General features: G+C 37.4%; 7 protein-coding genes across 11 annotated transcripts in view; 4 read left to right on the top strand and 3 right to left on the bottom strand.

The window, feature by feature from the left end:
- Positions 1 to 17,886: 17,886 nt before the first annotated feature.
- On the bottom strand, positions 17,887 to 34,740 carry LOC113535753 (FERM domain-containing protein 7). The gene is made up of 12 exons (XM_053230023.1): positions 34,469 to 34,740; positions 27,708 to 27,812; positions 27,277 to 27,319; positions 27,091 to 27,169; positions 25,543 to 25,640; positions 24,544 to 24,658; positions 23,906 to 24,053; positions 23,711 to 23,806; positions 20,260 to 20,423; positions 20,093 to 20,161; positions 19,909 to 19,984; positions 17,887 to 19,829 (listed from the first exon to the last, which is right to left on the bottom strand). The coding sequence occupies exons 1-12, from the start codon at positions 34,595 to 34,597 to the stop codon at positions 18,798 to 18,800; spliced, it is 2,154 nt and encodes a 717-aa protein (XP_053085998.1). The 5' UTR covers positions 34,598 to 34,740; the 3' UTR covers positions 17,887 to 18,797.
- A 6,525-nt stretch (positions 34,741 to 41,265) lies between these two features.
- On the bottom strand, positions 41,266 to 47,991 carry cnpy3 (canopy FGF signaling regulator 3). The gene is made up of 6 exons (XM_026928684.3): positions 47,760 to 47,991; positions 47,339 to 47,465; positions 47,110 to 47,206; positions 45,574 to 45,696; positions 43,718 to 43,835; positions 41,266 to 42,320 (listed from the first exon to the last, which is right to left on the bottom strand). Exons 1-6 carry the CDS (start codon positions 47,857 to 47,859, stop codon positions 42,073 to 42,075), a joined length of 813 nt encoding a protein of 270 aa, XP_026784485.3. The 5' UTR covers positions 47,860 to 47,991; the 3' UTR covers positions 41,266 to 42,072.
- Positions 47,992 to 48,124: 133 nt separating this feature from the next.
- Positions 48,125 to 62,845, top strand: LOC113535386 (OX-2 membrane glycoprotein). 2 transcript variants are annotated; one of them, XM_053230050.1, is made up of 5 exons: positions 48,125 to 55,218; positions 55,393 to 55,734; positions 57,297 to 57,590; positions 57,737 to 57,841; positions 60,539 to 62,845. In XM_053230050.1, exons 1-5 carry the CDS (start codon positions 55,155 to 55,157, stop codon positions 60,574 to 60,576), a joined length of 843 nt encoding a protein of 280 aa, XP_053086025.1. In that variant the 5' UTR covers positions 48,125 to 55,154; the 3' UTR covers positions 60,577 to 62,845. The 2 variants fall into 2 exon arrangements, with proteins under 2 accessions (XP_053086025.1, XP_026784436.3); XM_026928635.3 differs by lacking the exon at positions 60,539 to 62,845 and adding an exon at positions 58,713 to 60,522.
- Positions 62,846 to 66,697: 3,852 nt separating this feature from the next.
- mpc2a (mitochondrial pyruvate carrier 2a) lies at positions 66,698 to 78,766 on the top strand. The gene is made up of 5 exons (XM_026928776.3): positions 66,698 to 67,164; positions 68,651 to 68,691; positions 72,156 to 72,240; positions 72,879 to 72,990; positions 78,441 to 78,766. The coding sequence occupies exons 1-5, from the start codon at positions 67,029 to 67,031 to the stop codon at positions 78,487 to 78,489; spliced, it is 423 nt and encodes a 140-aa protein (XP_026784577.1). The 5' UTR covers positions 66,698 to 67,028; the 3' UTR covers positions 78,490 to 78,766.
- Positions 78,767 to 98,160: 19,394 nt separating this feature from the next.
- Positions 98,161 to 106,652, top strand: atp1b1b (ATPase Na+/K+ transporting subunit beta 1b). Its single transcript, XM_026928775.3, has 6 exons — positions 98,161 to 98,425; positions 100,524 to 100,652; positions 103,536 to 103,691; positions 104,169 to 104,353; positions 104,529 to 104,612; positions 105,188 to 106,652. The coding sequence occupies exons 1-6, from the start codon at positions 98,329 to 98,331 to the stop codon at positions 105,446 to 105,448; spliced, it is 912 nt and encodes a 303-aa protein (XP_026784576.1). The 5' UTR covers positions 98,161 to 98,328; the 3' UTR covers positions 105,449 to 106,652.
- A 9,833-nt stretch (positions 106,653 to 116,485) lies between these two features.
- On the top strand, positions 116,486 to 124,005 carry LOC113535752 (cyclic nucleotide-gated channel cone photoreceptor subunit alpha). Its single transcript, XM_026929265.3, has 4 exons — positions 116,486 to 116,568; positions 116,742 to 116,843; positions 119,891 to 119,997; positions 120,116 to 124,005. Exons 1-4 carry the CDS (start codon positions 116,486 to 116,488, stop codon positions 121,501 to 121,503), a joined length of 1,680 nt encoding a protein of 559 aa, XP_026785066.3. The 3' UTR covers positions 121,504 to 124,005.
- A 2,434-nt stretch (positions 124,006 to 126,439) lies between these two features.
- Positions 126,440 to 144,179, bottom strand: part of cfap221 (cilia and flagella associated protein 221) — a 22,411-nt gene continuing 4,671 nt past the window's right edge. For all 4 annotated transcript variants that reach the window (XM_026929209.3, XM_026929207.3, XM_026929210.3 and 1 more), the window contains exons 3-24: positions 144,135 to 144,179; positions 143,470 to 143,556; positions 143,261 to 143,356; positions 143,046 to 143,146; positions 142,340 to 142,443; positions 141,282 to 141,441; positions 140,981 to 141,095; positions 140,725 to 140,854; positions 139,511 to 139,619; positions 139,321 to 139,408; positions 139,046 to 139,135; positions 138,362 to 138,457; positions 137,839 to 137,932; positions 135,370 to 135,467; positions 134,269 to 134,349; positions 133,372 to 133,479; positions 133,137 to 133,298; positions 132,708 to 132,866; positions 129,987 to 130,087; positions 129,290 to 129,385; positions 127,193 to 127,300; positions 126,440 to 126,887 (exon numbers count right to left, since the gene is read on the bottom strand). The exon at positions 144,135 to 144,179 is cut by the window's right edge and continues 56 nt beyond it. In XM_026929209.3, coding sequence (XP_026785010.3) covers positions 126,758 to 126,887; positions 127,193 to 127,300; positions 129,290 to 129,385; positions 129,987 to 130,087; positions 132,708 to 132,866; positions 133,137 to 133,298; positions 133,372 to 133,479; positions 134,269 to 134,349; positions 135,370 to 135,467; positions 137,839 to 137,932; positions 138,362 to 138,457; positions 139,046 to 139,135; positions 139,321 to 139,408; positions 139,511 to 139,619; positions 140,725 to 140,854; positions 140,981 to 141,095; positions 141,282 to 141,441; positions 142,340 to 142,443; positions 143,046 to 143,146; positions 143,261 to 143,356; positions 143,470 to 143,556; positions 144,135 to 144,179 — 2,358 coding nt within the window. In that variant the 3' untranslated portion in view covers positions 126,440 to 126,757. The remainder of the gene's footprint in view (positions 126,888 to 127,192; positions 127,301 to 129,289; positions 129,386 to 129,986; positions 130,088 to 132,707; positions 132,867 to 133,136; positions 133,299 to 133,371; positions 133,480 to 134,268; positions 134,350 to 135,369; positions 135,468 to 137,838; positions 137,933 to 138,361; positions 138,458 to 139,045; positions 139,136 to 139,320; positions 139,409 to 139,510; positions 139,620 to 140,724; positions 140,855 to 140,980; positions 141,096 to 141,281; positions 141,442 to 142,339; positions 142,444 to 143,045; positions 143,147 to 143,260; positions 143,357 to 143,469; positions 143,557 to 144,134) is intronic.

Below are 144,179 nucleotides of genomic sequence, written 5' to 3' on the forward strand. Positions count from 1 at the left end.
CACATTTATCCCAAGACTATTTCACATGTACTACTGCTCCATCAACCATTTAGTCTAATTCAGTTTCACACACCACTACACTTCACAGACATCACACCTTAGTCAGCAACTGCATTTGAAAAGAACTACTGCCTGAATGACATCCTTCAAACAAAACCTCACTGTTCTGCCTTTTCGTCCCCAGAACCATGGCCAATTTCTTAGTAGCAGATGACAGAAAACCTGAAGGAGGGAAGGTGTCAAAGCTACCTTTGGGTAAGCCTATGGCCACTGGATGGCAGACAAAGCCCCACCCACCCTGAGGCTGGTCTCTAACAAAGCCCATGTGCCTTTCCGAGGCCTCAAGGTCTTGGCCACCAAGTTTAGCCTTTGGTACTAGTACCAGTCAGGGCCTTGTGTGGAGCGCTCTACTGGTCAGACATGACAGTGACATGAACAGTCCTTGCACCAAGTTTTTTACCTGATAGCTGACTGTAGAAGCCTGAACATGCTAGTTTTGGGGCCAGACATGCCCTGGGGCCTTTGGTTACGATCATGAAATGCAAAATGAGGAACGCTTCATGGATTTGCAGCAGTGGCTGGAGGAGCTGAAGAAAGGAGATGCTGTGTGATGCACAGTTTTATATTCGTTCATTTACTTATATATTTAATTGAGTATATTTAGTTCATGTACTTCAGTCATTGAATTTTTTTCATTAATATCAATGTTAATAATTATTTGATTACGAGATTACTTCTTTAAAACCTCTGTTTAAATAACTATGTTTCTTTAAAGAAAGGAAGAAATAAACAAATTCTTTTATCAGTATGCCCCTGAAAGCCACTCAGTATGCAAGGGGCTCTTGCCTGTTTTTATCTGTGGTCAAGTGATAAAAACACCCATTTATCTGTGCTAAACTACCTCCAAGAGTCCCAGGCAGGCCAAACAGAAGACTGTGCCAATGGAACCACACTAAACTTCTCCATATCATTTCAATTTTAGAATATGTGTTGTTGAAGCAAGCATGTACTCTCTGTGCCTCACTACACCCATACACCAGCGGGGGCCTCGAGGAGGCACCTGAATGGGAGAAGGGGTCAAAGTGGCCTTTGGACAAATCTGTGGACACCGAAAGACAGGCAAAGCCACACCCACCCTGATGCTGTTCTCTAACAAAAGCCCTGGGACTTTGTGAGACCTCAAAGCCTTGGAAGCCAAGTCCACCATTTGAACTAGTAGGGGCCTCATGTGGACCCCTCTACTGGTCGGAGAGGACAGTGACATGAACAGTCCTTGCAACTTTCTTTCACCTAACAGCACACTGCAGAAGCCAGATTATGCTGTTTTTGGGGTCAGCTGTGTTTGTGACATTATTGACGGTTCTACTAAACAATTACTTCCATTCTTGTGCACATTTACAGCTCTGTTCCTTTACACATTTAATTCTCTGATACTGCACATTTATCCCAAGACTATTTCACATGTACTACTGCTCCATCAACCATTTAGTCTAATTCAGTTTCACACACCACTACACTTCACAGACATCACACCTTAGTCAGCAACTGCATTTGAAAAGAACTGCTGCTTGAATGACATCCTTCAAACAAAACCTCACTGTTCTGCCTTTTCTTCCCCAGAACCATGGCCAATTTCTTAGTAGCAGATGACAGAAAACCTGAAGGAGGGAAGGTGTCAAAGCTACCTTTGGGTAAGCCTATGGCCACTGGATGGCAGACAAAGCCCCACCCACCCTGAGGCTGGTCTCTAACAAAGCCCATGTGCCTTTCCGAGGCCTCAAGGTCTTGGCCACCAAGTTTAGCCTTTGGTACTAGTACCAGTCAGGGCCTTGTGTGGAGCGCTCTACTGGTCAGACATGACAGTGACATGAACAGTCCTTGCACCAAGTTTTTTACCTGATAGCTCACTGTAGAAGCCTGAACATGCTAGTTTTGGGGCCAGACATGCCCTGGGGCCTTTGGTTACGATCATGAAATGCAAAATGAGGAACGCTTCACGGATTTGCAGCAGTGGCTGGAGGAGCTGAAGAAAGGAGATGCTGTGTGATGCACAGTTTTATATTCGTTCATTTACTTATATATTTAATTGAGTATATTTAGTTCATGTACTTCAGTCATTGAATTTTTTTCATTAATATCAATGTTAATAATTATTTGATTACGAGATTACTTCTTTAAAACCTCTGTTTAAATAACTATGTTTCTTTAAAGAAAGGAAGAAAAAGGAAGTCTTCTTATAATTACAACCATTACTGATAATAGTTTGAAGGCTTTGGGGCAAGACTGTTTGTCACAATACTCAGCCATACCTCTAAGTCATCCCAGTGAGCGATGGGGTCTGTAGTACAAGACATGTTGGTACACTGTGGGCAGAACATGGTGTTGGAGAGATTAACACAGATCTTTATAGTGTATTGGAGCCTACGTATAATGGGATAGTTAAGTGTCGTTTCAGTGATTGTGAACCTCTATTGGAGTGTGTTGATGACTTGTGGTCTCACTGAGGGAGCATCACTAGTCGGTTGGAGTCTTTCTTCCTGCAACACAAGTCATAACATACAACTAAAGGAGAAAACTGAAAAGAAACAACAAAAATTTCCTCGATAATAGAAGAACTCTTCCTGTTCATTTGACAAGTGGATCAAGTCCACGAATAGGCATTGCTGCTGTTATGCTTAACTTTGAGTATAGAATCATTTACAGTTGATGTACAGTTTGCTTTGAAACTGATAGTAAGGAATAGTAGTGTCTCCTATTGTGGGGCCTTAGGCAGGTAGTTCCTATCAAAGTGGAACTTGCCAAGCAAAATGCCTTAAAGGTGAAATAAAGATTGTGTGAAATAAAGATTTTAACTTGATGGAGAAGTATCTACACTCTAGAATGTTTTCAGTTAAATTTAATAGCTTTATTAAATTTAAATTTAACACAATGAGTAATTGTTGGTAAGTATTTTCCTTCTAGTGAATTGGGAGGAAAATAGCAAGAAGGGAGAGGAGTAAATGAAACAGGAAAGTGAGGGAGACGTACGAGGGTTAATCACGTTGCCATAGCCCAAAATACTAGTGTATTCAATTGATGAAGCCACAACATGCTAATCGCTAACTGCTAACCTTTGAGGCTAATGGATTTAGCATAGACTACAATGTAAACACTACTGCTTCAGGTTTGCTTAGCTAACCTGAGAGTTTGTTTACAATATTTTTTTAGGCATGGTGCTTAAAATCTCAGTTTGTTTAGAGTGAGATAAAACTTATCTAAGTTACAGATACACTTCAACTAATAAAAAAATTTAATGTGATCTAGGTGGATCATAAAATTCTATGCCAGCTTCTCTGAACACACAAACACAACAGGGTTTCTTTGCTGCTGGTTGCACAATTTTTTTCAAACTTTACTTGATCAAGTTTTAAAACAAAACTTCACATTCAAAACACACTCTGACACTGACACAGTGTTACTCTGAGAGACATATCTTCCAAAACTACTCTGCGAGCAGACACAAAAGGACAAGCGTAAGTTTGCTTCTCTAGTGGTTAACCCTGGCAAGTAAAATAGCTATTTGAATGGCATTGGAACACACAATGGCTTAAACTTAGCTATAACACAAGGCACTTTTAAGACGCTCAACTCTATCTTTACCATACTGTGAGGAGATTTCTTCGTCCTGACAGGGGCGACTTTAATTCTCATTAACTGCAGGTTAACAATAGGGAAGCAAACCGAGTTATCGCTTTACATCTATTACACCTGATACACACCTGCGACTTGGTCAGTGCTTACAATTTAAATTAAACTGCCTACATTCTCCACCAAAATATGTAGTAAATTAGCTATTGAGATTACGCTGCCCACATTCTCAACCAAAATATGCAGGGGAACTATCACATCAGCTCAGAGGGGGACATTTTGCGAGGTTAATATTGCAACAATTAATCAACTATTCGTCAAGAGATTAATGTATTTGTTAATTCTGCATATTACCCCCGTGGCCACCGGCAATAATATCCTAAATATAGTGAAAACACTATAGTAAGAGCACAGTAACAAGATCGGCAGTTTTAGGCAGTAAATTACAAGCACAGAGACACAAGACACTTGCCTTTAAAATCAGACAAGACTTTATTAAACTATTCTAAAACACAGAAACTAATCTAACACATAAACACATGCATGCATGCACACACAAAGGTCAAACAGAGAAGGGTTTGAACAGAGAATGAATGAAATCCTGAGTTTCTAGGACTGTATGCTATTTCTCAGACCATGACCTGAATGAACCATCAATTTCTCAATTTAACCTTCTTTCTTTTCTTTAGAAGGGCTTTAAACTTTGTATTAAATTCACCAGTGCAGTGGGAACCTAGAGATTCCTTGCCAGAGATGGCTTTCCTGGCAATGTGGATTTGCCAGCATTCTGGTCGGCTTTTGAGTGGCGTCTCGGGACATCAATGAGGATGGTGAATGGAGTGAGAAGCACACCTGGCAGAGTCTCCTAAGGAGCGTTGATAAGTGAAAAGGTGGTTCCCCGTGGTACAAAGGCAGGAGTCGGAGGCTTTGCAGGAACCAGTCTTGATGCAGAGTTTCAGAGTGAGCATGATGTGCTCGTGATGTTAAGGGGCGAAAACTTCTGTAGCTCTTGGTGACTCTTGATGAATGACTCAACTCCTCTCGACTCCACTCAGCTTGACTCCTTTCTGATGACTTGATGACTCCTAATCAACTCGATAACTCCGCCGGCTCCAGAAGTTGTTAATGGACAAGGACTCCCAGTTTCCATTGTGTCCAAGGGTTTAACCCTTTTTGGCTAGTCCAACCCCAAAATGTTTGCTCCAGCATGATCTTAGGGCGGGGTGTGACTGCATTCTCCACCTATAACTTTACTCAGTCCATTGTCTTTGTCAACATGTAATTTCGTGCCTTTTTTATAGAGTGTGGATCAAACCTTTAGTCCCAACTATCAGTACATACATTTAACAACATTCTACTCAAATTTACTCACTCTCATCTCTCAGAAAATCATTCAACAAACACACACTTACCAAACAAGACATATACTGGTCGTTGTTAACACACTCCTAATAATCAGCCACAATAATAATATTTGTAATCAATCATAATCATGCATGTTAAATAATGAGGGTCCTTGGGTTTTATCCTGTGGATCAGCCATCTGGTCTTGGGCAGTGGCTGAAATCAATAGGTTTGACAGGGTTCCTCTTGGCTGAGAGGGTACATCCTCTGGTCAGGGATGCTGTAATGTTTGCCCTATTGTTCACAGGATAGCTGAAATTAGGCTGGCAGTAATCAACTTGGTTCCTCAGGATCTGTAAGTGTGGTCCATTGTTTTATGGTTCCTGTGGCAAACTAAGCGGAATTGTTGTGTAAAGTTTGGTCCAGGTTTCTGTGGTTTTGTTGCTACCTGTTCACTTTGAATTCTACATTACTGTTTCTTACCTTTTTTTATTATGTTTTTTGAGGTGTGAATTGCACTCTGGCTTGAAAACTTTACAGATTGCATCAGTCATTATGTAACATAATTTCAATAAATAAAATAATTAATTTGTGAAAAGACTTTGCTTTGGTTGTGAAGTTATCTCCCCTGTATGTATCCTGCAGGATAGAAACGCTTGCCATGTCTTGCAGAATTTTAGATTTATCCTGCACAATAGTCCTGCAGGAAGTGTCTGTTTTAAACAGAACTGCAGGACATAATTCTTGGATTATGTAATTCCTGCATATAATTTTTGCATATAATCTGTAGGTATTTCTACAGGAAAATAAGATAAAAGTACTGTAGGATATCCACATAATACTTCTGCAGGATTCCTGTAGGGGTTTTTTTTTGTAAGGTTTTTTAAAGTCCCCAGGTCTGAGACTTTGTTTATTATCGATAGATTTAATCAAATTTTGTAACTCTATGGCTTCAAATTAGATATTCTAGAACAGAAAAGATTCATTGTGTACATTGAGGTGGTAAGAAATTGTCTCATATCTTCTTATGGGAAAGTTGTGCTTAAAAAAAAAAAAAAAAAAAAAAAAAAAACACTGTACAATGCAGTCCTCACTGCACCACTGTACTGTCCCTGTATGATTTCACATCAGCTAAAAACAAGACTAAATAGCTCAAATTTTAGACTAATAGCATTGACTTTCTAACTAGTACGGTAGGTAGCTGTAAAGTAGGCATTTGTAAAATCCAAATGTATATCATTCCTGTTCAACAGCTTACATTTATTGTAATTAGCCATTATTAGCCATCATACTTTATATATTTTGTGAAACATGATGCGTTGAAATGACTACATGGAAATAATAGGGGCAGTAATATGCATTTTAATGCAGCATTTTATATATTATATGGAAGCTAGGGAGAGAATATAAGCAGTTCAAGAAAGCTGAACTTCACGTATGAAGAAATACCACCTTTAAGTTTTTAACCTTTTCCCCCTTTTTTCCTCAAAAAGTAATATTTGTTTATTCCATATGTAATTTTAGGTATAAACATACAACACAGAACACTAGTTGTAGTTTTTTAAGAAGAAATCATCCAGCAGCAGTCAGGAAGAGACTGTGGGCAGTGGAGGTATGATATGAGAAGGGTATGAGACAAAGAGGAGGCTTATCTTAAAAAAATACTTTTGTATTATAAAAAAATTAATTAATTAATTAATTATTATTAAAAAAATAAATTAATAGATTAATGTCCTTGTACTTGACTTTGCTAAACAAAGGCAACCAGCTTTTAAAGGCTTAAATGCTTACAATCTCAAAGATTTATGGAAGTACTAGAGAACAGGAAAGTGTCTTGTTTAGACAACATAGCTTTCACATACTCAAAAGAAGAGTTTATTGCCATTTATATGATTCCTTGTTTTGTAATCAAGTATTTTTGATTTATCATTATGTTCTTGTTGCCTATTTTAGAAAGGTCAGGCAGTGAAGTTGAGGTTCAAATCTGTATTCATATTAATTTAGAATGCATTATCTGTTCAATTCACATCATATATTCATATTCGATTATGCCCCTAATATGTGACTGATTGTCACATCCACCTGGGACATTTCATGCACCCCCCCTCCCACGTTATTGAATTTTTTTTTTTCATATCATTTACTCAGCTTATCAGAAGCCACACCTTTTCTTAATGAAATACAGTTCCTACATTTTTTATTTATGAAAATAACTTAATATTATCACTACTCTTACCTGGTTATTGCTTGCCCCTCTGAAGAGTTTCTGTCAGGGACCTCTGCATCACTCTGGCTCCAGGTGGTGTGTCAGTGTTCTCTCCCTCTCCTCTAATCGCTTCTGCTGTAGTTTGTCACGCTCTGCGGTGTGGCTGATTTTCAGATGTTTTCACAGGTTTGTAGTATTGCCACAGTATTTAACTGTTTAACTTTTCACACTGGTCAGAGCTTGCCTCATTATTGTTTATTGAAGTGAAATAATTCCAAGCCATGGTTCTTTTTCTTTCTGCCATAGCAGAGCAGAGCTGTGTCACAGGCACCCTGCATAGACACAGTTTTGATTATAGCACAGAACCAAGTTGAACCAAGTTTCAAGTTTATTTGTCATGTGCACAAAATATCAGAGATAGTTGTACGTTGAAATGGTTGTGAGGTTTAGGTACTCTACAGCTGTGCAATACAATCACAATAGATAGGGTGAGATGGATGCAGGCGCAGTATAAACAGTTTAATGCTCAGGCAGACAGTTCCAAAATGTGAGACACATTCGAGGTTAAAAAAACGGCAAAGGTTGAAGCGATTGGCAAACAGGACAACATAGCAGAGACCAGGACACAAAAAAGAGAAAGCAAATACAGACTCAAAAACCAGGATAGCAATCAAAGAACAAAAGGCTTTATAAGTCACATAAGGCTCAGGGAGCATTAGTTTGCGCTGATTGAATGCCCAAGGTCTGTTTATACAGGGTTAGAGTGTGATTAGAAACAGGTGTTTGATTAAAATTCGGGAGATGATGAACGTGCCAGTTGAGTGTTATGCTGGGGACTGTAGTCCCTAGCAGCCATGGTGTGTATGCCGTGGTGTGTTCTGGGAAGTTGAGTTCGAGGAAGGAATCGACCTGACAAATACAAAAATATACATAAGAAGATAAGAGGGAAAGAGAAGAAGAAAGAGATTATTTACAATATATATATATACAAAATATGCAGAATATATTAAGGAACTGGTATGTGTGTCTAGTAAGTATGTAGGTAAATTGCAGATCTTGACTGTAAACACTGGAATATGTGCAGTCACAGTATGTGAACAAGAGTGCAAATGGTAGAAAAATAAATAGTGGCTATGTGCAGTTGTAGTGTCTGAACAGTCATCGATAGACATAAGAGAGTATAAAAAGCTGATGAATCAGCAGTAAAAAGTAGCATTTAAAAATGTACAATAAATTACATGTAGTAGTATACAGTATGCAGTGTGTGATGAATATGATCAATATATTGCACAGCGACTGGACTGAGACCTTAGCAGCAGTAAAGTGGTAATAGTTACCTTTGAAGTATTGCATTATGCCCAAAAGTGACGAAACATGTGAAGAAATTGTCCATGAATGTCTGTGAGCTGTCAGTGAGGTGACCAGGGTGTGGGAATAATGGTGTCGGTGGTAGTGTTCATGAGTGAAAGAGTGGGAGAAGGAGTAATGATCAGATTAAAGTTTATTCAGGATCCTGATGGCATGCAGGTAGAAACTGTTCTTCAACCTGCTGGGAATTCTGCAATGAATGCTGTCGGCCTACCGTTGGAATTTCATAATCTAAGTAAAAGAGCTCTGGGGATCTCTGTCAGCTTACAGTAGATTTTATCTTTGTGGTGCCAGATCTTTACATACTTGTATAATGAAACTTACACATATTTGATGTATAAAGAAACATGTTTTTAGCTTGCTAGCATGGTTTTATCTATAGCCTGCTAGTGTGGTTTGTTTTTAGGCTAGAACTAGCAGACAGCACTACCGATACCTTTGTATTTGTTAAAAATGACGATACTCACCAATTCTCATGGCTGTGAAGCCTGCTCCCGAATGAACTGAAAGGATTACTGAACTTGAGAGCAGAATGTTTGTGCTTCCCTAAATTAAGGAGGATGAAGAGCTACTAGACAAAATGCTAGCTACTGCAAATGCCACTGCCTCTATGCCCTGCCTGGATGCATCTGTTCCCCAGGTAGATGCCACCCCCATTAACCTGAGGACATCTGGCCTCATCTGGGAGCTAGACCAAAGGTGGTCTGCAGCTCAACCCCATGCCAGCTAGAGCCCTGGTCATTGGCTGGCAGGGCTAATCATGGTGGTAGGGGATCTGCCCTGCATCTTCTACCTCAGAGCATCCCTTTGGAGAACCGATTCTCTGGCCTTGAAGAAAAGGAGGATGGTCCACTCTCTAGCTCTCCCCTGTGTGCTCCTTCAGGTGGTACAGCAGGCCCACTGCAGCCTCATCACTCTCACTCCCCACCTCAGTCACAGAACAGGTAGAAAGTTGTCTACAGCTGATTAGACCGTGAGCCCCAGCGCACCCTGACTCTGCCAGCCCTATCCCAAGTAACGTTGGGACAGACTGCTCCTCATGCTCTGTCTGCAAGTTCCTAGCCTTCTGCACTGGTAATTTTTGACTCTATTGTTAAAAACATTGGAAAGTGCTCCACATTGACCTACGCACTTCCTGGTGCCAAGGTAAGCGACATTTCCCAGCAGCTACACAGCATTTTAAACAAGCACCCACATGTTTGCAACATGATCATCCATGTGGGGTGTAATGATACTCATGACCAAACATTGGAACTATTAAAAAAAGTACTTCATTTATCTTCTCATGTGTTTCCTGGACTGTGGTAAATCTGTTATTTCTGGTCCAATCCCTTTAATGGGGTGAGGTGTTGGCCATTTTAGCCACTTATTAAGTTTACACAGCTGGCTTCAAAATGCATTACAATACTGCTTTTATTGACAATTTTAATATTTTTTTGAATCACACATCTTTCTTTAGAAGTGATGGTTTTCACCTATCAGGGTTGGTACACAAGTTTTACATTCAAGATTCAGGAGTTTATTGTCATATGTACAGAAAAAAGTCTCTCACACAGTACAAAAATTCTTATGAATTCTAATGAAATTCTTACTCTGAAAATCCTCCCTGCAACCTCTGACATACTTTAAACAGGACATGCATTGTAAACATGAGAAGTTCATGTGCAATAAAAAGTGTATATGTGCAATGTAAACATGTGCAAAGGCCTGCAGAGGTAGGCTTAGTAGTGGTCCATGGCGTTGTTCTCATTTGTAAATGTGTGTGTGTGGTAAGGCAGGGTGGGGTAAACTTGGCAACTGGGCAAAAGGTGGGTCAGAGGGCAAATTGTGTCTGCAGTGTTGGGGGGAGCAGTAGTGGATGAGAGTTGCTCACAAGCCTGATGGCCTGTGGGTTAAAACAGTTTTCCAGCCTTGTTGTTCTTGCTTTTGCACTCCTGTAGCACCTGCGTGATGGTAGGAGTGTGAATAGGCTGTGTTGGGGGGTTATTGTCCTTAATGATGTTGTGGGTCCTCCTGATGACCCTGGCCTGGTAGAGGCTCTCCAGGATTAGTAAGGCTGTTCCAGAGAGGGTTTGGGCAGCTCGCTCCACCCACTGTAGAGCCTTACAGTCCTGAGCTTTGCAGCTTCCAAACCAGACTGTGATGGAGCTGGTGAGGATGCTCTCAATTGTACACCTGTAGAAGCTGCTAAAGATGCCAAATTCCCTCAGCCTTCTCTAGAAGTACAGATACTGTCAAGATTTCTTCACCAAGTATGTAGTGTCATGAGACCAGGTGAGATCCTCAGTGATGTGAACACCAAGGATTTTGAAAGTACTCACTCTCTCCACCTCTGTCTCACCAATGTACACTGCTGAGGAGTCCCTCCTCCATGGATCAACAATCATCTCCTTTGTTTTATTAACTTTTAGGGAGAGAATGTTGGAACAACTGGAACAGCTACACTCGCTGAGTCCTGTCCCCCTAATTACTCTGCTATACATACTGCACGACAGGGTAGGAAGGGAGGTGGAGTTGCATGTGTATACAGGGATATATGTTTGAGTGCAATAATGTAAAGGTGAGTTTATGTTCTTTGAATATATTGCTTTTAATCAATTTTAATCTACACATTGACAACACTCAGGATTCTAAAGCAATGGATTTCATAAGATTTACTGAATCAATAGCCTACTTGCAACACGTATCAACACCAACATACAGACATATCTTGGATTTGGTCATCACAAGGCATATATGTACAAAGTATATAACAGAATATCTGTAACAGATATAGCGATTTCTGATCATTTTTGTATTTTCTTTTTTATGGATTTAACTGTGATAAAGGTGACCAGAGAATATTATGTAAAGAAGCATTATGTTAAGCCAGAAACAACTGAGCATGCCTCATAGAAAATGCATCTAGTAATTCACAGTTTCTCTCCACTAGTGGCTTAGTTTCTTGCATTTAATGCTAAATTAAAAGATTCATTTGAATTGAATGCTCCTGAAAGATTGAAAAAAAGTTACAGCATCTCAGAAAGTTACATAGAAGACAGCTGAGTTTAAACAGCTTAAGAGGAACTGTCAGTTAGCTGAATGCCTATGGAGAAAAATGAAATTGCAAGTGCACCATGAGAGTCTTAAGATTAGGAAATCACAACTATTCACACTATTCACATTTAATCAACAAACAAAAGGGCAATGCCAAAGTGCTGTTTTCAGAAATTGATCATCTGATTAATCTACCACAATGCAGAAATCAATGTGTTGGTGATTCATCAAAATAATTTTGTAATGAGTTTGTGTCTTACCTTGAAAGCAAAATAACGTCTATTAGATGAAGACTTAACAGAACAGAGACATTTGATTTACTGACTGTCCTTTTGTATATCCAATGTCTGTTATGCATTCATTTTGCACCATTTTGACTCAACCCTTACTGCCTTTTTAAAGAAGATTTTACCCTGCATCTTGGATGTTTAAGATATTGTGAACTCCTCACTTTCTTCTGGTGATTTCCTGAATGCACCGAAGATAGCGATGATTAGACCTCAACTTAAGAAAGCGGATTCAGATCCAGCTGTTTTTTTTATACTAATTTTAGACCTATATCTAACATACTATTTTAAGTAGAAATTTTAGAAAAAGCTGCATAATGATTTTCTTATTCCTATCAGGCTTTCAATCTAATCACAGCACTGAGACCACCTTGGTCAGGACTTTAAATTATCTGTGGCTAAGTGCCAGTTCTGTTCACATTTCCATTCTTGTCCTTCTTGACCTGAGAGCAGCTTTTGATACTGTAGAGCATGATATTCTTCTACATAGACTTGAACACGGGGTAGGTCCCTCAGGAGCAGTACTAATCTGGTTCAGGTCATACTTGTGTGGTACACAGTTTTATGTTGAATTGGGAGGACACAAATCAAGACAATATGATATTTCATTTGGAATTCCAGAAGGATCCATTTTAGGACCCTTGCTTTTCCCCTTCTACATGTTAACTCATGGTAAGCATGAAATCAGTTTTCATAGTTATACAGATGACACAAAACTTTACATATACATCAGTGTCACCAGATAATCAAGAGCCAATTGATTGTAACAAATTGATTACATGCTTGAATGAAATATCTGACTGGATGTCACAGAACTTTCTACAGTTATACCAGGATAAAATGTAGATATTAACTGTATAAGATAAACAAAAAAGAATACTTAATGAACAAGCTGAGTTCTCTCTCTTTATTGGTAAAAACAGAGGCTAGAAATCTGGGTATAATAGTCGACTCTGATCTCAGCTTTGTTCTTCACATCAATAATATCTCTAAGGTCACATTTTATCAATTGAGGAACATTGCAAAAGTTCATCCATTTTTGTCTAAAATGATGCAGAAAAACTAATCCATGCATTTATTACAAGTAGATTAGATTACTGCAATGCTCTCTTTTATGGACTTCCCCAAAACACTATTTATCCATTACAGTTACTACAAAATACAGCTGCTCAGCTTCTAACACAAACTAAAAAGAGAGACCATATTATTCCTATTCTGAAGGAACTGCACTGGTTACTTGTGACATCCAGAACTGATGTTAAAGTGCTCTTATTAGTTTTTAAAATTCTTAAAGGCATTGCACCTGTGTAGTTTTTAAGATCAACAAATGCTGGCTTCCTTAATGTTCCTTTTAAAAAGAAGGAGCTTGGTGAAACTGCTTTTAGTGTCCATGCTCCCAGGATGTGAAACTTACTCCCAGCCTACATATCCATCAGGCACCTTCATGAAATATATTTTAAAAAAACAGCTTAAAATACATTTATTTACCTTGGCTTTTAATTAGACCTCTTGATTTTATACTTAAAACTGCTTAATGATTTCTTAATGATTTTCTTAGTATTTTATTTTCTGTTCGATGACCTATTTTTCTTTCTTAATGACTTTTTAGGTTTTAATATTTTATTTTTATGTTGTCTTGCATTATTATTGTTTTATCATAATTTTAAAGGTACACAGACGGTAGGGTCAGAATTTGGCACCAACAGCATGAATCCATGGACCCAACCTGCTTGTGTCAACAGTCCAGGTTGGTGGAGGTGGTAATCGTGTGGGTGTTTTCTTCTCACACTTTGGTCCCATTATTACCAATCAATTGTCACTTTAATGCCACAGCATAATTGAGTATTGTTGCTGACCGTGTGCATCCCTTCATGGCCACTATTTACCCATCTTCTAATGACTACTTCCAGATAATGCACCATGTCACAAAGTAACAGTCATCTCAAACTGGTTTCATGAACATGACAATGAGTTCAGTGTTCCTCAGTGGCCTTCGCAGTCACCAGATCTAAATCCAAAAGAACACCTTTGGCATGTGCTAGAATGGGAGATTGGCAGCATGAAGTGGACGGGAATGGCCCAGGATTATTTAAAAAAAAAAAAAAAGAAAGAAAGAAAAAACACAAGAAAAGAAAAGAAAAAAACATAACCAATACGAAGATCCACAAGCCATCTACTTAAGTAAATTCAAAAATATGTGTACAAAGAAAAGAACTAACTAAATAATACAACTAACTAAAATAATAAATACAAATAAAATGGAAAACAATATTTCGAGAAAAAAAAAAATAACCAAGGCAGAGTAGACTCCAGAATTATTTGCACCCTTCAGGAAATTGAGCAAAAATGCATAAAGTGAATAATACATTTTGAACTTCAACAAAGTTCAGGCACTGTGCTTTGTGGGTTGCTTTCTGGAAGCCTTCCAAAAAGCTTGTTGGTATTACAGGTGGTGTCTCTGACTCCCATCATCCTCACTGGGTGGAGTACTATGCTCAAGCAGCCTTTTTCTATTGAATTTCCAATTGTTCCAGACTTTCAATTCTTCATTTCTTAATTTCTTAAGTGAAAGAGATTTGCTATAGTTTTTGCAAGTATTTTCTCTACTTCTTTGACTGGAAATTTTTGTTGTCAGGGATTGGAGTCAAATGCAAGTGCAAACAGTTTATTTATAAGTGCATCACAATCAAAAATAAACAATACCAAAACTAGGAGCCTAAACATGAACTATGAATATGAGGCAAGCAACACAGCAACAACAGGTAATACACAACAAATTCTAGACCAAGAAACAGACAAAAACAAGGACTTGAGTAACGGTACTCATTAGGTGCAGTTGGAAGAAGGTGTGTGTGTGTGTGTGAGATCAGTGGGGTCATGTGATGTGCAGGCCTGATGGGCAATGTAGTCTCACGCCAATTTCGGCACCAAAATGACAGAACTCTCCCCCTAAAGCGTGGCTCCCTCCACTGATGGAAGATCAGTGGCCAATGAATTCTAGAATGAGCAATACCCCTGGTGGAGAAAAAAATGTGAGATTTTTTATGAATGGTTTCCAGGTTTTTTCAAAGATTGTAGTATGGTTTTCGATTGAAGCAGATAATTTTTCCATTGATGTGCAGTACATTCTTTCAGAAGGTTTGCCCATTGTTTGAAGCTTATTGTATTGCATATTTTCAGATTTAATAGGATGGTTTTCTTGGCAATGGTCAGCGCAATATACAATGACTTCAGATTGTGGTTTGGAAAGTTAACTATTGAAAGGTCTCCAAGTATACAGAATGACAGTGATGCTGGGATTTGACAGTTGATTTTTTCCAGAAGGACTGTGTTGTTGGGGACCAGAATTTTGGTGCACTCTCTGTGCAATACATGCAAATACATGTTAAGGTTTTGCTTATTATAATTCATTTATTTTAACAACCGTCTTAGTTCTCTCATGGGGCTATTCTATGGAATAAGCTTAACAAAGTCAATGTTTCACATAACCAAACATTCACAGTCTGGGTTAACTGATATTGCAACCTGGGTTAACAGCTCGTTAAAATGACACAGGCTCTCAGATAAAGTACTCACATACAAGCAGAAAGGTCTCACATTGGTTCAAATAGTTGTAAAATGGACTGTTTTAAATCGTTTTATTTTATGCTGCTTCATTATTGACAGACATTAATAAGGAACAACATTGAAGAATTCAAAGATGCAATTACAACCAAAACTAATACTGTTGCTGCTTCCAAGGCCTGTGAAACAAAAGCCAGCCATGCAAATACATACAAATACATGTAAATGTGCTGGGGGCACATCTGAAGACCATGGCTGCTCCAACATATAGTACCATGGTCTTTTGTATAAGGTGTGTATAAAAGATTAAGTCTACCATGGGCCCCTGGGCATCGATCGCCACAATAACCTCACATACTAGATACAAGCACATATTGCGAAGCTACTGCAACTGCTATGTGAGTAACTGTGGAATGTCCCCTGGTATTAAAAGTAAAAGAATTTGCAGTGTAGTTAACATATAGGGTATTAGAATTCTACATTAAATTACATAACCAAACAATGTAAATCAGACATTTTTAAAAGGCCCATACTGCATCGTAACAATATACAGTAACTGTGTTATAGGGTTGAATATCTGTAGCACTAATAAAGTAGTCTACAGTGACGACCAATCTAGTAGCAGTCTGGAAAGGCCTAACAGGAGCGGTAGAAAAAAATCAGCTAGTTCAGTGGAATTCTGATGGGCATAACTTTGGTTGGTGCATTGGGAGTAAAGTCCTCTCAATAAATCAGTCCTAGCTCTGATCTCCTGTTGCACCAACAGGAGATTGAGACCTCTGGTGCCAGAGCTGCTACTGTAATGCATGGGTGCGAGGATTTCTTAAATAGATAGTTGGCTTTTGAATGCTCCCTCTGCTTTAGTAATCTGCAAGGTACTTCCCTGAAGAGGTTAAGATGGCTTTGGTATATCCAGGCTCACAGATAGAGTACATGATTTGGTAGGGAGTTTAAATTTCCTTTTTAGTCATATTGGCTTGTTCATGATCTTCAATAACAATTGCCCCCCTCCCCTCTATTCAAAATTATAGCATCTAAATACAGCACAATAACACTTCCAGTTGAGAAATGGAAAAAATGGAAAATAACAACCATGTGATTCTAATCGACAAAATATATGCAGCAACACTTTATAAACAGCATCTCAAAACTTCAGTTAATACCATATAATGTCCTACATAAAACCAACATTACAACTCATAAACTGCACCACATGGGATTTAGCTACAGTAATAAAGTTCCACAATGCCTAGTCATTGTTATAGGTGGTGGGTTTATGGGGGTTATGTTTATACTAGTTTATCTATTGATCTGTAAAGTGATTTTTGCTGTCTGAAAAGGGGGTGGTGTTGTGGTCAGTGGATATTTGCCCATGTTTATTAAAAAATAATAATCATCATATTTTAATGATTTGCATTACTGTAGTTGGTCATGTTTTAGTCAACAGACCTTAAAACTATTTTAATCTTACTTTTAATCAAAGATATTTGTCACAATTTAGACAAATGATTTTATGCTATTATTAAATTTTTGTTTACAGTGTTTACTCATGACTCTATAAGAAGAATGTCATACTTTATAAAAAGAATGACTATATAACTAGAATGTCAAACACCATTCATTCCAAGTCATTTATTTTTGAAGGTTCCACATAAAAACACTCACCATATGAGGAAGATGGATAGTTTAAAAAAAAAAAAGGCATCCTTGAGAAGGTGTTTTGGCCATTGAGTCAATGAATCAATGAATGTGTAGAGTTGAGGTACATTTCAGGTTACCATACATTTCCTGTGTTAAGAAGTCAATTAGGGTATCTACTTTATATAAGAGATCATTTCAAAATAATTTATCAATATCAGATATTCAGTGCATACACAATTTGTTTCTGAGGTCCTGGCTAAGTTGCTTGGATTTTCCCATGGTATCAAGGGCAAAAAGGCACTGTCTCTAAAGTTAGGCCCTTAAATACAGCGACAGGTGCACTGCCGATTAACACTATTATGAACTATTATTAACAAATTATGACGGCTGACCAATCAGAAGCTTCCAAAAGTCATTGCCTCAATTTCTGGATTCTTCCAGATCATTTAAAGAGACAGTCACCTTGGTGTACATAAACTTTTGATCTACTGGAATTTTAATATAGTAAATTAAATGTCTCTAATCGATTGTTTTTAAATTACTTCTGATGTGAACAAAGTAGGTTGCCCTAATTGGCTTGCCAAAAAAAAGTATGGTAACATGAAATGTGCAGAGCTATCAAAAACTGAGATTGAATGTCTCTAGCCTAGGCATATGTAAACTTTTGGCCTCAACTGTAGAATCATCACTAGTCGAATGACAAGGATGCCTTGAAGCAGCATGATTTTGCAGACCAGAACTGTTATGCAAAGTTGTCCCTGCCTGCACTTGGATGAATTACTATCATTTTCATGTTATCATTTTTCATCAAAGGAAAATATACATCTCATCACAGTTTTTATTTTTAAGATAAAAATAAAAATATAAAGACACTACATAAAAGAATTATCAGTAAATTCTTATCAATTCAATTTCCATTGACAAAATGAATACTGCTTACTGTGGATTTCACTTCAGAGCTCTCAAATCCCAATCCTAAAGGCAAGTGGTATTTTGTATAATATCCCTTGCCCTGTCCATGCTTGTTTCCTGGTTCCACTCTTCTGTCACCCAAGTTCGTGACTTCCAGTCATGATTCCAACTTAAATGGAACCTGATGTGGTGGTTTAGATGTAGCTCCTTGTGTTTCCTCTCTCCCTTTGTCTGTCTGTGCTCCAGGTCCTGATGTAGTTATTGTCATGATTCCCACAGTCTCTATGCTCCTGGCTGCTCCAGATTCCATGACTCTTTTTTTAGGTCCTTCTAGTCAGAAACAGGGACAGGATCGCTTCCAGAAGAAAAGCAACTACAGCACCTATAGTCATGCTTCACCCATACTGATCCCACTGATTTATGACAGCTATCAAAGGAGAAGGTGGGAATCTTGAAAAGCATTGCCATTCTCAGTAATCTTTATAGTCCTTATTTCATGGATGGGATGTGAAGCAAACAAGATTCATTCAGATTTGTTATACAGGGAAATTGTGTGAGAGTGAACATCATGCTGACAGGACTCATAAATTCCATACTAAACATACTGTCTAATTGCCAGTAAGTGTATACAGTATATAATTTTATAATTTGTATTATTGATCATATGTATCATTTGCATCAAAAAATGTCAAAGTAACACAATATAAAAGCACCAGTTATGCCATTACTTTATTGTAAGAACCTTAATAAGTCTGAAATAAATATTTTCCACATTCTCATTTTGTGTTTACGATGCCTTAGCAAGAGTAATGCTACAGTTTCATTACCTTGACAGAGGTAAGAGCAGTATTTTCCCCATCACTCTGGTTGCACATGTCATCCTCTTCCTCCTCTTCTCCCTCTTCCTCATCTAGCTGAAGGCTTCCAGATGAGAAACGCATACGCGCTAGTGGACCAGAATGTACCACTTTCCCTACAGCAGGACAGTAACATGGATAAAAGAGTTCAGAGTCTGAATCACTGTAACTGCCTGTGCCGAGCACACATAAAGATGTGGGTCTCTCTGGCAAAGGGGCAGGGCTTAGTGGAAGGTAGGTTGGCCTAGTAGGGACCCGGTGTTGTGACAGGTGGGGATAATACCCCAGAGGCCGATACTCTGAAGCATATGCAGCAGCTGAAGAAGCTAGTGCAGATCTCTGGAACTTCACATCTGGTTGGCTTGAGGCTCGGCAAGGTAATGCACTCTGAAAGGAAGAGTCATCACTGTAGTGCCCTGCTTCTAGTTTTCCAATGTTGTGCCTTCTGTTTAACCCAAGCCCCAGTGGTCCTCCTGATAGGGGGCACAGTCTAGATTCAGCCAATCCAATTCCAGAGAGTTGAAGCCTTTCCAGATGCTGCTGCCGTTGTGGCGGTGACAAAGACGAAGCAGGTGAACAGGAGTGGCCTGTTTGCCTAGTCAAATACTTCATAGGCTTAAAATTCTGGTGAGCTTGTGTGAGACGGTCTAAGGAAGATGATGTGGAGTCTTGTAGCAAAAAAGGGTAAGTTGCAAGTGGGAAAGTTGGCAGCACTGGATGGAATTGCAGGTGGGGGCTGTTGGGATAGAGAAGGACCAGGTGCTGAGAGCTAGGGGACTGATGTCTCCTTGCCCCAGGTCTTTGGGAGCTTCTGCCTTGACGCTCTGCCCCTGATGTGGACATGGAACGTGGTTTTGGTGATGCAACCCTGCTTGATTTGGCAGGCAGTCTTGACAAGGGACAGGACCGGTAAAGCCCCTCAGCAAATACATTTGTGCCATGCTTTGAAACATCAAGGTGGGACAATTGATTGGCTTGCTCGTAAAGCTGCAGAAACACATACATGTTTTAGATTTGTTTACTGAGACCTACAATAATAGGTCATCCAATTTCTTTCAATCTGTACCTGTTTGGATACATCAGTGAGCAAATCTGGGGACGACTTGCATTGCCGAGATTCATGGGCAAGCTTGCAGTTTGACCTTAAAATAACATACAGACATTTATAAGGCAGAAATTTTTATTTTTATACCAAACTAACAAGTGTTTTGCTTAAACCAGGTTTTGTCAAACTAAACTACATTTCTTACCTCTCAAATGGTAGATGTTTGTATTCGCCAGTGCCAACACACTCTAGGAGTTGCTTTTGTGTCCTGCCACTAAACAAAGATAAGACACACACATTCATTATCAATGCACCTAAACACAATGAAAACCCTTTCTTGCCACTGTCTCTGTCTGACTCTTTTGACTGTACCTGTATCTGAACCTGGATCCCTTGCTGGAAAACAGTGACTTTTGATATGGCTTGGGCTCCTCAGCTAGACGGAAGAAGGCATGATACTCCACACACATCTTCCAGAAAGTTTTACAAATATCTCTGCTTGCCATGGTGAACTCAACCATGTCCCTCCGTGAAGGCTGTTACACACAGACAGATCCATGCATCAAAAGAGCATAATTTGAAACAAATGCATCATTATAAAATTGAAAACAAACATACACAGAGAGAGAGAGAGAAAGTAAACTGTGTAAATTGTGATGTGACAAAGTTTAGGCCTAAAGAGACAAACGTAGGATAAAAATGCATTTATTTTCAGTCCTTTTTAACATTAGCATTTTGATATACTATCTTTCCAGTGTTTGGGTCCCCAGACAGTGTCTCTCCTGCTTTGGTGTTATTGGCTCAACGTACCATCACCTGTATGAGTCCAGGAACAAAGTTCTCCTGAATTAGCTTCCTGCTTCAGTCTAGGCCCGTGTCTTGCGAAGGAGGGCATGGCGTGGTCTCAAGTTAGGTTAACTGACTGTGCTTCAAGTCCTGATGTTGTTCCTACCTCTCCCCCCAGTCTTAGCAGCCTTGTCTTGTGCCTTCTCCATTCAAATTCTCCTTCACTGAGTTAACCCTTCCAGTCTCCATCACAGATCTTACTCTCCTTTCACCCAATGACATTTTCTTCTGACCTATGATGCAGCTATGCCATCTGGTGTTTCTAAGTGTGTAACACTGGATTTACAGTTGGGGTACATTTTGGACTCTAGGGAAAATGCTCTGCTGTAGCAAAATAACATGATTGCTTAAAATATTTAATGGTGTTACCCTACCATAGCTCCCTTTACTCTTGATACCAAAACTCTGAGGCTTGTGTAAAAAACAATACACGTTACTTCCAAGCACTGAATTGGTCCCTGATTCATTTTTCCATAAACACTAGTTCATTCTGCCATAAACCTGACTGACCAGGGATGTCTGATGATCCTGAACTCAGGTTACTGTCTTTGCAAAGTCTGTCTGTGCTCCCCACTTTAATGTGGACTTCCTCCAGGTAGTGTGGACTGGCTATGCTAAACTGCCCCTATGTGTACATGAATGTGTTAATGTGTGTGACTTCTCCCTCCTTGTGTCCAGTGTTACCAGGATAGGCTCCAGATCCAATGCAAACCTGACCAGGATAAAGCGCTTACTAAAAATGAAGATGTTACAAGCCCACATTTATAATACTGTAGATGATGGACTTGGGCCAGATTTGATAGTTGTTAGTTGAAACCCCAAAACCTGCTGCAGCCTCCGCTAGCATGCAGTACATTACTTATCTGCACTTTATACCAGAAGATGCCACTAGTGTGCAACATTAAAAAGCTTCGACTATGTACCATACATTTCTTTTAGGAGGTTAATTAGGGCTTTTACTATGTTCACATCAGAGGTAATTTTGAAACAATCAATTAAAGACAGATTTATTTCAAGTTTATTTCACAATGTCTCTTTAAACAGTCTACAAGATTCCAGAAATTGATGTAATGACTTTTAGAAGATTCTGATTGGCTAATGACATAATTAGGTGTAAACTGGGAGCAGAACATGTGAGCGAAGCGCTGATAATTCCATCTTTCTTAAGATTCCGCTCCAGTCGCTCAGATCGTTCAGCGCCGCTCACTCAATCCAGAACGCACTTTGTGATATGCTGGTTTGAGAAAATTGCAAAGTAAGCAATAGGGCCAAGGTTTTGGAGTTCAAACATTGTTTAAATGAAGTTGTAAACCTTATACATGAATGCACAGTAAAAATCAAAGTTAAGAACTTAAGAGGTTAGTTAAAGAGGAAGGAGAAGAAATTGAAAGGGAGTGTGGAGAGACTGTGAGAGTTAGCAAAGATTCTGGCACATTGCCAGAAAGCATGAGGATGTGCTACGCAAACATAAATTAAACGTAAATAAATATAAATAAATTAATAAAAGGCACATCCTGTAACAGAATGTCACCCACAAACAGGTATACTACGGAGAAATTTCATGTCGGAGCGGGATTTGAGTGAACGTTGTTTTACCGGTGAGCGTGAGCGGTACATGAGTGGAGCGTTCGCTTGGGCCATGAGCAATTGAGTGGAGCACACACGCATAGAGCGGAATAATGAACGGAGTGTCATACCACTCCACTTCACTCACATGCTCTGATTAGGAGTGCACCTCTGGCTGTATTTAAGGGCCAGTGTGTTTTTGCTCTTGACGCCAAGGAAAAGTCCAAGCAACTCAGCCAAGACCTCAGAAAAAAATTGTGGACCTCCACAAGTCCAGTTCCTCCTTAGAAGCAGCTTCCAAACAACTGAAGGTACCACAAGCATCTGTACAAACAACTGCACGCAAAAATAATCTTGGGACCACACAGACACTGCATCATTCAAGAAGAAGGCACAAATTACTTCCCAGGGATGAATGAACTTTGGCCCACACGGTTAAAATGAACCCCAAGACAACAACAAAGGTACTGGTGAAGGGGATGTAGGCATCAGGTACCAATGGTATTCAATTGTGGATGTACAGGTATGTACAGCCACCTTTAAGATGGTCCTTCGGTGCCATTGCCTGAAAGGAAGGAAATCACACAACGAAGAAGCCCATGTTCCAAGAATGGCATAAAAAAGTCAGACTGAAGTTTGCAGTTGATCACCAGTGTTTTGGAGGACTGTTCTCTGGTCAAATGTAACAAAAACTGAACTTGTGTGGCCATAATGATCAGCACTATGTATACAGGAAAAAGGATGAGGCTTTTAATCTATATAACTTCATCCCAACTGTGCAGCATCATGCTGTGGGAGTGTTTTGCTGGAAAAGGGACCGGTACGCTTCATAAAATAGATGGGATCGCTAGGAAGGAGGATTATCTAGAAATACTGAAGCAGCACCTCAGTTCATCAGCCAGAAATTTAAAACTCGATAGCAACTGGATCTTACAGCAGGACCTACCTGAGTTCTGTCAGGAGGAATGGGCAAAAATTCCAACAAAGTTTTGTAAGAAGAAGTTAAGCAAACAAAAGCTTAAATAAATGTGCCTCTTAGCTATTATTTTGAAATTACCTCCTATGGAAATAAAGTAGATACCCCAATTAACTTAACAAGCAAAATGTATGGAAACGTGAAATGTGTGAAGCTGTGAAAAATTGCGTTTGAAAGTCTTTAGCCTAGGTGTACGTAAAATTTTGGTCTCAACTGTAAGAAGAAACTCTTATCATATCCTTTTTTGACATATCCCAGCTTGCTAGGAAGTTGGGGTCAGACCACCACTGGAGCAGAGAGTGCCTGGGCTCAAGGGCCCAGCAGTTGCAGCTTGGAGGTGCTAGGGCTTGAACTCATGAATTTATGATCAGTGAATAAACATAACTTGCAATGAATGTCTTTCGAGCAATATAGCGAGCATGTGAATAATATTACCCCAGCCTCTGTGTGTAGTTTGATAAGGAAATTCCTCCTCTTGAAACTCAATTTGCGGATCTTGGCCCAGCTGAAGGTATTGATTTTTGTGTTACCCTTGGAAGAAGGAAGATGTTTAGAATTAAAAGCATTAATAACAGTAGTTTCAAAGAAATGAATCTATATTAGTGACGTATACTGATTTATGGCTGTTACCTGAAATACCAGTACACCCATGTGGGTAACAGCCAGATTGATCCGCATGCCTTCTCCATCATGAGCAGGATGTGGTCGAATACCATACATATCCAATTTCCGGGCAACCTCCAACAAATGCACATCTGACATGGCTGGAGTGTGACCTCTGCTCACAAAGAATTTAAACAATAATATTTCTAAGTATGTATTTCTTATACAATTATTCCTATATCCATGCCATATTTGCAGGAATCTTTCATTGCTGGTGTCAGCCTCAGCTTGGGGTCTTGTCTTAGGATTCTGTAAAGCTGTTGTCTACTGTTAAATGCTCAATGCAAATACAGTTGTTTTGAGATTACCTATAAATATTGATGGGCTTCTATGACAGTTCCATCTTTGTAATTCAAGAAGTTTTAAGCTGTGTTACATCCAATAATGATGGGAAAATACAGAAGTTAGCAGTGAGAACAAGAAGATAACAACCTACTTTACGTCAGCCTACTTGCCTGTGTTCCTATTCTGTTTTTACATCAGCCTACCTTCACGTGACTGTGTGTTCCCAGTCTGTGATGTTTAATAGAGTCCAAGTGTCTGCCTTGTTTAATTACATCTGCACATGTATATGAATGATCTGTGCTGCATGTGAATATGTGTACCTGTGTTTCTTATGAAAGCGAATAATCTTGTGGTCCAGGTACTCCTGATTTGGCACATACTGCTTATTCTCTAGGTGGTGCGCATCCAACTCTTCATTGTAATCCCCAATTTCTGCTGCAGAAAAAATAGGCAAAAAATTAAGTGAACGATTGAATGTTTATTTTATAATGACCTGCACTTATGTTTTGTTTTGTAATATATGTCACTTTAAAATACAATTCTACTATGATTTATGGACAAGGACACTCAATGATATGAAGCAACACTCTTACAAATGCATTATAATTTATCTTATTTTAGGCCAATTACATTTGTATTTAAAAGTTAAACGTTCTGGGCACACCAGTAAAATGGCATATTTTGTTCATTTTTGAAGTGAAAAGAAGTACACACAACCTCTGCAGCAAACTATATTTAAAAATAACATTTTCTGCAAATGTTAATGCACAGTTCATTTATATTTGATGACCTTAATAATAGAAAAATTGTGGCATGTGCAAAGGTTTGGGCACACACAATTGTATAGGATGTTACTGTATGCTGTAGCATTACAATTTCCTTTCAGTAGAACTAAGTGTCCAAGCCCAAAGATGTTCCAGCATGACAACAGAGCCCTGATCTTCACCCCACTGAACACTTATTCTTGTTTTGATACTGCATTTATTCTTTCATATTTGTTTATACGTCAGTCTCTATATTCAAGTCTGTGGCTTGTTTCTACACTAATTTGATGAATAAGGAAAAAGATACGTATGTGAAATCTATGAAAAATTGTCATTAAAACCATTTGTTTTCCTATATATGAAAAGAGACAATTACTGGTATAGTATATTGTCTATACATTATACAATCAATAAATCAGATGATAATGTAAAGTATTATCATAAACGGACTGTATTAAAAGTTATCCTCTAAAGCCTAAAACCTGATTTAGTGCAAGGAGGATATCATTCTAGGCCAAGTTTTGTGACTTTGGCCTGTGAGAACAAAACACTTACCCTGCAATATATGAGAGACCAACAGCGCAGCACTGTTGTCATTACACGTGAGGCTTCCATTTGACAAATCCTGTTTTATTTGCAGAGCAAATAGATACCTGAAAACATAAAACATGAATTGATAGTGGACTGCGTTCCTTAAAATCTGCAGCCTAATAATAATATATAATTAATTCTTCTTCAGTCATGCTAGTTTGGATATAACCGTGACTCTATGAACATCAGGTAGCCACCAGTAACGTCAATGAGGAACAACCACTCTTTGTAGAATGGCCTGTCTGCTGAATGACTGAACTGGGCATCTTGCTTGTTGGTGATGACCCCTAAACCTGTGGTCCAAAACTCTGTATAAAATAGTCATTGTGCCTGCAAAGCATCTCAAGGGAGCAAACTCAGTCCATGGGTTCCAGACTTCAGGGAGTCATCGACTGCAAAGGATTTGCATCCAAGTATTAAAAATAATCCTTATAATTATTTTAGTTGTCCAATTACTTTTGAGCCTGTGAAAATGGAGGGACTATGTAAAAAATGTCTGTAATTCCTAAATGGTTAATGCAATATTTTTGTTGAATTAAAGCCAAAAGTCTACACTTCAATCTCATCTTGACTGCTTTATTGTGGTGGTATACAGAGTCAAGATTATGAATATTGTGTCACTCTCCAAATACTTATGGACCTGATTCTATATTGTTGTTCACGACAATGCAACTGTAAATATGCATTTCAATAGCATTTTCTAATTAGTATTTCAATTTAAATTGTTGTAGAATATGGCCAAAAGTTTGTGGACACCTGACCATCACACCCATATATGGGCCTTAGCCTAACATTTGCCACAAAGGTTGAAGCACACAATTGTATAGTATGTGATTTGGGATGATACACACAGTTCTCTAGTTAGAATGAGTGATAATGATAACTAAAAATGACAAGTAAAGAGAGCATGTAAATTCCTTGCAGCAAATATACTAAATTTCTTTATTTGTTCCCCAAAGATAAACTCTCCTTAATCACTAGGTAAAATTTGTTTTCAGCAATCTTCCGATCCAATTACTTTTCCCTTTGATAAGGACATTAGAAAACAACATAATATTGAACAAAATATCATAATATTCATATCATTCAGGAATACTAACAAAATGTCAGAGAATAATAAAATGTATACTTCAGTATTAAATACTTCCATAATCATAAACAATATAACATTGCTGTTTTATATCTCTGTGCACCATTATGGCTGCTGTAGTATGTGTTATCAAATGTTAGATTCTCAGTATATCCTCAAGTTTTGAAAGACAAATATATCATCCACACATAGACATGAACCAAATACTGCATATGAGGGCGGAACCCCAGTCCTCGAGGATCAGGGTCCAGCAAAGTTTGGTGATTTTACTAGAGAGTTGAATCAGGTGTCATTGAGCAGAGATATAATTAAACTCTGCTAGTGTCGTGCAACCCTGAAGCATATGAACTTTAAACATGCAGTTTCTTGTTCTCTAATAAATGCATTCAGGATGTAGCTCTGCTTACGTGGTCAAGCCTTACCTGGTCAAACCTTTTTGCAGCTGGCCTGGGTCTGGTGGGAAAAACTTCACAATAAAACGGAATGCCAGTTCACTGGTGTCTAACAAGGAAAAATATGAGTGACCAATATGGAATTCTTTATTTATATATTTTATTTTTTGGTGTGTGTGAACCCACAAACACACACAAAGCATACCACATACTCACTTTTGATTTGTTTTGCCAGTGGTTTCAAAAGTTCAAGCCACACCTAAAAGACAAAAATTAATCAGAATTTGCATTTTTCCTTTTGAGAGCATACACTATAGAAATAGTTTCTAAAGCATTTTAGGTATTCTAAACATATATTTGCCATTTCACAAGATGCAGTTCAACAATGAAGGACAGCTAAAAAAAATTTTTGTAACTATATCCTACTTCGAGGCAGTAAGAAAAAGTAGGAAATTTACCTCCAATGCTGAATACCACATTAATAAATACAGGCTGTCTTACATGTCTTGCAAAATAGACCTACGTATACACTTACATTGCACTTTGGTAGTGATATTGAGGCAGAAAATTAGTACTCTACAGTCCTATGCATTACAAGAGGGCGACTAAATTAATTCTTAAAAGAAGTGACATGTCACATGACTCACATAGTTGCCATTATGATGACGGAATTCCAGGCCAAAGTACTCTTTCTCCAGGAGCTTAAGGTGTCCACACACTTTGTTGAAAAAGTCACAGCCCAGGATTTTTTGCTGCGAAATCATTACAGTGGAGAGGATACGATTATAGTAATGCACACAGAAGCCAATAATACTTGTTGATATGTAAATCATAGTCACACATATTTGTCCTTGGCAATAGTCCTGATCTATGTTATGCATTAACAATTGCGCACGATTATGCACATATGCTGTATATGGTGGGGGAGATATTGATCCAAAATCTCCCATGTGTGTTCAATTTGGTTAAGATCTAATGATTGTGTAGCCATATTATGTGATTTACATCAGACATTCAGTGAGCCCCTCATGCCCTGATGATGGCGGCATTGTCATTCTGGAAGAGAGCACTCCCATCAATGGAAATTGGAAATGTAATATCATCACCAATGGAAATGTAATATCATCACATGAAAGTGATCAGTCAGAAGAATTTTGTATTTTTCTCTGCAGTGACACATCCCTCTAAGGCAGAGGTAATCAAACTCTGAGGCAATTGCAGGTGGGTTGCAGGTGAGATGGAAAAGACCAAAAAATAGTATTTAAATGACCACTTCAGACTTGCCAACACATTTTGTATAGGAGGTCTGCATTTTAACAACAGAATGCAAAAATACACTAAAAGGGCAGTCTTCTTTTTTGTCTAATAAAAATGTAAGGTAAGCCACTCAACCGTATCTGAAATGGCTGGCAGTTGTGTAGCTGTTTTGAGCTCTCCACTTGAAAGATGTGCTGATGTGGCACCCAAACCATCCCAGCAAAATGCCGCATTACATGGGAAATCATTAGCTTTGTCTACTCACTTATACAGGTTTTTACGTTGTCGAGTGGATGTATATATAGTATGTGAGGAAAAACACGACAGACCATGCTGTTATACAAATATAATACATGCCGAGGGGTGTGATGTTGCACACTCTTGAGTGCCTTATACCACAGCGATTTGTCAACGATTATAATGTTTAATTTATTAATGTACAAAACATCAGTTTATGGTTAGATTTAATGTTGTGGAACATCCAAGGGACAAGTTAATTCCTGTTCACCAACTAGCAATGTACACATCTGAAACTGTGTATTGTAATGCTCTTCAAGGGGATTTTTGAGTAGTCTTATAGGCGGAATTTTCTCCCTACATGCACAGAAAATCCAGATATGTTATTCAATTATAGAATTAAAAATTCTTGTCACCAAGCCGTATACACTCTCTTCCTGTCCAAAATTAAAATTTCCTTTCCAGGGCAGCTAATAACAAGACTAAATGGTCACTGTACCATTGCACAGTTCAACTGACAATGGTGAAACCCTTAAAAGTTTCTTATTAAAAGGAAATGATTCTGATCAGCCTAATCGAGACAGTGAGGAACATGCCCAGGTCATGGAGACCTATGATCCTGGTCCAGCTGCAAACAAGCAGAAAAGCTGTACTTTTGAGAATATGCATTTGGGGGCTTCTTTAAATACATTTTAATCTAGTTAAAACAAAGATAAATAAAATGTTATTAGCAGCTGTGTCATAAAGTCATATTTTTCATTAGCAGAAAGTCTTCTTGTTTTCAGTTGTTTGTTGCATTCATAGGTTTGTTGACTATTTTATTTATATTTATTTAAATGTTGACTGTATGCAAATAAAATGCTAATTAAATATTAATTTAGCTTGATGGTGTCATTCTTGTATAGCCCAAAATTTCAGCTTTTTTTTTTTTTTTTTTTTTTGCACTAATAGTAATTAACATATGATCGTAATTATTTGTCTGGTAAACTGCATCGTTCTTGGATACCATGACCAGCACCAAAAATTCCTGAAACTCTGATATAGACACTGATCAGTCATAACATTAAAATTACCTGCGTAATATTGTGTAAGTCCCCCTTGTACCACCAAAACAGCTCCAACTCATCAAGGTATGGACTCAACAAGACCACTGAAGGTGTGCTGTGGTATCTGGCACCAAGATGTTAGCAGACGTCATTTCCTTTTAACAAATACTTATATATATATACATATATATATATATATATATATATATATATATATATATATATATATATGGAATTAACACAATATACACTCACTGAGCACTTTATTAGGAGCACCTGTACACCTACTCATTCATGCAATTATCTAATCAGCCAATCATGTGGCAGCAGTGCAATGTATAAAATCATGCAGGTACAGGCCAGGAGCTTTGGATAATGTTCACGTCATCCATCAGAATGGGGGAAAAAAGTGATGTCAGTGACTTTGACCATGGCATGATTGTTGGTGCCAGATGGGCTGGTTTGAGTATTTCTTTAACTGCTGATCTCCTGGGATTTTCAGACACATCAGTCTCCAGAGTTTTTCTCAGAATGGTGCAATAAAGAAAAAACATCCAGTGAGCGGCAGTTCTTGCGGACAGAAATGCGTTGTTGGTAAGAGAGGTCAACAGAGAATGGCCAGACTGGTTAGAGCTGACAGAAAGGCTACAGTAACACAGATAATTACTCTGTACAATTGTGGTGAGCAGAAAAGCATCTCCGCATGCACAACACGTCGAACCTTGAGACAGATGGGCTACAACAGCAGAAGACCATGAAGCTGCAGTGGGCACAGGCTCACCAAAACTAGAAGCTGAAGCCTGGAAAAACATAGCCTGGTCTGATGACTCTTGATTTCTGCTGAGGCCCACAGATGGTAGGGTCAGAATTTGGCACCAACAGCATGAATCCATGGACCCAACTTGCTTGTGTCGACAGTCCAGGCTGGTGGAGGTGGTGTAATGGTGTGGGGAATGTTTTCTTGGCACACTTTGGGCCTGCTAATACCAATCGATCATCAGTTGAATGCCACAGCCTGTTGGAGTATTGTTGCTGACCATGTGCATCCCTTCATGGCCACACTTTACCCATCTTATAAGGGCTACTTTCGGCATGATAATACACCATGTCACAAAGCAAGTGTCGTCTCAAACTGGTTTCATAAACATGACAATGAGTTCAACGTTCTTCAGTGGCCTTCCCAGTCACTGGATCTGAAGCTAGTAGAACACCTTTGAGAGGTGGTAGAATAGGAGATTCTCAGCATGAAAGGGCAACTGAAAAATATGCACGAATTGTATGATACAATCATGTCATGGAATCCATGCCATGAAGAATTGAGGCTGTTTTGAGAACAAAATGAGACCTTACCCAGTATTAGCATAGTGTTCTTCATAAAGTCCACTTTGAGTGCATATTGTGTGAAAGTTTTAGCTAAAAATTTAAGAAGAAGCCTTTATTTGTCACATATACATTACAGCACAGTGATATACTCCTCTTCGCATATCCCAGCTTATTAGGAAGCTGAGGTCAGAGTGCAGGGTCTGATTTTTCTCCATCGACTTACTTTAATTTTTCAGACAATAAGTTAGATAAATATTTGTTCACAAAATTCTGAGGAAAACTGAGCACTAAGGCTTTCTCATAAAACAAGTCACCAGAAACTGCCCACACACAATCAAGTCTGCAAGTGTGACACTCAAACCCTCATTTAGGCACCATTAAAATATAGGCTACTTATCTGATCAGTAGTGTGTATGTGAGTGAGAGAGAGTGTGTATGCGTGTGTGTGTTTGGGAGAGGGGGAGAGGAAACCTTCCTGACTCTATATTTACTGTGACAAGAATTGATAGAACATTGCTATTATCTTGTCAGAGGCCATATTGGGAGGGAGACAGTAGAGATATTTTGAGAAAGAGCCACAAAGACTTAAGGAAGTAAAGGAAGGTCATTTAATGTGGCAATAAAGGAAATATATTTTATCTATTGTAGATGAGTATGTAAGCAAATTGTTTCAAAACAATCATGTCTTTCCCAAATCAAGTACAAAGCATTGTACAAATGCTCGAATGAACGATTTAAGAACAAATCCGTTTGCAGCCAGCTTGCTAAACGAAACCCAATGAATATACAACATTTTAAAATTAATTCAATGATTATTTTGAAATGATTTGGCATTATTGAAGATTCCAGTTGAGATATGCTGTCCTGTGCACAGCATGCTGTCTGTGTGAGCTACTGTATGGAGCGATGGCTCAAAATGAAAAAGCATATTTACTTCGTTTCTACAGAAATATGGTAGAAATATGGGGGGGGTTGGAGTTGTGACTGGTTCTCACTCTACACTGCAGGAACAGGGTTAAAAACTATTTCTGTCAGGGACAGTCGTGGGAAATGCCGCGCAACCCGCAAGTCATTAAGGCTGTGTTCACACGTAACGTCTTTTTTTTTCATATATATATGAAAAAAACTTTGACCAGCAGTTTTCATCAGGAAAGAGGCTACATGTGAACACAGTCTAGCTCTGTGTAGCTACCAAGCCACGTTAGATACTAACGCTAGTTCAGTCGAGCTGTCTTTATGTAACGTCAACTAACTAGCTTCGCTGGCTAACGTAACTTAATTCAGCACATAACTATGTGAGTCAGCTAGGTTAGCAAGTTGTATTATAACATTAGTTATATCTTTTGCTATGCTATCTCTGTTATAGTGCGATATTGTTGTCGCATATTTTTCGCGATTATTTTTTTTTGTTACTCTCTAACAAAAAAAAAGTTTAGATTTCATCTATTCTTTGTTGAGGCATACCATATCGATGGTTTGCAACTTGCATATCAGAGTCGAATATTGTAACTACCATCCCGAGGGGACGGTACAGAGCTTTGCCCCAGACCAATCACACAGACGCACCTCCAACTGATTGCTCATTCCTATTGCCAGCTTACCTTTCCGCTTGAGATCAAGCCACCTCTCCGCTTCTTTTTTGGTCAACGCATAGAACTCTCATCGATGTTTCAACATTCATTCTGATATGTCGCCTAAATGCCTTTTTACTTTGATTCGACTTAAGGCGCTCCACAAAAACACTAAGGCGCTGCGCCTAAGCCTTTCTATAATAGGGAAATCCCTGCTTACCTGCAATCTCATCACAAATGATCACAAAAGCAGCATTTGAAAAAAAAAAAAAAAGAACACTTTGGCAACTGTTAAGCATTGGGATGGATCTATTATGTTTATGGGTTGCCAACCAGTGGCACAGGAAACATTGCATGGAAGAATGGATTCCAGTAAATATCTGCAAATTCTTGAAGCAAAAATGACAACTGAAACTGAAAAGAGACTGGCTTATACAACAAGCTAAAGATTTTGGAATGACCCTTACAGTCCCTTGAATTGAATATTGAATAAAAATCTGTGGATAGATCTTAAATATACTGTATAAATAAAGCTTATAAATAAACTGTGCATTAATATTTGTAGAAAATGCTGTTTGTAAAAACTGATTGCTGCAGAGGTTGTGTTTACTTTTCAACTAAAAAAATCAACAAAATATATTATTCAGGTGGCAAAAATTTTGCATAAAAATGGATATATATATATATATATACATATAGTGTCGGTACCAAAGTATTGGTATCAGGGATGATTCTGACCTGTAACACTAAATTTGAATTAAATTGAAACTGACATATTTTCCTATCTGATATACTGATATATTTTATGCCACAAATGCTTGTGATATTGATGACAGGATATCACCTGTGTAAAACTATTCACAAAACTCAATTTCATATCAAAAGTTAGGTATGAAGTTTGAGGTGAAGAGCATGCTTAGTGTTCTGGTGATCTTTTCATTCATTAGAATTTGTACATTTTTGACATGAGATTAGGTTGGTTAGATAAATATATGTATGTACATGTATGTGTATGTACATATATATATATATATATATATATATATATATATATATATATATATATATAGGACAGTGAAGACCAACATTTCATTTTTTTTACTTCCTTGTATAAAAAAATTACAAAGGCAATATATCTGTACAAACTGTTATGTTCTTTATCATGCTTTTCTGCTCTTCGATGCTTTGTTTGCTGATCATTTCTTTAGCCTGAGGACACATAGAAGGGCTGACATACACTTTGGATTTGGGCCATGTGTGTGTGTGTCCAGTGCAGGCCTAATTATTTACCCCTATTCTTCAGTAAGCCTAATGGTTACAATCTGCGTGTCTCTTCTGCACTCAGTCACTGTGACTGAAAGGTTTCTTTTTCAGTGTCATGTCCCTCTCTTCCCCGTATGTGTGAATGCAAAAGACAACCTGAAGCATCTCACCACACATAGCAAACACACTCTGTGGTACATTAGTGTAATGCTTAATGCTCATTTCTGTTAACGCCATGTGATCTTTGCTAGAGTTCAGTGTAAATGTGCAACCTTTTTTTTTTTTCTTTTTTTTTTTTTTTAACAAATGAAATGTATGTATGAATACTAATTACAGAAGGTTAAAAATTAAATGTGGTATAAGAAACAAAAGTCAAATTGGCTGCAAGGTTCTGATGTGAAGAGGCAGTGTATGACTTCTGGCAGTTAGAACTGAAGTTTGAATGGATATGAGGAAGAATGTTGGAAATATTACAGTTGGGATGATGTGAAAGAGACTGGGGACAGTTACTAAGACAAAAGGCACACACTTAAATGAAATAACTGTAAATTGCACTTAACTGAAAAGAATGAAAAAACTAATGAAAGAAAAGTAAATTATAGTGTATTTTTTTATCTTGAAGAATGCCACATAATGAAAGAATGTTTGTATTTGATGAGATCATATCAAATCACAGGAACAGGAACAGGAAGACGTGGAATCATACTGTACCTCGACCTCGAAAACTCGCTCGCTTTCGTCTAAGAAGATAACTCGGAGGCGCAGTGAGGTGTCTTTGGCGTTGTGGTGCTGTGCGCTGCTCCTGCCCTGCGCCTTCACCAGCTCCGATCTGTCTGCCATCTTTCACTGTCCATTAAACAACTCCCAATCTACATCCCATGTGTTATGTCCGTTCGGGAAAGCTTTCATGTATCAGGGGGATGAACCTGATGTGAATCACATCTCCCGCGCATGTGTCGCGCCTTGGCGCATCCCTTCGTGGATAAACCTCGTAGCTGCGTCACATCATCAGCCCCTTAAACGACTAGGTTACACTTCTTTTCTAAAGTGGCATAACCAAGTCGACCATTTAAGTTTGTTGGGAAAAAAAACCTTTAAATGAAAAAAGCCAGATTTGTTTATTGCACTGATTAGAACCTACTCCAAACTTTGCATCTCCTTGCATCCAAGGGCCACATTCTGTGTACCCAGTCTACATAAGGTGTATTGAGGTATATTGGGTACATCAGGTAAACTGGGACTGTTCAACTTAGCTGCATTTATTTTCTGGCCTAATAAGTGAAAGTCAGATTTCTGTTGGAGTGGAAGTGCCTGATAGAAATCACATGGCTTAAGTGTTGTAATATCAAATAGTTCAAATCATATACAGATGTTTATAATATACAATCACTTTTAACATGTAATATAAATTATAATCACTTTTAACAATTATAATCACTTTTAACATGTATCACATTACCAAACCATGTCTGGTACATCTTTGGACAGTCTTAACTATTTGTATGGTACACTGTGTTAAAAATAAATAAATAAATATATAAATAAATAAAACTGTCAGCTGTGGTTGTTGGAACTGTGGTGTAAAAAATATGGTAGTAATGTTTATTGCAATATGGTAAAATTGTTCCCTGTCCATTTATTATACGGTGAAAGACTGTTGATTATTTAAAGTAATGTACAAACTGAAGCTTAAAATTACCTGTAAAATTACCAGCCATTCCTTCTGTTAGCTTTGATATTATTACTGTTAAATATTGCCATACATTTAACATCATTGTCTGTGTATTTTATGGTAAAATGTTGGCAGCTGTGGTTGCCAGAGATGTACCGTATAAAAAACAGTATTGTAATACTCTTTGTATCAGCATATTTCTATAGCTACAACTATTTTACTGTGAAGTACTGGCAGCTGCAAAACTTGTAAAAGTATTTTCTGCAAATAAGTGGCAATTAAAAAACAACAAATTACTACAGTGGCATTAAATATAGTCAAAACACAAGCTACTAGGCCTCTTGTAAACAATTTTCCAAATTTAACTTGCATACCTCAATGAAAAAGAAACTCATAAGTAAGAATGGAGGTTTCAATTTCTTTAAAAACTACAGCATATGTAAGATCTACATAGGAATATCATATTCTTATTATAACAAATATAATACAATTCAGAATTGGTGATGATTTTCTTATGCCTATACCAAGAAGAGCATTTCATATAAGACATATCAGTGAACAGATCAGAAATGGTAAAAGAGGTAATTACAGAACAGCACCAGTCCTGTACAAAATACAACCAGTAGGCAAGCGAGCTAATCAAGATGCAATTGACAACATCCATGCCTCTGGACAAATGCTGATTTGATGATGGTCATCTGCTAAAGTAGGTAGGTAATCTTCTGTCACTCAGAATTGGTCATTGCTGCATCACAACAATGAAGAACAAAAAGAAACAAACAACATCAAGGAAAAAGACTCCAAGCCAAGAATACTCAAAAAGGCCACACACACACACACAGAGTCCTGATGGACCTTTGCAGTAACTTTTTAAAATAATCAAATAATGAAAACACATTTGCAGGGCAACACTGAAAAAATTAGGGTCATTTGAAAAAATGACAGCATTCTATTGAAACATAGTATTATTTAACTAACAAATTTCTCTTCTTGAACAAATTATTAGTAGTATACAGTAGTTTTTTATATGAGGATTCATGAATAATGGTATGTAAAATTGAAGGTAAAAGACATGTTTCACCATTATTTTTGAAGGTAGACAGTATTGGTTTACAGTAGCTATTACAGTAAAAATAACAGGATTGTTCTGTTTACTATTTTATGGTGTTTTGATGTTTCAAAAAATGTTTTTCCCCCATTTTTCCATCTACATTTTTTTTTACTGTTGCTATTGTGACAGTATTTCCCTGTAAATTTCACTGACATTTTTTCCAGCGTAGGAAACCTTTTAGTCAGAGAGGCTAAGGGAAGAAAGACATGCAGAGTGTAGCCATTAGGCATGTTAAAGAATAGGGGTAAAAATCTAGGCCTGCACTGGACACACACACATAGCTCTAATCCAGATTCTATGTCAGCCCTTGTATGTCTCCTCAGGCTAAAGAAATAATCAGCAAACAACCATGGAAGAGCAGAGAGAAGTAATTCAGGTTAATTGGGGTAGGCTTGGGACACATTTTAAAATACAATAAATAGAAAGAGGAAAAGTGAAAGGTGATAAATGCATGCATGAAACACCGCCACAACAATGGTTCAATGATGCACTGATGGGTTTTATGTGCATTGAATGGTGTTTCTATGAATCATCTTAATAATCAGAGAAATAACCTAGGAAATATAGAATGTTACTTAGGTTACTTAGTATGTAAAGATTTTTACATAGCGTACTGTGATCGTGTTACGCCGCTACTGCAAGAAATTAATAATAAAATGTTACTTATCTTTTAGTGGTGGTATTCTACTGTGATTATTACTTAATCTGTTCAAACTGAATTTTAGAATACATTGGTTGTGAATTTGGAAAATATTGAAGATTTTCTAAACCTGCCTGATTCATCATGATGCCCTACTTCTGGTTGGAGTTCTCATCACCTGAAAACCACTCACTGCTGCTGAGGACGGCCCCACATGGACAGCCTAAAGGTCAGTGGTATTACCGTGGATTGTACCACTTAGAAACCATAAAGATGGCTTAGTACTGCAATTGCTGTGAACAGTTACACTACGAACACTTTTGCACCCACTTCTCCATTATTAAACAGCTGATAACTTCAACAAAATAGACTTCAAGTTAAAACTATAATGAATTCAGGAATAACTCATTTTCATAAGTTCCTGGTTACACAATTGCATGTTTTTACTATATAGTATACAATTATATTACAAATATATTACAATTATAGTATACAATCGCACTATCCAGTGTCACCCAGATGAGGATGGGTTCCCTTTTTGTTTCTGGTTCCTCTCAAGGTTTCTTCATCCTATCATCTCAGGGAGATTTTCTTTTCCACCATCGCCTCTGGCTTGCTCATTAGGGATAAATTTATTAATATAAAAATTATATCCGAAATGTATGTATTTCTTTAAAGCTTATGCTTCTTTAAAGCTAACAATGTATATTGTTAAGAGCACTATAGAAATAAAATTGAATTATTGTTGTTATTGATGGAAGAAATAAATTGTTAACAAGCCAAGATCTTAATATGTAGTCAGTTTTACAGAGTCTACTGTTTTCCTACATTTTTAGAATATGGTGATGATGAATTTGGATAAAATTTCTCAAAATCCTGTTACTGAAATGTGATTTATTGATCCTGTTAATAACTATGCTACACATAACTAATGTTTTATACATGCAATTGTAAATAAAAGTAAAAGCCTAATCCAATGAAAACATGTTCCAAATTACCAAACAAGTAATTAAGCAATGGCTTTCAGTCAGTCCAACAAAAGGGTAAGCCAAGCATCTTCATAATAAAATAGAGAGCTTTTTCCTTCATAGGTAGATAGTCAAGATTTCAGAAATGCATAATGTGTTAAATAATTAAATACCTAAAATATATTGCAACACTCAAAAAATAAATAAATATATAATCATCACCTAAAGACCACAAAATTAGATAAACAAATGAAAATTACAAAATCCAAAAACTACTAAGTAAAGAACAAGGCAATTCATTTGTCTTGGAGAGTTTTGGTAGTTGGACAAATTCAGTCATGTAGACAATTTCCCATTGATGAGAGGCGCAATTCAAGCAGTAAAGGGAATTGTACTACTTAATCATAGTGTGACACAGATCTGTGGCATCGTGAGCTCAACATAACAAAGTGTAGATGTGAATCATTGCTGTACAGTTAGTTTAAAATTCATGTGACATTCAAAAATACTGTCCTTTCCCACATATTGTCAAAACGTATAATAGTCACAGCAGTTAAAGTTTCAGTGACAGAAATAATCTCCCTTTCCCTGTCCCAATCCTCACATATTTCTCACATTGGAAACGGTTATCTACATCACAGACACACTGTCTGCACCAGTGTTCCCCGTGAAATTGGCTTCCCTTCTTCCTTTTCATCCTTACTTGATGAGCTTTCATATTTTAAGTCATAAGTTATATACTGTACATGTATCATTTCCCTTGTCCGCCGATGATGTCACTAACACTACTGTAGTAACCGTTTCAAACTAGGAAGTGGAATTTTATGTGGCGAACAAAGACGAGCGGAATAATACAAACAGTGAAACATCCCAGTGTTGTTACCAAATATAAGCACAAGTAATGACTGATTGAAAACATTCCAAAAAATCATTCCCCACACCAATACATAACCTCCACCAACCTCGACTGGTGACACAAGCAGGTTGGGTCCATGGATTGATGCTGTTAGTTCAAATTCTGACCCTACCATCTGTGTGCCTCAGCAGAAATCAAGATTTATCAGACCAGGCTACATTTTTCCAGTCTTTAACTGTCCAGTTTTGGTGAGCCTGTGCCCACTGCAGCCTCAGCTTTCTGTTCTTGGCTGACAGAAGTGGAATGCAATGCCTCAAGGTTCAAAGTGTTGTGTATTCTGAGATGCTTTTCTGCTCACCACAATTGTAGCAAGTGGTTACCTGAGTTACTGTAGCCTTTCTGTCCACTCAAACCAGTCTGGCTATTCTCCGTATTCTCCTTTTTCATCAACAAGGTGTTTCCATCCGCAGAAATGTAGCTCACTGAATTTATAATCTTTATTGCTTCATTGTGAGTAAACTCTATAGACTGTTGTGTGTGAAAATCCCAGGAGATCAGCAGTTAAAGAAATACTCAAACCAGCTCATGGGGCACAAACAATCATGCCATGGTCAAAATCATTGGGATCACATTTTTCCCCCATTCTGATGGTTGATGTGAACCTGAAGCTGCTGGCCCATATCTGCATGACTTTATACATTGCACTGCTGCCACTTGATTGGCTGATTAGATAATTGCATAAATGAGTAGGTATACAGGTGTTCCTAATAAAGTGCTCAGTGAGTACTATATATATATACACACACACACACGACACAACTTTTGTAATTTTGTCTCTGTACACCACCACAATGGACTAGAAATGAAGCAATCAAGATGTGATTGAAGTGTAGACGTTCAGCTTTAATGCAAGGGGTTTAACAAACCTAACGCATTAACCATTTAGGAATTACAACCATTTTTTACAATATCCCTCCATTTTCACAGGCTCAAAAGTAATTAGACATTAAATCATAAATATTAGGATTATTTTTAATACATGGAGGCAAATCCTTTGCAGTCAATGCCTGCCTGAAGTCTGGAACCCATGGACATCACCAAATGCTGAGTTTCCTCCTATGAGATGCTTTGCCAGGCCTCTACTACAGCTGCCTTCAGTTGCTGCTTTTTGTCTTTCTGCATTCAGTAAGTGAAAAGCATGCTCAGGTGGTCAGGTGGTCAGGAGGTCAGGTGACAGACTCGGCCATTTAAGAATATTCCATATGTATGTTTTGGGTCATCAGTTTTGTAGCATCTGACTGAATCTGAGCAGAAAGAATAGATCTATACTCTTCAGAACTCATCCTGCTACTTCTATCAGCAGTCACATTATCAATAAATACCAGTTCCATTGGCAGTCATTCATGCCATGCCATAACACTGCCTCCACATGTTTGACAGATGATGTGGTATCCTTTGGATCATGAGCCCTTCCTTTCCTTCTCCATACTCTTCTCTTCCCATCATTCTGGTACAAGTTAATCTTGCTTCAGAACTGGGCAGAATTTTTTTAAGAACTTTTTTTTTTTAGCAAAGTTTAATCTGGCCTTTCTGTTCTTTCTGTTACCAGCAGTTTGCATCTTGAGGTAAACCATCTGAATTTATATTCATAAAGGTGTCTCTTGATTGTAAACTTTGACAGTGATACGCCTACCTCCTCCAGAGTGTTCTTGACTTGGCTGGATGTTTTGAAGGGGTTTTTATTCACCAAAGAAAGCATTCTGCAATCATCCACTTTAGTTGTCTTCCGTGGTCTTCCAGGCCAGAGCTCGCCCGTGCATTCCTTCTTTTTAAGAATGTAACAAACTGTTGATTTGGCCACTCCTAATGTTTCTGCTATCTCTCTGATAGGTCTGTTTTGTTTTTTCAGCCTAATGATGGCCTCTTCCATTTGGATCGCATAGTGAGAGTTCCCATGAACAGCTACCAAATGCAAATTCAATGCTTGGAATCAACTCCAGACCTTTCACCTCCTTAATTTTTCATGAAATAATTAGGAAACAGGCCACATCCGGCCATTAAACAGCTTATCAGTTAATTGTCCAATCATAGTATTTATTTTTCATCATCCCTGTTTATTCAATGGGTTTTAATAACCAAATGCTTCTGAATCAGTGTTGTCAAGCTATATGCCATGACTTACCTACTCCTATTAACACACCAGATTATTTTGAAGGCAAAAATTTACCATACATGTTATCTTACAGCATATAACCATACCATTCTATTGTCCAATTATCAATGTTTATTGCATATCAAAACCACAAGCTGTCTCTAGCAGTAAGATACTATTCACAGACAGAAGATATAGTAAAATAACAGCCTGCAAAAATGCAATATTTGTAACTGTTTTTTTCCCTCCTAAAATACAACACACCATTTCTGATCTTTAGGAGTCGCAGCATTTCATAGCCAAAGCATGGACTTTAAAAATGTACTTAGAAATCATCCAAAATAACACTGACACACTAATACAGAAAAATTACTGACCTGAAATTGTGATTGCATTATTCAAAGCTTTTTAGTCCACAGCACAAGAATAAGGGTTAAACTATGACTAAACTATGCATCTCTACTAAACAAAACATTTCAAATGTAAAGGAGGTTTGCAGTAAACTGTAAAGAAAAAAATAAATAATTCACATTTTATGACTCTTATGCAACAATAAAATTTATAAAGTCATATTAACTGAATCAAAGTTTTACATGATTTAACACTTCAGTAATTAAGGAGGCCAAATCATCATGTTAATAGTCTCTTTATGCTCATCACAGCATCCTGTTGGGGGAAAAAAATGAGGGGAAAAAATTCCACTCCAACCAAAACTTGTACCTTACCTTAACTCAGCGGAAATTATGCACTCTTCCCAAAAAAAAAAAAAAAAAAAAAAGGCAGTTTGATATTATTCTTTACTGTGTTACCACACTTCAACACTTCAGAAGTTTTAACACAATTTATGCCAAACCACACATGTCCACCAAACGTGAAGCGCTAGGACAAAAATAAGGTCTGAATGAAGTTAGACAGGTCAGAGTTCAGTTCTCTCCTGATGAAGAGGAGCACTCCTTTGTATCTCCTCATCTGACGTATGTCCCTCCTCTTCAGTTTTCTGCTTGTCGCTGTGTTCAAGCTTACTTTTCTTTTTCTTTCCCTTCTTCTCTTTGTTTTGGTTATGCTCACCACCTTTGGCCTTCTTTTTGCTTTTCTTTTTCTTTTTGTCTTGTGCGATGGCTGCAGGATCTCCTTTCTTCTCATGCCACATTTCTTTTAGACATGCTTCAAACAAACAAAAAGAGTGGGAAATGCAATTACTTCTTCTATCTATCTTCATTTTGCATCCTGGATTAGTTGTTATATCTTGTGGCATAAATGTGTGACATAATGGTGGGCGAGTTTCATTTTAAGTGAATCGGACATATTGGCAAGCACAAACTAACATGAACATGTGAAATAAATAATTAAATACAAAGAAATAATTAGGAACAAGAAAACAGAAACCTTTGAACTTTAGCCAGTAATTTGCAAATGGTTGAGTAAAAAAAAAACTTTGGGCCTCATTTATCAATGTTTTAGTAAAGCTGTGTGTAAATGTTTGCATAAGCCAAACCGAACTAAACATTTGCGCCAGATTAACCAAAGTTTCAGCAATGTTGATTTATGAAAGAAAATCACCTTTAAATTATCAGGCACACCAGGGAGTGTATGACCCATCCTCCTTTTATACAGTGGCATTCTTAATGGACTGGTCTTATTTTATGGATTTATGTTGGCTTGCTCTCTTTATTTTTTTTCTTATTTAATATTTCTTTAGTGAGTACCAGTAATATCAAATGACTGGGTTTCACAAAAGTTGCATTAAAAGTTTCATTTATGTGTGTAACTGTGTAAAATACACATGCTATTTACACTTGACAACATAATCCATGTATATAAGTGCAGTAAATCATCGCAAATTATGTGATTTGAAGCCGATCAATTTTCTTATGCACAAAATTGCACATACTCAAAGGCATGAGTAGGATATGAACTTTTTTTTTTTTCGATATTATGGGATTTCTTGCGTATTTCTTACAAATAAATCTGTTCATACCCAGCTTACAAAATTAAGCTTGTTGTGTTTTGAAGAAGCATATAGAAAATAATTATTTACTCGCTCTAGTAAGTATTACTAATGTGTTCTTTTAAGGATTTCGGAGCCTAAACTTTTTTATATTAAATATAATCCCTTGTACACTGACATTCATGCAGACCATAAATGCAATCCTTGGAAATCCTTGAGCCATACTGTTAAGGTTGAATACTGGTACAATGAATTAACATCTGTATTAGCGCTAGAGGCATAAAGAAGTTATTTGAGTTGTAAAATAAGAGGAACAGTATGAACTTGGGCATGTGGAGGACTAGGGGAAGGTCTTTACATAAGAGAGGTTGATCAAGGACACTGATTTTAGTGCTTGGCTGATTTGTAAGAAGGCTCATTCTCAAGTCTTCATGCATGATCTGACCTTGAGTCCCTGTGACCTGTGGCCTACTGAAGCCTGAAGCCACTGGTTATGAATTAGGAACCCTTCTTTAATTTAAGGAAATGGATTAGGTGTTTCATGCATGTGTGCATATTAAATATTTTTAATTATGTCTATGAATGCAAAAGAACTTTATGCGCTGTAACCTACATGAGTCTTGTCCTTTCAGAACATGTTTCTCACACAGGTATGTCATTAGGTCTTCTTCCTGGCTGCCTTTATACCAGTCTTCAATGACCTCTTCATACTGCTCAACCATCACATCACACTAAAGAAGGGAGAAAAGCAGAGTCCTAGCAGAGCACTACATTATTGTATGATCATTTCATACAGCTGCATGTCATTAATACAGACATGCACACACAATAGCACATACTCTCACTTCACTTCATTAGAAACATCTGTACAACTGCACATTCATGCTGTTATCTAAGAAGCCATTCATGTGGCAGCAGCACTATGCAAAAAAAAAAAAAAACAAGCAGATGCAGGTCGAGAGCTTCAATTAATTTTCACATCAAACATCAGAATGAAGAAAAAGTGTGATCTCTGTGACTTTGACCATGGCATGGATGTTGGTTCCAAAAGGGCTGGTTTGAGTATTTCATAAACTGCCGATCTCCTGGTTTAGTAGCAGCTATCCTCAATTTTATTTCCACTGTAGCTGCCGGCTTGGGTGTAAAGGTGTTCTTTATGCACACATATAATCCAATGTCCACGCGTTGGAGATGCGTTTGGGTTGTGTTCCCATTTATTGACACAGTTGAAACATTTACAATATATACATGATTTTATCTTAGAGTTTCTGTGTCTGTGAGCATTTGCATGAGCATGTGATAAGAACTGTAGGTTCCACCACCCAAGCCTCCTACTTCCTCTTCCTCCCACTTCCTCTTCCTCCACCTGATATAATACCCCTTTCTATGCATATGCTTCCCCCTTAGTGGTGACAACCCCAAATACATGCATTACACATACATTTATATACAGTGGCTTCTACACCTGGGATTTTCACACACCACAGTCTCTAGAGTTTACAGAGAATGGTGCGAAAAACAAAAAAAAACATTGAGTGAGCAATAGTTCAGTGGGTGGAAATGCCTTGTTGAAGAGAGAGGTCAGAGGAAAATGGCCAAACTGGCTTGAGCTGCCAGGAGGAATGTAGTAACTTATATAATCACTCTTTACATGCCGTGGTGAGCAGAAAAGCATCTCAGCATGCTCAAAACATCGAACCTTGAGGTGGATGGGCTACAACAGCAGAAACTTTGGGTTCCAATCCTGTCAGCCAAGAACAGGACTCTGAGGCTATCCTGGACACAGACTCACCAAAACTGGACAGTTGAAGATTAGAAAAAGAAAAAAAATCATTTGGTCTTTTTCCAGTCTTCAACTGTCAAGTTTGGGTGAGTCTATGTCCATGGCAGCCTCAGGTTCTTGTTCTTGGCTAACAAGAGTGGATCCTGATGTGGTCTTCTGCTGTTGTAGCCTGTCCACCTCAAGGTTTGACGTGCTATGCATTTTAAGATGCTTTTCTGTTCACCACGGCTGTAAAGAGTTCTTATTTCAGTTCCTATAGACTTCCTGTCAGCTCAAACCAGTCTGGTCATTCTTCTCTGATCTCTCTCATCAACAAGGTGTTTCAGCCTGCAAACCCTCCACACACACGCTGTTTCTGTGTAAACTCTAGAGACTGTAATGTGTGAAATTCCCAGGAGATCAGCAGCTTCTGAAATAATCAAACCAGCCCTTTCGGGGACCACCAAGCATGCCACGGTTAAAGTCACAAACATCACAATTTTCCCCATTCTGATGTTTGATGTGAAGATTAACAGAAGCTCTTGACCTGTATCTGTATGTTTTTTTTTTGCATTGTGCTGCTGCCACATGATTGGCAGATTAGCTAACTGCATGAATGTGCAGTAGTACAAGTGTTCCTCATAAAGTGGACAAATAGTGTACAGGCATTTTTCGTTTACGTATATATATGTTTGTTTCATACATACCTGTTTCTTGAGGTCAGATACTTCAGCACTTGTCTCATTCCACAGCTCATAAGGAATGTCCATGACAACCTTCACTCCTTTATGGACCAGGTTATGCAAGGTCGAAAATGTCTCAGACATACCCTATGCACGGAGAAAGAGAAAATCAAACTGTACTAAACATCAAACTGTTGGTTATTCTAACATACACCACCAGACCTGCTACATTATACATATTTTATTATGAAAAATCACCTACAAATCTAAAGAAAGTACAAACACTTCTTTGTTAACTAGGAAAGTGAGGAGAGATTCACTAATCTATGTTTTCGTTACAGTCAAAATGTTACTTATCTTTTGGAAAAAGTGAAGGGAAGAAATTTCATTTATACCAGCAAAACATTTAGTGTAGTAGGTTTTACAGATCTTTGTGAGGCTTCACTATCACAAGTAACAAAAATACCCAAATGTAGTTAAGATACTCATGGAAGAAATCTAAATGATACAAAATTTTGAACTGTACCTCCATTTTGGCTGTTTTCAAAAGATTTTTCTGTTGATTTGCCTTATGTTTTGAATTACTGTTTTGTTGCAGGACACTTGAACATTTCATTTTTATGTTTTGTTTTTTGTTTTTTGTTTTTTCTGTAGATAAATACTAAAATGCATTTTGCTTTTCTCCCTACTGAAAAAACCATTGGGGATTTCTACAGAACAACACAGGTGGAAAGTTTATGATAAACTTTTGTTTACGATTAGATTTTTTGTTTTTGTTTCTAGTATGTTTATTTTATTTGTATTTTTACATATTCTGTAACATTACTGCAGATCTTGTTTGCAACTGAAATTTAAACAAATGTTTTACAGATTATAGAAATATATAGTTTCATTAATCATAGTTTTGTAATGTTTCTTCTGTTGTAAAGAGCTTTTGTATACACGGTATAGATCAACCAAAGAATAATCACATAATTACAATAATTACAATACTAAACTAATAAAAATATTCTAATAAACTAATAAAATAATCACAATAATATACAAACTACTGAGCAAGTACCTGTTCACTAGCTAATAGATTTATGTAAAATAATAGATCAGCATTAATGCCAACAGCTGTTAGGTTATTGTGCTGTGAATGGGAAAGTATTCTTGTTACAAGAACACTAGTGCTTAAGTTTTTGTGGAATGAGCTTATGAGTGTTTTGTCGTTGTAGAGCATTTTGGGCAGGAAATGTATGGCGTTATCTTGGCGCCACAATTCTGCGCCCGAGCGAATATCTTCCAAACAAAAGGGCTTTTTTGTTTTTGTTTTTGTTTTGCACAAGCAGTACAACACTGCATTTCGTTTTCTCAAAGTTCGTAATCTCTCGCGTGTCAACAAATTTCTACACAACATTAAGTTCCTATGTGTGCGAAACTATATATAAAAATGAGCTGTTCTGCTAAATTGCGTGTTTCTACAGAGAGGTGTGAGGAACGTTCTGGAAAAAAAGTGACTGTGGTGCCAGAAAAATGGGCGACACCTGTAAAAACTGTACGTCCTGTGTGTCTCACCTTTGCAAAGCGATTGCTGCCATCTCTCTCTTTGTGTAAATTATACTGCAGGATCCTTGTACATACATTTTCCATTACCTCTATGAGCCGAATGTCACTGGAAGAAACACACACACACACACACAGTCTGTCCACTGAGGTATAGTGCTTCACAACTTATTACAGAAACCATTTGTTTGTATTAGTAAAGTCCTGCTCTGGAAACATGGTAAGGAAACTTTACACTTACGATTTTACATATTTGATTGGTGGTGCTCCTTTATCGTCCAAGAAACGGTAGTTCGTCTCTATCACTTCTTTCGTTTTCCCCGTTTCTTCTAAGGCGGATTTCATCTCAATGCTCAAAAACTTACATACTGTAAAATACAAATGAACAGGGGCAATTAACGTGCCGAAACTTCCACAACCGCTTTTAAATCACTGAGGTGTTCAGTTAAAGAGGAAGCAGTGAGTCTGGTAGAAGCCTGGCCCCACTTCTCCTTCTGAACATCTCTGCTCACCACAGCGTCTACTCTCAGTAACCTAACGGTCACACGCATTTATTCAACAGCTCCTGGTAAAACTAACACACTAAACACAATGTTCATATAGTTTACCACCATGTACGAATGGCTTTAATGAGCCAGGGATCCTGCACTGGACAAACCTACCTTCACATTTATTCGGTAAATGCACCCAGTCATCGTCGTCACTTCTTCGAGCCGCTTGTGTACTTACGAAAGCTAATGCTATAAAAATGAACACATTCATTTCAAACACTGTGTCTTCTGTGGTAATATATTTATTTATAATACAAACAAGATAAATAAGACTGCTGTCATCGGCTTCTAAGCACTCCCTGCTTCTGCAGCATCCACTTCCGCCGTAGTCCTGTCCAACACATCAGACCAATCAAAGCAGACGAAGTGTCAATGCAGAGCCAATAGAAAATTGCGGGAGGGCTACGCAACCCCTCCCCCCTCTAAGGCTACGAATCTCGCGAGATTTATGTAAAATGATAGAACACCTCCAGGCAGGAGAGCGGGGCTGCTTCCCGCTTACCTCGTAATCGGAATGACGTTATTTTGGACCTCGGCGCTTTCGAAATACGAAGTGGAAAAACATGGACGCCTCCAGGTTCTGTTCGTCTTTTGTGAACATTAAACTAGCCAGCTAGCTGTGAAAGGTGATGTATATTTTCCTCCTCAATACAGCGAACTGTATATTCAGTGTTAATCATTTAACAAGCGAATATATCTGTACGTTGTTTAATCAAAAGCAAATAATTGTATATACAGTATAACTCATGTAAAGGTAAGAAGTGCTGCTTTGTTTACTTCTGGTGTTGTGCACAGCCATGTTGGTTTGACGTCACTCCCTGAACTCGTGAGTCCCGAGTAGGAAATTTCGAATTTTCTTTGTTTTTTTCCTGGTCAGACGTCGGGAATTCAGAGCTCCAGCCTCTAGTCGAATGCAGCATTCTCATGCTGTAATTCATTGTACTTGGAACTCGGAAAAGTGTCTTCCTTGTCCTGTCCCTTTTCACATATTTTTTGTACTTTTGGGTTTACATCAGAATAAATAACTGCAATTTAAAATGTAGATGTTTTATATTTGCTGTAAAGAAAACTATATTCACAGAATAGCATCAGCCTTTAAAGTGTACAGGACATGCTGGAGTAGAGCCTATCTGCATACATTCGATTAAGACCAGTAAGAAACCATTTAACAGAATTCCATCCCATTTGGAGGCCAAGCTTTTTTTGGAGTTAAGCCCTTCCCATTTGAAGTTGGTCCGGTCTGAAGGAATACCTACTTGGGGACAAACCAATCACCAGTGGTGTGGACTCAAGTCACAACCTTGCTGACTTTCGACTCAGCTTGACAGAATTAAAATATACTTGGGACTCGACTTTGACTTTGACATTGACATCAATGACTTGTCAATGACTTTGACATCAATGACTTCACCTCGACTCAAGCCCTTTGACTTGGAAATACTTGATACATTTTCAAAACCAAAGATAAAATATATATATTTAACAGTGTTCAGTGACTCAACTATTCTTCTTCCCAACAAACAATTAATTTTCAGCAAATCAGCACCAATTTTCATTTCCAAGGTCAAAGTTCAACCAGTGAGACAGCTAATCAGCTTGGACTTGACTACCACAAAGTTGAAAGACTGCTCATTCCCCAACAACATTGGCACTTTGTGGTAGTCATGCTCCAAAAGATAGTAGCCTTCACCTACAAAGATTATGTTGTTTGCAATAACAAAAAGGCTGCAACATATAGAACTTGTGGTTCAAGAATATCAGACACAAAGGCACAGTTTTGTTCTGCATTTGAAGTTGCACAAAGCAAATCCCAAGGCAAAGCCAAACTGAACTTTGCTAGATGGGTAACCTTAGTGAAAATAGTCTACACTTCATCTCATATGAAATTATATAATATATAATTAAAGTTATGCATCTTTCAAATATGTGTATATTTCCATTGAGTTATAAAGTTTGTCTAGGAAGTGATGAACACCAATTAAAAAAAAAATACTGCATTTTTTTATGTAAATTTACAATACTAATATTACTCTGTCATTAAATTTGGCAAAGTTCACATTATGACTTGTTTAGGAATCAAAACTTAAAGTTAACAACTTAATTTGACTTTAATTTGAAGTTTTCCAAGACAGAATCAGTGAGGACTCTTGGTTTCTCTCCATATTTTGGGCTTTTCAGGTGCAGTGACAGCACTGCTTATACTGCTAAATAGTTTTTATTCTCATAGATGTGAGTTAAAAATACTTTCACTTCTGCCTTTGAGTAATTCTTTTTTGGCCAGTACTAGTCTTTGCCTTTTATGGAGTTTTGTGGGTGTTATTAAATGCAAATCAGCTGTGCCAGCCATGCGCCTGGTAATTTATAGGTGATTGCCATTTATCAACATACACATGTGAATACAAAGAAAATTATATGCTTCACTCATTCTGTTGGTGGAGTGACTGGCTGACCTTACCATATACTTCAGGTGTTAGCTGAGGTTGTACAGTTAATAAACTTTATGAAATTTAGCTAGTGCTAGCTGCCTTGGTTTATGCCATCACTTCGTTCACTCACATTGGTTCACTAGTTATAATATCAGTACAACGAACTAGCACAGACATTGAAATTAGCAGAAAAACTGCAAAGTTAACATTGAAACAAGACTTTGTTTTGCTACAGAACTGTGAAGAGCTTTAGGTGTGTGTTGGAAAGTTCATGCACATTCATGAGAACTGTCATGTCCAAAACTATCAGTCACCTCATCAACCACTCCCTTTTATTTTTCATCAAATAAAACACATTTATCACAAGGAAAATATTAGGGGGATAATTTTTGGAGATGTGATTTAAAATGTAAGTTTAGGTTCTTTCCCCTTCACTAACATAGGAATGGGTAGGGTTAAATATTGTACTGCAGCCAGCCACTAGAGGGCCCCAGAGACATTTTGGCTTCACTTTTGCCTCCCTGTTACAAAGTCCACACACAAATAGTATGCAGTCGTTGTGACACACTGGAAGGGGTCTCTGTGGAAAGATCTGTGTCTGCCTTTCAACATCTAGAGGACATTCATCGCACATTTGTGCATATGAGAGTAAAAACAAGATCTTCCCCTGAAGGGAAGTTTTTAAATGTCAACAAGGGCAGGTACTCTTAGAAACAAACCAAGGGTAAATAAGTTTGTCTCACAGAAACCTTAGCTGCTCAAAATAACTGATGAAAACGAGGCTTCTCATGTGAACAAGGAAAAACTGAAAGTGAGGTTATCAGCTCACTTTAATAAAGGCATTTAGTTCTTTCAGTTAATCCTTGACACTTCATCATTTTGGATCTGTAACAGCAACAACTGCATGGTTTCAGTATTTTCATGTGGACTTTGAGTGAGAACGTTTGTCCACTCTGAGTTGAAATGAAGGGAGGAGAAGTCTTAAACACACAGAATAATGCTCTGGACATAATTTGTAATATAATACAAATTATGACTGTCATCTTTAACTGGAATAACACCTTTAATGACTGTTATTTAATGTTTTTCACAACATCCAATTTAGCTATGGTTTCTACTACAAAAAGAAACATCTTAATGAACAGTGAGCTTACAAATATATTGTGTTACCAGATCACAGGCAATAAAGTGACTCTCTGATGATAATAATAATAATAATAATAATAATAATAATAATAATTATAATATAGACCATCAATTAAAGAAATAGGCAACACAAACATGAGTATTTTGAGTAGTATTTGAATTTGCATATCGGACATAGTATTCCTCTTGTACTACAACCAAAGATTACAGTTTTTCATTTATTAATGAAACACACATTGCACTTTTTAAATGTTCAGTTCATTTAATGTTGCAGAACATCCTCAAGACTCAAGGGGGGCTGACAGCATCCAAAAACACTCTATGCCTGTGAACCCTCTAGATCTGCTCCTTTACCTAAGAAAAAAACTGTTCACAAAAGGCTTGACTAAACAAATATGTTTTCAGCCTAGACTTAAACACTGAGACTGTGTCTGAGCCCCGAACACTAATTGCAAGGCTGTTCCATAACAATGGGGCAAGAGTCCTTACTAGAACCAGAAGATATGACCACATCACCCCAATCTTATCCTCGAATATTTTATATTACAAAGAAGAGAAAGCTCTACCCCGTGCTGTAGCCTTCAATATTTGAGGTACCAACAAATAGCCTGTACCTTTTGATCGATGTAAGCGTGGTGGATCATAAAAGACCAAAGGGTCGCTCAGGTACTGATGTGCGAGACCATTCATTGCTTTATAGGTCAGTAGTAGTACGAAATTTGATTGGGAGCCAATGCAGTGTGGATAAGATAGGGGTGATGTGGTCATATCTTCTGGTTCTAGTAAGGACTCTTGCTGCTGCATTCTGGACTAACTGGAGCTTGTCTGTGCACCTACTGGAACATCCAGACAGCAAGGCATTACAATAATCCAACCTAGAGGTAACAAAAACATGAACTAATTTTTCTGCACCGTGTAGTGACATCATATTTCTTATGAAAGAAGGCTATCCTAATAATATTATCTGCATGAGCTTCAAATGAAAAACCGAGCTTCAAATGAAATCACACAAAGGTCTTTTACTGCTTTACATGATGAAACAGAAAGGCTATCCAGAGATATTATGTAATAGAAAGCTTACTTCTAGCTGCATGTGGTCCTAGGACAAGTACTTCTGTCTTGTCAGAATTAAGTAAAAGAAACTTAATAAGCATCCAGTGTCCTTTACACAATTCGTAACTATATTAAGCTGGTGTCTGTCATCTGGCTTTGCTGCAACATACAACTGTGTGTCATCAGCATAACAGTGGAAGCTAATACCATGTTTATGAATAATTTTGCCCAGAGGTAGCATATATAGAGAAAAGAGCAGTGGGCCTAAGATAGAACCTTGCGGAACACCAAACATTACCTTAGTTGGTGTAGAGAAGTAGTTGGACAATTGACAGGAGCTGAGGTCAGGGGTTTGATAATTGCTAGTTTGAAAGATTTAGGTACATAGCCAGTGCTAAGGGAAGAATTGATTATTTTTAGAAGAGGTTCAATTGCTTCTGGAATTATCTGTTTGAAGAAACACGTAGGTAAGGGATCTAGCATACAAGTTGATGATTTTGATGAGGAAATTAGTGAAATTAGTTCTGTCTCGTGGGGGAGAAAAAACATTCTAATCTTTGATCTGATGTTATATTATTATCTACAGGGTTAGTTATAAAACTGTCTGGTTTTAAATTAATAAATCTGAGTATTATGCCTGATATTTTCAATTTTACCACTGAAAAACTTCATGAAGTCATCACTGTTATATAATGTTTGTGTGCATGTTTCTCTTGTGGGCTAATTCCTAGTTAATTTTGCTACAGTATTAAATAAGAATCTAGGATTGTTTTTGTTATCTTCAATTAGGGTGGAGAGATACATCGATCTAGCAGCACTAAGAGCACTATAGCTCAGAATTCTCTCCTTCCATGCTGTTTGAAGGACTACCAATTTCGTTTAGTGCCTTTTACACTGTAATTTTCAAGTGGTCTGTTTTAAGGTGTGTGTGTGTGAGATCATTATACCAGGGTGATAGCTTTTTCTCTCTAATTATTTTTCTTTTAAGTGGAGCTACCTTATCTAGCGTGTAGTGGAACATTGATTCTAAGCACTCGGTTGCCTGGTCAAGTTCTTCAGGACCAGACGGTGATCCAATCATGGTTGGTACCTCTGGGAGATTACTGATAGAACTGAATGCACGTTTGATGTGGTAGCGTGGCAAGGTACATATATTATGATTAAGACATTTTAATTGAGATGAGATAATGATCTGAGATAGCTTCAGACTGTGGAACTGTGATTATATTTTCTATATGTAATCCAAATATTAGTATTAAATATTTAGTATTACTTATTAATTCTTAATTAATAAGTGTGTACAGATTTTTTTTTCTGGCATTTCCTTAATTTACTTTCCTGGTAACTTTAGCATTAGTCTCACTGATTGGGAAATGAAGTAAATAAGTTAATTCCCATTTGTTTTTGTGGTTTTTAACAGTAGCAAAAGCCACATGGTTAGTCCAGTAGAGAAGGCCCTTCCAGTCATGCAGGATGTCTGTTCACTTCCCCTAAACATTGAAGTGGGTGAAGCGTGAAGTGGGCAGGAGTTATAATGTGACTGTTTGTCATATTGAACTTGTGATTACTGTAATAATTGAGCTGTAGTTTCATGTTGTTGAAAACAACTCATGTTGACATAACTTGATGCTTGGAAAGTACTGGGTACATATGACACTACACAACCCTGAATAAACTTCCATATAAAATCCCCTGAAAATAAAACATTGTAGCTTCTGATGCGAATAGTGGGGAATACCGCAGAGTCCGTTTTAGTTTCAGTTCTTTTCTCTCTCTCTCTCTCTCTCTGTCTCTCAGTGTCTCTCTCTCTCTCTCACGCTACCTTTAGATTTATTCTCTCTCCCTCTCCCTCTCCCTCTCTTTCTCCCTCTGGAGAGTATTCAGCTCTAAGTTTTACCCTGATTCATCACTGAGCTGTAAATCTCATGATCTCATCAGTGCTAAAGAATTTGTCCTTACTTTTGTTGCATTGTTATAAAATTACAATAAATTAACATATGTTTTGTCTGTCTGGTTATGATACCCACTGTCAGTAGCACTTTATGCCAGTTCTCAAGACTTCAAAGAGCTATGTTTTAGAAAAGATAAGCTATTCTTTAACAATTTCAGATCTTTTGAATTTAGTAGTTTTAGCAATTTATTGCACCATTTTTCTTAGAATTCAGCTCCATTAATGTAGTCACCTCCATGTGGAGCCCACTGGCAATATACAGTATGTCATTTCTGTTAACTGTTTACCAGTGGCCCCTAACAGCTCCAGGGTCCCTGAATTCAATGAGCTTGGTTTGATGTCTGTGTGGCAATGTGCATCTTGTCCATCTGGGTTTCCCAGGTTCTCCGTTTTGTTTTTGTTTTTTTTTCTCCCAAAATTTTCAGGTAGGCAGATTAGCTAAACTAAACTGCCCATAGGTGGAACTTGCATGTTAATTGTCCTTGTGTTTTATGGTCATCTGTTGTCATCTACACTGTAAAAAAAAAAAAATGACACTGTAAACTTACAGTAGCTATCTTCCTGGCATATGCCAGTAAGGTAGTAGGTACTATAATTAAAATTTATGACATTCTTACTGTAATGATTGTTTTCAGGAATAGCATGTTACACTGTGTGTTTAACAGAGAGCAAATGTACATTATTAAACGTGTTCAAGACGCAAAAGCTGGATCAATCAAGGGGCGCAGAGATAGCACAGGTTATCCCAGGAGGATGACTCTGGATTTCAAAAACATAAATGAAAGATAACCGCTGAGAAAGCTTGCTGGAATGTCTAACTGGGAGTTTCCTTATTAGCATGTGGGAAGCTTTGTAATCACTGAGTCATTAGTTTCATTTGCAGTTCTTATATAGACAGAGCATCAGATTGCCTTTAGTTTTAGAGTGTGAATGTGCTGGACAGAAGAAAACACGATGCTGGATTATTCAGTTTTCTTAAGCCTGTTTACACTGGGTATTTACACTGTTCTAACTGACTTAGCTGTTCTATAGCAATCCTGAACGTATACTGACCAATTGGCTACATTTGGATTCTTAGTATTATTGTTATTATTATTATTATTATTATTACAAAGGAGCATAATGTGTATTATTGTAAGAGTCATCGTAATCGCCCTTTGTTTGACAGCTTGCTCGGCGGGGATACTGAAGAGAGGGGACGTGAATGCGTCACTCGGGGAGGACGCGACGTTGTCGTGCGCGCTTCCGGGCGCCGTCGGAGTGAAGCAGGTCATATGGCAGCAGCACAGAGACGACGGCACGCTGCGCACCATCGTCACGTTCACCGAGCGCTCTAAACCCCAAGTGGACGATGCGTTCGCGGGGAAAGTGCACGTCACCGTGGCGTCAGTCCACACGACAACCATCGTGATCAAGAATGTGACCTTCGCGGACGAAGCCTGCTACGTCTGCACCTTCAGCGTGTATCCGTCCGGAACCGAGAGGGAGACGGCATGCCTCACTGTGCAAGGTAGGAGCTTCTGGATTACAGGAATGGGGACAAATTGTGCTGCAGTTTTTAGCATGGGGAAAGCTGCTTAGATCAGGATTGCTAGAGTAGTAAAAGTGTTTACAAAGTTCCTAGAAGCATAATAATAATAATAATAATAATAATAATAATCATCATCATCATCTAGGGTTGTGCATGTGTTTACTGTGTTTACATGTGTTATTATGCTAGAAGCATAATAATAATAATAATAATAATAATAATAATAATAATAATAATAATCATCATCATCATCTAGGGTTGTGCATGTGTTTACTGTGTTTACATGTGTTATTATGCTAGAAGCATAATAATAATAATAATAATAATAATAATAATAATAATAATAATAATCATCATCATCATCTAGGGTTGTGCATGTGTTTACTGTGTTTACATGTGTTATTATGCTAGAAGCATAATAATAATAATAATAATAATAATAATAATAATAATAATCATCATCATCATCATCATCTAGGGTTGTGCATGTGTTTACTGTGTTTACATGTGTTATTATGCTAGAAGCATAATAATAATAATAATAATAATAATAATAATAATAATAATCATCATCATCATCATCATCTAGGGTTGTGCATGTGTTTACTGTGTTTAAATGTGTTATTATGCTAGAAGCATAATAATAATAATCATCATCATCATCATCATCATCTAGGGTTGTGTATGTGTTTACAAAGTTCCTAGAAGCATAATAATAATCATCATCATCATCATCTAGGGTTGTGCATGTGCATGTGCGTTTCAAGAGCATAATGCTAATGCATATAACATGTGAATTCGACATTAGACCATATTCACATTCTCACTGTGTGCTCCTGTCCTACACTACACCCTTCATGGTTCTTTGGTTGTCGCTTTGGGCAAACCCTACAACGGACTGGTTCCCTATCAAAAGGATCCAAGTTGAACCCAAATTTTAGAAGCCAAAAAAAAAAAATCATCTTGAATTGTCCAATAAACCCTTGAAGAAACCTTATTTTCAAAGAGTGTACTTTTTAATACTCTTTTGCTGTGCTTTTCTAAAGATGAAGGTAAATAAGACCAATAAACAAGCATTTGTTATTTCCCTTTAATCTACATTTTTAATGAAACAAAGCATGTTGTCTGATCATCCAAATATCTTAGTAAATTATTATATGCCATGGTTATGTGATTGTATACAGATCAAATATAAAGGGGCTCACTGCAGAATTAATGCTCCTTCAGTAGTAGTTCAGAGGTCTTACAAATCAGAAAATCTGTAAAGCAGTAATGTACGGTTAAATTGCTGTAATGGTACTCTAAGGCTTTTAACTTAGTTTTAAGTGAAGATGATTTATTGCTCCAATACAGGTTAAAAACTCCAGAAATCATGTGTTTGTCACTAAACAAAAATTAGTTACAGTCATAAAGGGAAAATTGGGGTGCAGTTCCAAAAATGTTTAGATAAAAGGCATCTTGCCACTATGAGCACACGTATTTCTTTTCATAATAAAAACAATTAGAATATGTCAGTTAATAACCTTATTATCTGTATGCAGGTTTATCAGAAATAACATCACAGCCTCCAAGTAAGCCTAAGGGGAAGGACACTGTCGTCTCTTGCTCAGCCACTGGTAAACCTACCCCGGTGATCACTTGGTGGTCTGGAGAGAAAGAACTGAGCAGTTACTTATCAGAGACTTCCACAGTACAGAATGAGGACGGTACAGTCACAACTACAAGTAACCTCACAATTCCTCAGTCGCATTTCAGTGAAAATGTGAAATGTGTGGCTAAAAGTGGCAGTATAGAGAGGAGTGAAAACATCACTGTGAAGAAGCAGCTTGAAAGAGGTAAGAGCAACATTCAAAATATTCATCATGTATACATGTACAATTTTGCTAACCAAAAAAAAAAAAAAAACCCCCGAAAAAAAACCTGTGTACTTCATTTTCCACCCTTCTATTTAAATCAGTTTTTTTTTCTCTCCTTTTTTTAGAGACTCCGGTTGCATCCAGATGTTATGTTTTTTCTGCTGTCGCCATGATCGGCTGTTTTGTTGTTGTCAGCTGTGTTGCTGTTCTTTATCACCGGAAGAGGAAAAGTAGGTAGCATGACATTTCTCTGTCACTGGAGGCCTCTTAGGGCTTTTTTTTTGTTTTTTTTTTGTGGTAATGATGGTCACTGAAATCTGAACTAGACTGAATTAGAGTTGAACTGAAGCATTAAAAACCTGGAGGAAACTGTGATTGAAATATTCAGTTACAGAGAAGTTTTTCACATGATATAGGATTCTAAATGTGAATATAAACTTCGATTTGCTGGGTCTGTCTGATAACTATAGTCCCATATTCTATTTTTACAGTTTGACAAAATGATTAGCCTGATTTCAGTAGTTTGGCTAAGGACTACATAAAATCTGTTTGCATATCCAGACTTGTATAGTCTTGTGTAATTGACTGTTGCTGATGGCTGCATTCTTCAAATATTAAAATATAATTTAAAAGTAAAATACACTTGATGTGTAAATTTGATGTGATAATATGAAATGGAGGCATCAGTAGAAGTCATGTGGTGTAAAGACCCTGACACATCCACTTGACCACACCGCAAAGAATGCACCTGGAAGTGGCAGTAGTGTGTGTGTGCACGTGTGTGTATTACAAATAGTAAAAAAAATATATATATATAACATGCAATCTACTATGTATACTGACATAATATTTAGTACCATAATATGTTGTTTGAGGCATAGCCAAAAAAAAAAAAAAAACTCTAGCCATTTTCACATTTCCGTTTCTACTATCCTGGATGTATTTGGTTATTTTTTTTTTCCCCCTGAACTGTGGTTTGAAACGAACAGAGTTAACAGAGCTATTTGTAATTGAGCTAATCTTCACCTGTTTTTTTCCACACCCTATAATGTATTGTGCCATGAGCAGCCTTTTAATTGAATCTTATCATATTTTTTGCAGAACATCAAAAACACCTTATTGTCATCGCCTGATATACTTGGACAGTTGAAAGTTTTCATCAGTTCAGTTTGTACTGCGTGTCACGCTTCACTTAACCTCAGACCGAAAAGCACTTTATACACAGAAATGTATTTTTGTTTACTTGTTAAATTATTGTATAAATGTATTTAAATCTAAAATAATTTTTAAATAAATAACTAAACTGTGATGTGTATTTCTTATATATATATAATCTCTTCTATTGAAGCATGTGTTCAGTAGACAATCTGATGGATTTGATCTAAACTGGATCATAAGGTTCTGCATAAACTTTTGGAGACCATGTCAGTTCGAGTACACACTGTCGTTAAACAAAAAGGGGACATACTAAATACTAAGAAACTCTCGAACAGTCAGTTCTCATAGTCGATGTGTTGGATGTGGGAAAAATGGGCAAGCATGAAGGACCTGAGTGACTTTGACAAGGGTCAGATCACTATGGCCACACGGCTGGGTCGGAGCGTCTCTGAAAAAGGCTGAGAAAGGCTACAGTAACTCAGATAATCACTCTGTACATCTGCGGTGAGCAGAAAAGCATTTCAGAATTGCTGAGGTTGCAGTGGGAACAGGCTCACCAAAACCAGACAGTTGAAGACTGGAAAAACATAGTCTGGTCTGATGAATCTTGATTTCTGCTGAGGCACACTGATGGTGGGGTCAGAATGTGGCACCAGTAACATCAATCCATGGACCCAACCTGCCTTGTGTCAACATTCCAGGCTGGTGGAGGTGGTGTAATGGTGTAAGGAATGTTTTCTTGGCATACCTTGGGCCCGTTAATATCAATCAATTATTCTTTCAATGCCACAGCCTATTGGACTATTGCTGCTCACCATGTGCATCCCTTCATGGCCACAATTTACCAATCTTCTAATATCTATTTCCAGCATGCTAATGTTCTATGTCACAAAGCAAAATCATCTCAAACTGGTTTCATAAACATGACCAGAATCTCAAAATGAATGTTTCCAACATCTCATTGAATCCATAATCCAAATCATAGCTACAGTGGTCATGTTAAAAAAAAAACAAGACAGGATCTAAAATGGAATTCATGTGGTTTGCTAAATTCTTCCCACTTCTCTTTAATATCCATTTTTATCGGAGGAAAATTCGACAGATAGCAAAGAACACATCTTAGCTAAATAAAGGTAATGCTGCCCAATGGACTTTCTGGGTGGACTTATAGGTTGAAACTTTCTGCTGACATGCACAGAAAATCCACATACAATTTCAAAAAAATAGAATAAAAAATTCCTGTCACCCAGTCATATACACTCTATGCAAGTCTGGGTACACATCTGGGTACTTCTTTAAATACATTTCAATCTAGTTAAAAGAAAGATAAATAAAATGTTATTAGTAGCCATGTCATATTTTTTGCATTGTTCCTGGACACTATGACTGGCACCAAAAATTCCTAGAGGAAACTCAGACAGCCAGACAGACAGACAGACAGATATCAGACTTTCTGTACTTTAGGCCTACATGAAACAACAGGTCTAAAAATTATGTAAATTGTGTATGTATTTGAAATAAATTTCAGATTTATTTGAACTTGACAGCATAACCCATAAATAAAAACACAGTAACTCATCCCAAATTATAAGATTCAAACCCAATCAATTCGAGGTGTACATTATTTAGATTATGTATATTTCGTCTTATGCATAAATATACACAAACGCAGGAGTACGATATGAAAGTTTTTCCAAATTTACGAGATTTTCATGAATACCATCACAATATTACTCACTCACTCACAGTAACCGCTTTATCCCGGTCAGGTTCCTGGTGGATCCGGAGCACACACACACACTCTTAGGATTGAAAAGAGGACGCTGGTGCTGTGAAGCAGCGAAGTGACCCACTGTTCCACAGTGCCACCCCATAAAATTACTATTAAATAAAACTCTAAAATCATAGCACGTAATCATTCTAAGCTGACTTCAAAATATGTCAGCAAGCTATTTTAGATAAGCATTTTGAGAGATCAATGCAAAAATGTTCAATTTTCTGCCTTCCATTTTTACTGCTTACCTAAAGTAGATGTTTGTGGAGGCTTATTTTATTTATTAAGAAAAATAGATGACATTGAGGGCTAAGCAACTACAATGTACAACTACAACTACAAAAAACTGCAACGAAGGTCATCAAACAAGACCTGCAATTTACAATGTAAGAAAAACTGTACTCAATGCAGCAGAAGAGAAGATAAGAGATGATAGGAGTCTAGGAGACTGTGAGCAGCTTTTCGTAAGATAGGATACCTTATCTCTAACAAGCTCTTATGTAAGTAGCTCCATATGATGGAGTAGTCTGACATCTACACGTGGTCTGATGTCTACGAGGTAAGAAGAAAAAGAGGAAAGATTGCTCTATGTCAGTGGTATTTACTGCAAATCTGTGCCATACAGTATATTCACATCATGACTGACGATCTAGGCATGTGAAAGTATCCAGGAGATTCTCACCTGCCCTTGCAGTTAGAAGGGGTGAAAAAAGAACAGTATTGTCTTACTGTGATGTGTAAGGAATAACACATGAGAGAAAGAGAGAGAGACAGAAGTAGATGTGAGTATGGGAATGACTGTTTGTCATTGCTATAATGTAAGTGATAACAGGAATGAACTTCAGGGTGGAATACACTTTGGGGTGGTTCATGGTGGGCTGTATTAACCTGACACCCCTGAAGGTGTTATTTTTGTATAACCGGACAGTCCAAAGTGTGTTATTCCATTTATACGGCAGAGATTTGCCAATGATTACATTATTTCTGATTTATTTTTAATTTATTACAGAATGACACACTTTTTATGGTTTATAGTGAGATTTAATGGTGAGAAAACAAGACGTGTGTGAGAAAACAACTGGTTATTTATTGTTCCTAACTTGTCTCCTGGACATTCCACAACATTAAATCTAACTATAAACCACTATAATGAGCAACGTGTCATTCATTAATAAATTCACATTGTTATCTTTAGCAATAGATAACCAGTGATTCCCTCAGCCACATCTGATTTTCTTTCTCTCTCTTAACAAATATAGCTTGGCATTTTACTCCTCTCTGTCCTGAAGACTTTTCCGTGTTGGGAAATTCTACAAAGCCCTGTGACTATTACAAAGTGCTGACACTTGAGCCTCCTTCCCTAAATATTAAATAAACGTTTCCTAACAAGAAACTTCACCAATGATCAACGATCATATGTTTAAGTTTGTTACGCATCACATTGATTAAAATGCATTTAATATTAGGTTTAGATTATGTGGAGTCCCTGTGTATGATCCTGTGTATGCTGCTACTATAGAAGCAATAACATATTACTGTATATAAACCTATTGTTCGTGGTACAGCCGCAACTACTGCCTGTACGGTTATACGAAGATTATGCATGTCTTCTGACCAATCAGATTCGAGATTTCGACTGCACAATGGTATTAAGACCATTTTCTCTATTCAAACACAGGTACAATTTGGAATTACGCACCAAACATTCCAATTTTGCACTTGAATCACCTTGCGCTGTTTGAATCGTTCTTGCTTTCCCTCATCCTCCTAATATCCTTCTTTACTGAGAAGAGGTAGTGAGATGTTTGTGGAGCTGATTAAAATGCCAGTTTAAATATTGGTCAGTATGGTGGTCCTATGTGATTCCTATGAGATCACTATGTCTCTTTATGTCTCACTGCCAGATTCTTCCTGTTACACTTGCAGCAGCAAAGAAACAATATTAAATGCCTGTCACCATGTTTAGTGAACACAGATATTTCCATCCTATTGATTGTTGCTGCTCGGTAATCATCCATTTTATTTCAAAAGGAGAGTAGCAAAATCACAGCGTTGTTCTTTGTCTTTAAAAATGTTGCCTAGTAATAATGTTTCATCTTTACAAACAAAGATTATTCAATAAAATATGCCGCTCCATGCTGAAAAGCGTCTCTCTTGGTTTTATGCCTCCATATCGGCGGATGTCACAGTCCGCTGCAGTAGTAGCTTTGTAACCTCAAAAAACAGAAAACAGTCTGCTCTCTGCAGGTAGTTTTTTTGAGAGGAAGTGACCCTGTGGGTGGTGGAAACTCTATCATATAGCCTAGCTGGAACAGAGCAGCCATGTCAACAAGAAGTTCCACTGCTTTGTTCTTATTCCTCATCACTATCTCTACGTTTCCTTCTATGCTTAAAAGCACAGGTAAGTCCTGCTTCCTGTTTAACCTCCAACCTCAATAATATAATTATAACATGGCAAAAGATATAAATTGTAATATTCATTTGTGGTTCTTGTGTGAGTTTGGGCTAAAATGAGACACTGTATTGTTCATGACACTACTATAGTGCAAGTGAAATATTCAAGAGATCCAGTAAGGAGAACAGAGGGACAGCCCTTGACCCTCAAGTGTACAGCAGAGTATGAGGAAGAGAACTGTGGAAACATCAGGGTCTCATGGTGTCTTACGTCGCAGGAACTTACTGATCCTGACAGATACTTGATCCATATCAATGAGACTAAAATCGGTGGGAATAGGCACCGAGATGCTTTTATTACATTTACACAGCTGACAGTCAACAGCACTGGCTTTTATCAGTGTAAAGCTGTATGTCAGCACACCGGAACTACAGCTATAGGACATGTCATCAGTGTCAACGTAACAGGTATGAGCTTTGTTATCAATAGTTAAATCTCTAACAGCTACAGTAAATAATTTCAGAATGCCAGCATGTTCAAGTAATAACAATGCATCTAAGATTAATTAAGAGGGACTGTACATTGTGAATCATGTATGTGTGTGTACATGTAGGTTGGTCCGTGTTGTTAGAGCTAACTGAAAACAATCTTATAACAGGACGAGGTTGATAAATAATTGCTTCCTGATATGTTTCCTGATGAACCAAGACAACAAGGGCTACTGCCTGCTAAAACAGACTTTATTCTTTATGAATATATAAAAAAAATTAAAAACCAGGGACATGCCATGAAATTAAATTGGATGAAATAACAAACAGCTACAAACATTGTAGTTAAAAACAATACCCACTTTCCAGAATATTTAAAAAAAAAAGTCAAATTACATGGTAAGATGGTAGACTTTTTTCATTTTTTTTTTTTACAACACTACAATGTAATAAAAATTTTAAGATCACTCATGGATCTATCTTTTAAGATGCATACCATGGGTCACCTCCGTTAATTGTTCTCTTTTATTTACCTTTTGGGCTTACAATGAATCTATCCTTTGAATTATTGTACTTTTTCCAAATGATCTTATTAGATCAGAAGGAGATAACAATATCTGCTTCACAGGTGATGCTAATAAAGGTCTGAAGACTCTGAATCGGAGTGACCGACACAGTGTGGATGTGTTTCTTCTGGCAATCAGTGTCTTCATTCTTTTATAGATCCATAAAATGTGCCTACTTCTACCAAGTGAGCCACTGCTTGGTACACCAAATGCAGTAAATAATAAAACTTTTAATAATAAAACATATGATATCTTCTCCTTTTTGGTGTGCTAGTGCTATTGCATTATAATGGAAATTTTTCATGTTGCGGTAAGGTATGTGTATTGGAATGATACGTAGGCAGTAGTCTTACAATCAGATGCTCCGGATATAAGAGTCTGCAGTTAGGTGTATGTCTGTGCGCTGTTCATTAGTCCAAGAGGAATAACCAGTTCATAACAAGGAATAACACATGACAGATGGTGCTCTTATACCAAAAAAAAATACATTAAATTTATTAATGTAGGAAAATTCATCCATTTTAAGGGATTATAGTTAGCTTTAATGTTGTGGAATGTCCAAGAGACAAGTTAGTTCCTGTTCTCACTTATGTTATAACTATGATAAACAGTCATTCCCTCACCAGCTTCTCTCTCTCTCTCTCTCTCTCTCTCTCTCACTCTCTCTCTGTCCTGAAGACTTTCCTGCGCTGATAAAGTGACCGTATGACCGTATTTTAACAGGGATGTGTAGGCTTTTTATATCCACTGTATTTAAAAACCCAGCTGCCCCAGTGGCCAGAGTATTCTGATAGTCTGGTACGTTGTATCATACAGCTGAGTGCCAGATGCTTGAGATGTCTTAACAGCCCAGAGACAGAATACATCTAGAGCATATAGGTAAAGGGCACATATTTTCACATGGCAAGTTCACAGAGACATTAACATCTTACAGTATAATTTCATCATACTGAGTATTTTAGTAGTATATTATACTTACCCAAAATGGCCAAAAGTAAATGGACACCTGACCATCACACCCATATGTGGGCCTTCCTCAGACTGTTGCCACAAAGTTGGAATCACACAGTTGTATAGGATCTCTTTCTATGCTGTAGCATTACAATTTGCTTCCACTTGAACTAAGGGGCGCAAACCTGTTCCAATAGAAGAACTCGAGAGGTCTGCACAGAGCCCGCAACCCCACTGAACACCTCTGGGATGACCACATTGGCGTCCAAAAGTCTGAGACCACTCAAGAAAATGCTTCTATTTTGCATTCTTTTCTAATTTAATACAATTTTCATTACAGTTATATTATTGACAACAACTTGAGTGAACTTTAGTTCACTCAACTTTAGAATCTTTTCTTACATATTTACATGAATTTCAGACTTTCTTAGTATTTGGTATTTCCCTGACACAAGGCTCCACGAGTTTGTGCAAAACCTTATGATCCATTTTCTAAGAACAAATCCATCACAATCTCTTCTGAACACATGCTTCAGTAGAAGAGATCAGGCATGAGGAAAATCTGACCTTTTTTTAACCATACTTTTAAGTATAATACACTACCAAAATACTCAGTTAACATGGTCAATATTACAAATTTGCTTACACTTTAATAGGGACCTAGAAATAATGCAGAATCTTGAATATTAAATATTCAAGATATTGAGCATTTACTTTCTTTGGTTTAAATATTTCAAAATTCTTAAACCTTCTGTTTATTTATAATTTTAAATGGAAAAAAAAAACATTTTTTCAGTGTGGTCTCAGACTTTTGGACCACACTTTGCATACGTTATAGGAAATAAGCACCAGGTGTAACATGCCACAGAAAAAGTCCACAGGGTCATTTAAAGGTTATTTAAAACTCCTAGTGAAAAAGTTCTTCATACTGAGCTTTTTGATAGATTATACTTAGTTTCATACTCATTTCTCAGATGTTTGAGATGTTTTGAGAATGATGAGACAACGGTGTAGAAACCTATAAGAACTGAGTATAAGATATGAGCAAATTGTATTGACAGTCTGGCTTGTGTTAGTGGTATTAGAGCGCTTCATGCGCCATCTACCGGCGGGATACCACAACTACAGGACCTTTTCATTTCTCCTAATGACGTGATCGTTTTCTCGTAATAACGGTAGTTTTTTCACGTCATGACGGGATCATTTCACGTAATGACAGATTTTTATAAAGCAGTAAACCGATATTTTTCGGTTATAACGATATACTGATAGGGATTTTTCTTTCATGTGCAATAACACAGTGCTTCAGTAGCTATAATATACCTGTCACCTTATCACCTGTGTCGGGACTCTAGCTACTCCATAGTCTTTAAAACGATTTTATAATATTGTATTCTGTATTTTATGTATTATAGTGTTTAATAAAGTCTGTTTTTAGAAAGGACTTCATGAAGGCAGCAGGTAGAACTGACAGCTGGGTCCTGTTTCTGTTCCTGTCGCAGCCTCACGTGCTGTGTAATTCCGCTTAAACTTGTTTTTTTTTTTTTTTTTTTAATTTGCGGAAGTTTGTAACCGGCAATGACATCATTTTATACATTCCGTCAAATCTTTTTTTTTTTTTTTTTTTTTTTTTTTTTTTGGAATAGCTGGAACGCAGACCAGACGCAATTCAAGAGTGTTTTATAGCGGAAGCTTTAACCGCTATTCCTCACGTCGGATTTTTTTTTTTCTTTTTTTTGTCATAATAAAAAAAACAAAAACAAATAATAATAATAATAATAATAATAATAATAATAGGTCATCCTGTTGAGTGTTACAGCACCGACTTGATGCGGAAACGCAGGTTGAAACGCGGATGTTGTGGCGCCTGAAGGCAACTGGAGCGCGCGCGCCACATTTCCACTCAGATTAAAATTTCGCAGCGCTTATGGGCGTAGTGACAACAATGCGCTTTTCAGACGACATTGTGACATGGTGACATTGCGATAGGTCGTATCGGAGGGTGGAGAGTAATCTCACAGTGAGCTCACTTGGAAAGGGTGACCTGAATATTTCTCTGGAATCGTATCGACGGCTAGAAACACTATGAACGGCGCTAGAGGCTTCCTGCGACTGCGACGCTATTATTCCAGTGGTCTAAGAGTCACATATCACAGGACGCTGGACAGAATCGAGCTTATGCTTCCACCCAAACTGAGACCTCTGTACAACCACCCAGCAGGTAACCCCATATTATACATACAGATTTGCAAAGAAGAAGGGACTATAGAGTGCCAAAGAGATCATATCATCCCTGAGAGGTGGTGCAGAATAAAAAAAGGAGCACTGTAAGAAGATATGAGCTGTGTGCTGTAGAAAATATTTGGATGACCTTGATCAAACGGTGCTCGTGGTCACCTGTTAAACATGCTGCAATCTACTGCACTGCCATGAGCAAATATGTGGAAACCATGTACGAAAGCAAAGATTTGAGAAGATAACAGAAGATAGCCAATTCTCTCTGATGGCAGGAGCTGCATCTTTCTACAGTCTTTCAAAATCAGTTGAAATAACAACAGTTTTAACTAGAAGGTCACAATGAAGACTGAGGAATGTTGATAGTACAACACAAGACTGTGTGGGTTTAATGCATCATACAGGCAGCCATGATATGCCTCATTTGGGCTAAATACTTCATAGTTAGTTACATTGTTGGTAGTTACCTTCTGAGCTCACACAGGCTTTGTAACAACTTGACAATGACTTGATTATTTTGCCTTGTCTATGCCTATTTTTGTGTTACATACATGAATATATATAACAATAACAAAATGGTGCCCATCAGCACCCGGAAATAACACTAAACAAATAACATATCTGTTCGTGCAATACTATCCAGTATTTTATTATTTTTTTTATTTAAAAATTATTTTAAAAAAGTTTTTTTAAGTGTGGATCAGCGCACGCTAATGCCGTAAGAGAAAATGTGATGCATTTTAGACATTAAATAATTGATGTATGACCTATATCTCCTGCATAACATTGAAATTCTGTGGTTTCTATGTGCTGTCACGTGGCTATAAACGTGTAAATTACGTGCGTAGCTTCTACAATTTGCTCATGTTTGGCTGTGCTGTGTTTTGTAAAACTTGGCATTTTTCTGTCCTTTTAGTGTTGTATGTTCTTGCTCTATTCTTAGACGTTTAAAAACTTTTTAGCTAACTGCAACCAGATTGTTCTGCTGGTGAGACTTACTAGTACTTTGCATGTACTTTGTTGGTGGCCTAAAATGTGGTGACTGCCTATTGACCTATGCTCACTAAAAAGTTAAACAGTCACTTAAATATAATAAAAACTCCTGTCAGTCTCCAATTAATCCGACTCTTCCAATATCACTTATATCATAAAGGAAAAATACAGTCAACAGACTAACAAGTTGAAATTCTTTGAATAATCTTGCACATCTGGGTTAACATGCTAAATGTTCACCTCTGATGTAATGAATCAATATGTGTGTAAGAGGTCAGGCTTAAAACCCTGGGCCTCCCGCTGTACCTACTGTCTTAGCACCAAGCTCTCATCCATGGCTTCCCAACACTTATGGCATAATAAATCTTCATGCACTTCCTATACAGACCAAAAAATCAGTAAATATGTTATTATTCAAATTCTATAGAGCTACACTAAGTTTTTTTGCTGCTGTGTTTTTTTTTTCCCTGTTTTTCTAGGACCAAAGACAGTTTTCTTCTGGGCACCTGTTTTTAAATGGGTGAGATAACTTCTTATTTAATCTGCTCTCTCTCTCTCTCTCTCTCTCTCTCTCTCTCTCAAACTCGAACTCGAACTCGAAATGAATATCCAGTCTATAAACTACTCACCAGAATGCCTGACCAAATTTTGGCAGCTAATCTGACAGATAGCTATTTTGGTAGTGACTTATCTGTGCTTATTCATCTGTCAGTTGTCTCATCCTCAGCGAACTGGCTGGTTTATGACTTCTGTGAAGCATCTTATCTTAGAAAATCAGGAATTACAACAAAAAAGTGATACAGTAAATAAAACCAAAAATATACACTTATTGTTCATCCCACTGATGGTGATAGTCAGTCAGTAAATGTGACCTTAACCATTACAAGAGAAACTGCAATGTTAATATGAAGAACCGAAGATATTTTTATACAAAATATATGTATTTCACCCCATTAAAGGCACATTACATTGATCCTCATTTTAAAATTGTGATGTGAGCAGTATTTCATATAAAACTATGACTCACTATGATCCTATACATCACTATGTATGATTCACTATTTATCCAGTAATATCTTGTAAAAAATGAAGTACATTACTAATGTATTGAGTAAAGTTTTATAGTATGTTATGATTTGAGCAGCAGTTGGAATATTTTAACCAAACCCAGATCATTACTTCGGTAATGAACTCCTCGGTGTTCATGATGCTGTAACAAACTCTGGGGCATTCCAGGAACAGGTCTATTTATATCGAGATCACATGATATTTTAGTTGCACACAGGTGTATTCCATTCATCGAATTATGTGACCTCTGATGGCAGCTAGCTGCTCCAGAACTAATTCAGGAGTTTCACAACAATGGGGGTGAATACGTATGCAATCGCACGCTTTTTCCATTTTTTTATTTGTAAATAATTTTTGCAAACTATATTCATTAATGACCAATTAAATATATTTCAGTTCTCAAGTTCTAGCACTACAAAATGTAGAAAGTTTCAAGGGGATTCTTATAAAAGACATTGATTGTTATGTTATTTAGCTTTTCTTGCACACAGTAACTTCAGTATTGCTCCAGCTACTTTCCCTTCCAAAAGTATTGGAACAGCAAGACCAATTCTTTGCTGTACACTGAAGACATTTGGGTTAGAGAGCAAAATATGAATATGATCTGACGATAGAGGAGAATTTCAGCTTTCATCTCCTGATATTTACATATAGATGTGTTAAACAACTTAGAACATGGCACTGACATCACCAAACTGTTGCATTATTCTTTTATGAAGCTTTTAGTGCAGCTTCTTTCATTTCACTTCCTTCAGTCTCCTCTTCAGGAGGTGAAATGCATGTTCAACTGGGTTAAAGTCTGGTGATTGATTTGGCCTCCACTTTTTTAACTTGATGACATCCTTTGCTGTGTTGGCAGTGTGTTTTGGGTCATTGTCTTGCTACATGGTAGAAGTTCCTCACAATTAGATTGGATGCATTTCTCTGCAGACAGAATGTTTCTGTAGGCATCTGAATTCTTTTTACTGCGTCCATCATGAGTTAGATAAACAGTAAAGTTTAGAGAGCCTGTTCCAGAAGCAGCCATGCAAGCCCAAGCCATGACACTACCTCCACCGTGCTTGACTGATGAGCTCATGTTTTGGATCATGAGCAGATCCTTTCTTTCTCCACACCTTGGCCTTTTCCATCACTTTGGTAGAGGTTAATCTTGGCTCCTTTTATGGCTCATCTCTGTATTTCTTACCTCAGATGACTGGTTTGTATCTTGTAGTATGGCCTCTATATTTCTGCTTTCAAAGTCTTCTTTGAATAGTGGATTGTGATACTTTCACCCCTGCCCTGTGGAGGTTGTTTGTGATGTCGCTGACAGTTGTTTTTGAGTTTTTCTTCACAGCTCTCACAATGCTTCTGTCATCGACTGCTGTTGTTTTCCCTGGTTCTGTTCAGTGTCTGGTTATTAGTACACTACTAGTTTCTTTCTTTCTCTGGACATTCCAGGTTGTTTTATTGGCTATGCCCAATGCTTGTGCAATGGTTCTGATCAATTTTCCCTCTTTTCTCACCTTCAAAATGGCTATCTTTTCTCCCATGGACAGCTCTCTGGTCCTCATGGTCTTCATGTTGGTTTATCCTTTTTACATGTAGTCTTCACAGGCAAAATCCAGGGCTCAAACCAAGAGTAGATATTAATTGTTTAAACCTGGGCAACAAGAAACACCTGTTAATCACATCTTCCAATATTTATAATATTTTATATATATATATATAGATCACTTGAAAAGTGGGTTCAAACAAAATGTGCAATATTCTAAGTTTTTTTTAACACATCTAGATGTAAATATAAGGAAATGAAAGCTGAAATTCTGATATTTCTCATATTCTCATGTTCCTCTTTTGATCTCAAACCCAAATATCTTCAGTGTATAGCAAAAACAAAAGAATTGGCCTTGCCATTCCAATTTCTTTCTGAGGGGACTGTGTGACTAAATCTAAATCTGCTGCTAATAATCACATGATTTTGAGTAATGTTCATACGGTACTGTGCAAAAGTCTTAGGCACCCTATTTTTTAGTACAACCTTTGTTATAGATTTTTAATTTATGACTTCTACATTATTGTTTCAGTACAAAAACATTTTAGATTTCCAAACATTAGTTTTCCAGCACAAAATTAAATGCTACAGAAAAATGTTCTTTGCATGTGCCTAAGACTTTTGCACAGTACTGTATATTATGTTAAAATGCTCCTTTGCTCAAAACTAACTTACTGCATATAGTTTTAATAGTTGGTGTCCTGTTTTAATCTGTACTGCACTACTGATATCTATGAATTTTCTGTAAGTCCAGGAACTTGAATGAGAAATGCCACTCTGCTTAGTTACACTGTATTGCCAAATGTTTGTGGACACTTGACCATCACACCCATATCTGGTCTTTCCCAAAACTGTTGCCATAAAGTTGGAAGCACAGAGTTGTCTAGAATATCTTTCTAAAATTTCCGTTCACTGGAACTAAGGGGCCCAAACCTGTTCCAGCATGACAATGCCCCTGTGCACAAAGCAAGGTCCATGAACACAAGGTTTGCCAAAGTTGGTGTGGAAGAACTTGGCCTACACAGAGCCCTGACCTCAACCCCACTGAACACCTTTGGGATGAATTGGAATGCCGACTGCATCCAAGGTTTTCTCACCCAACATCAGCGCCTGACCTCACTAATGCTTTTGTGGTTGAACGGGCAAATCCTCACAGCTACGCTCCAAAATCTAGTGGAAAGCCTTCCCAGAAGATTGGAGGCTATTATAACAGAAAAAGGGGGATTAAATCTGGAATGGGATGTTCAAAAAATACATATGGGCGTGATGGTCAGCTGTTCCCAACGTTTGGCCATATAGTGTACTTCCATAGTCATTTCCTGTTAAGGCCTTGATTCCTCCCGTCTCTTCCTCTTCTCTCTCTCACCTTCATCTCTCTGCAGGGCTTGGTTGTTGCAGGTTTTTCTGATCTGACACGTCCACCAGAAAAGCTGAGTGTCTCCCAATCAGGTGTCATCACAGCCACAGGTAGTGGATCAAGAAAATGTGCTCTGGAAGTTGAGGTTTGGCATGCCTAGGAGGTTTCACTTTCTCATTTCAGGGCGTATGTGTCCTCATCTATGAGCAGAAATAGTAACAGAAACAGTGCTGTAGTTTTTTCTTTTTTTTAAAAAAATTATTGTTATTATAGTTTAACTACACTTTATATCAGTTTAGGGTCATAGAGTATACATGACATACTTATGTGGCCAAAAAAGAAATTGAACAAAATCCTCAGATTAAACAGATAAAATATTCTCTGAATGATGGCCGCAGAGAACGTAGTTACAGTGACTACCATAGTGTGGATCTATTCGGATATCTTCAAGAGGTAATAGCTGGATTGTGCATCAGTTCGGGATTTTCGGTGCATTCCTTTGACAGTGTCGTCTCTGGAATACGTCAGCAACACACTGGCATTTGTACCAGGGGGTTTCCATGGCAAAATTTGTGACAGGAAGGTTTGACGAAAAATTTCTGGACATTTCATGGCAAATTTTCCAGCAAAGATTTGTTATTATAATCCTCAAGGGCTTATGATTTATGACACTGTATTTTAAAGCCATGAAAACCTGTGAAGTTGCATGCAAAATATTTTAAAAAATGACCTAATGATTCTGTTCTAGGCTTCATTTGGTCACGGTACTGCTTGGTGATCATTCCTAAGAACTGGGCACTCTTTGCAGTAAACTTCTTCTTGGGCTTATGTGGAAGCACACAACTCCTGAGAATCTGGAGGTAAGTGTGCATGCATTACGATATCTCCTGTACGTTCTATACTTTTCTGTTGCTAACATGTATTCTTATGAAACGCAAATTCGTTTGGCTAGGGTACATTTGTATTTAAATTTTGATTTTATTGAGACTTTAGTTTGTTATTATATGTTTTCATGAATAATATTAACCTATGCCTAAAAAACTAAAATAAGCAAATGGGCACACATGAAAATAAATCTTTTTGGGGGGCTGTTTTGGGCAAAAAAATAGTTTGTGAAAATAAAAAAAATATTTGCCACAAATGCTTAAAATGTTATTAAACATCAGATTATTATTATTATTATTATTATTATTAATATAAAAACATTGCTTACAGTATGTTTAGTTAAGGCTAATAAAAAATATCTTATATGTTTATCAAAGTAGACTAGTCTAAAAACTACTGGTTCTGAGATTTATTTATTTAATTAATTTATTTTTAAAGGCTTGGTCATTCAAAAAAAAATATTACACTGATCGGACAAACATTAAAACCTCTGACAGGTGAAGTGAATAACATTGATTATTTCTTTATAATGGCACCCGTGAAGGGGTGGGATATATTAGGCAGCAAATGAACAGTCCGTTCTTGAGGGTGATGTGTTGGAAGCAGGAAAAATGGGCAAGCGTAAGGAGTGACTTTGACAAGGGCCAGATTGTGAGGGCTAGACGGCTGGATCAGAGCATCTCCAAAACGACAGGTCCTGTGGTGTGTTCCTGGTGTGCAGTAGTTAGTACCTACGAAAAGTGCAGGACAGGAAAAGGAAGGACAGCTGGTGAACCGGCAACAGGGTCTTGGGCGCCCAAGGCTCACTGATGCACGGAGAGAGTGAAGGCTAGTCCATCTGGTCCGATCCCACAGAAGAGCTACAGTAGCACAAATTGCTGATAAAGTTAATACTGGCTATGATAGAAAGGTGTCAGAACACAAGGTGCATCACAGCTTGCTGACTACAGGGCTACTTAGCTGCAGACCGGTCAGAGTGCATATGCTGACCCCTTTCCACCACTGAAAGCGCCTACAATGGGCACATGAGCACGTGACCATGAAGCAATGGAAGATGGTGGCCTGGTCTGATGACCAGGATGCTCTGTGGAAAGAAGGCAAGCCAGTGGAGGCAGTGTGATGCTCTGGGCAATGTTCTTCTGGGAAACCTTGGGTCCTGGAATACACATTGTTGCAGACAAAGTACACCCCTTCATAGTAACAGTATTACTTTCTGCAGGATAATGCGCCCTTCCACACTGCAAAAAATGTTTAGGAATGGTTTGAGGAACATGACAAGGAGTTCAGGGTGTTGTCTGGGCCTCCAGATTCCCCAGATCTCAGTCCAGTCGATCATCTGTGGGATGTGCTGGACAAACAAGTCCTATCCATGGAGGTCCCACCTCACAACATATAGAACATAAAGAATCTGCTGCTAACGTCCAGGTGCCAGATACCACAAGCTTCAGAGGTCTTCTGGAGTCCATGCCTTGATGGGTCAGAGCTGTTTTGGTGGCACAAGGGGGACCTACACAATATTAGGCAGGTGGTTTTGATGTTATGGTTGATCGGTTTAAGCCACTCCCTAATGTCATGGCATGAAAATCCTCATTGTGTTGTCCCACTATATTGAATTGCCCTGTAGTGTCTCTGAATACATCAGCATGCATCAATATACCAGAGATAATTATAGTTAGCTCCTCAATTTTTGGCACCTTTTGTGAATATGGGTAAAAATTATATATAAAGATGTCTCAGTGGTTAATTTGCTTAATCTCAGGCTGAAAATATGAGGGGAAAAAAACTTAAAATAAATATGAGGCGACACAGATGCAGATTTCGCTTAGTCAATCATTAACATACAGTACAATGCGATGAAAGTGTGTTGACCTACGCCTTTTTAGCCAGTTGCTAAACAAATAACTACACACCTATATACTGCCCATATACACAGTTAGGAAAAAAAAAATCAGCTGTAATAAACCTGCTGGCAAGAGGACGCAACTGTCGGGAGGATGGAGAGGGAAACATGTCCCCAAGGATCACAGCTTTGCGGAGGATGGTAGGTTTAAAGGTTGGATAAAGGTTTATTTTCTTAGAACAAATTTGCTACAAGTTTTTTCTCCATATTTTCAGTGTGACATTAAGCTAATTAACCACAAAGATATTTTTTCTTAACTTTTTTTCAAGGCAAATATGTGTCCCTTTTCCAATGCTTGAGTTCTTTGGGCTAGTTTCAAGTCTTTTGTGTGGATATTGAGATGTATTTGGGCTGCAAATTTTGATGAAATCTGGCAACCCTGGTTAACCATATTAGCTCTACAGGTAACTGCTAGACTGTTGTCGACTGCTATTACAGAGTTACTCTAGAAATTTACTAGATAATAGCCTATTGCAAAAGTCAAATGTGAAAGCCTCTTAAATTTGTTTGAGGTGATGTATATGTCTTTTACACGAGTTAAAAATGGACATTTGGGACACAGCATCTGTTTACCTTTCAATACATTAAACAGTTCCACTAACATTATGGCAGTTTTTGTTTCCTTTTTAGTAAATACTAATATCAGTCCTAAACACGTGATGCAATCGGTTCCTTATTTCAATACACCTTTGCACCTTAAATGACATTTCGCCTGCAGAGGGTATTCATTATTCTTTTTATTCTCTCTAGTAATGTTTTATTTGGATAGTCCACTGTACACACTCTATAACCATTCAACAAACCGTCTATAAAGTGTCAACAACTGACATATAAAGTCATTCTAAACAATATTTAAACAGTTTATGGATGTTAAAGGTTAGTAGATCATCTAAATATATTTGACACTTATGCTATGTTGTTGTTTCAGCACAGATTCTGAGAATCAGTTGATAGGCTGAAATAGTATCAGTTGGTTCCAGCCTTGGTACCATGCTCAAGTTGCTTAATAATAAGGGGCTAAAAGTAAAATGTAATACTGAATATACAGTTGCCTACCTCCAGATAAGGGATTAAAACCCTTTGGATCATTATAATTGAGCTATTCAAATTATTCTTTGTTTTTTGACCAGGCCAAAAAGAAGCTTAACCTCAAAGGTATAACACAAAAGGATGTCTAATGGCTGGGGAAAGGAGATGAGCAAACAAGCAACAAGCAAAAAATAAGTTTTTAAGGGAAGAGGTTGAAGATTGAGTGTGAGGTTATTTTGTCCTTCGGTCCTTGCATTGGCGTAGGTGTACTGTGCCTCCTGGTTTGAGGCTTCAGAGCAGGATCTTACCTATGGGGCGGCAGCCAACTACTAAGCTCTCTGAAATTAAGTTGCAGCAGCAATCCCCCACAAATGACACTCTTTCTTATTCACCAGCCCTGCCTTATTAGAGTTTACTTTCACATTGGCATATTATTAGTATTCGACCATGTACTTATTTTTTATTTCTTTTGGGTGGGAGGGTGCTATCCAGGTTGATGGTGATGGTGACCCTTGTAAACCTGTCATGTGAACTGCAGCAAGACACCAGCAGTCATTATTTTCTTTTAAATGCATTTCAAAAGATTAAACTGATATTACCACCTGCTTGGAAATCTTACATCCTGTTTGGAACACCTGTTCAACCAGATCCTGAGAAAGGGTGAATTACCCACAACCTGCCTGGTTCTTAATGACAGTCTTGGTTTTTCAGCTCATTTGGACAAAACAGGCAACACTATGTCATTTTCTTTGACTTCTAAAGTGCATTTAACACTCTATACTTAGAGAGAAGATAAGGAGGATGCAGGTGGCCACTACCATAAGATCATTAGATCATCCTAGTTCACATCCTAGATCACTAATTTCCTGACATCCAGACCGCGGTTTGTGTATTTGTGAAACTGTCCGACCAGACGGTGAGCAGCACGGGGGCTCCAGATGGGACGGTCCTCTCCATTTGTGTTCACACTGTACAACTCAAATTTCTAGTACAACTCGATGATACTTTAAAGGTGGAAATGGTTCAGCTAGAAGTTCTTTCCCCCATCTGTACTAACAAAAATGAAAGCAAGTACAAGTTTCTTTGTGCAAAGGGAATAATTGGCCAGTTTAGTGCTTCACACAGATTCAAACTGACAAAATATATTAAAATTAAAAAATGATAAATAAATAAATAAATGAATGAATGAATGAATGAATGAATGTACAGGCGCCCTCTACAGGCACAATATCACATCTGCAATTTATTTTAGAACAGCAAATTCTGTTCTTGAATTGAAGGAATAAATTTGAATTTTTTTTATCAAGACTTTCTGTAAAGCTACTTTCTGACATATAAATAAAATTGAATTGAAATTCAAATAAGAAGCTGCAAATAAGAAACCAACTCCAGTCTTCTTCTGAACGCTGACTGTATGAAAGTTAAAGAGCCTGTGTTAGATGAGAAACCTGGATTAAACTAGCTAGATACAGCAAACAAACTACTGGGTTACAGCATTAGTATTTCTTTCAAATCAACTAAGCTATATTTTGCAGTAGCTACTGACTGGTTGTCTTGCATTCTGACATCTTAACTCAGTTTTTAGCCTTGTCAGTCATGGACAGTCACTTGGACAGGGGTTCCCAAACTTTTTGGGCAAACAACCCCAAATGTACATGAATTATCTGTAACCCCGAAGCCTTGAGCGCCCTATTTTTTTTTTTTTAATTCCAGATTTAGAATATAAGACTACTGTAACATAAGTGCACCAAAGAAATATTCCTTGCACTGACATTCACTAGATGGCACTTCAGAGCCAAAACATGCCTGTCCGTCAGGTTTCAAAGTGGAACTGTAAAATGTTTAGTGACTTTAAACACAAGCTCTGTCTTTCTTAAAACTTTCCACCACCTTCGTGATTGTTGTCACGGCTATGTCTAAGATCGAAAACTCAGACCTTACATTCAAAAGTATTTATTAAACTAGAAAATCCAGGAAACTGGTACACAAAACAGACCTTTTGATAGGTTTGAAGGCTATATAAGAGGTTTTTAAAATTCAAACACTACTGGTAATAGGAAAACCGGTCAGTATTAATACTCAATAACGGTCTAGAGCAGTACATTATATGATTTGAGACATAATGCAAGTTTGTTTAGGTAGATGGACAAGGAAATTTGTCCATTTTAAATGAAGAACTGTGCTAGTACAAAAAAACACAAAAGAGGAGATTGTGAGTTTCGTGACCCCTAGTTTGGGAATCCTTGCTCTAAGACTATATATACTATAGTTACATATGACTTTTTGTCAAATTTAACAACCAACATCAATCAAAAATTATATATTCAACTGTGAAACTACTATGCAAATCTACTAAAGTATGCAAAATACTAACATAAAATCATGTTAGATTTAGTACTTACAAATATTTTTTTAAGGTGTAACTTTAATAGAATGTTAATCTATGTAGCCAGGTATGCATTTACCTTTATTTAGAGATGACTGTCTCTGTCATAGGTACAATCAGCAGTTAAAGCAGAAAGAAGATGAAGTGCAACAGTCCTGAAGCTGAAAGGAACACAGTTTACTGGATACCATCATGAATTCAGTGAAACAGTGTGAAAAACTAAAGGGAGAGAGATTTATAACAATGTATATGGTTTATTGGTTTTTATTTCTTATTGCAAATGTCAAGAATCCATATGTTACATCATTACATCATTAACTGCCAAGAAAAGCAAAAAACAGAATGTATCAAATGTCATGTATAACGTCTTCAGTGACAGTAGCAGTGCCACAAACACCCTAAAGAATTCTTAATAAACTGCTTAATTTCATTCAAATATGTGTGTGCATGTATGTAATTTACTTTTCATATACATAAATAGGGACATTATAATCCAATTGCATTATAAGAATTTCTAGTTATCACTCCCTGCTGTACCTAGCCGTATCACTCTCTCCAAATGTGCATGCTAACCTAAACATCTACATGTCCGAAAGAAAAAAAAAAACACTGAAATATTAGTATGAAGAAGAATCTAAGATGAAGTGCTGAATGAATGCAGCTTCTAATACAACTGGCTGCAATTTTACAGAAAATGTCGGACCACGTTTCAACTACAATGCACAGCAGTGGTTGGCTCTTAACACAATATGGGCTACCACAGCTCTCTGTTTACTGTTGTAGTTTGCTACTCTGATGGTGAATCACTGGCTAAGAGGAAAAAAAGATGACCTGAGATCACTGATTGGTCATTTTTGGTGTTTGACTGATTAGCTTTTTATGACTCCTAAACTTTATGCAAAAATGTGTGAAAATTCTAAATGCTAACAATCACTATTACAATCCCAAAAAAATGAAGTAAGTATGAATCAGTTTTTACTCAATTATAAGCCAGAGAAAACTAAAGCTGATAGCAAGACTTGGCCCACCAACTAATGATACACATAAAAGCGTATAATGTATCCAAAATATCCTGAAATCTAAATATGAGGAAATATAACTATGGTGCTGAGATAAGTTGTAAAGTTGTATAGAAAGTCCTCAGTGACAACTTGTTTGATTTTGCTTAGCCTAATCATTAAATTATTGGATTTATTGAGGTAATTTACTGCTGTTTTTTCCCCCTCTTTCGGCTGCTACCTTTCGGGGTTACCACAGCAGATCACCCGGCCACATATTTTGATTCTGGAACAAGTTTTACACCGGATGTCCTTCCTGATGCAACCCTCCCCATTTCCAGGCTCGGGACCGGCACTGAGAGTGCACTGGCTCGTGCAACCGTCCAATGGCTGGGGTTATTTCCCTGACCAGAAATAAAACCCGGACAGCGGCAATGAGAGCTAGTCCACCATGGAACCATTGAGGTAATTTACAGCACCAGAGCAAATTTAGACTCCAGGCATAAAGATGTGGAAACTATTAACATAGGCTTACAACGTACAGCAGAGGCACCGATTTAGATATCTGCCAGTGGGCGCCCCTAATAATCAACTTTCTACTATACCCGTAGCCTATATGACTTTTTGTCATAAGAAAATTAAGCAATAAAAGCATTATCACACTGTTGTAATGAATAACATCACGGCTGTGATTATCTGCGGCTTTTTGACTACGGCCAAATCACATTTCAGTACACCAGCACTCTCACGCATGCGAAATTGCTTAAATGAGCTGTATCCAAATTGCACATACACTATACACTCGATATGTAATGGTGGAAACCTCTAAACTGGAACAATCAGCTAAAAAAAAAAAAAACAGTCAAAAACAATCACACTAAAATGCAGTCATTTAACCATAAATACTTACACCCAGCTACTATTGTAATTAACTAGGGTATTATAATAATTATTAACATAAGGTTAGGCCCAGACTCACTCACCAATGTAGGCGTTAGCTGTTTAGGACCAAAGCATTTCTCAGTGCATCTGCGTACTTGCTAAAGTAGGAGCAGTTAAAACATTAACACCAGCATTGGCGCTGCTGACAATGCTAACCGCAGCTAACCCCAGCAGGATTTTATAAAATACATTGTCTTTCAATCCACCATAAGCAATCCAGGGAATTTAGTTTTCCAGCTAGTTTAATATGTTCACCCCTAGTTCTTTTGGTTCTCTGCTGCTAACTTCACTGTTCGTTCTGTTTCTTCTGAGGTTTCTGTTTTTTTAATGGCAAATTTGTCCATTTTTCATATGGACAGCTGGAGTTTGCTAATAGCTGCACTTTTGCAGTTAATGTGAAAGCACTTTCAATTAGATGATGAGGTCTGAATCTCTAACTAGTCACATAATGTACAGTTCTGTAATGCCAAATTGCAGAGAAAAAAAACTGTCCACAATTGCAGTAGAGAATGCACTAAACAGAGTAAAAGGCAATTAAATCCAAAAAGCAATCCAAAAGACAGTTATTCAAAAAAACACTGTGATATCCAAGCTAATAGCAGAAATTAACCCAGAGCCTCCAATCATACAGTCATGGGAAAAAGAAAGTACAACTTCCTTCATTTCTATGTTTTTTTTTAAATCAGGGCCTAAATAACAATCATACGGTCCTCACTAACTTCTGAATGGCTAAAGAAGAAAAATATGAAGGTGTTGGAATGGCCAGGTCAAAGTCCAGACCTCAACCCCATTGAGATGGTGTGGCGGGATCTTAAGAGAGCTGTGCATAAACGAATACCCTCAAACATCAATGAACTGAAGCAATGTTGTAAAGAAGAGCGGGCCAAAATTTATCCAGAATGATGTGAGAGACTGATAAACTCCATTTATTTCAACTTATAGTTGCTAAACCTGGTTCTACATGTTACTGAATTATAGGGTGTACTTATTTTTTCCCACCTGGGTTCTGAATGTTGGTTTACATTTTGGGAAAAATGACTACATATTATACACCTGTTGTTCAGTTCAATTCAATTTTATTTGTACAGCACTTTTAACAATGGACATTGTCATAAAGCAGCTTTACAGAAATATGTAAATTCTGGATGGAAATTTTAAATCTATAAATTTATCTCTAATGAGCGAGCCAGAGGCTACGGTGGCAAGGAAAAACTCCCTGAGATGATATGAGGAAGAAAGCTTGAGAGGAATCAGACTCAAAAGGGAACCCATCCTCATCTGGGTGACACCAAGTGCAAGTGTAAATAATTTTTCCATCTATACAACGGATATAAAAACACACCCCTGTTAAAACATAATGTTTTTGTGATGTAAAAAATGAAACAAAGATAAATAATGTCAGAACGTTTCCACCTTTTTTGTAAAAACTATAACCTGTACAATGCCATTGAAAACCAAACTGACACATTTCAGAGGAAAAAAGACCAAAAATAAAAAAAAAACTTAGCATCACTTATTTGCATAAGCGTGCACACCCCTGAACTAATACTTAGTTGAAAAACCCTTTGATTTTACTACAGTACTCAGTCTGTTTGGATAAGAGTCTTGGCACATCTTAACTTGGGAATACTTTCCCACTCTTCTTTGCAAAAATATTCCAGATCTATCAAATTGTGAGGGCATGGCTCTCTTCAGGTTCCCCCACAGATTTTCTATAGGATTTTGTTGATTTGGATGTGTGCTTTAGATCATTGCCATGCTGAAAGGGGAACGTCCTCTTCATCTTCAATTTTCTAGAAGATGCCGAAAGGTTCTGTGCCAAAATTGACTGGTACTTGGAGCTATTCAAGATTCCCTCCACCTTCACTAAAGCCCCAGTTCCAGCTGAAGAAAAGCAGACACAAAGTATGATGCTGCCACCACCATGCTTCACCGTGGGTATGGTGATCTTTTGCTGATGTGCTGTGTTGTTTTGCGCCAAATATACCTTTCACAATTATGGCCAAAAAGTTCAATATTGGTCTTGTCAGCTCAATACCTTTGAACAATGAGATCCCATTAATGCTTTGTAAGCTATTTGGGGCCCATGGCTCTTGCAGTAGGATGCAACCAAGAAGATTTCAGAAAAATCCTACAAGAGCAGCTGAGATTTATTTGGAGTTAATCAGAGTCACTTTAGTGTCACTGAAGTCACTTCTTTTTTTCTCTGAAATGTGTCACTTTAGTTCTCAATGGCATTGTGTAGGTTGTAATTTTTACATTAAAGGTGGAAATGTTTTGATATGATTTGTCTTTGTTTCATTTGGAGCTTATGAACATAAGCATCAGAGTTATTTCATTATAGTTTCAATATGAAGTCTATTTTGCTGAAGTTAGCAACTGTTCCTTGATGGAGACTTGAGCGCAAAACTGTTCGTAGCAATTGCAGTCCTAAGGCTATCATAGCAATTGCAATCCTAAGCCATCTTCATGGTTTCTAAGTGGTGCCATCCACAGTCATCTCACTGATCTTTAGGCAGTCCATGTACCGTCCTCAGCAGCGAGTCATTTAGGTGATGACAACTCCAACCAGAAGTAGGGCATTAAGATGGATCAGGCAGGTCCAGAGAGCAGGAAGGGTCAGGATCACAGGTATCACAGGAGTAGCGTGTGTAGCTCAACAGAGAGAGAGAGAGAGAGAGATTTTTGATTTTACTTTACTTTTTGAATTGCCTTATTGGAACAAAGCATCTTCAACCATTTATATCATTTTACAATGACAGAATGAATGAAGAATTTAGATTAGCTCTCTTACAAAGACAAGTTCTTCATCAACAACAGAACACAGAGCATTATCACAACACCACTGGGTTTCCAAAGCGTTAATCATATTCATTAGTTTATAAAAATGAAAGTCAATCAAAATTCTTGACTTAACCATATTTTTAAAAACTGATACAACATCTTGTCCTGATTTCTCCTCTATTTTATTCCTCCTGGTAATATAAATGGCATATTTTGCTTGTCCCACAACAAAATTGAAAATATGACATCTCAACTTTTGCTTTGGACTATAAAAAAACCCAGGAATAAAATTTTTCTTTGTATTGATCTAATTCCTAGAAGGGCAGCAACCTTTTCAGAATTTTGTATATCACATTGTTCTATCCACTGACATTTAAAGAAATCCCAAATTCTAAATAAACTTTCCATTAAATTTCAACCTTTTATGATCCATTAAAAACAAAGCTAAATCCAGTCCCATATCACCCACTTTTCTTAAAATACTTAGTGCCAACGGTCTCCACACAAGTGGATAAGGTCCCATTAAAAGTTTCTGGGTATATTGGAGACGATAGGTGGCTCCTTTGCTGGCGAGATTAACTAGACCTTGGCCTCCTTCCTCCTTGGGCAAAAACAGGATGCTTTGCAGAGTCCAATGATATTTATCCCAAAAAAGTCCACCAGTTCTGTCTGAATATTTGCAAGAAGTCCATTTGGGGGTTCTACCCAAGCAAGTCTATGCCATAGTGAAGATACCACAAGATTCTTATTAATTATAAGAATACTCCCTCCTAGTACAAGTATTTCTGTCTTGTCAGAATTAAGTAGAAGGCAGTTAATAAGCATCCAGTGTCTAATGTCCTTTAAACAATCTTCAACTTTATTAAGCTGGTGTCTCTAATCTGGCTTTGCTGAAACATATAACTCTGTATCATCAGCATAACAGTGGAAGCTCATACCATGTTTATGAATAATTTTACCCAGAGGTAGTATATATAAAGAAAAAAAGCAGTGGGGGCTAAAACAGAACCTTGTGGAACACCAAACTTTACCTTAGTATGCATAGAGAAGTCACCCTTTACATCTACAAACTGTAACGATCAGTCAAATAAGACCTGAGCCATTCCCTTAACTCCACCAACATTTTCTAGTCTATCAAAGAGACTAGTATGATCAGTGGTGTCAAAAACTGCACTAAGGTCAAGCAACACAAGCAAGGAGACACAACCGTGATCAGAGGCCAGCAGTCTCTGTGCTATGATGAGGCCTAAATCATGACTATTTTATTTTATTACTTCTAAGCAGGTATGAGCACAGCTGCTGTGCTACAACCTTTTCTAGGATCTTGGAGATACAGTCATCTCTGAAAGTATTGGAACAGCAAGGGAGTTCTCTTGTTTTTGCTATACATTGAAGACATTTGGTTTTGAGATCAAAAGATGAATATGAGATTATATATCAGAATTTCAGCTTTCATTTCTTGATATTTACGTGTAGGCCTACCTTAGTCAAAGATTTGTTGATATTATTTTAGACAGATCCGGTGAAAGTAAAAAATACAAAAAAAGAAAATGATAGCACAGAATTATTGATGAAAACAGAAAAAAGCAGTATAGTCAAACGCCGACACAGGCAAGAAACTCCTGGCAAACGATTCGAAAATAGGAACCATGTCACTGATCTGTTGTGTATTTTGTTGTCACCTTTGAGGTGAGGTTATTTGTTTGTTTATAGAAGTTGGTGAGGACCACACAATTGTTATTAAGGCTCTGATAAATAAAAACATAGCATTGAAGGAGGGTATACTTTCTTTTTTCCCCCATGACTCTAACACTGTAATATCAGAGCTCAGCTCAAACATCTCTGAACTGCACAAAGATATGGAAAAAAAATCCTGTTAATTATATTTATTGTTCTTAAAAATGAAAAAGGAGGTCAAACACGAAGAACTGAAAACATGAAGTGATTGATACTAAAAACATAAACTGTAAACTTGCAATGCAGTATTTAACTGATAATAACTTAGCATATAAATTTCAGGGCACATTTCTAGTAGACACTTTATTATGTACTTCTTCTTCCCTATCACTCTAGGAAACAGATCACATGCATGAGCTTCCTATTAAAACCTTGGGGACCTCCTGAAAGCTTTCTGATTGATTGGCTTAGGGGAGGCTTCTATCCATGCAGGCTATATAGTTGGGCTACAGTCGAGTCAAAGTGCACTTATATACTGGTTTTTTACTTGGGTAAATGTAAATGTTAATGAGTGTAACTATAAGGTAAGCCATGTTAACATTTTTTTGAGGAGGCTGAGTCTCTATCGATGTAGTCATGTCCTGGGTTGTTCACAAGAACATATAAGGTATACCTGCACTTTTTAAAAATAAAGTGATGATGTTTTCTGTAGGCAGACACTTTCTCCTTTTGCCAGTCTCATGGGAACACACTGTACTCTTGCCTGAGGTCCTGGCTATTGTGGTGTCCTAGCTGATCCAATTGCAGTGCCTGCTATGTGCATTTATAGTCACTATCCAGATACTGATATCCCTCTTACAGATTAATATAAGGTATAAATGGGCCCTACATGTGCTAACATGCATGTTTCAATAGCCATGTGCAATATAGTGAAGTTAACTACAATGACAAATTTATTATAAGGTAAAGGGCTTAAAATATATTATATCAGTCTATTATTCATACATGTAGTGCTAAACTGTTGTTACCTATATATGAATACTTATATTTATGTTACGCTTATAGCAATAACTGATATGCAGGGCGTGCTTGAACATACCTGCTTGAAGCTGTATAATTGGCTTATCTTCTATATGGTCATATGGTACAATACATATATGTGTGCCAATGACAATTACAGATTGTTTTGTTGGTTTGTTTATTTGAGAACATGATGCTCATTTTTGGGCATTAGTGATCTCCAAGGTGCAGATAATCTGCCTGAGCAACGGCTGGCAGTTCCTGTTTCCCCAGCAACACAAGTGGTACATGACCAGTCATCTCATGTCTCAAGGTCAAATGTAATAATGCTACAGCAGCACTTTTAGTTCAACACACACACACACACACACACACACACACACACACACACACACACACGCACACCGTGTCCTGACAGAGCTGATCAATGTTTAAAGTGTCTGGCTGTGATGATAAAGGAGTTACCTTAGTAAGTGTGAGTAAGAGTTAATGTGTGAGAGCTTTTGAGTCAAAATCTAGGAAGTTCCAAAAATAGCAAGTTCTGTGATGTCATCATGACTGCTCAGCACTATTTGTAGTGCTGGGGATGAATATAATGCATCAGTGTATGAATGTTTAAAACAAATAGATGTTTCATTAATACGAGTATCCTCTTATGGTGAAAAATAATATTTTATAAGCATTTTCATCTTGAGTTGAGCATCTAGATGATTATGTACAGTGAGGGGCAATAAGTATTCAGACACTATTAAAAAATGTAATATATATATATATATATATATATATATATATATATATATATAAAAAATTAACAACATTAGTACTTTGTTGCAAAAGCTGTTACAGCTTTGAGATGTCTAGCAGCACTGTGGTTGGATTTTCATCTGTTCCCTTTGGCAAATTGTCTTCAATTGCCCAAGATTATGAGGTTCCCTCTGATAGACTCGCAGTTTCAAAATCCTCTATAACATTTCACTGAGACTCAAGTTGGGAGATTGGCTAGGCCCTCTTGAGGTACTTTGGCAGTATGATTGGGGGTCATTGCCTCGTTGATCTTCTCCATCCATCGTCTATCCATTTTCTCCCCAGATTGAGTTTCTTGGCTGATAAGATTAAAAACTTCCTTTATGTCCCAGTACATCGCTCCATTCATGTTCCCTTCAGTGATGTATAATGTCAGTATCGCCTGCAGAGAAGCAATCCCGTGTGATGCTTCGACCTCCGTACTTCACTGTGGGTATAGTGTTCTTGGGCTCATATGCGTTTGTTCTCCAAACATGACAAACTGAATTACTGCCAAAGTGTCTGACTGTTCCAAAGAGTTAAGATTTGTCTAAACGCTTTTAAATGTACATCTCTGTGCTTTTCTTTTATCAGAGGAGTTTTGTGTAGGGTGTAGGAACAGAGACGATTGTGAAGTTTATTGCTTATCGTTCTTTGTGTAACTGTTGTTTCTGATGCTTTCAGGTCGTCCTGCAACTCTTTTCGTTTGACTGCTCGCTTCTCTCTTACCTTCCTTATCACTGCTCTGAGAACATATTGTGAAATCTTGCACGGTGTGTATGACAAAGTAATAGAAATATGACACTCAGTACTGAAAAGAAAAAAGTTAGCATAATTTGTTTTGTCATTGATAATGAATTTGCTGTAAATGTATACAGTTAGTATATGCAGGTTGTCCAAGATTTTCCTCCATTCAGCAAACCAAGCCTTTAGCTGAGATTACCAAAAAAAAAAAAAGGTATATAGGTATTCCATGTATATATACCTGCTAATGGGCAGTGGTGGCTCAACAGTTAAGGCTCTGGGTTACTGATCAAAAGGTCAGGGCTTCAAGCCCCAGCACCACCAAGCCACCACTGTTGGGCCCTTGAGCAAGGCCCTTAACCCTCTCTGCTCCCTAACATGGCTGATCCTACGCTCTGACCCCAGCTTCCTAACAAGCTGGGATATGCAAAGAATATGCTGGGATATGCTGTAATGTATATGTGCTGTAATGTATATGTGACAAAGCTTTACCCATCTGTAGAGCGGGAAACCATAACCATAGGGAATAAGAGAATAAAAGTATAAGGTTACATGGGTGAATAAGACGTGAAATGACAATGAGTATTGATACTGACACCGATATCTGCCTTGGCAAAATCAAGCATGTAAGTCCTGCATCCTGTATGCTTCCACTTGGAAAGTGTTTAATGTTTAAATGTAGTGTTAAATGTTCAAAGGTTTTGACAAAGAATTCAGAATTAGCAGTACCTTAATATGACTATAGGTACAGACAAGTGATGAAGGAAAAAACCAACACAGATTTTTTAGTAAGGTTGTACCACCAGCCTCCAGAACAGCTTCAGTGAACCTTGGCATAGGTTCTATATATCTCTGGAAATGTACTGGAGGTATGAACGCCATTCTTCGACAAGATATTCCCTCAATATCAATGATTTTGGTGGAGAGCACTGTCTAATACGCCACTCCAAAATCTCCCATAGGTGTTCAAGTGGGTGGCTGTGAAGGCCATAGCATATGATTTACATCATTTTCATACTCATCAAACAGTTTTATACTCATCAAACAGCCCTTTCCCACCACCATCCACGGAGCTTTACATTTCAATCACATCTTGATTGCTTCATTTCAAATCCATTGTGGTGATGTACAGACCCAAAATTACAAAAATTGTGTCACTGTCCAAATACTTACAGACCTGACTGTATATGTACGCAAGTGGATTATACAGCAAAGTATCAAATCCCAGCTTTAAGTGCTTCCATTCCCTAAAAATGTGTGTCTGTTATAAATGAGAGAGGGAGGATATAGACAAAGCAATTTCTGCACCATGAGAACACGAGAGAGCTCATTCAATCAGCTTATTGCCACCCTTATAGGGAAAGTTACACTTACTGGAAAAAAGAAAAGAAAAGAAAAGAAAAAACAGGATATGCTGTGATCAGCTTTTACTTCTGAAAGATTTCAAAAGTAGTGATTGAACAGACTGTCACGGATTTCTCCCACGCGTTGAGTGCTGCAAGCAGAGGCGCTCAGGGCGCATAACAGCCGGCATGTGTCCTTATTGCTTGCAACTGTTTTCTGTTTAACATTTGATTAGTTTGCATATTTAAACCCCCGTGTGTCTTTGTCCTGTGCAAAGTAATGTTCGAGCCTTCAAGCCTTCTGTTTCATGTTGTTATAGTTCATGTCACTGACGTAGTTCCATTTTCTTGTTTGTGTATTTTGATTATCCCAATTATCATGGTTTGTAAATCGCCTGTCCCTCACCTGTTTCCTCTTTCTGTCCTTGATTCACGTTTTGGATTTTTCTGCCTGACTTTCTAATAAAATGCCTTTTCCTGCAATTTCATCCATCTCTATGTACTATTCGTGACAGATTACTTCGCCATTAACATGGATGCAGCAGGAAGGCGAGAGGGGTGTTATGCAGAGATGACCATGCATTTGATTCTGTGAAATTCCCACAGTGGTTTGACATCAACACCCCGGCCCCCTTCGACAGCACTGAAAGCCTTCTGAAAGGATTCTTGCTAGAAGCCCGAAGAGGAGCAGTATCTGAGTTTCTTGTGGGCGGAGCTTCTGGTCGCCAAAGGAACCATGGGCCTAGGAAGCGTAGCAGAATTCATATGTCTCCTGAGAGTGAGTTACTGGAAGGCTGATTTTAACTTTGATTTAGAACATTTTTTAGGGAGGGCCAGCCTGTCAGCCGAACCCAGAGCTCCTGCCAGAGGCCGACAGGGCGACCAGTTCCTGCTTGAGGCTGACAGCACAGCCTCCCATATCCTGCTCCTGCTGACGGCACGGCTTCCCACTCCCTGCTTCTTCCTGAGGCTGATGGCGTGGACTCCCACTCCCTGCTTCTTCCTGAGGCTGATGGCGTGGACTCCCACTCCCTGCTTCTTCCTGAGGCTGACGGTGTGGACTCCCACTCCCTGCTTCTTCCTGAGGCTGACAGTGTAGCCTCCCAAGTCCTGCTCATGCCAGAGGCCGATGGTGCAGCCTCCCAAGTCCTGCTCCAGACCCCGGCAAGTTCGTCCCAGGGCTGTTACCAGATCCCAGCAAGAATGTTGTCGACCCACCACCTGCTTCCCGCTAATATGCCTCATGTCTGCTCTCCGGCTCCTCTAGAGGAAGACAATATGATAACCAGTGCCTACCTCAGGACTTTGGGTGTTGCCTGGACCTTTTACCCGGAGAGGCCAGACCGCGGGGGGAGCGTTTGAAGGTGCTTCGGGAGAAGTGCCCTTGGCGGGGGGGAACTGTCATGGATTTCCCCCTCATGCCGAGCACTGCAAGCAGAGGCGCTCAGTGCGTATAACAGCCAGCAGTGCTACGGTACACACTTCAGTGTTTTCATATGTGTTTACATTGCCATATGTGTGTTTTTTTAATCATGTCCTTTCTCCGCCCTTGAATTTTCATTGGTCATTTCCATCATGTGTCCTTTTTGCTTGCACATGTTTTCAGTTTAACCTTTGATTAGGTTGCATATTTAAACCTCCATGTTTCTTTGTCCTGTGCAAAGTAATGTTCAGTGTTTAGCTGACTGACTTTGCTGAATATTTTGTTTCATGTTATTACTCCAAGTCACTGACCTAGTTCCATTTTCTTTGGGCTTTCATCTCCTTTAGGGTTTTACTATAATGTTTAGCCAGCCCATCTAGTTGTTTATGGTTACTTATTGTATGTATTGAAGGCAGATTTGGTTATCAGAAAGGGTTTTTTTGATGGTAATGATATCCTTTGGAAGCCTGGTCACTTGACATGCCTCAGTCAGCTCAACTGGCACCATAAAAACCTTCCATTGATGGCAAGGTATACCTGTTTCATCACATTTAATAATTAACAAGTAGAAATGAGACATTTAATAAATACTGGATAATGCAGATGGTATCTATGTATTTGTGGGTCCTTTTGCTTAACAAATATCTTTGCTCTTTTTGTTGGTTTATTTCATCTGTAGGTTGAGGATTTGCGGAGATTATAATTAGAAATTTTGTACCTAAAACATGCTAAACTGTATAATACAGGACTGGATCAGAGTAACAGGAATGTTCCTTTTTTTGTAACAATTGTACTAATATTTTTGAGATTGCTAATATACCTCTTCATGAAATGCAGTGCAAAGAAGCAACCAGGAGAGATAGCTATTGTGCAGTTTGGGAATGATATTTAATAAGAGCATATGTTCTTTCCACTGAGGAAAATATAAAGGACATAACGAAGACCATTAAAGCACAAGACGTTGTAAATGCATTCCCCCCTTAATGTCTGCAAATGCTATATATAGTATATTATGCAGCACTATGATTTATGAAACCTTCCCTCTGCAGGAAAACCTGAGATGACCTTGATCACGTGCAGCCTTGTGAACTAGTGTTCTTACTACAAAGTCAACCTTCACTGGTTTCCCTCTTATCTGTGCATCCACTGTAGCTTCAAAGACACTGTTCCAAACATATTCATGAAATTCAGAAAGAGGGGTTTTATGTAAATTTTGAAGGAACTAGTCCTTACATTACACACAACCATTCCAACACAGTAAATTATTTTTTGGGGTTTATGGGGTTTTACAGTCAGACAATATACGGACATACCAGAAAATGTGTTACTTTTACCTTCAGGATTACATATGTCCTTCTTTGAACAATGATTTGTCTTCAAGAATAGGTTGCCTAAAAGTGAAAAAGTTGCTACTTTCAAACATACTTAAGTATTAAAAAGTAAATATTTTGAACTGACGAAATTAAGATAATGTAATTTTTTTCATGTGAAGACTAACTTTTATTACATCTTACACTGTAATAAGCAAGTATGCCGTTGCATCTACATCGTGTCTGTAAGTTGGCTTGTCATATGCATGACCAATGCTAAATAATCTGCTGTTCAACAGTCTATTATTGAATTAATCAGAAATAAAATATCCTGTAAATAACCAATGTTTACCATTATCTTGAATTTGACTTGCTGCCTAGCCAATTATGTTAGCTACTGGAATTGAAAACAGGCCATCTTAGTTAAATATAGCCACACTTACTTCAACATGCTTTTCCAAAGTAGATGGAGTTCATGCCTTCTGGGGAGGACACCTCATTTTATATGAGTCTTTGCTTACTCCAGCATACTGAAACATTTTACAGATATAGGGCCTTAGGTCCAACACTGCAGACCGGTAGCATATCCATATTCAGACCCACATGGATAGCTATAGCATTAACTATGTTGTGTACCATGAGAAGGTAACCTCAGATGACAAACTGGCATGATTCTTGATAGTTTAAACTGAATTGTAAATAAAATGCATGGAGTATTGTTAGTGAGTACTTTGAATGTCTAAATAAAAATGTAAGGAGCAAAAAGTTAGCTTTTTGTAGATGTAACTAAGTACAAGTATAAAATTTCAATTTCAGTAACACTCAAATAATGTATAAATACCCCAAAATAGTACTCTTGTATAGAAACAAAGTACAGTTACTCAAGTATTTTCCATTTTGGACTAAAGAATATTACTAGTTAAAGGACTAGCACGTTAGCATTTTAAAATATTTTTGAAATAATTTTATAAGCCTAGTTACATCTACTGTATTTTTAAAACACTGCTGTGTAAGGGTGTAACAAGCTACTCAGTAATGGATCACTGTATGCAACATGTATATTATTTTTTATCAATATAAGTATGTATAAGTAAATATGGTAATATGGGAATTCAGGTGGAATTTTGAAGAGACATAAAATGATGTAATTGAAGGGAATGTCTGCTAAACTTAACCTCTACATAATGCAGAGCATGATGCAAAGCCAGAAAAAGTACCAGAAATATCAAGTCTGGGTTTAAACATTACCGTGACCTCCTAATAATTCCATGTCCTTCACACACAGAAACCCAGATGTAGTTGCTGTGGAAATGGAAGCAGTGACTCAGCAAATGCTACCATGATGGCAGATATGACTTATACAGCACACACACACACACACACAGAGAGAGATACTGTATAATGAGAATCACTTCATTGATAATAGATGTATGATAATTACTGAGTTTGAAATGTTCTAAAAATATGTTAATTCTCAGCACAGTCACATCCCACATTACATAAGAGTGCACACACTTGTGCAACCAGGTTATAGTAAGCTTTTTTCTCATTCTTTTTTTCCCCGAAAATGTTTCTATTTGTTTTTCAGGTTGAATTCCGTTGGTTGCTATATCACATTAAAGCTGGAAAAAGATCTGACAGGATGTATCTTGATTTCATTTTTTTTTTTACATCACAAAAAGCTGCTCCTATTGCTCCTATTATACAGTCCCCTCTGAAAGTATTGGAACGGTAAGACCAATTCTTTTGTTTTTACTATATATTGGAGACATTTCGGTTTGAGATCTAAAAATGAACATGAGACGATAGATCTGTATTTCAGCTTTCATTTCCTGATATTTCCATCTAGAAGGGTTAAACAAATTAGAACATGGCACCTTTGGGGGCAGACCACCCAATGTTTAGGTGAGCAGATGTAGTGGAACAGAAGTAACAGAAGTCTCTTGAAGTAAATTAAAAGTAAATAACACTTAATATTTGGTTGCATATCCCTTGGTTTCCTAACCCAATAACTTCATCAAGCTAGCAACCCACCTGGTCCTGTGGCTGCAAAACAAGCCCAAATCATCACTCCTCCACCACCATGCTTGACAGTAGGTATGAGCTGTTAGTATGAGCTATTCAACTAATTAGCTGAATATTTCAGTTGGTAAGAATTAGAATATATCCACAGTAGTGTCAAAGCAGCTTGTTCCCAATAGTTAGGCATATTTCACTTCATATTTGTAATGAACATGGAATGGTTTAATGAATAATTATAATTATTAATAATTGATACTGATACAGAAATAGAAAAATAGCAGTCAGATAGAATTAATGTATAGGAGTGACTGTGTAGTTGCTACTGTATCATAAATTGTCTGCTAATCCCATGTAACCATGATATTTTTTGCAAGATAGACAGTGTTGCTCCAAAACAAGCTGGACAGTATTATGCACCAGCTCTATAGTGGTTCTCATCTGGTGGGGGCCAATATGATTGGGCCGTGGACTCTGGGGAAGAAAAAAAATATTGCTAAATGCAAATGATAAAACATAACAAAAAAATTGTCTAAAAATATGACAATAAAAAAATTACAATTTAAAAAAAGGTGAAAAAAATAATCTTCAAATTCATTTCATTCTGTCATTTAATTCAATTCTGTTAATAATGGAAAGATGCCAAGATGGAAAATGAAAATCTCTCATCCTCAAAAAGCATGGAAAAAACTATGCCAGGTAGAAAATACAACCCGAACTACATAAAATCTGGCTTTACTTGCACAAAAGACAAGTATGGTTTGTGCAAGCCATAGTGTATTTTTTGTGGTGAATTATTGGCTGCAGCCAGCATGAAACCAGCGAAACTCAAAAGGCATTTTCAGACAAAACACACATAAAGCCATAAAGACAAGCCTGATGAGTTTTTTCAAAAGAAATCAACAAGATCTGGCCACATTTCAAAAAATAATTTTAAAAAAGTGTGTACTGTTCAGAAGCAAGCACTTTGTATCATACAACTGTCACATCCTATTGCAAAATGGAAAAGGCCCACAAAATCTCAGAGGATCTCGTTTTATCCACTGCAACTGACATGACCTGAGAGCTCCTCAGCAATTCAGTTGATATCCAATAACATCATATGAAGGACAATACTAGGTACACTATATGACCAAAAGTATGTGGACACCTGACCTTCACATCTATATGTGTGCCTTTCCCAAACTGTTGTCACAAAGGTGGAAGCACAGAATTGTCTAGAATGTGTTTGTATGTTGTAGCATTAAGATTTCCCTTCACTGGAACTAAGGGCCCCAAACCTGTTCCAGCATGACAACGCCCTTGTGTGCAAAGCGAAGTCCATAAAGACATGGTTTAACAAGATTGGTCTGGAAGAACTCAAGCGGCCTGCACAGAGCCCTGACATCAACCCCACTGAGCACTGAATTAACTGAAATGCTGACTGCGTGCCGGGCCTTCTCACACAACATCAGTGCCTAAGTTCACTAATGCTCTAATGGCTCTTAAGCGTGGAGGCTGTTATAACAGCAAAGGGGGAACGAAATCTGATCTGATCACTACAAGTGGTCCCGGAATGGGCGTTGGCGAGTGAAGAAAAGAAGCTGAAGTGAAAATACAATGGGTGTTTATAGTAAATATTATGTCAGTGTCATTTCGTGACTTCTGTGTAGGTACGGCAGTGTGCATGTGCACAAGAGCATAACCAGGGTTAAACACCAACCACCTGTGGTGGTTAGGAGGTGTGAAATAGAACTTACATCGGATAGTTCTGAAAATAGGATGTAAACATATGAAAAATGTGCATGTAGATACACGGAAGTTCTGACAATCAGACCATCTTTAAGATTATTTAAAAAATCAGCATCAAGACAACAATCCAGGGCCAGAAAGAGAAAGCCAGAATTACACACAGGAGCCACAGCTTAGCATACACAGAATCTGTGTGTGTGTGTGTGTGTGTGCTGCTTAGGTGGGCAAAATGTTACAAGGGGAAATAAGAGTGATTATCAGTGGTTAGAACTCCAGCAATGGTGACCTCTGGTGGACAGGAGTGTTCTGGTTTGTCAGTGTGAAGATGTAAAAGCACACATGAGAAATAAATGCATTAGCTAGGTGGTTGCACAGAGTGTCCAAAAGCTTTGATTGACAAATTATATGCATGAAACATATATAACATGGTCAACTCCAGAATTATTGGCACCCTTCAAAAGAATGGGCAAACTAATTGATTGTACAAAATAAATTACATACAATTATTAAAAAATTCACTCCTTTAAATGCATGGCAGTGTTTCGAAACCAGTATGTGAAAGATCTATTTACCCCTCTCATATAACACAATAACTCTCTTAATAATTTTTTTTAAAGGGCAATATTTTCTTTTCAAAATTATATTAAAATTTCAAACAATTCTTCTTAGTCTCCAGGGCCTCGACGCAGAAGACACATATTATTGTTCACCTGCAACAAGCTTGGTAATGAATGTGAAAATACGTAAGCAGTTAAAATAGCTTCAAGTGCAGGACCATAACTAAAAAGTTTCAAAAGTCTGGAAGAGTTTCACCATTAGACCCCAGCACCATGACAATGGCTGGAGGGGGGAAGCCATGTCTTAGAGCAACCAAACAAATACAGAACATCACCAAGCATCAGTCTTACTATAATTCAAATCATGTATCAGATAGATAGATAGATAGATAGATAGATATACTATAATTACTATAATTCTTGTGTTACAGCAGCATGGTCAGTAGCAAGATACAACCCGTACACACACACACAATATAAAATATAAAATACAATAAGTTAAATTAAATGTAGTAGTGCAGATATGGAACACAGTTGTAGATTTAACCAGATTTACATCAGTATTTACGTAAGTACACTTGTGAAAACTGGCAGTGAATAATGAATATGAAGAACCTTGAGAATGTAGAATAAAATGACAGCTTTCTAGATAAAATCAAAGGAAGTTTTTTTGCATAAATATTAACAGCATGTTGGACAAAAATGCATACAGGGAAAAGCCCTTAACCCAGTGTATGATGGTGGATCAATGATTATTTCTGGATTCATTCATTCTTTTTGTGCAAACTTGGCTGCCTCTGCCAGGAGGCTAGAGACTTGGCTGTGGATAGAGTTTTCAGTAAGAAACTCTCCAGTAGGCACTCTGGAATGAAAAAAGTGATTTTGAACAGAAAGTAACAGAAGATGCTTCAGAAGATCCTCAGATCTCACTTCAGTGTGATTATACAGGCTTGTTGTTTGAATTTCATTAGACCTCTCTTCGCTAAGATTTAATGACCATTGTCACATGCTGGTTTCAGAACATTTCTATGCATCTAATGGACGTTATGTCTGACATTCTAGACCAATCAGCCCATTTGCTCTCTTATGAAAATTTTATGTACAAATGGTCTTTTCCTATTAAATATAAAGAATATAATTCTGTGATAAAAGCCATTCCCACAGGCCTATTGATGTTGATGAGAAGCCATATGTTGTCCTATAATATCCATAGAACTGAACCTGTACTTTATTTAAATGGGGTAGATATTAATAGTAAGAAGTGTACAAATAAATTTATTAGACGATTATTTTACAAAAATAGGCGATTAATTTACAAAAAATTTCTGGAATGTTTGCTTCCCAGAGATTATCTGGAAAAAAGCTTGGTTGCTCCCTTTTCGATGTTGTGTATCTAACAAACTTCGTGAACTACATTTGAAAATCCTTCATAACATTTACATTAGTATTTCTATTCTATCAAAATTTATGGATATCGATGGGAATTGTTCATTCTGTTCACATGAACCAGAAAAAGTGGTACATCTTTTTTATGAATGTTACCATTCAAAAAAAAGTTTTGGGGAGATTTATCCTTGAACGTCCAAGAGAAAACTGGCTATAGTTGTGATTTGACAACTAAGATGTTTTAATATATTTTGAATCAAAATGTATATCTTTTGATTTTATGATGATTTTATGATGAATCTTTTGATCTTATTTGGTAAATTGCATATCCATAGAAGTAAAAGAAATGATTCTAAACCTTGTTTGAAGGTCTTTATGGTTGATTTTCAATCATGTATGCACTCTGTTCATTGTATAGATAGTAAAAAAAAATGTAAAGATACAATTATATTTGCTAAAGAGCTGAATTTAATTTGAAAAGTGAATTTTTTATAGACTGTCTTTTGAAATACTAACTTTTGGTTGTACTTCTTCTGTGTATTCTTGTTAAATTTATACTTTGTACTTGTATTTTTTATTGTAAACTCTGTTTTTGTTTTTTTTTCTTATTTATTTTATTTTTAGTTTATTCTAATTGGATGTCATGTTACAAGTGTATATGTTTTGTTAAAATAAAAAAAAAATAAAAATAAAAAAAGGTTCATATCAAAAAAAAAAAAAAAAAAAGAAAAAGCATCTAAAGGACTGCAAATGCATGAGAATAATTATAGTACAGCTGAATTTACATCTCATCACACAACTATGTCAGTGCAGAAATGGTGTTATTTGACAAATTGCTTAAGTAAGATGCTTAATCTGGACCTCTTGGTCCGCCTCAACGCAGCAGCATCACGCATCACGCATCACGCATCATCACGTTGCATGTTGTATGCACGTCATGAGCTCTGCGTTGCCTACAAGGACAGACCTGCGGCACTGTAGTAAAACGCGTCCCTCCCCGACTGCCTCCTGCACGTAAATGTTGCGTAGGTGAGACTGGTGCGTTCTGATTGGCTAGGGGCGCTGTGGATGCGCGTGCGGAGCTGAGGGGGGGGCGTGTCTTCGCGCCGTGATGGATAAAACGCACGGGGCACCTTGTAGAGACCTGGGTACCGCTCCATGTCTTTGGGGTGGTGAGCTCCATCCGAGGGTGTCGTGGTGATCCAAGCAAGCAAGCAAGCAAGCAAGCAAGCAAAGGAGCCAGCTCATTCACAGCAACAGAGAGTTGAAGCCCTGATAAAAATGCCTGCTCAGAATAAAGAGGATGGAGGAGGATGGAAGAAGTTCTTGTGGAATTCCGATACAAGGGAGGTCCTCGGACGCACCGGTGGGAGTTGGGGTAAGACTGCATGTAGGAGATTTGTAAGGCTTGTCATGTGTTTAACATGTGTTCTCTCCCCGAGCGTCGACGTTCTAGCGGTGCACTCTGCCTGTCTGCCTGTCTGCCTGTCTGCTGTCTGGTCACGATGCAACCTGTTAGATTTGACTTTGCAGCAAATGGAAGACGGACTTCCTCCATGAGCAGCATGTGCACATCTTAAAGACATGATTGTAGCTGAATTAAGAAAAGGAACAGGCATTTTTAAAATAGTCGCCCAGATTTATAGACTGGATTGACTGTCTGTGTCTCCTCACATGTCCCTCATCTCACCATCAAGGACTCTGCCTCTTTATTTGCTTGAAGGGTTTTCTGCAGCAACACATGACAGTTATGTGGTGGTTATATACAGTGTTCCCAACGTGCATATGCAGTGATGTGGGTAGAAAGGTCATGAAAGGTCATGAAAGGGTCATGAAAGGCTTGTGAGGATTACTGATCACGCTGATGGAAGACAGTTAGCTCACTTTTCAAAAAGTGATCTAGACGCTTTAATTACTCGTGAAGCATTAAGGTTTAATTAAGCATTAAGGTTTCCTGTGTTATTCGATAAAATCCTGAAAACACAGCCTCACTGATTGTAATAGCTCCGCAAACATGTGAGGACAATCATATGACTTTTTCCAGTTCGACGTGACATGAAGTGTGCACGTTGTTTAATTTGCATGTTATTGCATGCTCCATGCAGAAAGGGTTAAAAATGCATCATTGTCCAAGGTGACTCAAGGTGATAGGCCTACTCTTTGGGGTGTTGGGATTCAAGCTGCTCATCTAATGTTTCACCAGCGGTCATCCAGCATCTGCTAGAGCCAACTATAGCAGCTCATTGATTACCTTGTGCTGCCTGCTGTCAGGGTGACAACGTTTATATAGACACAGTGGATGAAACCATGAAGCTGTCATCTTTACTTGGAGTTAAACACAATCACATCACTGATGACAGTGAATGATGATAAATACTTATGAACCTGAGTTTGAATGTGATGGGTTAATTCTGAGCTCAGTCACATGCCCCATTATAAAAGGATGTGCACATTTATATTTATACAACCAGGTTATTGTATTTTTTTTTTCTTTTTCTTTTTTCCCCTAAAATGTTTCTAATTGTTAAACCTTTCTAATTGTTTTTCACTTGAATTTTGTTGAATCACATTAAAGGTGGAAAAAGATCTGACACTATTAGTTTCATGTTTTAGATTCACAAAAACCTGCACAGTAAGTGATCTAAATATACATTTAAACATATACATTTAAACATATAAATGCATAGGAATCATTCAGAAAGGATACAAGAAATGTTTTTCATACATTCTACTGTAATGGTCATGCACATATATATCTAAATATATATATAATTATATAATATATATAATTTAGGACACTGAATTCTAAAATAGTTATAAAATTTTTTAACCTAAACAGACTGTATCAAAAATAAACATAAATGCATGTCAAATTTTAGAAAATGAAACATTTGTTTATACACTCTGTTAATGAAAATTATTTCGTTCTTGTCCTAATATGATTTTTTTGTGGAAAAAATCATTATAAAAACCACCATTGTGTTGCAAATGTAACAAATGTTGTATCAACTCTCTAAACGGTGCATTATTGTCGTTAACGAAGGAAGCACATCCCTTTTCTATATGGTACATGACTATAATGAAATCCCAGATTATAAAAAAGTGGTGTAACATGAGCAATGCATATGTACACTACTGTAATCAAACATTCAAATTCTATATATTAGTTAGTAGGTTATTTGTCATGTGGAAACTCTGAATGTCATATTTCAGGTTAATATAGCTATATTAGTAGAACTACTGTATATGAATGAACCCAAAACCTGAAACATACTCTAAAGTGAGTAAAATCCATAGGTGAAGCAATTGATGAGGATTTCACAAAGATTGTCTCTTCCAAGATTGTTAAGCGGTGAGATTGAAGTGACAAGTACACTGGTGACTGCTAGAAGAAGTATAGGAACAGTAATGAAATCCACAATCTTGGACTGTCTGCCGTTCTTACAAACTGTTCCTGTGTGTCTGTCTCCTGACAGCAAAAATCCTGCTGTTCTATGTCATCTTTTATGGCTGCCTGGCTGGAATCTTCATTGGCACCATCCAGGCCCTTCTTCTCACCTTGAGTAACTACAAACCCACCTGGCAGGACAGAATTACTCCTCCAGGTAAAAGCTCTCTTGTTACAGCTTTTCTATTGCAGCGCATTACATTTCCTTAGTTTTAGAATATGGGAACCTTGCTGTGACCATACACCTGAGCTGAGTTTTTTATTTTGATAATGTACTTCTTAGATAACTCTCAGCATTAACACATTAGTTACACAATAAAATATGTGTATTTAAATGGACATACAAAGGTTGAAATCCCTGGCAGGTTATTTTTCTGACAGCTGTAAGTGTGTCAGGAAGCATGTTGCTGTAGAGTGCAAAAAAAAAAAAAAAAAAAAAAAAAAAAAAAAAACAGTCACCTCCAAGAACAAGGTTTCATTAATACATATTTAGTAATTAAGACTGTAATGCTTTTTCATACACAATTCAAGTTTATTCAACAGGCTGCATAGTAAAGACAGTTTATTATTATGTAATCCTTTCATAAAATACCACTTGTATTACATGAGGTGGAAAAAATATTTAAGCTTAATCATGCCCACACGCCACCCTCAAAAAGTAGCTTCCTCTGTATGTCAAATCAGGACAGGCAACGGGGGTTTAAAAAAACATGCTTCTCTTATGTACACCATTCATGAGCCAATATGTTAGCATACTAGTGTACTAGCATATTAGCCCCCATGTTCAGCAGCAAGCAGGAGCTGGAAGTCTGGTGGTCTGGTGTATGAGTGCACTTCGGCTACTCGGTAAGTTATACTGCTGATTCCTCCAAATATGAGTATCATACACTGGTAAACCTTTACAGTGTACAGACTAAACCTCTAACAGTGGATGCTAGTGAGGAACCAGCAGCTAAACAACACAGTTACCCAACAGATCTGCTGAATACGGTGTTTAGTTTTACTGCATAGAGAAGTCTAGGGAAAAACAAGAGAAAAAAATAGGGGAACACTATGCATTTTTTTGTAAAGTGTGTAGGTGTGATGTAAAGAGCACTGCATCAGGGGTGTTTAACATTAAAATGAAGATCATAGGTAGAGTGTGGGGACTGACACATTCACTGCACTGCTGATATATAAATTAAAGTGTCATCCAGTGCCAGCCAATTCTGTGATAACTCCACAAATGGTCAAAAGTGGAAAGCAACACAACTGTACAATACAGAGAACAGTACTCAAGAGTAATTGACTCGCACACACAACTGAAAGGCATGATGGGTATGATGCTCAGGTGTCCACAAACTTTTGGCCATATAGTGTACACATTTAAAGCTTTGCACATTTCAGGTTAGCATACACTCTTAGAAAAAAAAAAGTTCTTCAGTGGTTCTTTAAGGGTTAATTGGATAATAAATAAACCTAATGTACATACATAGAAACTTTAAGGATCCTAAAGTGTGGTGTCTGCTATGGGTGCTGCACAGATCCTAATCAATCCTATACACTTGTACAAAATGGCTCATGTTTGCTCCTGCTAATTTGAACATACTCATGATATAAAGTTAGTCATTTTACCCTCTTCGTGTCAGCTTTAACAGACCAAGGCACAAGACTGCACTCTTTCAGGCACACATTTTTTATTGAACACATTTTGGCAAACTAATAATTCTGTTGGCAAACTGATGCAAAAACAAAAGTATTGACTAATCTGTCACATTTAAATTGTTCGAATGTGAAAAATAAAGAACGGGAGCCAACACAAACCCAGAAAATAAGCCTTATAATAAAACTCATTTCATTCGGAGGACGAGCCGGTCTGTCTGCGCGAAGCTGTAAGCCGTAAACAAATGCCTCAGCTGGAGGAAGATTAAGGTCACACTTACAAGGGAAAGGATGTTTAAATGCCAGTATGTTGTTGTTTTTTTCTTCAGAGAATGAAAGCTTGCTTATAAATTGGTTCCATTTGCCACGGAATCTTCTACTTCCAGCACATCAGCCACTTTAAACAAATTAAAATAGCATAGTTTCCCTGTGTGAAGTGCTTGGTGTCCATGATCACCTCAATACAGTGGAGATCTTATTTTCTCCTGTGGTTTCATGTCATAACATTTTCTTTTCACCTCACTTAATTCACATGTCATTCACCTTTTCTATAATTTGTCTCTAGATTTTGACCTTTTCAGCTGCTGTTATACTGCTAATTATTTTTATGGGCTAGAAGTGAGTTGAAATAACTGCCACTTCTGCCTTTCTGCCTTTTCTTTCACCATTTAGTAGTCATTTCGTTTCCAGCCCTCTGTGCACTTTATGTTTTATGGAGTTTTGTGGGTATCACTAGATAGGAATGTGCTTTGTACGAAGAAAATCAGTGTTTCCAAAACATCTTTGAACCCAGTGGAAATTTTTAGTTCAGTTTGCCTTATCCAAAAATTTACACACAACATTACAAAAAGATTGATTAAATAAGGCCCATTATTAATATCCTTATGTCATTATGGGAGAGATTTCTCTAAATATGGGACACAAACAACAAGAAGAGCATATGCTTTCCCTTGGTCATGGGACATTTTTCACCTGGCAGACATTAAATGTAGAATGAATATTTTGAATAACATAATTTAAATATTCATGAGAGAACAAGGCTCAGGTGTACCGTGTTAGTGATTACCCCTCTAGCTCCCTTCCCAAAATCCCCCCTTTTATTGCAGGCCCTCACTAAACCACACCCCACATGCTAAACTTACAAAAGACTGTTTTCTTTTTAGAAAAGGTTCCAGTGTTCTAACTCTTACTAAAAAAAAAAAAATAGCACCATATACAGAGCCCTTAATCAATCTTTATTCTAAGAGTGTGCAGATATAATAAAGTCTACATGAAAAATATAGCATGTTGCTTATCTTTTGTCAAACCTAAATTGTGAGTTAGCAGTGCAAAATTATGTTAAGGAACATTTAAACATTTCTGAAAAATTGTAAGATTTTGTTCGTTCTGATGTGTGCAGGACTGACCCACTCCCCTCATTCAGAAAAATCAGAGATTACCTTCACTGTGAATGATCCAACTACATATACGGAATCCATAAAGACCATGAAAGAGTTCCTGCAGGCTTACAATGATGAAACCCAGCGTGACCAACTGAAGTTTGAGGATTGTGGAGGTATAGAAGCATATAATAACTATAAGTGTCCTCAAGTATCTGTCTTTAGTTTCTATATGAATTATATTTTGATGTTTATAAATTACTATACTGAAAGAAATTTCATAGTCTGCAGAAGCAGGTGAAATGAGTAGTGCAAAGACCAGATTATGGTATAAAAAACACATAAAGACTGCATGATTGCACATCATAAACTACTGGTTTCATAACTCTAATCCCCTTAACCTTAACTCTTGACCAAAAATTTTTTTATTTGATTTACAGTATTTGCTTTTAAGCAGTCACTATATCTAAGGAAAGCTTTATCTATTGTGTAGATCATCTAAATCAAAGTTAAACCTGATTTTAAATGGCAGAATTCTGAACACTTTTCAGATTGAAGCATCACAGACATGATGCAGTGCCCGATTCGTTCCAGGCTTGACGTGTTGTTTGCTTTTCGTGTCTCGTTTCATCCTTTTATCCTTTTCCACTTAGAGCAACCTGATGGCTATAAGAACAGGGGAGATCTGGAGAGTGAAATAGGTATTAGGAAGGCATGTCGATTCCCAAAGGATATTCTTGGGCCTTGCTCAGGCACTAAGGATCAGTATTTTGGCTTCAGTGAGGGAAGACCCTGTCTGATTGTCAAACTCAATAGGATTGTGAATTTTAGACCAAAGGTGGGTTTCCTGGATTTTTTTTAATGTTACATACATTTTAGTTTTAAAAAAAATGTTCCATGAAACCAAACCATAGAGATTCTAAAGATAATTAACTACATCTTTCAACATACTTAGAGGTCCATGGATTTAATCCTTCAACTGGTTAAGCCCTGTGTATGACTGTTTTTTTTAGCCCCTACAATCCAATGAGAGTATCCCAGAGGAGGTCAAGTCCAAAGTCCAACCTAATGTGATACCTCTCCACTGCACAAGTAAAGTAAGTAGATTCCCTTCATTTTATCTAAAGCACTGACAACTAACAGCTCACCACTAACCACCATGATATCCTGTCCTACATAAGACACAAACGTGTAGCTTTGAAAGTCAGAATGTTTCTGAAAGGAAGTGATTCATGTTTGATATTTGATGATGATATATGAATTTTGTAAAGATATCATCTTGCACTTGCATTGAGTGGTACAAAAGAAAAGCATTCACCCTGTCATGAGGAGAGCCAGAACCATCCCTGGCCAGGAATACAAGAGAGCAAAATTGGCTGTGTTCAACATAGTGACAATCAAAGCGATTGTCAATCATGGGCATCTGTGAGCCCATGTATGCAGAAAAGGGTGGTTAGCAGTTTTCCTCCAAGTGTGTATTACATAGCATGAGCAGCAGTTGAATAGATGTGGTGGCTGGTTTTGCATGTCTTGGAGGAAGCATGTGCTAGCATCCTCCCTCCCTAGATGGCAGCTGTCAGATGATAGGGGAGCCAAGTAGCTAGTGGGTGGGATTTGGGAAATAAGAAAATGGGGGAAAATTCTCATCTTGTAATCTCTTAAACATTTGCAGAAAAAAGAAGACGAAGATTTGCTTGGGCAAGTGGCATACTACGGCATTGGAGGAGGCTTCCCTCTCCAGTATTATCCTTACTACGGCAAGCTCTTGCACCCACACTACCTACAGCCTTTGGTGGCCATTCAGTTCATAAACATAACCATGAACCAAGAGATACGTGTCGAGTGCAAAGTGTATGGTGAGAACATCCTGTACAGTGACAAAGATCGCTACCAGGGGCGTTTCGAAGTTAAAATGAAGGTAAACAACTTTTGACCTCCATTATGAGCACAGCACCATTAATCTCTCCCAGTTTTAAGGAAAAGTAAGAACCATTTTTTTGACTTGAGATATGCAGATACCAGACACTATTTCCCCACTGGTCTTCCACAGTCTCACTGAGAGAAAGCGTTTATCGATATACAAATGTCTCCTGTCAGAAAGTGCCCAAGGATACTTTAAAAAGTTTCAATAATTAGTCTGTAATGAACTATAATGTGGGATCTAATGTTAATCTGCTTCAATGCAAGATTTTCTGCTTCTGTATAGAGTTAGAATGCAAATGCTTGAAGGACAAGTCATAGCATATTAGACTACTCTAATAACAGTCTATTCTAAAACTAGACTATTCTAAAAAAAAAAAAAAAAAGAAAAGAAAAAAAAAGTCAATGATCTAAGGGACATTTAGTCCACCCTGAATATAGTCAACACGGTTTATCCCTCTGTTCCTGTACTGCCACCTTGTGTGGCTTTCTTCCAATATAACATTGCATGATATTTGCATAGGTAGGTTGTTTCAAACCAAGCCAATCTGGTCTAGCTTTGTTAACTGTGCAATTACAAATTTGTTCTTATTCACTGTCAACACATAAACACTGTACTGTTTGCTTTTGCTATTTCAGAGGTTTTAATAAATACACTTTACGTTTCTATTTCCTTTGAAATTACAGTGGACAGGAATAATTTTTATTTTTGATTCTTTTTTTTTATTTCATCACTGAATGTATGTACATATTACCTTTAAATGTAATACTCTTTAATCTGTGTTGGAAGTACTGAGGTTAATGTTTTTTTCTTCTTGATCAATCGATCAATCAAAAAAAACAAGGTTTTAGAAGTGTGTATAAGAAGATACAGTTCTGTAATTGCACATTATTATTTTTGCAAGAAACGTGTGTAATAATACCAAAACCATTATTAAGACAATATAAAAAAATATTATAATCACTGCAGTGATCCATCTGTAAAATGTTTTGTAGAAGTGTGCAGTCAGTGTCTACCATCAAACATCTGTCACTCCCTTTAATTCTTATGCTGAAATTTCCCAAAAGCACAGCATAAAGATATTTTTAGATTGTAGAGAAAGTGTAAAAAAAAAAAAATTTCTCTAAAAGTTGAGATGATGTGCACATTGCTTTGGGGTAAAAGCAAATTCCCTGGATGGAATGAACCAAGATAAAATAAAAGGAGAAACAAACAACGTGTTTATGTATATGTTTAATTTTTATTCTTAGGTTGTTCTGTTGTCTGTATTCTGAAAACAATGGAAAATCGAATTGTTTTTCTTCCTCGTCTCATTCAAGAACTGTGTCGCCTTGGGCAAGTCTTCAAAGTGGAACCACCATTAGATGATTTTTAAAGTTCTATTATGTAGATACAGTATATCAATTAGTGCCATAATACTTACAAGACATATGGAGATGGACTTTTAGGAATAACTGCCTGTAGCCCAGCAGCGGCTCGTGACCAGATTTTGGTTGAATCGCCAACATACATTCATCAGCATACAGTCTAACAGCTTGTTTTGTGTGGTTTTAGACATACCTTTATTCAACTATGTTTCATACAGCAGGTGTGTTTCCTGTCACAGTGTACGAAGTGCACAAGGAAGAGATAATAACATTAACCAGGGTTTCAGTTAAATTTCCAGCCCAGCTATCTCAAAAACCACACAAAAGACCTCACACTAACCCAAAAAATTCAGGGATTGGAAAAGGGAGACAAATCTTTCTTCTTTTTCTCAGCCTTTTTGTAGGAAACAAGGTCACTGTGATGCACCCACATTTCTGTTATACAGACATTATACACTCCATAATCTCTCCACAATATGTAATTAATGTCGAAAAAGCCTGTGATTTGTGTGGCAAGAGTGTGTTAAAGCACTTTCAGAGAGGAGGAGAGAGTTCAAACACCAGAGTTTGGGAATAAGGAGTTCGCCTGGGAGTGAAAATGTCATGGACAGGGTTGTATTACCATATGAGCAGGATTTGACTCAGGGCAGCAGTGTTTTTTCACAAAATTAATCAGTCCAGGAGTATGATTGGTGAACTGGGGAAAAAAGAATATTGCCTTTTATATGGGTTCAAAAAACACCTGATGTCCACATGTAAGATTAAGAAAGTCTCAAGAGCTCATGCAGAGAGACTGCTAGACCCATGCTTGATAGAGAAACAATCTAGTGCTGGGTTGAGAATACAGTTAAATTCACCTCCCATAATAAGGAAATAAGTGTTGAGATCTAGAGGAAGCATAATAATTTTGTTAATAAACCCCAGGTCATGCCAATTTGGGGCATAGATGTTGACAAGAGACCTCATTTTGACCAGGAATCAAAGAACATGGACCAGTATGGGTCAAGAGGGTACTGCTGGTGGAGGCTTCAGGATGGGTGACCTGTGCATTCAGTCTAGCTTGAGTATGTTTAACTTATCATCTCCGAACAGCTTGGAGAAGATGAATACCATGAATGAGTTAAGTCTCAAAAGAGTTACTGTTACTGACTTCTCAATACCTTGAATCCTAGATCTGAGCAAGCTAATGCTGGCATTGAGGGTTTCGTGAGATTTGGCAATGTTTGGCAATGAATTCAGATCTAAGTGATGAAATCTTCCTGATGGTTGTTGTCAAGACGTCCCATAGTAAACCGGGATTTAGATCTGCGTTAGTCAAAATCCAGTGAATCCTCAAGACTACACTTAGTTTTCAGCATTTTAAAGGTTTAAAAATGCCTGGAGTTAAGAAAAGACCTTAAGGCATTGAAAAAATAAAGGGTTGCACTAATGGGTCTATTAAAAAAAAGTCACAGAGAGACTCCTGTTTTTGAGAAAAGTCAAAAACATCCAGCTTACAGCCATATTGTATTCGGTAACTGACACTGATAAAGGGCTAAAGGTTGACACACTGTACATGGCAAAAGATGAGCTATAGTCTATAGTCTCTTAAATAACTGGACAGGCTGGAGAACAAAATATGAAGAAAATAGGTAGATAAAATATAGAAAAACCTCTCGCTTGCCCTGCTGTAATCACAGAAGGGACAGACACAGAGCCTACACAACAGCGTTCTGTGAGGTTACCACATACTGTAGCAATCAAAAGATTTTGCTCTTTCAGCTGGTACTTGGTAACTATGACAGTGACATTAATATACACAATAAAGTTATTATATTCTCATAATATTTCTGTAATACTGAGGCATGACAATAAACATCAGTACTTGGGTCCACATACCAAATTGCATACTACCATAATAAATAGGTTAGGCTTATTACATAGTACACATTGTTTTTTGCTCTTTTAGACCCACTGTAATTCCAGATGTGTGAACTGTGTCAGTGCTGGTTTAATTCCCACCAAGTTAACAAGATCCTGCTGATATATCCAGCATAGTTAAAGCCACTGCTCCAGCATTGCCATAGACCACAGAGCAAGTGTTATATAAAGCTTATTTAGCTGCTCTTGGGTAAGTGACTTGCACAGAGTAAAAAATAAAGACGTATCTTACACAGTGTCTTCTTTTACTTGAGGAAAATTTACATTGGTCTATGTACTTGTGAGGCCACTGTGAAATTCTGGTGGTAGAAGGGTAATGTTGCTGCCTCATAACTCCAAGGTCCCCAGTTCAATCCTGAGCTCAGGTTACTGTCTGTGCGGCGTTTCTGTATATGGCGCCCCCGTGTGCATGTAGGTATCTCCAATTTCCTCCTACCTACTAAAGACATGCCAGTAGTTTTGATACTTAGTATTGCCCCTAAATGTATGATGCCCTGTGATGTACTGGCATCCCATTCATGTATTCCCAGTGTTCCCAGGAAAGACTCCAGATCCACCACCACCCTGACCAGGATAAAGTAGTTACTGAAAATGAATGAATTATATACTGTATACAATACATTATATATCATGCACTAAAATAATTGCCATTTTATCAAATTTGTAGTGTCCATATGTTTGTTCTCCTTTTTTAGATGCAGCATGTATGTCCACATGAGTTTGTGGCATCACACCTTCCTACTCCAGTAATCTGACTTTTCTCAGACCCTTATCAGTGGGACTTGGTAAGATGACAAATGTTCTTCCCCATAAATAACGTCCACAATGAAGGTGACTTACCTGACTTTACAAAGAATTAGGCCACCTCTCTGCAGAGTGAAGGAACTATCTCTGTCTCTTCAGCGCACATATTATTCACAATTGTCACAATAACCCAAACAATAACCACCAGAGGGCACTCACTGATGTAGATACGTAGTTCATTACAGCAAGTACTGAAGGCAAGCAGTAGTTGGACCATTAGCCAGCAGCATAATAATATATTTCCTGAAGGTATCAGGTAATTAATCAAAAGGTGTTACGAGATGATTACCTGATGACTTTTTGGCAAGACACATGCCGCTAAATACATCTGAATGTCAGAGCCTTTATTTTGTTTACCAGTCTATTACTAGAAGTTAGCTGTGATAGGTGTTAATTGTTAGTTTTCTCAGTGCTAAAATGCTACCTAAATTTTCTATTGATATACACTTCATTGTTGGAAGGTTAATTATGTGACTTATGTAACACTTTATGTAGTCCAACATAAGAATACTAGACTGTCATGAAGCAGCCTACCAGCTGATTCACTAACAACATGCCAAATTATTATTATAAGTGCCTTTCACCATAAGATAAGACAACATGAGATGGATGATTAGAGTCCACATGAACTGAATTAGGATCTGCTCCTCATCATTGACCCTAAACTGTTGACATATTGTTTAGAATTAGTTGATAGGCTGGTTGATGACAATATATAAATAACAGTATATAAAATAAATATATAATTTAAATAAAGTTTTCCAATTTGCGTAAAATGATATAGAGTTTTGCCATAATATAAGCTGCATGTCTCCCATGCTGATTTCTTAAAATTTTATAATTCTGAAAAATTCAAAAGTAGTTGTTTTCTTTTAACTGTTTACATTACTCCTAATTTAATGCCTTAAAGGTTTCTTACTGCAAGAGTTCAGTCAAATGGTATTAGGTTTAATAGCACTGCAATGTCAGAGAGATAGTGGCATGTACATATATTATGTTGTTCTCAGTATGTTTATCTCTGTCCCAGTTAAGCAACATGGGATCTCAGAGGTGCCAGAGGAGCCAATCAGTTTAAGGAGTCAAGGGATATAAGCAATTACCTACACACATTAGTGTGGAAATTACTGCTGACTGAGGGTGTATAAACAAGCCTTGTAAACTTGTACAGAAGGTAAAGCTCATAGTAAGTACAGTCATGACCAAATTATTAACATCCATTTTTAGACTAAAACAGAAAACTAAACTAAAACAGAGTGGATTAACAAATATACAAGAATATTTAAAATTCCAGAACCTAGACTTGCTACTTTGGGTGTATAGGCTTAGAGGCTAGAAATGGCCATATAGTTTCTGGTAATACCTTTTTTTTTTTTCAGAATAAAGCTGAAGATTAAGATTTAAGTCACACTATCTATCTATCTATCTATCTATCTATCTATTGTAGTAAGCTTTAACTGAAGATGAATGAAGATGCAGATGTATGAATGGTCTTTGAGGAGGATTGTGTTAGGCTGTTGTTGGTTTGGTTTGGCAGCCAGGCTTTGCTTCATCATAGTGCACCAGCTATAACGAGGGGGAATCATCTCCACATCACACATGGCAGCAGATAACAACACCAAGGGACTACTGAAAATGGATTTCATGTAAAATAGCTTGGACCCTTCCGGGAAGTTGGCAGAATGCAAAACCATATGCTTTAACAACTGGGGCCTGCGATTTAAAGGGAAATCGATTGGAACAGCCAATTTTAACTTCTACTAAGGAACTACTTTCTACTAGATTGATTTTTACTCAGCTCGGTAAGTCTTTGCCCAGCCTTTCTAGTGAACGTGACTACAATATGTGTGTCATATAATAACCTTTCGATTTAAAACTTTCAGTTTTAATGCTTTCACTGGCACAACATTTGCCATACAATAACAGAAATGTGAATCTAAAATATCTGTGATTAAAAGGCATATAATAAAAGGCAGAAATTACAGAACAACAGATACATGACCAAAAGAGCAAAAACAAATGCTAAGTAACTTGGTTTTTCATTTGTACATGCACTCATTCCTCTTGCTTTCTTTCCTTCCAAAATAAAAAACAATTAGTTTAGGTATAAATGGCCAAAAGACAATAAACTCACATAACATATGGCATACAAAGAATTAATGATAAAAGTTAGCAGTCTTACTGTCAAAGCATTGCCTATTAATGTCTAAAGGTTTTTAAAAATTAAATATATATATATATATATATATATATATATATATAGTACTGTGCAAAGGTCTTAGGCACATGCAAAGAAATGCTGTAGAGCAAAGATGCCTTAAAAAATAATGAAATTAAATGCTTCTACATTAAAAAAATACTATAAAGAGCAGTAAACAGTAATAAATGAAACAAAGTCAATATTTGGTGTGACGATCCTTCGCTTTAAAAAAAAAAAAAGTAGTCTCAGGTACAATTTGTGCAGTTTTATAAGGAAATGAGCTGTAAGTGTTACGGAGCATCTTGCAGAAGCAGCCACAGTTCTTCTGGAGACTTTGACTGTCGACTTGCTTCTTATTTTTGCAGCGAAACCCAGCAGCCTTCATTATGTTTTTTATCTGAAAAGTGTCTCTTATGGAATCTGCTGCTTTCTTTACTGACATACAAACATTTTTCTGTAGTATTTAATTTTGTGCTGGAAAACTAATGTTTGGAATCTAAAATGTTTTTGTACTGAATCAATAATGTAGAAGTCATAAAATAAAACTCTATTTTTTAAAAAATTCAGCAGTAGTTAATACTAATTTAATACTTAGTTAGTAGGTGGGTCTTTAGTGTTCGTTTGAAGACAGCCAGTGTCTCAGCTGTTCAGACAGCCAGGAGAAGTTCTCCCCACCTAGGTGCCAGGAAAGAGAAGACCATTGATGCCTTAATTGTGAGCCTTACTAATCAGCCTCCTTGGGTCCCTGGAGGACTACTGGTTAGGCTTTGGCACTCTCACCGCCACAACCCAGGTTCAATCCCAGCCAGGGACCCAACCGCAGCCACTGGGGTTGCACAAGACAGTGGAACCCCAGTGCTGGTCCCAAGCCCGGATAAAATTGGGGAGGGTTGTGTCTAGAAGGGCATCCGGTGTAAAAACTGTACCAAATCATATATGTGGACCAATGATCCGCTGTGGCCACCCCTAACGGGAGCAGCCAAAAGAAGAAGAACAACAACCAAGCCTACCAAGCCCTCTGTCTGACTGGCCCTGATATGTTTAGGGTTGAGATGTCAGTCATGTTCATTACGGTTTCAATGATTGGCAGTTGGTTACGAGGTTCTGCCCCCTTGAGAGGTCTCCCCATCATCATCTGGAGGAGCCATGAGTCTGGACAAGACAAGTGAGGAGCACTCTGTCCAATAAATATTGAAATTTTTATTTTCAGTGAAAAGCCCACCCACCCACACTCCCATTCACTCCCAGACAAGTTGTGTGTCTGAGCAGACACATATGAAAATGTGTGTGTTGGGCTTTTCACACAGGAGATTTTCACACAGGCTGTGCTGTCCACTGAAAAGAGTTTGTAAAAAATGAATGGACATGAGTAATAGACACATTTCTACATTTAATATAAACATTTCAGTGCCACATTTAAGGACATTTTTTAGAGAATGCTGGTTTTTTTTGGACCAGTACTTTCTTTGAATGGATGAAAGATGCATTTAGGGACCTCATGTGCTTACATGCTTGACACATGAGCTTATTAAACAAAATGTAATTAAATATGGATTAATTAAACATAGTAGGCACATGGCAACAAGTTATTTTACACAGGTAATGCTAGATTTAAAAGACTCATTTAGTAATATTTAGTGTTTTAAGTCTAAATAGATACTATTTGTGCCTTGTTTCACCATAGTTGTGAACATCCCTTTCTACCGAATTCCAGAGATGTTTGTTAGGGATGGGATTCAGGCACTGTACAGGCCACAGAAGCAATGCAATCTCGCTGCAGTGTTATCGGGAGCATTCAGCACCAATACTGTTAACTCCGGAATTATTGGTATTAATGATCTACCACCATATTGAACAGAGGGTTTGGGTGCTTTTCCTTGTGTGATGCAGCATAACTGAACACAAGCATGAAAACACTGGGGTTCTTTTTTCCATTTTCATTGCAGTCCGTAGTAGTACAATGGGCGCTATCCCAGGTTCTGAATTTCCAGTGTTTTCCCATTTGAGGCTGGGGGTAATGCTTTAGGTTGATAATTTTTCCAATTCAGTGGAAGGAATCTAGTGTGTTGTGAAAATGGTCTTTATATGTCTCACAGTACTTATTAAGATTGGTGTGAGTACTGCAGTATAGTCATCATCAAGATAGAACACGGCTGACTTCATCAGTACTGAGATTATGGTATAGTAGTGGTCTTAAATAATGCAGGGATGATGACTCATCTCAGCAAGATGCTAAAGATGTCTACAAGGGCATTAACAAGCTAATTGGTACATGCTCTGTGCAGCCTTTGATGGGTTGACTCTGGGTAGAATTGTCCTGACATGAGCTGTTGCTAGACTTGAGTACCAGATGGAAGGAGAGGTAATCTTCCCACCAGGCATGAGGTTCTGTGCTACAAACCATTGTAGTTTGTAGAAAAAACATTGATAGAAAGCTCCTTCAACATAATCCATTCAACAGGTGGAAATACTGAGATGGTCCCTTCAGTCCAAGTTCTGAAATATTTCAGAACTGGTTTGCCACATGGTCTGTATTCTCAAATTAGCATAAGAGATGTGGTTCAAGTTGCCAAGGTTGGGTTGAAGCCTTGTTTCCCTGAGATTCCTTTTTCCTGTTTTCAAAGTCATGCTGTTTGTAGCTTATAGATCACAGGAGTCCTAAAGTCTTACCTTATGTCTATCCCTTGTGTTATACCTTTGCTATCTATCTGCTCCAATCCACTCATATTAATGGTTGTAAATTCAGGTCTCAATCTGGGTCTCCTAAGCTCAACGGTGCTGTCTAAACACCTGGATAACCTATACAAATATGTCACAAGGAACCAACTCACCCTAAAACTGATTGGAAGGGAGCTTAAATATTATCATTGTACTCACACCACTGGAGGGGCTGGGATATTGATCTGTCTGCTTAGACAGGGAAGCACCTTGTGCGTTCTGGCATAACAGATGAACAGAAGATCTGATGATTAAATCCTCACTGTCCAGTTCACCTAGTACCATAAGGTGTGCACTGGGTATAGCAAGGATCGCCGAGCTGGTCCCCCCTCCTGGAATGATGTGAGTCAATCAACTGGCTGATTTACAAAAGTCAGTGATATGACCATACGCAGGGACCCCAGATTTGGCCCGAGGGTTATTCCAGCATTCTTCTGGCTACCCACGTATGCAGGGTGGATGTCTGGTCAAAGCTTGAATCTTTCCTACTCTTCTTGCCAGCAAGAATGCAGTCTTCAGAGAAATCTATTTCAATTCAACATCCTGTATGGATTAATAGGGGGAGGATCTCAGGGACTCACAAGGGTGAGGTTGGCAGAGTCCATCAGAAAGGTCATAAATTAAATCACGTTTGCCAAATCATCTATCTGAGACAGTGCATCATACCCAGGGGGAAGCTGCCAAGGCATCCCATCCATTAGTGAGGTTAGCAGAGGAAACCAGGGTCTCACTGGCCACTTCAGCTTCACAGGCAAGACTCTGTGGCCTGAAAATTAATTCTAAGCACTCAGTCGCTTGATTGAGTTCTGTGGGGTTAGAGGGCAAACCAGTAAATAAAGTCAATAAATCTGAGTGATTTTCAACAAAGTTGGTAGCTGATTACATGTTTAATGCAGCACCGAGGCAAAGTGCACATACTATGGCTAAGACACATTTTAAATGAAATGAAATAGTGATAGTGAAAATTTCGGCCTGGCCATTTAGTTGAAATGACTGAGACTTCTTTTTTGTGGCTATGTTAGTAAAGAGTACTTCAAATGAGTTAAATTCATATCCAGATTTTATTTCCTGTGTGAACTCATATCGGTGTAATGTATATACTGTGGATCTTCAGTCATACTCTTGATAAATAGGTACTAAGGGTGTATCATTATGGTGTGGTCTCTTGATTTTCTGTGTCTTTGTACTGAACGATATATTCAGCAGGAAAAAGTAGGCTATTCATCATAGGTTTAATAAACATTTAAACTTAATCAAGCCTTTATCTCTTTATCAGGATAGGCTACAGGGGTTTAAAAAACATGCTTCTCTTAAACACACTGTATGTAGCATGCTGGCATACTAGCTTGAAAAAAAAAATAGTAATAGATACATGTCGGCTATACAGTAGATTTTTCCTGTTGTCACATCTAGATTTTAATGAACTCTCTTAGCTGTAGCTTAACCGAAACCAGTACCTCACCCACAACCATCACGAATATTTCATCTGTGTTACAGTAAAGAAAAAAATAGAAAATGGCCAAAATCTGCACAGAGCATTCACTTGCAAGCCACAGGTCTGAATTAACCCCAGAGTCAGGCACCAAGTGGACATGGAGTCAGGATAGGCCCCACACGCGCACACACACACACACACACACACACACACACACACACACCCATGCACACACACACACACATGCACACACACACACACATGCACACACACACAAATATTTATAATCTTATAATGTTAGGTTTTTACAAGCTATTTTTAATGAAATCATTGTAAGTATGTTAATGCTTTTTGCTGAATAAAATAGTTTTATTTGATAATGCTTTACACAGAAATACAATTTCTGGTACTTTCTGATATATTCAACAAGAATACCAGCTACTAGACTCTTGCTACACTAAATATGAACAACTGCAACAACACAGATGAGTAAGTGATGAAAATGTTTTTGAAATTAATTGAAATATGTATATATTACAAAGCTTATAATAATACTATAATCATCATGTGGCATACCTTTCTGAAGTAAAAAGACTGACGACGAGCTCATGAAAGATGACAAGCAAGATGAAGGGAAGAAACACAAAGATGACAAGAAAGATGACAAAGCTGACAACCAAAAGATAAAGATGTAAGTAGCTGGGGTGAATGACTATTTTAGTATCTTAGCATGTAATTGTCATATTGCACTAGATAGACTGAGACAGAGCTAAATATGTTAATTGACTTGTATCTTAGCATGTAACTGTCATGTTGAGCTAGATAGATTGGAACAGAGCTAAGTATATTAATATTTTCTTTCAGAAAAGATTCTTGGATCATGGACCCTGCTACAGACTTATATTATTACTGGATTATCATTGTGGCAGTGCCTGCTTTCTACAATCTGATGATGCTTGTGACCAGGTGAATTACAAGCTCACACAAGCATCTTTCTGACCACACAAAAACTGCAAAGCATTGCCACCACATTCTTGCACATGAATGATTGCTGCATTCCAAAACCCTGTATGTAATGATATCTAATCACAAACATCCAAACTTCAAAATTGCATAATGAGGCTTACAGCTTTTTAGACATATTTTATACATTTACACCAGTGGCAGCTACTTTTTAAAATAGGGGAAGCACAGGTATCTGTTATTGAAATATATACAGTATTTGTGTTGGTTCTGTTCCATCTGTTTCATCTGTTGGTGTGGCCTCTTGTTTAATTCTCAGTCTCTCCTCATAAGTAAAAGTATCAAAAGGTTGACAAAATTAGTTTCTGCCACTAAGCTGCTAACTTTCTGCCACTAAGCTGCTCAATTTCACTGAAGGGACAGCTACATATAAAAAGCTAGACGTATAAAAAAAAATAACAAATGCAAATAATCAAACATAACCTTACACTTACAAATTATCTAGAATACTTACCAATTACAATAAAAGAAATATAGCTTCAAGCAGCATTTATCAAGCACTTTAGGGCCTTTAAGGACATGCATGAAAAGATATTACTTAATGTTGTGCAAGCCTTTAAGTACCTAAATCAGAGAAAAAGCAAGACAATGTTAAGAAATATTGGCCTTCATTAACCTTGTCTAATAGCTGCTGAACATTGATGGCATCTGTGCTTTTCAAGATTCACAACTGTCCTCATAGACACTGATGGGACCCTGGACATTCCGTGCAAGATTTCAAGTCAATTGGACCAATGGTTCCACATTTAGCACCAATTTCAATTTTTGTCCTGTTATAGCATCACCATATGGCCAGGCTCCGCCATTTTGTGCAAGTGACCGCAGATTGAGCCCACACATAAGTCTGCCAAGTTTATCTCATTCCATTCAATAGTTATAGCCATTTCAGTAAAAGTGGCCATGTCCTTTTCAAACGTTTTTGCCTGCCGTCACGGCAATGAAGCAAAAGTTCAACTTTTTTTGATACTTATTGATCTAAGGAGTCCAAACAATTGTCCTGCACTGGTTTTATTTTGGTTGAGTGAAAAACCTAGGACTAGTTCACAAAAGTATGCTTTTTAAGTATTCACAAATATTTAGCGAACAGTTTGAATGACTCCAATGGTTCATGAGGCAAAGTTGTTCAGAATGAGGTGCTCCATCAAACAGTATGAATTACTTGTGTTTGTGTGAAACACTGGAGTATATAAAACCATGCATGTGCATGAAAAACTTGATAGTGCCCCCCCAGTGGCTGATTAGTTTCAAATTTCTCACAGACTTCTGGAGCCAAGAGTCAAGCAAGTCCACCAAGTTTCATTCCAATCGGCCTTTGTTAAACTTGTCTAATAGCCTAACGGCCTTGCCATTCCAATACTTTTGGAGGGGACTTTGGAAACTTTTCACTGCCATAGTTTAATGAAATTTCAGGGGAGGCCGGGCTTCTCATATAGTCATCAAGAAATCGCCACTGATTTACATTACGCTTACATTTTCAGTATTTAGCAAATGCCTTTAGCCAGAGAAACTTACAGAAGTGCTTTGTAATCTCAAAAACATATCCTCATGTTAGTTAAATAGCATGAGGATACAGTGGACTTCACAGGTATTCAGACTCATGTTCAGAATCAATTATTGAGTTCAGAGCAGGTCTTTTTATAGGCCCACTCAACATAATTACTTTATTGACTAAAATTTCTTTCTGTTCTTCAGCTTTCATAGCCAATTATTTGCAGTAACATTCATTCATTCATTCATTCATCCTCCATCCACTTTTCCTGGTGGGGTTGCAACATGATCAACCCAGACTTCTTTATCTCCAGCCACAGATTTCAGCTCCTCTTGGGGGATCCTGACATTCCCAAGACAACTGTGAGTTATAATCTCTGAAGCGGGTCCTGGGTCTGCCCCAGGGCTTCCATCCAGTGAGACATGCATGATACAGCTCTATTGGGAGCTGACCAGGGGGCATCCTTGTAAGGTTTCCAAACCTGAACTGGCTCCTCGCAATTAGGAAGTAGAGCAGCCCTACTCCGAGGCTCTCCTGGATTGTCAAGCTCCTCATGCTAACACATAGGGCAAGGCCAGCATCTTTTGAGCCCAACAATCTCTAGTGTCTTCAACATCTCTGGCTCATCTATCCCTGCAGCTTTGCCACTATGAAGGGTTCTAACCACCATAGGGGCATGTTCACTCAAAGTGCTCCTTTCTATCACTCAACAATACTTGCTTGTCGCCACCCAAAATTCAGTTCCATGGCCTCAACTGAATTCAATTCTATTTATATAGCGCTTTAAACAATCAACATTGTCCCAAAGCAGCTTTACAGAGGGCTCTTGCCATGCCTAAGCTTTTGCTCCAGTAACTGCTTTTTTCCAGAGAGCTCGCTGTGAGCAGAAGCCCTGCTGTTTCAATTTGATGGCTTCCTTCACCACTATTTCCACCAGCACATCTTAGGGTTATTGCTATGACAGACACTGACAGCCTTCTAGCCACAGCTTTTGCTGTCTGTACTTTTGATAACTTTTGAAACATGGTCCATTCAGACTGAATGTCCCAAACCTCACTAAGTACAATGGAGAAGTCCTTTCAGTGGTGGGAGTTAAATTTTCTCTAACCAAAGGTTCTGTCAGATGCTCTTAGGCTATTTAAAGGCTACTGGGTTTAACCAGGTAAATCTAGGCAGTGCCATGTTTGACAAAAACCAACTCACCACCAAGTGTCCAAAACATATGGTCCTAAGACTGGGCTACCCCTTAAACTCAGGAACATGGAACACTATGATTAGTAACACCATATTCAGTAACACCACAATCAGTTTGTGTTTATATTCCCTGTGTGCTCATTTCTCATTTTTGGTTTAATTTTTCTCAAAAGCCTAGCTATTTCGCAATGGTTTTCTCATGTCAATTCATGTCAGGTCATTTAATTTAGTGATTTTCCTGGTATATATTAGATGGTATGAAATTATGTTTTGGCAGATTCTTTTAAATAAAATCATTATATTCTAGATCCTGTTTCAATGAGCTCCAAAAAGATTACAGCATGCTATGGCTAGCACTGGACTATACATCAGATGTTATCTACTACATTGACACTTTTATAAGATCCAGAACAGGTAAACCACATAGCATATTTGTACATGCAATCCCTTAATGTACTCTAATATAACAATATACACTGTTACATACACTATGTGTTATTAAAGTTAATTTTCAATATATATGATTTACCAGGGTTTCTGGAGCAAGGCTTGCTGGTTAAAGATTCGAAGAAGCTGTGGGAACACTACAAAAAGACCCCCCAATTCAAATGTGACCTGATAAGCATCATACCAACAGATTTATTAATGGTGCAATTTGGCATTGACAGTCCAGAGCTAAGATTCAATCGCCTTTTCAAAATGCCTCGTCTTTTTGAGTTTTTTTACCGGACTGAGACAAGGACCAACTTTCCTAATATATTTCGAATCGGCAACCTTGTACTCTATATTTTAATTATCATTCATTGGAATGCCTGTATCTTTTTTGCTATCTCCAAAACACTTGGCTTTGGGACTGATGCCTGGGTCTACCCTAACATTAGTGATCCTAAGTATGGTCGTCTGTCTAGGAAGTATACCTACTGCCTGTACTGGTCCACACTCACCCTAACCACTATTGGAGAAACTCCACCACCTGTTAGGGATGTCGAGTATTTGTTTGTTGTTGCTGATTTTCTCATTGGTGTGCTAATTTTTGCCACTATTGTTGGTAATGTTGGTGCCATGATCTCCAACATGAATGCTTCACGTGCTCTATTTCAAGCCAAGATTGACTCAATTAAGCAGTACATGCAGTTCCGTAAGGTCAATAAAGATCTAGAGGCCAGTGTTGTCAAGTGGTTTGACTACCTTTGGAGAGAAGACAAGACCTGCAATGAAAAAGAAGTTCTGAAGTACCTTCCAGATAAACTAAAGGCAGAGATTGCCATCAGTGTACATTTGGAAACACTGAGGAAGGTGCGTATATTTCAGGATTGTGAGGCAGGACTGCTCATCGAGCTAGTGCTCAAGCTTCAGCCAAAGGTCTTCAGCCCTGGAGACTACATCTGCAAGAAGGGTGACATTGGTCGTGAAATGTATATTATCAAAGAAGGTAACCTGGCTGTGGTAGCAGATGATGGCGTAACACAATTTGTAGTATTGAGTGATGGTGCCTATTTTGGTGAAATCAGCGTCTTGGGCATCAAAGGCAGTAAAGCTGGGAATCGTCGGACTGCAAATATCCGTAGTGTGGGTTACTCGGACCTCTTCGCCCTCTCAAAAGATGACCTCATGGAGGCCCTGATTGAATATCCAGAGGCCAAGACCGTTCTGGAGGAAAAAGGTAGGGCCATTTTGATGAAGGATGGCTTGATTGATGAGACAGTGGCTAACCAGGCAGATGCCAAAGACCTGGAAGACAAGGTGACCATAATGGAAACTAAACTAGAGATGATGCAAGCCAAATTAACACACATATCAGCAGAGTGGGCAGCCAGCCAGGGCAGAGTCAAGCAGAAGATCTTCAATATGGAGGCCAGAGTTAAAACACTCTGGTTGGATGAACAACTTGAGGAACTGGAGAATAAGAAAGACCAATAGTCCTATATAGTATAAATATTTTCGATCTCAAGATTGCCACGAAATGTCCCAGGAAACCTAAATGTATGATTGCTTTCTAATTAGGTTAATGTGCAGTAGGTATTGTGGGCACACTATATGCATGTATAATGTATGGATAATGGGGGACTTTCCATTAACTTCATTTACCTCTCCATAATCTATCCCCTTTTGATGCACGACTGGGCAGCCCTCAACTTACATCCTGCGTCAGCTTAACTGTAACAGTTATAATGCCAGGCTGACTTGTGTAAGTGGTATAGTGCCACTTGTCCTGGCCACATACCTGTAGCTTTTATTAAAATTATATGTTGCTGTCTGAATGGCTCTTTGAGCCTGAGTCACCATTTAGCAAAGCAAACTAGCAAGCAAAAGCTACCCTGAAAGTGTAGACTTCTGTAATAATTCTCCAATTCAGTATACAATATTATCCACAGACATCATTTATAATGTGAGATAAGGGGTACATTTATATACGTATGCCCTAATAGAGTTACAATGGATATTAAAAAAAGTCTACACACCCCTGTTACAATGGCAGGTTTTTTGTGAAGTAAAAAAATAACACTAAGATAAATCATGTCAGATCTCTTCTCACCTTTATTGTGCATTTGCAAAGTATACATAAAAGTAACAAACAAACAGAAACTTCTGTAGGGAAAAAGGAAAAATAAAAAACTGACAATAACTTAGTCGCATAAGTGTGCACACCCTTAAACTAATACTTTGTTGAAGGACCTAAAGCATAATGCTGCCATGACCATGCTTCACTGTGGGTATGGTCTTCTTTTGTTGATGTGCTTTTTTTCACCAAACATACCTTTTAGAATTATGGATATTATACCTTTTGGAATTGGTCTCATCAGACCATAACACATTTTGCTACATGGTTTGGGGTGATTTAGTTTGGCTTAGATGTATTTTGTAAGAAAGGGCTTACAAAAGGAAGGGGAAGAAAGCCCAGACATGTGAAGAATACGAGAGATTGTTGTCACATGCAGAGAGTAATCAGTACTTGTCAGATATTCCTGCAGCTCCTTTAATGTTGCCATTGGTCTTTGCAGCTCTTTGTAGACCATGGCTTCAGCAGTCAGATGAATCTAAGAAGATGTCTAGAAAATCCTGCAGAAACAGCTGGTCTTTATTTGGGGTTAATTGGAATAATTTCATTGATGACCGCTGTATGGTAATTACACAGCCACATCCCCAATTATAAAAGGGTGTGCACACTTATGCAATAAGGCTACTATAACTTTTTTATTTTTCCTATTTTTCCCTAAAATGTTTCTGATTGTTTTTCACTTAATTTTTAGATGTCGTAATATGACCCAGGGTGGGAGAAGTTTGGTTTAATTTATTTCATCACAAAAACTTGCTAATTTTACAGGAGTGTACAGACTTTTTATATCAACTGTACGTGACAACATGCATAAAGAAATATTATTGTTGAAAATCAGAAACCTCTCAAATTTATACCTCTGGCTGTTACAAAGCATTGACACTAGAGATGCCTTCCAAAAATGTGAAATAAACTGCTAAATAAACTGCTAAATGCTAAATCTCCTCAACCATTTGTGGAACATCCACATTGGAGTCCTCGTATTACTATAGAAATGACAATAGTTTGCACTGGTTTCTTCCATCCAGTACTGTTTTGTTGCCCTGTCTACTTAGTATGCACTGTCCTATGTATTTATTGTCCCATGTATTTATTGTATATTTTTGTACTCGTCTTACACTGTCATGTATCTGCACTTTATGTAGTCTCGTGTACCATGCTACTGCATTATGATGTGTTGCACCATGATCCTTAAGAAACAATATTTTGTTCCAATGTTTTTAAGTTACACACAGAGGAATGACAAAATGACTAAAACCCACTGGACCTGACATGACTAACTTCAGAGCCTTGTTAAAACAATTCATTCAGCCGTGCTATGGTTTAAGTAACAATAGCTAGCATGACCATTAAACTTGCTGAAATCTTTGGGCAGGTAGTTGGCATTTAATGACTCATTTGCTGGCAGTTTTAGTTTGTTTTATTTACAGGTCTGATCTACTGATTCAGAATAAACATATCAAGTATCATGGATTTAGTGAACAATAAAACATTTTCTTTCATTCTTAGTTAATGTTGGTGTGAAAGTCAGTTATTCACAGCTATTTAAAATCTATGTATTTAAACCAGGAAGAAAATGTTTATAGAACATGAATTGCCATAAAAAAAGAGGATGGAAGACCATGTAGTGTGAAATACTGTATGTATTGTAAACAGTAGTGCTTATTTGAAGATTTTGAAGGCTTCCCCATCTACATTCAGCATAATTGCTGAATCACTTACAGGGCCTGTTTAAACTTGTTCTCAGTGACTTGGTCTCTGTGATAATTACCCTTGGGTTTTTATAAATAAATGTACTTCAAATGTACCATTGTGTGCGCCAACTCAAGGGTCTGTGTGAATCATTCTGCATTTATACTTACTAATATTACTACTGTAATGTACTACTAAAGAACTTTTGCCATAAATTATGATATTGGTAGAATAAAAAAAAACAGAATTAAAACAAAGCGTGAATGTCATTGCATGAAGTTATTCTGTTGACTGGAGTAATTACAGTTATGGATAAATGGTAAGAGTTTTATGGGCTCACAAGAAGTACTCCGCCTCTATGCATTCACCCAAGATTACCTCTGCAGATTCATACAGGTACATACATATAACTCAGATACTCAGATAATACAGATTAAACCAAATCATGGACATGATGAGTCTGTTAACAGTGAATCTGCACTCTCAAGTCTAGAGTGCAGGAAGCATCTAAAACTCAACATCCTGAAAGACATTAGCCTGCTTTTGGCAGTAAGTTCTTTGCACTACCTGTTATATCTGACACTTTCACACTAGAACTGTGTACTGGTCAGGGCTGCACTGTCTCTTACTGTGCCTATTGTCCTGTTTTAGTAGTTACTGTACTGTTTTGTGTTGTTTACACACATTTGCACCTGCACTTTATGTACATGTAGTCTCATTCTCAGTTCTGTGTTGGTTTATGTAGCACCATGGTCCTGGAGGAACATTGTTTCATTTCACTGTGTATTCTACTAGCTGTATATGGTTGAAATGACAGTAAAGCCACTTGACTTGAAGTTCAGAAGAACATATATGCCTCATAAATTTACCCATATGGGCTTTTTTCCCAATGATATTAATGACCATTACGCACTAGCAACAATAAGAGGCTGTATGGTCCCAAAGTTCTGATTGTTAGAAAATGAAATCTTATTGCTTGATATTTTTAATTGTAAATGGAATTAATAGTTTTAATTCCTGATGTTGATACTGTATGGACTTATTTTTAAACTATCTTTCAAGGGTCAAGTTATTCATGAAAGAAATTTGGCCTGGGTCAAATCAGTGACAAATAAGCATGTAACAAATGAGTCAAGTATAGGAGAAAAGAAGGGCATATTTAGACTCCTTAGAGAAGTTAGACTCCTTAGAGAAGTTAGACTCCTTAGAGAAAGAATAAGGAACTCATTAATACAGTTTTTCTGAAACTTGTGGCAGAAATCATTGCAGATCCCCTAAGGTGGGAAAAGGGCATTATTGTATGGGGTTGCTTCTCAGCAAATGGTACAGGGCATTACATGTCCCTGAATCTGAGGAGAAGGTTGATATTTCAACAAGACAACCCTAAACATACAGTCAAAATAACTCAAGACTGGTTTCTTTAAAAAAAAAAAAAAAAAAAAATATATATATATATATATATATATATATATATATATATATATATATATATGAATATGTGTATATGGCCTAGCTAATCTCCTGACAGAATTTTGAAATTTTGAAATTGCGAGTCCAGCAGAGGGACCCTTATACCCTTGCAGAATTGAAGAAGAATGACCAAAATTGAACCACAATGCTGCAAAAAGTTAATTACTTCTTATCAAAGACACCTCAAAGCTGTAATTGCCAACAGTGGCTTTGCAACAAATTACTAATGTTCACCTGTGGTGTCTGAAATCTTTTTCCCCTATCAGTGTACTTTAAAAAACAAACAAAAAAAAACATATCCTTGTTTATGCTTATGAATATATACTTTTCTGTTCAGATTTATAAAGTCTGGACCTATATAAAAATAACAAAAAAAAAACACCCAAAAGTGTATATTTGTCTAGCCCATGTATTACCTTTCTGAAGTCTGTGGAATCAAAACAGACCTGTAGCTATTCAGTGGCTATAAAACGGTTTGGACATGTTGAAAAATTATTCTTGATACAGGGTAAATCTGAGTGGATGTAGTGCAGCGTCTGGCACCAGTTCAGAAAACCAACTTTCAGTAAAACAGAGGGCAGATGAGATGAAGTCATTGTTGGTCTTGTTTAGGAGCAGTAATTCTTCCATTTTGTTGCACAGGCTGTTGCACAGGTTGGCGAGAAACCGACATGGTAGAGGGGCTCGAAAGCTATAACTGCTAGTTTAAAAGATTTAGGTACATAGCCAAGATTTAGGAGGTAATTATTGTCAAAGGTGGTTCAACTGCTTCTGGTAGTATTTGTTTAAGAGAATGCATAGATTAAGGCATGTAGTGCACAAGTTGGTGATTTTGGAAAAAAAATAAAAAATTGAACACGCATACAAGATTTCTGACTGACGCATTAAGCCCTGCTCAGATTGGATTAGTGTATTAGGAGGATGTTGGTACTAAATTTTTTATATGTCTCCTCAGTGAAAAATCTCGCATCAGGATAGCAATGAAATTACCACAGGAGGAGTGAGTTTCTAGTGGGTTGTATTTTCAGTGATGTTTGCACTGAAGTAGAGAAGAGATACTGGCTCTTATTTCAGTTTGAGGTGAACCAAAGTTCTAGCAACAATGTGAAAATTCAATAAAACAATAATCACAAAGAATACAAGAAGCATCCCCTTTTTATTTTTCATTACAGTAGGCAATTCAGCCTATAATTTTTTCATACGAGGCCTTAGAAAAAACACAGGGCCAATCCGGACTGAAATAAAGTCATAGAGGAACGCCTGTAAAATGGAAAATTACCCCAGGACCCCATGTAAATTTAATCCCATCACATGCTGCAGTTTAAACTAAACACATACAGCTCCAACAAAATAATTTATTTAAGTGTTTAAAACATAAAATAAGTTTTTATTTGATTTGATTAAATCTTAACACAAATTTGCACTTTTATTTTAACTATGTAGGGAAAACTGCTATTATCTGTTATGTGAAAGTAGACTATTCCTGCTCATAGATTTCATATATTTCATCCGTGCTAAGACTTTGGATCCCAGTTGGTTGGTTTGTGATTTCAAACTTGATTCCAATGGCTTTTCAAGTGTTTCTCTAAGAAGTAAACAAACAAGATGTACAATTTCAGAAAAAGGGACGCATTTGTAATTCACCTGAAAAAAAGTGATTGTTTTTTTCTTTCAAAATACAGTACATAGTTTACAACCTTTTTCTCACTTGAGTCATCATTAGGACTGATGAAGTGGTAGCTTAACAACAGAACATTTTAACAGAAATGTGAAAACTGCACATTTACATTGACTGAGAAAGGCATTTTAATAGGGAAGAGAGTTTTAAACATGCATGTCAGAAAAATGCAACTGTCAGAAAACTTTACATGCTACGATTTAATTACCTACCGGTCATCCTTCATGGAATCTTCTTTCAATGTTTTAGGTGAATTTTCAAAGGCTGCAAACTCAGCTTGAACCATGTCAGGATTAAGACTGACCCCTGCACCTTCAGCCCTGTTGGGAGAACACTTTCTTTTAATTGCACTTTTTTTTATTGCTTGCAGTATCCATAAACTTTTCTGTTGTTTTTGCACACTCTTCTTTGTCATCCATCACTATGGGGAAAACCAAAAGCTTCCAGTTTGGTATAAAAAAAGAAAGATGGAAGGAAACAAAGAAGACCCCAACAAAAGATTCAAAATTTTAAGTTTAACTAATTCTTGATGATGGCAAGTTTCAAAATCAACTATTACACACTTCCATATCAGGTCAGTGCTGCCAGAGCTGTCAGGAAGTGTTGCATGAAAGAAGCCCTTCTGAGAGAACAAAATGCAGCACGTGACCTTCACCAAACATCATTAAAATTACAAATGGAACTGTATGTGGTGTTGAGATGAGAGCACAATTAAACTTTTTGGCCATAAACATCATCTGCATGTTTGATGAAAACCCCACAAACAAGCACAAACAGGTTACTCTCATGAATATTGACTTCCAATCATTACTTCCACTGAATACCAGGATAAGAAATCTCCAAAACAATGCAAAGGTTCAGAGTTCTTCAGTAGTAGCTTGGCTTCTACAACAATTTTTTGATCTATATAGAATCAGTTCAATAAAATAACATTTGAGCATATTAATCAGCAAACATGAATCAATAGTAATGCATGAAAAAGTAGATATTTTGGTGTGTGTGCGTGTGTGTGAAAGGCTTCCATGCTACTTGGACTCCAGGAACGGACCTTTAAATAACTGGGATGAATTTATAGGGAGCTCCAGCTCCAGTCCAGTTTCTGAATGGGTGGATTAAAAAGTGGAATAAGAGTGTCATGAGATGCACTTACTCATCCGCCAAATAACTACAGAATTACCGTTAACAGAGTAAACGATTGGCTCTGAATGTACTAAACTAGGTTTGATACAGAGATCAAAAAAGAAAATTATGCCATTAGTATTTGATCGCATGCAAAAGGTGTTCATGGAGATGTGAGAAGAGTGAGAGAGAGCGAGAGAGAGAGAGAGACGAAGATCAGATGAGCTTCAAGCCAGAGAAATCCAGGTCCTTGGTGATGAAGATGGTGAAGGTGACTGACTGGTTCCGCTTTTCTCTGGGAAGAGAAATCTTCACCAAGATACCATCAGTCACTGAGAAGCTGATCAAGAGCCTCAGGAAGGCTTTTGACAGTACTCTGGAGGAGCACTCTGCATCCATTAAGGCCACAAACCAACACAGGGACTGCTAGTGCCTACTAGTGGCAGCTTAGGTACCTACAAATGGTTGCCTCTGAAAGAAAGTTACTTCCTACAGTACTTTACTGTAATGCTCGCTTTATTGGTCTTCCTGATAACCTCCACAGTACAATATAATCAAAACTCTGCAGATAGGGCCCTGACTCAAACCAAAAAAGTAGTCCAGATTAAATCCATTCCATATAAACTACACTGGTTTCATGTGCCCTTCATATTCAGTACAAAGTTCTTTTATAACTTTGAAGGCCACAGCATATTGCTGACTTTCTTCACACACCACAGCCTGTACACTTAAGTTCTCTGGTACCAGTCTTATGGGGGGCCCTGTTTTAGATTGGCCTCAGTAGCCGGCAGAGTGGAAATCTAATAGAAAGTCACTTCCTCAAAGTCTCTGTGATCATTCATATATTTCAGATTTTAAATGTGACCTGGAAACATATTTTCACTCAATATTCTATTCCAATTAATTTGCCTTTGAATTCCCATTATGATGTGTACACTGTCCCCTTCATAGTATTGGATCTCATTTCTGTCATGGATTTTTGTAACACTACATTGAAATTGTGTTTTATGAAGTAATAATAATAATAAAATGTTAAAAATAATATAAAAATGATAGAACTTTATTATTTATTATTGCTACTGGTTTTGGGCAGGAGAAAAAAATGTATCTCAAAGTCTACTGCATTAAAATGCTATGCTATTATTCTCTAAAATTTGTAAAAAGGAATAAAAGGCTTGATTATAACTTACTCTCCAAAAGAAATTTCTTCTCTGATGTTATCAGGAAGGTCCTTCAGTGATGGTGGGGCTTCCAGGGGCAGCACCAAACTATTGAAAGGGTCACACCTGCGTATAACAAAAATAAACTGAACAATTAAATACAAGTCATTATTTAGCAGAAAATGTGTTTGTGTGTCTCAGGGTTGCAACTTGTTTGTTGCAACTTGCACAAGTAAATTTGATAATCAACTCAAGTGGGTTTTATTGTAATTTCTGTTTACAACTTGTGTACACTGGAACAAAATTCTTCAGGACCATGGTGTAAGGCAAGAGCACAGTACACAGAACCACACAAAGTGCAAATACATGACAGTGAGATACAGGTGCAAAAATACACAGGACAATACATAACAGGACAATAAATATACAGGACAGTATACACTAACCAGAGGACAACAGAACAGTACTGGAGGGAATTTATATCAAAAATTGCAAATGTTAAAGCCCTGTGATGGACTGGTATCACATTTAGTGTGTATTCCTCGTGGGCAGTATTACCCGAATAGACTCTAGGATAATACGCTTACTGAAGATGTATAACTGCATGAATAAATGCCAGATGATTAAGGTTAGAGTTAAGAGTGAAGTTGGCAGTCACAGATTTTCACAGATAGAATTTCCAGATTTTAGATAGACAGTCTGGGTGTATGTTTAGGTGTACTCTTACATGCGTGGGTTCTGACTGCTGGTTTGTGCTGGAACAGAGGAAACGGTATTCAGTGCCAGACAGGGAAACTTCTTCCATATCATGGTTCCTTTTATAATGTCCTGCATGATGTATCAGAAAAGAATAAATACAACTGGGGTTCTCAACATCTTTTTACATAGTAATATTTATGTTTAAGGAAGTAATATTTTCTAATTAAAAAGACTACTATAAAGCACTATAAAATCAAAATAGAGATCATTTAGTGCAAAAAATGTATTTCATATATACAGTACAGGCCAAAACATTACATATGCCCTGGTAGTCAAACTCAGTTTAATACTTGGATGCAAATCCTTTGCTGCCTGTAATCTGGAACCCATGGACATCACCAAATGCTGAGTTTCCTTCATTGAGATGCTTTGTCTTTACTGCAGCCACCTTCAGATGCTGCTTGTTTGTGGGTCTTTCTGCCTTCAGTCTTGACTTCAGTAAGTGAAAAGCATGCTCAATAGGGTTGAGGTCAGGTGACTGACTCGGCCATTTAAGAACATTCCATTTCTTTGCCTAAAGAAACTTTTGGGTTGCTTCTGCGATACGTTTTGGGTCATTATCCATCTGACTGTGAAGCGCTGTCCTATCAGTTTTGCAGCATTTGACTGAATGTGAACAGAAAGTATAGCTCTATACACTTCACAATTCATCCTGCTACTTCTATCAGCAGTCACATCATCAATAAACACCAGTGACCCAGCTCCATTGGCAGCCATATATGCCCATGCCATAACACTGCCTCCACCATGTTTGACAGACGATGCAGTATGCTTTGGATCGTGAGCCCTTCTTTCCTTCCCCACACTCTTCCCATCATTCTGGTACAAGTTACTCTTGGTTTCATCTGTCCAAAGAATATTGTTCCAAATTTTTCTAAGAAAGTCTAATCTGGCCTTTCTGTTCTTCAGTGTTACCATTGGTTTGCATCTTGAGGTAAACTCTCTTTATTTACATTCATGAAGGCATCTCTTGCAGACTTTGACAATAATATGCCTACCTCCTTGTTGATTTGGCCACTCCTAAAATTTCTGCTATTTCTTTGATAGGTCTGTTTTGTTTTTTCAGCCTAACGATGGCCTCCTTCACTTGCATCGACATCTCTTTGGACCGCATATTAAGAATTCCCAAGAACAGCTACCAAATTCAACATTTGGAATCAACGCCAGACCGTTTATCTCTTTAATTTGAAATAATGAGGAAACAGGCCATAACTGGCCATGAAACTGCTTATCAGTCAATTGTCCAATTACTTTTGTGCCTGTGAAAATCGAGGGACTCTGTAAGGAAATGTCTGTAATTCCTGAATGATTAATGCAATATTTTTTGTTAAACCCTTTGAATTAAAGCTGAAAGTCTACATTTCAATCACATCTTGATTGCTTCATTTCAAATCTATTGTGGAGGTGTACAGAGGCAAAATTATGAAGATTACGTCACTGTCCAAATACTTATGGCCCTGACTGCACATACACTTTGTTAATATTTGTTGGCATTGCCTTTTAATTGCTTGAACTTGAATCAATCTCTTGGAGTAGCCTTCCTGAAGCTTCTCACAATACTTTCCTGAAATTTTTGCTCATTTGTCCTGACAGAACTTCTGTAACTCAGTTAGGTTTGTGGGATTCCTATGGTCAAAAGGCTTTGTGATGGGCTTTGTGAAGATCACTGTCCAGCTGGAAGACCCGACTGCAACCAAGTTGTAACTTCCTGGCTGATGTCTTGTTGTTGAAATGTTGTTTCAGTATTTCTAGATAATCTACCTTCCTCAAGATGTCATCTATTTTCTGAAGTGCATCAGTCCCTTTTCCAGCAAAGCACCCCAACCCAGGATCATGCTGCCACCACCATGTTTCACAGGTGGGATAGTGTTCTTAGGATTAAAAGCCTTAACCTTTTTCCTCCATACATATGGATCATTATGGCCAAAAACTCTCAACTTTTTGTTTTATCTGACCAGAGAACACTTCTCCATGAGGCTGGTGATCACCTGCAAAGTTCTGTCTGGCTTTTTTATGGAGGTCTTAGAACAGGGGTTTTCTAAGACCCCTTTTAGGCCATGGAAATGAAGGATTCTGTTAATGGCAGATGTACATATTTTTGATGTACATATTTTGGTACCTGACGCCTCCTGTCTCGGGGTTCAGTTGAACTTTTTGGATCAATGTTCATTTTTTATCTTTCCTGAATGATGCAGTGTCTGTGTGGTCCCAAGATAGTTGGCTTTTAACAGTCATTACATCAATTTCTTGAATCTTCCAGACTGTTTAAAAAGACAGTCAACTTAGTGTATGTAAAGTTTTTACCCACTGGGATTCTGATATAGTGGATTAAAGCTAAAATAAATCTGTATCTAGCTTATTGTTTTAAAATTACCTCTGATGTGAACAAAGTAGATACCCTAATTGAGTTACCAAAAGAAATGTGTGGAGTTGTGAAAAACTGAGATTGAACACCTTCAGCGTAGGCTTACATATAATGTATATAAACCTTTGGCCTCAACTTGGTTATTAAACTTGGCCTAAACATTATTTGGTAATCAGTGATTTTTGAATTTTCTGACATCTGATTGATTGTAATCATAAAATAATTAGTTTTTCTAATTATTATGTATTCTAACATGGCTTGACCCCAAATATAACCAGTTTTCTCTTGCCCGTAAGAAAGGTAAAAGCTTTTACAGCTGCTTGCCTCTCTGTCTAAAAACTTCTTTTGAGTGCTGTTGGTATGGACTCCAACAACATAGTCTTTGCAGATGGTGTGTCTTGGCAGTGGACAAAGGTGGAACTCTGGGTCACTCTCTAGGTATAATGGTGTTGATTTGAAGGCACACACACTCGGAGCAGGGTTCTGAAGTAAACAAGGGCATAATAAGCAATAAGCATAAGAAGCAAGCAGGAGTATAATAAACTTAAACACACTGAACACAAAAATCAAAAAGGATGTATTATAACTCCATTCTGGCACTGAAGAGACTCATTAGCGGTCACACAAGCCAAATGTCTAACGCTACAAATGCTTGTCTCAACAACTATTTAAGACACTGACAAAATGAACATGCATTAAATTATTTGGCACTGGTTAAACAGAGGTAGATGAAATATAAAGGCAAGTATTTACAAAGATCCTGAGAGGGTGGGCGTTTTGTGGATTTAACACACTACGAGGAGTCCTGAAACAGAGCATGGGGTTGAGGTCTGGCTCTGGTCTCTCCTCTTCCTGCAGCTCTTTCTCCTGGTAGGAGTTTAGCTCAGGAGACATCACCATGGGCAGCAGTTCATTCTGTAAAACACATAAGACAAATTACAAACAGACAATGACAAAGGAATATCATTATTTAATGCAACTGTGTTACCTGTGCTCCTGTGCGCAGCAGCCTACACTGATTTTTGTGGGCAAAAGAGGCTTTGGAATCATACACAGTAACTTCCTGATAGCCCATTAGCTTGTAATGCTGAGGAACCTGGAGAAGTAACCATTAATACCAAAGTTGCAGTGCATACAATTTTTTTTTTTACCAAGTGTCATTTTGAATCAGGAGAGAAAAATATACTCAGCTACAGCAAGGCCTACATAAGTAACATTAGCTAGCAAGCTAAAAGATCAGAAACTTGATAATAAAATGAAAAACAAAAACAAACACATATACACAACATTGGAATGGCAATGCAAATTCTTTCATTTTTGCTATAGTGGCTGTCTACAGTAAAATGCAGTACACTTACAATCCTATGTAAGTGAATGGAGAACAGGCAAACCTTTTAAGTTTCACTTCAGGAATGTTCTGTTATTTTTCTGCACGATAAAAACGTTTTGTAGGAGTTATTTTATGACAGTTAGAAGGGGATGTTTGATTAAATTATCAATTTACAGTTCACCTCATCATGTGATTGGACATGACAGTCAAGCCTCATGACCCTGCACACACTTTCCAACATGACTGCTAATTACTCTCTAAATGATTGTGAATGTAGGAAGGGTGTATTATTTTTTCCCCCTGGTTTCTGAATGTTGGTTTACTTTTTGGGAAAAAAATGACTACATATTGAAATCTGTAGTGTTTTTTGATGTCACCTGAGATTATTTGTTTCTTTATAGAAGTTGGTGAGAACCACACAATTGTTATTTAGGCCCTGATAAATAAAAACCTAGAATTGAAGGTACTTGTACTTTCTTTTTCCCATGACTGTGTATACATATATATAGCTGCAATAATAGAGATCTGAGATCTATATTTAAAAAGAGAGAATACCTTTAGATTAAAAAATGGAATGGTGGAAGTCAAATCTTCTTCAATCAGCCCCACATGAACATTTCCAATTTTGTTAATGGCCTAAAAAATAAATGAAGAGATGAGACATCATTACCAAGATTTGTAATATATATTTAAAGCTGAGTGCAACATCTGATGCATTTGTCAATAAATATCTATAAATAAATCAACATTAGTTTTAAGACCAGATACCTATATATCTTTCAAAAAGACATATGGTTAACTGAAATATTTTACTTTGGAATTTACTATATTGGATATATAATATACAATGGATATATAAAAAAAAAACTACACAACCCTGTTAAATTGTTTTTGTGATATAAAAAGTTAAACCAAAATAAATCATGTCAGATCTTTTTCGACATTTAATGTAATATAGCAACCCATAAAATTTAAGTGAAAAACAAATAGAAAAGGGAAAAAAGAAAGAAAAACTTAGAATAACCTGGTTGCATAAGCAACACCCTTTTATAACGGAGTATGTGACTGCTCAGAATAAATCAATCACATTCAAACTTATATTCAAGAGTAATTATCATACACCTGTCATCAGTGAAGTGATTCTGATTAACTCCAAATAAAGATCAGTTTTCTGTAGGGTTTTCTTGACATCTTCTTGGTATCACTCAACTGCTGAAGCTATGGTATACAAAGAGCTCATTAAGTATTGATCAGGAGAGAGGTACAAGAGAGTTTCCAGAGCATTAGATGTACCATGGAACACCATGAAGGCCGTCATCAACAAGTGGAGAAAATGGTGCACCACAGTGACATTACCAAGAAGAGGATGGTCTTCCAAATTAGACAATAGGACAAGACAAATATTTATCAGGGAGGCTGCCAAGAGATGTACAGCAACATTAAAGGAATATCTGGCAAGTACTGGTCACTCCCTGCACGTGACCTTCACATGTCTGGGCTATGAGGTAGGGTGGCTCTCTCATACATACAAACATTCATACCATCACCCCAAACCATGTGGCAAACTGTGTTATGGTCTGATGAGACCAAGGTAGAAATTTTTTGAGCATAATTCTGATTTTCTGATTTTCTCTTTTTCGCTATAGTGGTACTCACAAGTTCGTCAGGGTGGTTTGTTGAAGGAAAGATGGGCGATATGAAGGGCAGCAGCTTTTCTGGTGACAGATTTAAAAGTTGTTTCTTTTCAGCTATGCCTAGAACAAGAGATTCAAGACAAACAGAAAAACTTGTGATTTTATCCTGTGTAATTATGTATGTGGGTCATTGATTGAACTTTTGGAATGCAATGTCCACATATACGTATATAAAATCCTACTTTTGATTATATTTGATCATGGTCTTGATCATGATCACGTGGTGTGAGAGAAATTTAGCCTCCTAATAATATATAAGTATTATAAGTACAGTCACATCTGTAGAAAAATATGCTTTTATGAATTGCTTTTGTGAAAGTCATGAATTTGTTCTATAACTGCACCATCTCCATGTTCATATGATTTACAGGTCTGTTTTTTTTAAACCCATAAAACTGAAGAAAATAAAATGTTCAAGGCTCGTGATCACTTAATCATCATGCTGTACTTCAGTACTTAATATCAGCCACATAACTTTGAGGCTTTATTCTGAATTTTAATACAGTTATTGCCATTTCTGGTTGTGCCACATGATGGATGGTTACACAAATGATGAGAACACCAACACGTTTTTTTTTTTTTTTTTTACAAAAAAATCAATATACAACGCACTGTACCTGTTTGAAATCTCACAAACACGTGATAAAACATAAACAATTTGAAAAAAAGATATTTTCTTTTAAAAAGTTTGATAAAAGGCTGACGCATGTTAAAAACTGTTTATACTTTACATAGATCAAGGTGTACAGCCTTATGCAACCCTCTATCTCCCTCTCTCTCTTTCTTCCTGTCTGTCTTTTGCAGGTCACTTGAAGCTTACATATGATTACATATGCCAATTTTAAATGCATGATATATTTTAAATACATGATACAGATGCTTAAAGTGCCATGTCATGGAAAAAACACATTCATTTTGCTTTTTTTTTTTTAAAGGAGGATGATGTGCCATGTAAACACCGTCAAAGATTTAATTCAACCCTAAACCATAATGTCCATATATGTAAACTAAGCTACAAAGAAAAACTTTAATTAATTCTAGTTGTGACTTACATATACCTGCTAGTTAGTCCATGGCAGTTTTGACCCACCCAAGGGATAAAGAAAGTTTCATCCTAGGCTATTTTTTTAATGAAGCCAATCAGAATGGGGACCATTTAACATACACTGTATGGCCAAAGGTTTGTGGACACCTGACCATCACACCGATCTGTGGACGTTCCCCAAACTGTTGCCACAAAGTTGGAAGCACACAACTGTATAGAATGTCTTTGTATGCTGTAGTATTACAGTTTCCCTTCACTGGAACTAAGAGGCTCGAACCTTTTCCAACATGACAATGCTACTGTGCACAAAGCGAGCTCCATGAAGACATGGTGTGCCAAGGTTGGTGTGGAAGAAATTGAGTGGCCTGCACAGAGCCCTGACTTCAACCCCACTGAACACTGGAAAGAACTGGAATGCCGACTGTGCTCCAAGCCTTCTCACCCATCAGTGCCTGACATTACTAACTAACATAACTAACTCTTGTAGCTCACTCAACACAAATCCCCACAGCCACACGCTAAAATCTAGCGGAAAGCCTTCCCAGAAGAGTGGAGGTTATTATATCAGAAAATGGAGGGAATAAATCTGGAATGGGATGTTCAAAAAGCACATATGGGTGCGATGGTCAGGTGTCTACAAACTTTCCACTATATAGTGTATATCGGTCTTAAAAGCACAGTAAAAATATAGCTTGTATAAGTTTAAAGGATAAAAAGAGACTGGAATATAGTCATGTAAAAATGAATTATGACTGTTCTGAGAAAATCTAAAATATGGACACTATATACATGCAAATAAATTCTCTTAATCAGATCATCAGAAATACAATATAGCAATGTTAACATCATATATTGGTAATAGTTTTCTTTTTTTTAACATACTACTTCCAGAGTTAAACCACTACCTATGGCATGCAATTTTTGGTACTTAGTGCAATCTTAACAGGTTACAATAAGTTAATAAATAACATAATTAATACATTAATATATCCACAGCTATATGCAAAAGTCTGGGCACCCCTCATCAAATAAAAAATTTGTAATTTTTTTATTATTATTATTATTTTTAGTTATAAAATATAAAGTAACAGTACATTAACATTTGCAGAAAATGCTCTTTAAAAAAAAGTTTGCTGCAGAGGTTGTGTTTATGTCTTTATACTTCAAAAATAAACAAAATATGTGATTTGGTCAAGGGTGCCCAAACTTTTGCATACAACTGTACAATTTTAAACAAGAATTGCACTAACTCAGACTAACTCAGAGCACCGCACAACAAAAAAATTTCGGATATAAAATAGCCTTCATCACATCATCAACCTATATGACAAAATGTGATGGCTCATAAGCTGAATTAATGGAAAGTCAATAAATCTTTTGTCTCACCTTTGTTTTTTTCTTCTCTGACTTGCCCCTTTGTACTGGAAGCTAGTTCTCGCAACAGAAGCAGCCTCTTATTCATTCGGACTTGCAGAATGACCTAAACAAATAACATTATGACTGATATTGCATTACATTTTTTTGCTTTTTTGTGGATTTTGTCTTCTTACACAAATCACTTTGATTAAAATATCCTAAAACAAGCTCTGTTATTGCCTTGTATGTTACAAGGTATATTATTTTAATATTTTGTATGTGAAAACCCATTTATTTAAATGTTTTACATTGACAGCTGAACCTGAATTAGGAGAAGAGCTATAATCCTAACCAAAATGCCGTAAGCAGACAGAAAGTTCTTCTGAAATGATTGATTGCTGATTAATACTAAAATATCAAGAAACAGTGGCAATAATTTTAATTACCCAATACTATTGTAATACGAAATATCACAATCATATAAGCAAATACGTATATTAATGAAATTCTAGCTCATAAAAAGTAAACACTGCCAAAAAATGAACTCCTTTACCTTACGAACAGTTTGTTGGAAGAGCCTAAGCACTCGCCATCTGACCTCCAGTTGGCTACTGCCATAAATGTAGAACACAGGAGTGCAATCAGGGCACTGCAACCAAATGATTATGTTCAGCGTTCAGGTTTTGAGAGATGTGATGATCACTAATGTATCTAAATATTAGGTATAGGCTATAGTTAGGGCGCTTTCACAACTGTAAGTCTGGTTGCTGAGAAAACAAAATGTTTACTTTTGGTTTGGGTGCTATTTGGTTTGGTTTGTTTTCTCATCAAATACAACGATGGAAAAAAGTAAACTAACTAGCTTATAACATTTTGTGTATTGCGTCCGTTGTTTATTTTCAACCCAAATCTCCAGAGCACTCATTTTGCTCACTTAGCTCTGGCCCAGTTTGCAACCCAAAACACATGGCATGTTTAATTCACTTCCTGTATTTGGGTCAATTCAGAATCGAATTGCTTTCTCACTGCAAACGAACCGCTCTAGAGTTCAGTTGCACCTGACTCACATGGGCTCGGACCAGTTGTTTTGGTCCACACCCAAGTTCAATTGCTGTGTATTCACCTCAACAAACAAACCGCACCAAAGTGCAAATCACACCAGTGTTTGATTCAAATGAACTAGATACTGCATTTGTGAAAGCGGGTGTTGGTTTATTGATTTTTCCTCAGTGATTACCTGTCCCGCACAACGAACGACACGATGAGATGACAGTTTTGGAAAAATCTGGGCAACATCCATCTTTCTGCCACCCATGTCTTTGTTCATCTAGAACACACACATATAAAAGACTGTAATCACACTGTATAATAAAACATGAAAACATGACGTAAACGCCAAGTTTGTGAAGACGAAAACATTAAACTAATAAATTTCTACTTTTTAATGCCCTCATTAATACATATACAAATTTGCTACTTTTTACTACATGTTAAATGAGTTAATGACAGTACCATATACTCAGAAGCTGCAACTTCCTGTTCCTTCAGAATCTTTATTTTCTGTTCTGCTGAGACCAAATCGTCACCTAGATGCACCTGCCTAGAGAAAGGAGAAAAATACTACAAGCTCACACTGCACTGATCACAGAGTCTATACCCACACACTCTTAGTGCCGTTTATGTATGTGAACATATTACGTACCACTGAAGATGATTAGCTCTATCTTTTTGGGCATTTACTCGAACTTGATTTTCAAATGCAGCCTCTTTCACCTGTCTTGTCTGGTATGCAGTCTTGGTATGGGACATGGCTTTAATGAATTAAACACAGTTAAACAAAAAATGTTTATGGTAAATGTCATAAGAGCTATGGCTAATAACAAAACAGAAACTACTGTGATGTTTATGTTTCTTTTCATTAATAGTAATGTACTCCATTTTGCCAGAGCTGAAACAGTTTTCACTTCATATCATTCAAATCTCTCTATACTGGTCGCTATGAATGTTACTACCTGTTGCCATGGTTTCTCCTCCCAAACATTTAACAGAATTTTAATGAATTTTAATTGTGCATGCAGACTCTATATTTGGTCTAACAAAATACATCTTCAAAAACATGCCAAAATACATCTTCATCTAATGTTCTCCTGGCCTTCACAATTTCCCCCTTTTCCCATTTGTTCAAAGTCAACTATCCCAGTTTAATGCTATTCTACATGTCCATATTAAAATAATGTTCATTTAGAGGTGTTTATTATAGAAAATAGTCTTATTTAGGTAGAACGTTTTACTTTGTTTTTTACACTGATAATTTTATTGATATTTGACTATCATTGAATATTCCAGACCCTACTCCAGACTAAATAATTAAATGGTTTATAGAAGTTGTAGGCTTTCAACTCCTGTAATATCTGTGCTAAAAGAGTTTTAATCACCACAGAAAGCTTCTTCTGGGTTATACTACAGAAATTTATAATGAAATTCATTGAAAAACATACCTAATCCAAATCACATACATACATACATACTGTCAGGTCCATAAGTATTGGGACAGTGACACAATTTTCATAGTTTTGCCTCTGTATACCACCACAATGGATTTGAAATAAAGCAATCAAGATGTGATTGAAGTATAGACTTTCATTCAAGCAGTTTAACAAAACTTTTGCATTAACCATTCAGGAATTACAGCCATTTTTTACAGAGTCTCTCCATTTTCACAAAGAATATTCTTGATTGCTTCATATATGTGTATGTGTATATACATATATATTATATATATATATATATATATATATATATATATATATATATATATATATATATATATATATATATATAAAGAAAATTGAAGTGATCTCCTGTTTAAGTACTCTACAATGCCTCTTGAATTTTAAACACTCACTTCTTACTCACCCTCTCTGAGATCTTTGTAGCTCATTTTGTCTTGGTGTTGAATTAGCATTTTAGCAAGTCTAGCATGGTTGGAAAGATCTACATCAGAGCTCTGGGTATATGGGTCTGATTTTGTCTTCTTTTTAGTGTGCTGTAAAAAAGAAAAAAAAAATACAAGCTCAATATGACCATTTCATATTCTAAAGCTTTAAACTCAGCTGAAAAGAAAAAAGGTGACTCCATTGTCTGTAGCAGTAATAATTTTGTTACAGAGTACCTTCTCTCTCCTTGGTGTCACTTTAGCCTTTAGTTTGGGAGAAACAAGGTAGACGACCTCTTCTGTTGGTAGGTCTTTGGCAGTTTTAGCATTCTCTTCATTTTCTCTCTGTTGGCTAATGCAGAAGCAGGACCATGGCACTTACTGACTAATATGATGATGATGATGATGATGACTAACAGGCAATATTATAGCTCTGGTAGTTACTGTATACACTATAATAATATACAATCCATAATTCCAAAAGTCTGCATCTACTACCTAATGATTAGTATGAAAGATAAAAACTAACTGACAGTACTTTAGAGTCAGATTAGGAGAGCAGGACGCAGTTAATGTGCAGATAAAGGGTTTTGAGTTGAACTGAGAGATGACCAGCTGTAGAGTGACTTCAGCCATTCCATATTGCTGTGGTGTGAAAGTCACTGATAAATCTGTCTTCCCTTTGGCTGGGATGATTCCTAGTAACACAAGCAGAACAAACAAGATTTTTTTGTGTGTGTTTTATTTCCAGATGGAGCCACTAATGTAATAAAACATGTCGAAAATGATTTGCCGTATTCATAGAGAAGTTAAGCGTGAAGTGAGGATCTCATACCGAAATTGCGCACATCAATATTCAGACCTCAAAGTAACTACAGATTTAAGCACTATTCAGAAGTTACCTGAGAATTATGTATGCAGGCTGGAGTTTCAGTAAAACAGAAGTGTGTTCCTCATATGTGTGTTTCTGAACTTGGACTTTTTTATTGCCCAGTATCGGCTTGAGCATGGAGCACTACTAAATTCAGAGCTAATTTGATGTAACCACAATATGCCATGCTGAAATTTATCTTTTGGGCTGTAAATACACCCAACACTCTGGAATACCATTGAGACCATATTAATCATTTAATAGTGTTGTCCCTTTAAAGTCCACAAAATGTCCACAAATCTTTTTTTTTTGTTTTTTTGCGGAGGGAACATCACCTTGATATAGTAACTTGTGGCTTCATTAAGTTTTGCACATGAGTAAATGTCAGATGTGATATAAACAAAAAACAAATAAATGTAAAATAAGAGAATGTGATGTATTATAAGCTGTCAAATAATGTGGGCTGCCGTTTTGTAAAATGAAATCAAATGTGCAGTGATTCATGTGGTGATTACAACTACGACTATTTATGCAGCAATATCATGAATAAAAACCACCTCAGAAAAATCTGGCAACTTCGGAGCCATGAGCTACACACATGTAAATCCATTTAACTAACTGGGGAACCCATCTCTTAATACAAGTAATTTTCTCTGCAAATACTGGCATTATGCCACCAAATCTGAATACGACCCTATAAGCATTTCTTGGGGAAGAGACCTCACCTGACAAAGGATATATGCTAAATGCCTCGTGGGACTTCAAGCAGTGCACCTGGAACTCAAAGTCTACTGGACAACTGCAGCTCAGAGGAATCACACAAGTGGAGCTTTAAATAAAAAGACAGAAAAATATGATTTGCAGAGTTTTAGTAGCCTTTAGTAGCGCACAACAACAACAACAACAATAACAATAATAATAATAATAATAATAATAATAACAATAATAATGACAATAATAATAATCAGCATCATCATCATAAGAAGAAGAAACAGGAACATTTCTAATTAATACATTTTACATCTCTCAGAATAAGCCATTTACAAGCTGACTGTGTCTGGTGAACAGATATGGATAGGTGTGTATTATTTTCATAGCTGTGGAACTCAACCCCATTGATTTATATTATTTTGACTCACTAGCAGGTGACAGATAGATAAGAAGAAGAGGTATTGATCTTTATAGAAAATCATTTTGTTTTGTCTTTTATACCTTCGTAACATGACCAAGAAGATGTATGACATATAAAATGTAATTTTTAAAATGTAAAATATAAGATACATTCAAGAGAAACTCTGCCTTACATGAAATAACAAACCTTTAATGTTTTTAACATTAAATATGTTTCAGTATGCAGCCTAAGGCCTCAAAATACTAGATTTTACATGAAGATGTAAACAATGATCAGCCAATAAAAAGACGTTCAGGTACCTGTGTCCCAATGGCACAGGAAACAGGTTGATGTGAGATGGAATTTTAAGATCATCAATGACAGGATAAGCATGAATAGTAACCAGCAAGTTCTCCTCCCCCTAAAGGAAAACAAATATGCAGCACAACCAATGAAGTCCGGGCAACCACATACGTGTGATAGCATTTCTCGTCTGTATTTAATGCTAATGTAACAAAACAAAACAAAGCCTGACCTTGCAATGAATCCGGATGCTGTCAAAAAAATAGCGCCACTCGTCTGGCCTGAAGTGCACAGTAATAGTCTGAGCAAGTCCTGGAACTAGTCGACTCTGCATGTAAAACACACCCGAACTTTTAGAAATATTAAGTAATAATAAGTACAGGAATATACATTCTAACACTAACCAATGAGATTAACAATTATCTCTCTTTGCATAATTACCTTTTGTGTATATTCAGTTCGAAAGTACTTGGTTTGGGTAGGAAGAATGTGGACGTGGATCACCTCAGGAGAAATATTAATCAGTTTCTGTCAAGGTAGCGAAAAATCGTAATGATTTTACCAATTACTACTTACCTTCCTTATGCGCATATAGAAAATTGAGCCTAATGTCAATAAATCACTTTTAGAACAATGGGCCTCATTTATCAATCTTTTCGTAAAGTTGTTTGTAAATATTTATGTCTGCTTGCTTTCTTTCTTTTATCATATGTAATATTTCTTTAGTCAACGCCATTAATATCAAATGACTGGTTCTCAGAAATTTCATTAAATTTGTGTCTGTAACTGAAATACACAAGCTATTTAAACTTGACAGCGCAATCTGTATGTAAAAGTACAGTAACTCATCGCAAATTATATCAACTGAAGCCGATCAACTGAGGTTAGTTGACCTTCTCTTCCGCCAATTTCCACACATTCAGGAGCATGAGTAGGATCCAAATATTTTTCCAAAATGACAGGATTTTCATGAATACCAAACTGCTTGTGTAAATGCTTCTACGAACAATTTACAAATAAATCTGTTCATATTCAGCTTGATAAATGAGGCCCAATGTACAGTACGTGTGCATTTCTGAATTAATATTCAAAACCACTTCACATACCACAACCTTTTTGTAATCCTTTCCCACTTCAAACCCACTAAAATG

The sequence above is a fragment of the Pangasianodon hypophthalmus genome, chromosome 26 (assembly GCF_027358585.1).
Source record: "Pangasianodon hypophthalmus isolate fPanHyp1 chromosome 26, fPanHyp1.pri, whole genome shotgun sequence".
NCBI classification, from domain to species: domain Eukaryota; kingdom Metazoa; phylum Chordata; class Actinopteri; order Siluriformes; family Pangasiidae; genus Pangasianodon; species Pangasianodon hypophthalmus.

What these genes read in the sequence shown, in the direction of transcription:
- LOC113535753 (XM_053230023.1), bottom strand. Translation starts at nt 34,597, where the DNA reads ATGGCAGACAGATCGGAGCTGGTGAAGGCGCAGGGCAGGAGCAGCGCA. An exon ending in CGCTTTCATAAGAAACACAG is followed by an intron (nt 24,054 to 24,543) that starts GTACACATATTC and finishes CTTTGTGAGCAG; the next exon opens with AGGTCACACTCCAGCCATGT. An exon ending in GGATCCAGGTTCAGATACAG is followed by an intron (nt 20,162 to 20,259) that starts GTACAGTCAAAA and finishes ATCTTTGTTTAG; the next exon opens with TGGCAGGACACAAAAGCAAC.
- cnpy3 (XM_026928684.3), bottom strand. Translation starts at nt 47,859, where the DNA reads ATGAATGTGTTCATTTTTATAGCATTAGCTTTCGTAAGTACACAAGCG. An exon ending in TTTACCGAATAAATGTGAAG is followed by an intron (nt 47,466 to 47,759) that starts GTAGGTTTGTCC and finishes TGTATTTTACAG; the next exon opens with TATGTAAGTTTTTGAGCATT. An exon ending in CCAATCAAATATGTAAAATC is followed by an intron (nt 47,207 to 47,338) that starts GTAAGTGTAAAG and finishes TGTTTCTTCCAG; the next exon opens with TGACATTCGGCTCATAGAGG.
- LOC113535386 (XM_053230050.1), top strand. Translation starts at nt 55,155, where the DNA reads ATGTGCTGGACAGAAGAAAACACGATGCTGGATTATTCAGTTTTCTTA. An exon ending in CTTAAGCCTGTTTACACTGG is followed by an intron (nt 55,219 to 55,392) that starts GTATTTACACTG and finishes TTTGTTTGACAG; the next exon opens with CTTGCTCGGCGGGGATACTG. An exon ending in GAAGAAGCAGCTTGAAAGAG is followed by an intron (nt 57,591 to 57,736) that starts GTAAGAGCAACA and finishes TCCTTTTTTTAG; the next exon opens with AGACTCCGGTTGCATCCAGA.
- mpc2a (XM_026928776.3), top strand. Translation starts at nt 67,029, where the DNA reads ATGAACGGCGCTAGAGGCTTCCTGCGACTGCGACGCTATTATTCCAGT. An exon ending in GGGCACCTGTTTTTAAATGG is followed by an intron (nt 68,692 to 72,155) that starts GTGAGATAACTT and finishes ATCTCTCTGCAG; the next exon opens with GGCTTGGTTGTTGCAGGTTT. An exon ending in CAACTCCTGAGAATCTGGAG is followed by an intron (nt 72,991 to 78,440) that starts GTAAGTGTGCAT and finishes TCTCTGTCATAG; the next exon opens with GTACAATCAGCAGTTAAAGC.
- atp1b1b (XM_026928775.3), top strand. Translation starts at nt 98,329, where the DNA reads ATGCCTGCTCAGAATAAAGAGGATGGAGGAGGATGGAAGAAGTTCTTG. An exon ending in ACGCACCGGTGGGAGTTGGG is followed by an intron (nt 98,426 to 100,523) that starts GTAAGACTGCAT and finishes GTCTCCTGACAG; the next exon opens with CAAAAATCCTGCTGTTCTAT. An exon ending in GGACAGAATTACTCCTCCAG is followed by an intron (nt 100,653 to 103,535) that starts GTAAAAGCTCTC and finishes TGATGTGTGCAG; the next exon opens with GACTGACCCACTCCCCTCAT.
- LOC113535752 (XM_026929265.3), top strand. Translation starts at nt 116,486, where the DNA reads ATGAAAGATGACAAGCAAGATGAAGGGAAGAAACACAAAGATGACAAG. An exon ending in GACAACCAAAAGATAAAGAT is followed by an intron (nt 116,569 to 116,741) that starts GTAAGTAGCTGG and finishes ATTTTCTTTCAG; the next exon opens with AAAAGATTCTTGGATCATGG. An exon ending in TTTTATAAGATCCAGAACAG is followed by an intron (nt 119,998 to 120,115) that starts GTAAACCACATA and finishes ATGATTTACCAG; the next exon opens with GGTTTCTGGAGCAAGGCTTG.